Source organism: Mastigoproctus giganteus, chromosome 1 (genome assembly GCF_048544385.1).
Source record: "Mastigoproctus giganteus isolate SK-2022 chromosome 1, ASM4854438v1, whole genome shotgun sequence".
NCBI classification, from domain to species: Eukaryota; Metazoa; Arthropoda; class Arachnida; order Uropygi; family Thelyphonidae; genus Mastigoproctus; species Mastigoproctus giganteus.
The window spans coordinates 103,794,564-103,938,742 of NC_143575.1; the positions used below are offsets into that span (position 1 = coordinate 103,794,564).

General features: G+C 37.6%; 1 long non-coding RNA gene across 1 annotated transcript; it reads right to left on the reverse strand.

The window, feature by feature from the left end:
- Positions 1–16,909: 16,909 nt before the first annotated feature.
- LOC150091070 (uncharacterized) lies at positions 16,910–108,046 on the reverse strand. Its single transcript, XR_016547409.1, has 3 exons — positions 107,935–108,046; positions 77,792–77,841; positions 16,910–17,034 (listed from the first exon to the last, which is right to left on the reverse strand). It is a non-coding gene; the product is annotated as an uncharacterized LOC150091070 (long non-coding RNA).
- Positions 108,047–144,179: the final 36,133 nt, after the last annotated feature.

Genomic DNA, 144,179 nt, shown 5'->3' on the forward strand with positions numbered 1-144,179 from the left:
TTTTGTTAATGAATTGTGAACAATCTTTATGTGATAGAAACAAAATGGACTTCGGTTTAGTAATCAGTAAATATGCATAAATAACTGCCACATACTTTTACTCAAACCCCAGTTACGTGTAATTATTAAGGTTTGAAGATACTGGATTAGAAATAGGGAGGTTATAAATGTGCGAATAAAACAGACACAAGAAGTAACAAATAATACAAAGAGGGTGAACCGAAAGTAAAACAGTGCCCCGTACTAGGGAAGGAGTGGCAATTTGCAAACAAGCAGGAAAGGTTACTAGGAGCCGAACTCACTGGGACCGTTAGACACAGGTATTAAGAATGTTTGATGTAAGCGCAGGAAATACTGCCGGGACAGCTTGGCGTTCGTATCGGAATAACGGCGCCAGAAGGCGAAATTTTTATCAACCCTATGAAAACATGAAAATAGCTACTTCTGGAGGTGCTCGACATAGAAAGGATTGTAATGATGGAGTGCGAAATAAACAAGAAAGGGTTTGATTTGTTGCACAAGGGAGATGATTGTGCTAAGTTTTTTTTTTGCAAATAGGAAAGAGTGAGAAATTAAGTATAATATTGGAATTGGTTTAGAGCCCTGTGGGAGGAGTTCCAAACTTCTGAATCAAAAATAGTGTTCGAGATGGAGTTGGAGTTCGGGAATAGAAGCACGAGAGATCTAAGATGAAGAATAAAATGTACTGAGGCAGAGAGAGAAGGTAAGGACGTGGAGATTTCGGGTTGTTGTTTTTTTTTTTGTGTGGTAAATGTGGACGAGTGGGGAATATGTGGGTGTAAAGTAAAAGTGCAGTTGGCCATCAGTCAATTAATCGGCGTGTCTAGCAACGTAATAGCATGCGGCATTTCCGAAGATCAATTCGTGTAGGAAACTGCACGTGTCTAGATCCTGTCCTGCCTCGAATGTGTCAGGTACGTGAAAATAAACGTACATAGAAAGAGAGTGTACAGTAGCAGGTGGATTGGCGAGTCTAGCAACGTAATTGTATGCTGCATTTCTGAAAATTAATTCGTGTGGGAAGCTGCACAGGTGTGCCAGTCAAGAAATCTACGTGGAAGAGAGTGTGTACAGTCCAAGAGTACCAGAAGAAGAGATAGACCGCCAAAAAAATTGGAGACGGATGTGGGAAGCCTGTCTGCAAAGGAGAGGAGCCTGAACTGATATAGAAGCCCAGCAGAAAGGGCGAAAAATGAATTAAAAGTAGCAGTCCAGTTCGGAACGTGTGCTCAAGTTTTATAGAACCTTGAACTTATCGACTTATAAGATGAACTCTGTGAGATATTCGTTTATAGTTTCTTGCAAAGAAAATTTTTTTGCAATGTACTGTTATATACAGTATTAAGTTAAAGACCATGAAACGATGTAAGGGTGCTTAAAAGGTAAAGAGGCGTCTCCGTAGCCAGGAACAGCAGTGCGTAGCACACGCTTCTTGATTAGACCGGGGTTCGAGCCCGTGCCCACCAAATACGGAGGATGCGGAAAGGTCAGGGAATGACCGCCGCATATCCAGGGGCAATATGGCCTTAGTTGCTAATGCTTCTAAAAAACCAAATAAAAGGAAAAGAGAAGAAAAAATAATGAGGGAATTTTAATGATATTAATCACAGGTGTAGTAGAAAGAGAACGTGGTAGCACATTCTCTTTCTACTACACCTGTGATTATTTATTTATTTTAGATACTGTGTTAATACGTAAAAGATTTTTTTTTTTTATTGAGAAACCTTAAGAGAAAAAGGGAACCTACCAGAAAAGAGAAGTAAAGTCTGTTTGTTTATGGGCTTCATGGCGCAAGAGCAGCAAGGCCATAATGCGCCTAACTATGATGATGTTAAATACACAGTTTATGTATATAAATGTTGTTGAAGCTCACAATGCGTTGTACAGTTGTATCCGTTTAAGGAATGAAAAAAATTTGGCCACGTGTGGGATATCTGCCATTCTAGGAGGTCAGCAATACTTAAAGGAATGTCCGTCCTGGAATATGAGGTAAACATAGCTTATCGGTCACAATTGTATTTGGGAAAATCATTGAGTACGTGTCGGACAGTGAGCTGAGTATTGCAATTTGTGCACAGTGGCGGATCACTGCCTGCAAGAAGATAAAGATGTGTATGGCCTATTCGTAATCGGGCTAATACGACTTCTTCATGCCTGTTTTCACGTATACTGAATTTCCAAGGTTGAAGATGTTTCTTTATACGGAGTAGTTTGTTCTCAACTTGATTTTACCAGACGTGTTGCCATTTTTCAAGACACCGCTTCTTTATAATTTACTTGTAGTCTATGATCGGTATACTAAACAGTTCATCTATATGTAGCAGTTTTCGCAGCTAGATCAGCACGTTCATTTCCAGAAATTCCAACTTGACCAGGGATCCAGCAAAAGATGACTTCTCGTTTCTTCCTATTTAGCTTAGTCATGGTATTCCAAATCTGTATGAGTAAGGGGTTATCATGATTTTTATTCTGTTGTATATCTTGGATAGCACTAATGGAATCTGTATAGATAACAATGTTCAATATATTTGTTGATAAGGTGAAATTTAACGCAATGAAGCACAGAATTCTGCAGTGTAGCTGCTGCATTCAATGAGGAGTTTCTTGTCTATGGTAAGGTTGGGAAAAACTGCTGCTGCACCAATATGGACATCAGTTTTAGATCCATCCGTGTAGATCGGCATGTACTCTGCGTGTACATGCCGCATTGAGAACCAAGAGTACATGTACACATGCGTGTACATGTACTCTGGGTTCTCAATGCGGCATGGATTCGCAGTATGTTCTGTTGGGCTAAGATGTGTTTCCCCAACGACGTGAGTGAAGGGTCGCACAATGGTATGTGATACATCCAAGGTGGAGAAGTAGTAGGCTGTATCATGCTAAGGTCAATTTGCTAGTCGCTGAGCAGGGAATGCAGGCGTATCCCTATTGATGGGTTTTTAGATGGATAGGCTCTGTAAAGGTTCTCCCATTTGGGCGAGAAAAGTCCATTCCGAGTAGGGTTGTCTAGTTGCCCTTTGACTTTTGCTGCGTAATTTAACAGAAGCATTTGTCTACGTAGATCTAAAGAGGTTTCAGTTACTTCTGCATATAAGCTCTGAACTTGCGGTGTACAGAATGCCCTTAGTGCAAGCCGAAGAGAAATGTGGTGTGCGGGATCAAGCCAACATAAGGCTTGGTCTAGCAGAGCTGTAGACCACAGAGCCGTAGTCTAGTCGTGACCATAATAATGCATGATACAAATGCAATAGCGTGTAACGGTCGGCTCTCCATGTTGTGCTAAATAGTACTCTTTTTTTTAAGATTCTAGCTAGATTTAACTTCTTAATCCGGGGTTCGAGGGAAGGTAAGTTTTTGGTCTAGAACCGCACCAAAAAAGCGGACACTTACGAACCACTGGGATGATTTGATTTTCTAGGTGAAGTTTTGGGTCCGTATGTAGGTTACGCTTCCTACAGAAGTGTATCCGCACAGTCTTTTGTGGCGAGAGGCAGAAACCATTGTTTTGGGACCATTTTACAACTCTGTTAATAGCACCTCGCAACTGTCTTTCTACTATTCTCATATTAGGCGAATGGCAGGAGATACTGAAATCATCAGCATACAATGTAGTGAACACTGTTTGTGGTAGATCCTGTTGTGGAGTTCATTATTATGTTAAATAGGGTGGCACTTAATACTGAACCTTGTGGGACCCCTTATTCTTGGATAAAATTGAAAGATAACTGGTTGTTGACTCTAACTTGAAATGAGCGATGAAGTTTCTGATAAACTCTGGCAGGTGTCCGCGTAGTCCAAATCGTATAGGTTTCACATTATACCATACCTCCAAGCTGTCAAAGAGAACCGTGACATGGCGTTCCATGTCAAAGAGAACCGTGACATGGCGTTCTTTTCGTACAAAAGCATCACGGATGTTTATTTCTGCCCTGACCATAAGTCAAGGGTGGATCTTCCTTCACAGAAACCGCACTGTACTGAGTTAAGATTTTCCCTCAGAAACTGAGGTTTTTTCGTCCAGCAAAACAGGCAAATCGACCAGAGAACACGCAATTTACAGACACGAATACGGGTTAATGTAATCATTTACGGGTAACCCTAATATAGTAATTTGATTTGTACTGAGTTAAGAAGGTTGTTTTGGATTAGAAACCAAGATAGGCGGCCATTGATCATTTATTCCAGGACCCTGCTCGTACAGCTGGTGAGTGTTGTGGATTTGTAGGAGCTTTTCCTGGTTTTGGAAATGCCCAAACATAAGCGTGAAAGTATTCCGGGAAAGTATTCTGTTTAATGAAAATAAAAGTATTATTGAAAATGAAAAAAGTAACAATGTCTTAATGGCTGGTTCAATAATTTGTGCTATCATGATGTAGTGTATTCCATCTGGTCCTGCTGCACTGAGTTTGGTGGTGGCTAAAGCATGGTGCAATTCTGTTATTGTGAAGAGGAGATTGTATGCAGCACTAGATGCTGATTCGAAGTTGATATAATATTTCTCAGCCTGTGCCTTGCCTACCTGAAAAAGAGGCGTGTAAGATGTCGTGGCTGAGATTTTCATGAACGATTCGCACAATACATTTGCAATCTCCACTGGTGTTGTAACATCACAACCGTTTGCAGTTAGTATGGGAAGGTTGATGCATGCGTGGATGTTTAGAGTACATACGTCGTATTTTGTTCCATATCGTTTGCGTTTTTGCAGTTCTTGTAATTGTGGAGGCGAAACATCTTCATGCCTTTTGCTAGTCTGCCTAATACTTTTTTGCTCGAGCCTGTTTAAAGTGGATGAGATTTGCAGTTGTTGGAAACTTCCTGAAGGTGTTCCATGCTTTGTTCTTTTATTTTTTGGCCGTGCTGTATTCATTATTCCACCAAAATTTTGAGCTTGCTGATATTTTGTTGGATTGCTTTGGAATCGCTGGACCTGCTTTTCTTCCACTATTGCTAGTTGTTTGTATATATCCCATTTCGCTTTGAGAAAGTTCCATAAGAAAAGTGGGGGATGTCTGTATCAATCCGGCATATCACTGGGTAATGGTCACTACCCAGTAGAGACTGCTATGAATAGTCCATCCAAATAGAGGATATACGGATGCTGATCATAGTGAGATATCAACAGCTGTAGTAGATCCTGGAGGTAAATGCGTATAGGTATGTGCGCCATTATTTGGAGTAATCAATTGTGCTGGTCAAGTAATGTTTCTATAACTTGTCGTCGTTTGTCCATATTTTGATTTCCCCGTAACGGATGATGACTACTGAGGTCCCCTATGATGAAGTAGGGTTGAGGAAGTTGTACCATTAGTTCTTCTAGGTCGGTGTAGCTTATAATTTGATTAGGCGGCAAGTATAGCGAGACTATAGTCAAGTCTAATGTTGACTCGCACTGCAACTGCCTCAAGGTTTGTTTTTAATGGGAGTGGTTTGGATGGCATTTGAGCGTTGATTTTCAATGCCACACCTCCATGCGCCCGATTGTTAGGGTTGTTGAACACGATCTTGTTGATGAATTATATAGTTTGAAGAGAAACAGTGGTATGTGGGGTTAGGTTGGTGTCCTAAAGGCAGAAAGCGATGGGATCATATTGTGTGAAGAGATCTTGGATGTCATTTAAATTACTGCTATATCCTCTACAGTTCCACTCCAGAAATGTAAGCATTATTTGGGTTTAGTAGTTTAACGAAAAAAATTTGTAAAACGATTTTTGTCGTTAAATTTTTTTAATTAATTTTCTTATTTTTAATTGCGTTAAATTGAGTTTTATTGTTTTTTAATTATTTGTTACTCTAATGTAAGTTTTTCGATTTTTTCGTTTTAATTTCTGGAGAATATCATACGCAAGTGTTCTATGTACTATATTGAGGTAAACTTCTCTTATTATTTTACCAATACAATGTATTGATTTCAACGTAGAACGCATTGAGCATTACAGCTCTGGTTCATACTATCTAATAGATATAGTAGGTGCTCATCTTGCTGTGAGCACTAGGACTAGTAGTTACTTTAGAGTTTTTCTGTGGGGAAGCATCTAATTGTACAGTAATTGGAGTCTTTATGGCTTTACTTTGTTTGCTAGTCGTTCGGTTTACTGGTACGGTGGCCAATACTTAGATAGCGATTCGCTTGGTGGTACGGTTACCCCTGGTTGGTTTGCAATTAATATAATTCTTTTGGTTGCTTGAGTATAAATTTGTTTATTAGTATTCAGGGCTGGTAAAGATTTTTTGGCCTCTTGGTAGGTAACATTGTGTTCAGTTTTGTATCGCTGTATGTGTTTTTCATGTTTCCAAAGAGGACACCTTTGAAAACGTCGGATGTGCTTCTCTGCAGTTTGGACAACTAGGTATTGTAGCTGTAAATTCAGTGTTTGTGTGCGCAGTGGATCCACATGCGGCACAGGCACCTGCTCCTCTGCAGACTGTCTGTGAGTGCCCAAACTTCTGGCACTTGTGGCAGCGTAAGGGATTTGGAATGTACGCTCTAACACGGCAATTACGATAACCTGCTTTGATTGCTGTTGGTGGTTTAGGGTTTTCGAAAGTGAGTATTATGTTCCGAGTGGGAACTAGTATGCCGTCTTTCTTTGTCATTATTCTTCTTACATTGATTCTGACACATTCATGAGGTCCCATTCGGTGATGACACCTCTTGCCGTGTTCAGGGAAACGGTAATGGAAGTTCCCAAAAAGTTTTAGTAGTTGCTCAGACTGTCGAGCAGTGGCAACTTCAACCAGTAAGTCTCCTGATCTTAAGCGACGAACTGTCTTGGGGGTACCTAATTATGCTTTCTATGCATTTTTACACTAGAAATAGCGATAGTTTGCCAATAGTGAAGGTTGGAGTTCTGATTTTGGCTACGTCAGTCTTTTGAAGTTTAGCTGCAACAAAATCAGGCTCCGATTGTTCCTGGGTTTTAGAAACTAATTGCTCCATTTCGCCCTGGAAGGGAGAGCTTTTCCCCTCCAGGTTACTGGCCTCATCACGTAGAGGCAGGAGCAATGCCACCTTTGTGACCAAGCGGTAGTGGGTTAGTAATAAAACTAATAAAATTAAGAGAATAAAAAAAGAAGGTTACTTCTCCTTCTGATCTAGTAAAGCGCTTTCTTTACTGAATGAATTCAGAGTTAATGTAATGCTGAAAATAAGGAAACGATTTTATTTCACCAAGAAAGAGCGCTAATTTACTTGCAAAGACACTTGATCATAAAATCACTTGGAACCTGTGACCGAAGTAACAAAGATGTTTGTGGGCGAGTTTGTAGTAAATACTACTGATGTACGTAGGGTAATAAGTAGTAACTGATTTGATAGGTGATTGTAGTAAGTCTACTGATGTAAAGTGATATGTGCCAAAATGTTAAAGGAAAAGACGAACCTCTACCTAAGTAATAGTTGGAAATTATTGAGTTCTGCGAGATTAGCAATAAAAACATAAGGAAGGAGGGGATAGGTTAACCAATGTAAATTATATATATATATATATATATGAAGAAATATTTGAGAATAGTTGATGCATATGTGTGTGAGATGGTGAAAATTCTTGTATTATAGTGCCTATATTTAAATTCATATTTGGAATCTGTATACTGCATATGTGTAATTTTTTTTTTTATATAAGGCTCATAAAATTTGTTATTTATATAAAATTTGGTGTGGTCTTAAATGTTCTGCTAACTTACCGCTTTACAACACCCTAGAATTTGTAATTTTCTGAAAATAGCAATCAGATTTGCGGTTTGTCTCTGCCCGTGATGACTTCAGTAGTTCAATAAAAATACGTGGCTGAACGACCACAACTAGCGTATAGATAGCCAATAAAAAAATAAATAAACGGGCGACCACAGAACAGCACAGCCAATGAAATTAATAAGGAGGGAAGTGGCTTTAAAATCATCACAATAAAGCCTAATGTACTTAATAACTGGCGACGTTTACATATTGAATGATGTCATAAAACTTAACTGAAAACGTTCCACAAATCTTAAAAATAGGATTATTATTACGCGCTTAAGGAGTTTTATAAGAAATAGCTATTTCGAAAAACAAAAGTAAATAAGCGTTTTCGAGAGCGCTAATATATTTCACTGTCTAGGCCCTCCAAACAAGTGTCGAAGTTTATAATCCCTGTCATGGGAAATGGGGTGGTTACAACTCTCGCATCTTCTATACATCAGATTATGTACACAATTTGTTGCTGGACTGTTACATTAATTTATTAAACTTTATTTTGTTTATGGAAATAACTTTAGCAGCGGATATTGCGAATGTTTCATTAATTTTTAAATGCAATCCTTAATATAATAAGAGTATGCAGCATTACCTTTTACAGACAACAGAATGAATACTGCGATTAACACCTTCCGCTTGTATGTGTGTGTTTTCTCCTACGGTTTGCCGATTAATTCAGTCACATTTAACAAATGAAGCTCTGTGGCGTGACTTTACTTCACCGTTATAATCGTGAAGTCACCAGTAATCGCCATTATTGTCTTAACGAGAACCAAATAATATTTTGTTCGTGCCATTTTCTCTTCGAAAGATCCATTGGGGTTAGTTATCTGGCTTCCTGTGCAGCGAAAGATGGTGAGCAGATGGATCGCTGCAAACAGTGGAAACCTGACAGGAAGTAGTGCATTAGGAAACGTGCACCGTGCACAGCCTCGTGATCCCCTAGAAGGAAAGATTAATTTTTCATCGTAATTAAACATGCAAATTAAGAGGAAGGCAGTACTGGAGGATGAATATTCACCTTTCTTAGCCGCAACGCTAAGCCACAATGACGTAGGTGATAATTGAGTTTTACGTCGGCGAAAAGAAATAATGAGAGGTGCGATTTAATTTGCACGAACGTGAGACTAAATAAGTGTTTTTGCAGTCAGTTATTACTTCCCTCAGCAGTTGCAGTAATGGGAATACGTATGCGATTTTTCTAGGAAGACCGTCTCCTGCCATCGGTAATGTCTCCATCTATTATCAAAGTTTGACTAAACAGCAATTTGTTACAGCTGCTCGAAGTTGGGATTATTGTCAGCATTCTCACCTGCTGTCAGTGAACACTGCTGTGTTCTTTTTATTATTTATTTATTTTCACTTTTTTGGGAAAATGTTCTGCGCTAATATACTTTTCTTTCAATACTGTTAAGTCATTCGTTGCTCTTTTTTGGTGCATTTTAGAAGCTTAAGGATGAATCAGATCACTGTTTGAACCTATCAACAAAACGTTGTTTTCTTGTGCCTTTAAAATTACAAGTAGTTTTTATAAATTCACTTTTTTTTTTTTTGGTTACCCGTGCACTAATTGCCTCAGCCAGCTGTTAAATACGGTGCTTTCATTCATTATATTCTTAAAAACTTTGATCTCATAACACAAGCGGTTCAGACTATTTTGCACCTAACTGATATCCCTGTCCTCTTAAAATATGGTATGGCAGCACCATTGGAACAGCTCTCGGAGGTGGTATATTAGATAAATGTGTTGGGAAGCGCTATTCATTCGAATGTCGTGCAGTGACGAGTAACTTGTTGAAAGAGTGGGTGTAGCTTATTTCATAAAACAGTGTAAGAGAAAACTGGAAATTATACCTCAGGAAATGAATGTTCGATGGCTTCATTTAGTAAACATAAATAGACGTAATCTGTGATAGTATAAGAGACGTGTCACTTGTTTGGAGACATCTACTGTGCTGCAGGAATTCCTCCAGTATAAGAGGCTGGAGGAATTCCTCAAGACGTCGTCATTCGAGGCCGTAGTTATCTGGATTTAACCCCCCCCCCCACGGTGAACGCACAAGTGGGAGATCCAGTAAATCCACGATAGATGTTCAGATGAACTGCGCACCATGGTAAGAGTAGAACAACTAAGCAAATGGAACGCTTTAGGAAAAACTGTTCAGCAGTAAAAGGTTTTTGGCTATTGTCAACAGCCAATTACAAAAAACAATTGTCGATGAATTTCTCTGCACCTCCCTTAACAGTTCTTGCGAGCACCGAATTTATTACCTACTGTCAAGCAACAGTCCCGATATTATCAACCTGTTTCTTTCCATATATACCGGTTGATTCAGGAGGAATAGTAAATATTTTGGGATGTTATAGTATCGATTATTCTGAGTAAAAAAGTTCATATAAACATGAGTCTAATTCTCAATGGATACGATACAGCTGTTTGAAACAAGCGCGCACAGCTCCCTGAATCAGGTGTGACCAAGAAGCAGTTATAACCTGACGCTGTTTGGTGTTAGAAGTGTTGTTAAGAATGCCGCACATCTTCACACATGCCAATATGGTGTTTGTCTACGGTTTTTGTGGCGGAACTGCTACTGCTGCTTGTAAAGAATATCGTCGACGGTTTCCTAACCACAGAATATGGGATTCAGCAGTGTTTACACCGAACTGCGTGGAACTGGCACAGTTGCTAGAGCTCATATTTCTTCTGAACATGCAAATGAACAAAATATGGATGAACTAGAACCCATTCTGCAGTCGGTAGAACGTAGTCCTGCTATTAGCACACGAAGAATTTCTACGCATATCGGTGTTCCACAGACAAGAGTAAGACGAACATTACGTGAGCACGGCTTGTATCCATTTCACATACAGCGGGTGCAACACCTTCAACCAGGAACGACGCCCAGCGATTAGAATTTTGTCGGTGGATAAATGCTAATAACCGATTAATTCCATTAATACTGTTCAGCAATGAAGCTACTTTCACCCGTAACTCTCATAGGTGGTCAGACGAAAATCCACGTCACCGTAGAAACACATTTTCAACATCGCTTCTCTGTAAACGGTATCAACGACAATCAGTTGATTGGGCCTGTTGTGTTACAAAATCGTCTTACAGGGCCCATTTTGATAGAATTTCTGCAAAACGAACTTCCACTACTATTGGAGGATGTTCTTGGCTACAAGGATTGGTATTGGTATGTACTTTCTGCATCCTGCACATTATACCCGTCTGGTGATACAATATCTAAATCGAACTTTCCCTTCCCTGAACGATGGATCGGCCGCAGTGGTCCCGTTCATTGGCCACTTCTGAAGAAAACCACTTCACTCCCTTAGATTTTTGTTTGTGGGGATGGATGAAAAGCGCAGTATACAAAAAAAAAAAAAAAAAAAGGTGAATACAAAAGGCGAATTGTTCGCTCGCATTTTGGATGCTGCTGTCCTCACACAGGAACACCAAGACAACCTCAGAAGCACATTACCACAAGAGTTGCAAATGCTCATGAGGTTAGCGGTGGGATTTTCGAACATTTATTGCGGAACTGTAAAAAATTGTCAATTATTTGTGTCTTGTATCATTCAAAAAGTCAATAAATACAAACAATAACTCATTTATCGTTCTTTAATATTTCTCAAAATGGCTTTGTGCGCGCCAGTTTCAAACAGCTGCATCGTCATATCCGTTGAGAATTGGACACATGTTTATATATGTCCAATTTTCAATGGATATGACTCAACGCTCAGAAAAATAGATACTAAACCTCCCAAAATATTTAATATTCCTCCTGAATCACCGTGTGTGTGTGTGTATACACACACCGTGTGTATACGTGTGTAGGGCAGTGTGTGTATACACACACACACACACACTGCCCTACCATTAATATCTAGACACCTGCCTTTAGACAAAAAAGAGCTTTTATTGTGTCATTTAATATTTTGTGCTGAAACCATTTGCTTTTATGGCAGCCTTCAATCTTCGCGGCATATACTCTCAACCAACTTTTTATAAATGTCAGTTTATATGTTCCTCCACTCGGCTTTAACGCAGCCAACAGTTCGGCCTTGTTCTTTGGGCGATCTCGACGTACCCGACGATCTAATACATTCCCGATAGGGTTCAGATCAACACTCCTGGTTGGCCAATTCAACTTTTCCACACCCATATTTTCAAATCACTCTCTTACGACCTGAGCAGTATGACATGGCGCGTTGTCTTGCTGATACAGGTACGGGCTTTCCCCGAAGTATTGCCATAATGTTAGAAGTGCACAATTGTCCAGGTTGTCCTGGTACTGCACACCATTCATGGTTTTGTCGATAACGACTAATGTGCCCAATCTAAACCATGAAAGGAGCCCCATACATAGCACTGCCTCCAACAAACTTCATTGTTGGGAGGATACAATCAGGAAGGAACTGTTCTCCTGAGGAACGACCACCAGACTGGTAGTGCGAACCTCGACTCGTCTGTCCATAGTACAGTTTTCCACTGCTCTACAGTCCAGGATTCGAGCTCCTTACAACGTGTTAATCGGTGTCTAGTATTTGTCGAGGTGATCAATGGCTTGTGAACAGCTGCACGACCACTGTAATCCATATCATGGAGTGTCCTTCGTATTGCACTAGTGCTGACATTAGTCCCAATACTTTCACGGAGGGTTTGTGTGACTTGAGACAATGGCAAATTACGATTTGCGCGCACATTTCTCGCAGAATTCTCTTGTCCCGTTCTGTTAGTTTTCGGGGTTTACCAGGTCGTTTTTTGGAAGATTCAGTCCCATTCCTCTGTCATTTTCATATGACGTCACTAACCGTTGACCTAGGGATCCCCAGAGTGACTGCGATGTCTCATACAGAATGCTTGCTTGTGTGGCATCCTACTATCATTCCACGTTGGAAGTCTGTTAATTCCGCTGAATATGTCATCTTGCATACCTACTTTTGAAAAATTGTCCGTTCGAAGCCCAGTGTGCATATTTATAGCAGATTCTGTGACGTGTTGCATGCATAGGACACTGTTTCCCCATCCATGGAGCGGTGTCCGGATATTAATGGTAGGACAGTGTGTATATATATTCGGGCATGATTCTATTTAATTTTGGGTTTGCATTTGTGGTTATGCCTCCCACTCAAAAATAATATTTATTTTTGAGTGGGAGGCATTAAGGCCTAACTGACTGACTAGCAATTTGTGTGCTAGCAGTTAACGGTTGGCCTATTGATATATGTAGAAAAAAAAATTTAATAATTAAAATGAAATAAAGTAAAGGAAAATAAAAAGTAATTTTTAAAATAAATATAAAAGGTTAGGGGAAATAAGAAAATTATTAAAGAATAAAATTATAGAGAAGGAATCACTCCAACTTCCAAACCATTAAACTTAAACTGAGAGACAAATTTACCAAAACAGATACATGGCAACGTAATTAGAAATCAAACCAACAGAATAATACGTATCCGTAATAACCAGAGAAATATGCTGGGTACATTAATAAAACTAAAATCCAATATAATCAAGAATGAAATGCCAGTTAAGTTTTTCAGATTCCACATAAACGCAGCTATTCAAGCTAATTTAAACCATCATCACCCTAACATTAATCCTAATAGGATCACAGAGCAACTTTTTGGCTCCCCATTAGACCCCCGGGTTTATAACGCTCAGACAAGGCTCATTGACTGACTGCACTCTAACCCGGATGTCGAAATTCAAACCCTAAAACGAAAACTATGACAACTACAATAATAATTGTTCCCAGGTTGGTCTCACTGCTTTAATTTGCTTATCAATTAGACACATAATAGCCTAAGAGGTCTAATTCCTAGCATATTTCGCTGAATGATTAAATAATTGGCTCCAAAACTATATCGCATATACGCATTATGCTTCAGCGTATAGTCGACCAGCTTATAGTCAAAATAAATTCCAGTGCATTTTAAGGATGAAAATCACTACTGTGGGAGGATGTAAATATGCATATATTGCACTTATCCCACTGGGCATACGGCAGCTGTTATGCTGTACAAAGGTTATACCAATCCTTGTCCAGTAGATAACATTACTAATTAGATAATGTAGCATAATATTTAGCTTATAGTTGTATTAAAATAATATAATACATGTTTTAATAATGAAATTTAATACTTAATACCTACATATTTGGATCACGTAGACTTGAACAAATAGAAATAATTAATTAAACAATTATAATTACCGTCAGGCATGCGAAATAGTCCAGATGGCGCCCCAGCCACCTATAAATTCGGCACACTGGGCCGGCTACGACCTTTTTATACTGACCACCATTCATAAGGAGAGCACATAAATATCTATGTACTTTATTCTGATGCGTACCCGTTGGGCTTTGGGTCTCAATCCCAGTTTGCTGTTAATTCCAATTTAAAATTAAATTTTCAGTTAAATTACAAAACGGGTATGCACGAGCCATTCATTTAAAGAATTCCATGCTGCGCGATACTAGCACAGGATCTTGGAAAAGTGCGTACTGTCGAGAAGACTACCCAATATGAAACAGATAATATTATTTATTGACATGGTATGGTCAAATTTAACACCCCTTCACCATCGTAACGAGTGCCTGTGATTCTAAAAGGAAGTTTCAATAGGTACGTTTGCAATATCTTAAGCTGATAGACTTGTATAATTTTCTTTCAAGTAGCGTGTATTTAATTCATCACCCACAAGATAAAATTTATGCGCGCCTCTCCTATAAGTGTTTCCCACTTGTGCACAGTAAACATCACGTCTACAATTACAGGAAATGCGCACTACCACAAGAATTGTAGTAATTCTTCGGACAAACTTAAGCCTCTTTTACATGATCATGAGATTGAAATTGTTGCTCATAACTAAAGGCACTGTGGAAAGAGGGAAAAGTTTCATAATTCAAGGTCAGCTTTTCAAGTAAGGTCATGAGCATGAGACGCGAGTCTGTCTGTCATTTGCACGTACCACTGAAAACAAAAAGTGATAAAACACAACGCGCACATTCTGCTGCTGATAAATATGCAATTCCCACACGAGAAAAAAAAATTGTATATTGAACAGATAAAATACGTTAATATCAGAAAAACCGCATGAAGTTTCAAAAGGCCATAAAGTCAAGCAAGTCAGACAACTTCAAAAAAATGTCGATATTTTGACTTCGCAATACTAGGGGTAGTGATCTTTATAATGTACTCTACTCAAAGCATAAACAAAAATCCTCACTCAGAAGAGATTTCTTTGCTCCTGAGATTTATTTATCCACGAAATCAGATTTTGTTCATCGAAGAAGTTGATTGATCAACAGACTCCCCTACAACTTGCTCACCTCTTGTAGAATAATTATGCCCATATCCTGAAACATTTCCATATTCGACACATAAGTACCCTTTCTCTATCGGTTTGCGCGAATTGAAGAAAGGTGTTTGTGAATCTCAATAAGGAAAGTGAACACAAAATTATTTCAAATACAAAGGTCTGCAGGAAGAATTTTTATCACATGAAACATATATCTTTTTATACTGCAGATGATTACAGAAGCTTTTTTGTTTATTATTATGATTTAAATAAACAAATTAAACAGCAGGCACTTTCTGATACCATTTTAGATAAAATACCTGTATCAGTGTCGTCTAGACACTGAAATTGTACAGACAACTGACTTTCTTGAAATTTCAACACACCCATTTTTAGGTGTACAAGTTCCTTTCTCCTCTCAGGTATGTTTAACCACAAATCACATTTTGTTTTTTGAAAAACAGTCTGTTGTTCGAATATCCTCCTCTACACTTGTTATTTACTCACCCGTTTTAATTAATTACCCTTATTATATTAATTATTCACGGTGTAATGTTTTAAATGTCAACTTCAGCTTCCGAACTTGAGCGATACCCTGTGCCCCCACCTTTCGCCAATCAACTAGTTTGTTTAATGACTGTGACACAGCCTGTAGGTAACGCGATATGTATTCCTTCTTAGTTATAATATTTATTTATTAATAACTGATAATATAATAACACATGGGCTATAATTTCAGGATATTTCTTTTTCTTATTTGTACCACTAAGAGCTCTTGTTGTTTGCTAGTAGTAAAGCACTACTGCATTTTCAACATAAATTTATAATTTGTACAATCTTTTGGATTCTTAACTTTAATTTTCGGCAAACCTGTAAAAATAATGGTTATATGCCTGTCTAGTTTTATTGTAGTATGATAATATAAATTAGTATTAATAATGACGAACACAATAACGAAATATTTTATGCAAAATCATCACACAAATTAGACCATTTATCTTAAATGTACAAGAATATTAATATGTGATTTTCATTGATGATAATGGCAACTCTTAGTTCCTTTTTATATATTATCAAATTCGAATTATAATAAATTAAATTTAGTATAGAACTGTTCAAAATAAAGATTGCTTTGAACAGCTGCGCGGCCTACAACTTTGAAAATCACTGCCATATGTTATAGGAAAGAAGAACTGGGGGAAAGGGGAGGGCAAGAAAGCTCGAGCGGGCTCTCTGCGCCTCTGATCTGAAAACCTCTTTTCATTTATTTGCTCAGTCATGGATCTCGAGTTTTTGTTGGCACAAGAAATAGTCGGTGTTGTGAAACAGTTTTAAATATTTTAAGTAGTTTTGCATATTTATTTTCAATAGCTGAAACCGTTGCATTTCAGACACGTTCGAATTTCTTCTTATTTTAGCAATATTCATATAGCACTCTAAAATGATAAGTTATAAAATGTAATGAAAACCCGTTAAATATAACTAGATGGATTATATAATTAAGCATCAGACTATTCGCATTATTGAGATGATGCCATTTTCCGCATGGTATTGGCCACGCGTAAAAATTTTGTAATTTCACAACATCCACTGGTCTGAAGCAGATCATTAGCTCACCATAGCAGATAAGTATGTGTGATCTTCAAATTTACATTTGGAAGTGCTTTTTTTGTTGTTTTTGTTATTATTAAATATGTTTATACACCTACGAACGAATACGTATCCTGTTACCCACTGTCTGTGTCGCAATCGCTCGAGTTCGAAAGCTAAACTTGACATTCAAGCATTACACCGTGATCTTATGATGAATAATTATTTAAATTAAATAGATAACTTACCTCTCAAATTAGAAACTGCTCGACATGCAATCGAATTCTTCTTATTCATCTACAAACTAATTTTTTTCCCACTCGCAATGTGCACTTTCTACTGCTTCTACACACTTAGATGAAAGACGCATTAACTCCCCCTACCGAAAGAAGATTTCCTTAAGAGATTACGAATTTAATATTTTCATTTAAATATCCATGAAGAACTAATTTTCGGGAAATAATGATTAAAAAGTTAGCCCAAAGAACAGAAGCTAATGAAGAATGGTAAAGTTAGTCAGGTGAGCTAGGAGTTAAAATAGATTACATTGCAGAATGTCCATTACCACATAAGGAGCCATTGGTGGTGGTGGTGGGGATATTTGAGTGTTCACACAGTGCAAAATTTGATACAGAGAAGATGTATCAAATCTTCTGTCATCTGTCAAAATTACGGAGATTTCTAGTTAATGGAAAGTTATCGATGTAAAAAATGAGTGGTCTGGATCTGGAGGTGCTGTAGTACGAGAGGTGTTAGAAAAGTTCATCGGCTGAGTATGGAAAGTTTATCTGAGGAGTCTGGTAACATGTTACTTTTCAACATGGTCTCTTTTGGAATCTTTTGCCACCAATGAGCAATGCATTGATTTCAGCTGCGAATTAAAAAGTTTTCTCTTGGGCCTCCAGGAATGCATCCACTGTACCAGTGGCGTCACTGTCGGTGGGAAAACTGATTCCCGCCAGGTATTTTTTTTTTTTAAATTAGGAAATCGGTGAATTTCCGATGGCTAGATCTGATGTATATGAGGGAATGGTCCAAGATTTCAAAACTGCACTCTTGCAGTGTAACTATGACAGTGACAGACTTATGAACAGTTATGACGGAAAAACACTCCTTTGAGTTTTCCTCGGCGTTTGTCTTTGATGTTTTCACGCAAATGCCTCACAAAGTAAGTCTATGTAATAGGCCACTGTGACTATCTGGCCTTTCTGAAAAAAAATCTAATGGCAACACTCCATCAACATCTTAAAAAAATCGATGCCATCACCTTTCGAGCAGAATGAATCGATTTGGCTTTCTTGGGAAAGGGAGAAGAGCATGTTTCCACTGTTTGGATAAAAGTGATGGACCTAAGTCTCATCCATGGTCGCAAATCTTGCAATTATGATGCAAATGTTTACTTGACTTGGCAATTCTTGTGCAATTTTGATCTGCTGTCAACAACTTTGGAACCTATCGTATTGATATCAATTACTTCAAGGGTAATGGACGTTTCAAGTATTCTACAGAGTGAGTAATCTTCTAGGTTAATAATCTTCGGTTAAATGCTGTCCACTTCTTAACCATGGAATAGGAAGGGGCATTTCCTAATGTCATAACCATATCCTTATGAATTGCCTTTGGCATTTGTCCGTATTTTTTCCAAATGCTGGATGACTGCATGGTGACTGATTTTTTCCGTCTTTCCTCATTCAAGCAACTTTGTTGAATTTAGGACCTGTAATTAAAAAAAAAAATGAGGTTATTGAACCTGCATGAAATTTGGTGGGTTACTATTTGCAGTGTTGCATTGAGTACAGAAATTTTTAACACTCTACCATTACCTTTTCATACTCATGCCACGAACTTTTCAAACCCCCGTCGTATTAGTTGAAACCAGGGCCGTTAAATAAGGAGCCCGTGGGTAATGGGTCAATTATCTCAAAGTTTTATTTTATTAAAATGTGTACTATATGTACATAGTAATGCACTCCTATAGGTTTCTTCGAAATAACCATATGCACTCCACAGTGTGGAAGGGTGTATCGGAGAAAACTATTATTCATCACAAAGCAGCAGGTGGCCCGAGAGAAAACTTTCAAACCATTTAAAATATATAAAAAAGCATGGAGACTGACTTCACGAAGACCGCTTACTTTGGAACACCTAACTCTGAAGTAGCATGCGCAGTTACTCTCAACTAGTCTGTGGTGTGTTCGGTGGTCTGTTAGTAGAACAGACCACCGAAAGGAAAGAGCCAGTTCATGCTCTTTCCCGATAGCTAAGACAGTTATACGAACTGAAATTCTTACTATCCTCTCTTAAAATTTGGATCAGCGGTGTAACTTGTTTGGATCAGTGGTGTAACTAGGATGAGGTAGGTGGGGCACGTGCCCTGGGCGCCAAAATATGTTTCATTTTTTTTTTTTTAACAATAAAAGTGTATTTTGTTTTTATTATTTTGTAGCCACTTTGAGTACCAATATAAGAATTCAGAGAGAATCATAAAGAACAGTTTTCAAGGCGTCTCTAGCATATGATGTCAATGTAAACATTTTGCAATCAAAGCGAATGCTAATTGTACAAGTGACTCGTTTAATAATGTCACATAAGTTTAGTAATACAAACCAAACAAAAAATAACACAACCAAGATGACTGTCTCGATTGCTAACTTCAGAAATACATACCGCTTGAATATTCCGACTAACAGCTTCTAAAATACTAAAAAAATAACTCGTACAATTTCTAATAAAATCAGATTATACGACTTTAAACCGCGCCTCAGTTTATAAAAATTAACAAAATGAGTCTGTCTATCGGAAGAATGTATGCATTCAGATAACATACGTTGCCTTTGCAATACAGCGAAATGTCGTGAAGCATAAAACGCCTGATTACTACCAAGACCTCGTGCGGTTCACAGTGGCTTGTACCCAACGTGCTTTCCTCCTGCGTGGAAGTAGCTCGGTTCGAGTCCCGCCGTAGGCACTTAAGAATTTATGCCTGCCTATCTCTCTATTCAGGGCTAAGTTAGTCGATCTTAGGCCGCGGACGTGAGGGTTTTTCCTCCGGGTACTCCGGTTTTCCCTCACAGAGTCAAAACCGACCTTAGAATACATGGATACACAATTTCTTGAAAATTCAATACACCCGTTTGTGGGTGTAATTGAATTTCCAGGAACTATCCCCGCCCGGGAGAGGATAGTTCCTTACTCCCCTCGCTGTTTTTCATTTCTTTAAATAGCTTCAAATCAAAGTGTACAAACCATCTTGGAGTAAAAATAGCAATAATTTTTAATAAACAGAAGAAATTATTTATCAAAAACTATTTATATTTTTCCTCTAAGAAGTAATGGTTTGTACGCTGATTGGTTAACCAATTTCTTTTTTCTCGCTACTCCAGACGAAATCTAAGAAGGAATTGATTTTCTACAAGCAGCCACTGAAAAGATTAATATAAAAAATTAATAAATTGAACGTGGAATACAGCATACAATGTCTACTTTACCTTACTTTTGTGCAGCGATTTTAACATAGTACAATGAACCGTTTTGTTTTATTGAATACCGCTTCGGTTTTGTTTGTGTAACAGAGAATTACTGTTGTTTTCCATCTGATATTTAAGTTCTTCCCCCCCCCACAAACTTCCGGGAGATCATATACCAGACCATCCCAAATTTGTGCCAATATGGCACTTACACTGAGACTCGCAGACACAGGTTTTGTTAAGATTAGAAGTAACATTTTTAATTTATCTTCATTATCTCTTCCAAATCATCTACTTTGACTTGAACATTCCGGTAGTTAAGTCGAGGATGAGTGATAATTAATAAAGTCTAAATTTTTAATGCATAGCATTGCATTGTAGAGTCTTTCAATGTACAGCTATAATGAACAAAATAATTTGCGTTCAAAGCTAGATTCGTATGTATATCTAGCTAGATATACATGCATGTAGTTCAAGGTGTGATAAAATTCAAAGCGAAAAAATTACAGGTATGACAACCCCCACCCCATCATCCTAGAGGGAGAGACAGCTTTACGAATAATTCACTACCTTAATGGGTAGTATAAAATTATTCTTAAAATAACTAAATACACAAAAGTATTGTTCAGAAAAAATTCATCCCAAAACTGTGATGAATTTGCGAAATATCTATGAGGGCTGTTTAAAAAGTAGTGGAAACACGGTTTGTTAATGAAAATAAGAGTAATAAATTTCATTCCCTTCCAGATTAAGTTTAATCAAGAGGAAAGGAGCTTTATGTACAAATATTTGACGGTCACATACCCTCAGTATAACTTCCAGCCATCTGTACAACTCCATCACAAATGCGAGAATCGTCTAATACCATCAACAACCTGGTTTGGTTGAAGAGTGGTGAGTAAGAGATATACTGTGCACAGAATACTGTGACTTCCACTTTGTGGAAAAAATAAAAGTTGCATGGATTTGTATGGACCTATTCCTTTTGGACACATGACATCTTGATTGTTAGCACCAACCCCAAGAAATGTCGATGCTTCAATCATCATATTGCTAGGCAGAAATGGTTCTTCAAGAATGGGTGGTATTACATCGCTTTTACAGCATTGGCTTGTGGAACAAAATGGCGCGAATTTCATTCATTCCATCATAAAGCAGTAATCAGAATTTCATATTCTGGTTACGGAAATATTCCTTAGAGTTTTACCGTTGCAGTTTGAGCTTCAAAAACGAAGATTACCAGGATCATCGACAGGTCAAACAATTATCAAATGTTTGTTCTGTGTCCCTCCAGAATTTAAGTAAAGTGTCTTGGCACCTATCAAAGCAATCATATAATGAATATAATGAATGAATTGTAATAAAAAAGATATCGCTACAGCGATATCTTTTTTATTACAACCCAACTTTTATGGTACGGTGTGTGCACAAGTGGTAAACTGAAACTTTTGGAATGTGATGAGGTGTCAAAGTCTGTGGAGCACATCGTCCTCTTTCATTATCGATCGATACATCAGCTTACAAAGTTGTTCATTTATCGCGCAATCCATTGGTTAATGGTGTACTAAGTTAATGGTGTACAGGTGGCAGTTTCATTGTGACGGTGTCACAAAACTCATTGACTGATGCCAATGAGTTTTCTGACACCGCAGAAGGGTCATCAGCCTTCAGCAGAAAATAAAATGTATAAGGTGGCTGTGCAAAGTCGAACAAGAACAACTTCAGTGCAGCTGCCATATTTTCATTACAAGTTTAATCTAATATATAATTTGTTTGTAGTTTGCTCAATCACTAGATCCCACTTTTTAAATTCCCAAGGGTCGTACCACACGGCAAACATGCCGAATTCCTGTGTTGTTAGCCTGGAAAACTAGTTAGATCCCAATGACGCTAATATGGAGGACAAGCAGTATTACTGGAAAGTCCTTTCACCACAAAGTATCCAAAGGGAAAGACGAATCAACATCTAGTACCATATACCAAGAAGCATTAATTTAGACTGTGTAACTTTTTATATGTAAATCATAGGTTTTAATAAAAACCTGGATCATTATATGCATCATTAATTACTAAACTTGACTTTCTCCAATACAACTTTCCTAACAGTGAGGTAATTTTCCTTGGTGATTTTAATGTTCACAACTCCAGCTGGCTTCCATTTGCTAGTTACACGGACCAATTGGTCTAGATGCTGGGGCTCTTGCAATTACTAACCTTGCTCAGATTTTTTATTTACATAACAGAATACCAGACAATCCTAACCACACAGCCAATACGCTTGATCTTTTTCTCGCAAATAACCCATCTAAGTACCTCAGATCACAACTTCGTGATGGCCTCTTCTCCAATGGAGCTTTTCTCTCGTGGCCTTTCTCAATCTCGTGTTGTTTTGCTTTACAAGAATGAAAATGGGATGATCTGCGAGAGATTTCTTTTACTTGGTTTTCTTTCAAATTTTCTGATGTAAACGTTTGCTCAGATCGTGTTACTGAAATTATTCTTGTAGGGATTAAATCCCCACAGAATCTTTAATTTCACACTCCATTTTAAAACCTCATCCTTTATCTAAACCTTTGTTTTACAATAAACGTGCTAAGGCTGTTCAAGAGAAGAATGTTGTATAACCTAATTGGCATGTATCCAAATCTCCAGGTTTATGTTCTGCCTACACCAAATTCGCAATAATTGTAAAGCGGTTATTAACCAGTCCAAAACTAGATTTAAGACAAGCTCCGTCAAAACCAGACGGGTCTATTGTCACTTCAGCCAAAGATAAAGCTGATCTGCTAGCATCCTATTTTACTTCCAACTCCTGTGTTGATGACGTTGGTAAACCACCTCCCATCACACTCTATTCAATGTCTCCCTGTGATCTTCCGTCAAAAAGATGTCAGTAGGATTTTGAACAATCTTAATGCTAGGTCCTGATGGTATTTCTCCAATCATTCTCCTACTCAAAACCTGCACTCCTGAAATTACTCCTGTTCTGTGTCGCCTTTTTTTCACTTTCTTATTTCCAAAGGTGTTTTCCCTTCTGCTTGGAAATTTGCTCACATCCAGCCAGTTCCTAAAAATGGTAACAAATCGCTCCCATCCAATTATCGTCCCATTGCACTTACTTTTACTCTTTCTAAAGTGATGCAGAAATCAATTAACCACCAACTCAAACTATATTGAAGCCTTCCATCTGATCACCCATCACCAGTATAGATTCCGTCAGTGTCAGTCCCCTGGTGATATTCTGGCTTATGTTACCCATGCATGGACAAATTCAACGGAAAAGTTTGGTGAAACTCAAGCAGTTGCTCTTGACCAAAGGCTTTTCGTCGTGTTTGGCATAAAGGTCTTCTAAATAAGCTTTCATCTTCTGGTTTACCGTTTTTTGTAATTAAGTATCCAGTTTTTTCTCTGATCGCTCACTGCGGGTGAGGCGCCTCCGTAGCCAAGGTGGGCAGGAGCAGCAGTGTATAGCACAGGCTTCCTGATTAGACCGGGGTTCGAGCCCGTGATCACCAAATAAGGAGGATGCGGAAAGGTCAGTGAATGACCACCGCATATCCCCGGAGCAATATGGCCTTAGTTGCTAATGCTCCTAAAAACCAAATAACAACAACTGCGGGTGATGCTAGATTTCTCTCTGTCTTCTAACTTCTCCACTAATGCTGATGATCCTCAAGATTCAATTCTCTCTTCCACCCTTTTTTTCTTGTATATTAATGACCTTCTTCCATTGACCGGAAATCCTATCCATAGTTTTTCTGATAGCTTATTGCATTCCACCTTCCAGTTTGAGAAACCTTGCCCTGAAAAAACAGCTTCAGCTTCTCGAATATATTCTACCAATTGCCTAAATGCTGATTAAAGGTAATTCTCCGGGGAAGAAAAGATAACGTAGTTTATTTCAATCCTTCTGAAACTCAGTCCAGTCTTATATCTCGCATAAAGGATTATTCTGCTCCCATGCTTACCTTCGATGACACTCTGATTTCTAGGCAAGATAATATATCTCTATTCGGGGTTATCCTGATTTCTAGGCAAGATAATATATCTCTATTCGGGGTTATCCTGACTTCTAATCTCTCTTGGCATAAGCACCTTACAAATAAAGCGTGCTTTGCATCTAAAAAAAAAAAAAACTGGATATTCTCTTTCTCTTTCGGCGTTACTTTTCTTCCAAACTGCTGTTCACTGTACAAATCGCAATGGATTTATACAGAGTGCTCGATATTCCATAGTAGAACAGCTCTACCATGGAATATTGTTCTCACATCTGGGGCGGTGCCCGCAAAACCTCTCTCTCAGGCTTCTAGATTCCATTCAGAAGAGGGCAGTTAGGTTAATTAATGACTTATCTCTAACAGGGTCTTTCCACTTTGTCTCACAGACTTTCTGTTTCTGCTGCGAGCATTTTTTATAGATACCTCCATGGGCACCCTTCTTCTGAATTGACTTCTATAATTCCCGCTCTCTCTTCCAAAGCTGTTCGAATACGTGCCGCAACCGGTCAACATCCTTTTACTGTCAAACTTCAAATTCACAGAACCTACTTTTTTATCGTGCTGCTTTATTCATTCAACTTCCGTTTTCTGGAACAACCTTCCTTCGTACGTATTTCCTGTAAATTACAATCTACAGAAATTCAAGTCGAATGTCAACAAGTATCTTGTTTCATCTTCTCCACCTTCAGTCCATGCACGGTACAAAGTACTATAGGTTCTAATACCTCTCGTATTTGAGGTTTAAAAAAAAATCGCTAATATCCGTGGAATAAATACTTAAACTGTCTCTGAACTCCCAATGTCGTTTCCCAAAATGAGACCAATTTTTTTCTCTTGTTTGCTAGAAATAAAAGGGTGCAAACACTGTTGCAAAGAAAATGCAATGAAAATTTAAATAAGCGCCTAGAACGAAAAGAAAACCCGTGTTTAATCGAAGTTTATACGATAAAGTCATCAACCCGATGTTATTAAATTACGAGCGCATTAATAACAGAACCAGTTGAACTACACCTATCATCACTTTGGGAGCTTGCGAGGGAATTAAGAGGCTGTGAGAGAATTTGTGATTACCATGTGGTCTACTAAATTAAAACATAGTCCAGTTTTCCAAATACTACAATAGTTAACCGTAAACCCACTTTAATGAAACTTCTAATCTCGAATGCATTACGATGAAACAGCAACGACTTCTACGTTCGTCGTCCAATCAACTGCCATCCACTCAAAGCCCAAATAAGGTCCGTTAGTGCTTTTTTGCATGGCGCATTCATATGGATAATGAACACTTTTTCTGGTTTGTGGTAGAACTGGCATTGCTTTTAGTATTTTAATTATTCCAAAAATTCCATTTCATGAAACTCTTGGGTCAATTTTTTTCTCTTCTACTTGGTTTCCTTAACCATCATGCGTTTATTCGGTAGCGTAAAACATTCTAGGTGGAATTCTTATTCAATGCAGGAGGGAGGTCAATATTTACAGAACATCAGTAGTCCCATGATTCATATAACAATGTGCTTATCTGAATTCTCCTTGCCGATTGAAAAGGTCTAGGTTTTTCAAACGGGAAAGCAGCCAGACCCACATTTACCACGAAGGTGGATTTATCTGTTTTCGTGCAATGTGCACTTTTTTGGATCCAGCCAATAACTTTATTTGTATAATGAGCAAAGTTTTGGGCGAACAGCCAAAACTTTGCTCATCACAATGTTAAAGTAAGTGGGCAGTCCAGTACGAGTTTGGAAACTAAGTGGACGAGAGGGGCAAACAAACTTGCAAAGTAAATTATGCGTTAGAGGGAGAGAATGAATAGATTGTGCAGTCCTGGATTTCTTTTCTCAGGTATGGATATGTATTAGGCATTTTAGTCTTCTGTTTCTTTGGTTATTGTTTAAAGCAAGAGTAGTTTATGCTGGGATTTTGAATTGGGTAATTCCAAACTCAGTCAGTTGTTTTGCAAATTGCCGCATGAGCAGCAATTATCGTGCAATCCCCATTATAATTTCTACATAAAGCATGATCGATCTATACACCTTTTTACATATTTCCTCTTTAATTCTACGCTAGGCTTTAGCAATCTTCTTCATGATATATTCTATGATCAACAAAGATGGGTTGCTGCTCTCACCTCGTATAAAAATTTTAACATTGTTTTGTTGTCTTGCAACAAAATGTAAAGGTCAAGGGCGCTGATTTTGACGAATTCGGCTAATTTCCTTCAAAGAAGGGTGGTATTTTTGGCACGCGCGGTGCATCATTAATCATTGTTGAAGGATTTTATCCAATGAGTTTTTCCACGAGTACATTCGAGTTGCAGGACCATAAATTATTTTCGCATGAAAATATTTTACATACGGAACAGAATTAGTTACAGACGAAAGCGTGTACTTTATGTTTATCAAATTATCCAGGTATTACGTGCGGTTTCCATAGGTCTCATTTCTAATGTTCCCAACAGATTTACTGGAAATAAAGGAATGCTTAGCGTGCTGCGCAACCAATACCAACGAAATATTTATGTCAGCGAAAATGTACAACTGCTGTTCTTCATGTCACCAACGATTCCAGTGCTCGCTCTCGACGTGAGCTGCCTTATTTTGTGATTTTTAACTATGTTTGCGCCTCTTATTCTAATCACATATTCTGTTCGGAGACGGCGTTAATATCCATAAATGAATAAATTGTGGACAATGCTTGTTTGTCAGGATTTCATGCTTGCAATATCTTTGAGTTACATTACCGAACATGTAGGCGCATCGGTGTATGCTATGCCCTCATCTCACGAAATATAAAAGGCACCAAGACACGTGCAAGTACATTAATAAACGGTGTGTGAATGTCGGCATGCTGACTTTTAAAAGGAACAAATGATTCTTTCTGCGCAGGTAACGCAATGTTAAATGCACAATATTAAAACTTCTTGGACGACTGTGTACGAGGTTGTTTCAAGGTAGGAGTTTGCGGAATACCAACAGCTCTCCCTAGCTCTGGTCCCCGCCCTCCAAAAAAAAAAAAAAAAAAGAATGTGTAGAATAGAGCAGGAAGCATCTTTCCACAGAATTTGAGTCTACTGAAAGCACGATCTACACCCATATTAGTTGGTAAATAGCTCCACAACTTGGATTATGATGGACTGGAGCTGGAACATTAGCTTCGATCTTGAACCTCAGAGGTAGAGTTGGGAGTTTGGGGACGGCACAGATAACGCTTAAATTTCAAGCATGAAGTTATTGAAAATACAGTGCAATATCATCCAATGTACGTTGATCATGTATAATTAATAAAGGATCAGTAACTGACTTTTAGTGGTAAGGTAAGTTAGGGAACTGGATGCAAAAAATAATTTTCATATCATATACCATACTTGGATTTTAGGAAAGCTTTTGATACCGTGGCACATGGAAGACTACTGAACAAATTAAAACTGCATGGCAAGGTGCTACAATGGATAAAAAGATGGTTGAGTGGGAGAAGACAGATTGGTTATCAATGGACACTGCTCTTCATGGGATAATGTTATTAGTGGCATCACCCAGGATTCGGTGTTGGGCCCATTGTTATTTTTGGTATTTATCAATGATATCGATGATGGTATATCTGGGTTTTTGTCTAAGTTTGCAGACGATACGAAGGTTGGCAAGGTTAGTAAAGGTAGTACGCTACTGCAACAGGATCTGGAAAAGTCGAGCAGATAGACTGAGAGGTGGCAACTGAAGTTTAACATTGACAAATGTAAAGTACTGCATATGGGAGCAGTAATCTCAGAGTACCGTATCAACCGGATGGTACTACACTCAGGGTAGTGGAGAATGAAAAATACCTGGGGGTAATTGTGCAGTCAGACATGAAGTTTCCTGTACATTGCAAAAAAGCTGCAAGAGTAGCTCATGGTGCTATCAATGATATACAGGAATTTTTCTAGGAGGGATAAGGGGGGGTGATTGTTTACTTGTATAAGGCAATGGTCAGGCTACACCTTGAGTACTGTATACAGATCTGGAGGCCAAATTTTAGGAAGGATGCAGAGCTGCTGGAACGAGTACAGAAAAGGGCAATGAAATTTGTGATTCCAAGAAAGGCTTAAGTTTGCAAATTACAGTTTCTGGAGACTAGACGACTGCGAGGCGATCTGATTGAGGTGTATAAGGCCTTGAATGGATTGAGCAAGCTCGATACTAATAGTATTATTCTTCATCCTGCTTCCTAAGTTCAAGGCAGAACTAAACAAACACTGGGAGTGAATGGATAGGAATGTTTTTTTTTTTTTTTTTTGGCTGATGCTATAATAGATTTCTTTCTTGCATCATATGCTCTCTAATGCTAACAGTTTTTTAAAATTCTGCTTCAAATTTGTTGGAGCAGAACACATTTGGGGAAAGCCACAACGTGCAAACAAAATTTAATATGACGCAGTACCTTCCTTATTTCAAACTGATATTTTATTTAAAACTATGGCGCGAAATTGTTTTCGCGACCTTTGAAACTATATTGAGATGCACTGGTTTGTATACCACTGATTTAGATGAAAAGATCCTACGACTATGACTACCAGACACTCTTATTTTTCAAGAAATATCATATTTATTCCTCAATTACTAAGTTGACCATCCAAAACAAATCTAAGATCAATTTGCCCGAAAGTAACGTTCATATTTTAACTGAAATTATCTTGATTTTATGGAAACCCAACAGGAATTTATATTTTACATATACGAACTTTTCAAGAGAGCTAAAAAGGAATTTGTATGTTAAACGAGTTATTTTCAAAATTTAGTATAAAATCAAAGAAATCCCTACAGATGTATGCTTGGCTCTTATGCACGGGGCTTCGGGGTTCTGTATTCACTTATGTAGAGTGCTTCTGATGTAAGCACTCTACAATGTCGTAGAGTGCTTACATCAGAAGTGCTTACTAAAATGTCGTAAGCGACATTTTAGTTTTTATTATTACATACAAATGGCGCACGTGACAATACGTTCTGTCTGATTTAAAGTTGTAGTGGGAAGAGTATGTATATATATATATATATATATATATATATAAAACAGTAAAATGTGCGGTAGTGTATAGTGTGTTTAGGGTCTAATGGCACCAGGGGTTTTCCCCATCTCCGCGTGTAGAGTGTAGTGTTGTGTACCGTTGTTCATCTGACCTTTTAGCCGTTGGGTCCCTGGTGGTGCCCACCGTTTACCACACTACCGTCCCGGGGAGGCAGCTCAGGTACCGAGAAATTTTAAGATTAAAATTGTGTGTGTTGGGCTCGTTAAATTTTGACATGAGTTGGACGCTAGTTGAGAATGTACAGAGGGAGGGGCGGACTGAATGCTAGGGGAAAGACAGAAGTATGGGGCCAATAGAGAAGACAACCCCCAGAGTCAATGAGGCACGCCTGTGTCCCACCAGAAGGAAAAGGGGTGGCGGAGGAGACAGGGAACCGTCTCCTTCCCCTGCCAAGGGACAGGGAGTTAAAGTGAATCGGGTAAGAGTACCCTATTCAGACTGCTAGGTGGCGTTGCCAGCGGAGCTGAAGGTCATAGCTCTTATCCTGAGGTGTCACAGATCCCAGAACAGGTACTATCCGGGAAAATTGGGGGAAGGAATAAATAAGGTAGGTTCTGTGGTGGCGGGAGAGTCCTGCGCCTTCCGAAGAGGTCTTGGACGAATTTGAAAAATGCAGCATTGGTTTCCTCTGATTCAAAGAGATATTGTTTCCGGAGTCTCGGGATGAATTGAATTTTTGATATCAGAATGCACCGAAGGTCCTCATATAATGGGCACTAGTACATTAGATGCTGCTCCTATGATTCAAGTTGGCCACAGGAACAGAACGGAGTGTCGGTGAGGCCCAGGGTGATAAGTTTTCACCAGATGGCGCCGTGTCCAGTCAGAAGATAGGTTGTCAGGAGACCTGGATAGACCCAGGTTGGTGACTTCGGGTAGGTTGTCTGGAATGAATTTTTTGGTCATGGCCCCGCTATCCTGTGGTTGTCCATCGTTGTTGCCAGGTCTGTTGAAGAAAGGTAGCAAGCCGTCGCTTTCCTAGAGCGGTTGTTAGTCGGATCGGTAGTGAAGTTTAGGAAGGTGACAGATTTGTCTTTTGCTAGGTGGTAGAGCATGGCACATCGGACCACTTCTAGGTCCAGAGGGAGGGCTCCCATCAAGACATGGAGACCTTGCGTACTGACAGTGCAGCACGCCGAAAGACGGTGAGTTTGTTCATAATGAACACGTTTAGTCATTACTGACGTAATAAGAGGACTTCTACAAAATAAAGAACAAATAAACAGGGGCCATAGTCCAAGGAACGCGACTTTTAGAATGAACTTTGAATTACTTCTGAAATTCTAAGTCTGCTTGGAGATTTTACAATCTCTAAAGAAGAGATTTATTTGGAGATTTTACAATCTCCAAGTCTCCAAATCACCAAGTAATGTCATTTTGTATTTTTTTTTAGATTTGCTTTGAACAGTTCTCTACGAAAAAAGGAGCCTACTCCTATATTGCACTGACTTTAATGAGAATTTACTGCTTATCCTGTAAAGAAAATTTCAAAAAAAAAAAATCAGGCTACAAAATTGTACGATCTAAAATACATTTATGATCGAGTTAGACTCTACGTAGATGCTGAACTTTTGGATAGCCGTGTATTTCGAATTACACGATTCGCCCCATCCTCACTCCCCTTCTTCCTCGAGTACCGGATTTAAGTATTCAATTATATAGAGTGCATTTCTCGACTGACCGAAAATGTCAATGGCAAGTCGCTGGAAACGAGAATAACGTGTTACAACATTGTCATATCTAATTCGGGTTAGAAGCAACCTGCCACTGGCAGAAGTTCTGCAACAGTATTATTGAATATCTATGCTAGGAATGTTTTACAAATAATTATTTTCTGGAAGCCGGTAGTAATCATTGTACAAATTATATTCGGCTTTCTTTCGTTTTATTCGATATGACAAAGCTACACGGTGAGGCAATATTTTACTTCCTTTAAATCTTTCATAAAAAGGTCTGTTCCGCTTTGAACTTTTGCTGAATGCTTCATACTTTTTTCTAATAAAATGTCTTCGATGTCTCTTTCTCTCCATCTCTTTCTTATCAGAGTCGTATCGATAAGCGCGTATCATCGCAAAGCCATGGCTTTAGCGATACGTTTCCCATATATTGTTCGAGTTAAAATTCCCATATGTCAAGCAGTTACAACGATCTCGCTCTCCTTCTCCGCTGCTTAGAGCTGTCAAACGTTATTCTGATGAAAAATGGCAAAGTTTCACGAAGTCTCAAACTTATCTTTGTTATGGCTGTTCCATTCGGGCCCTGGTTATTGTGATGTATCATCAAAGGGGGGTATGTAGCTGCAGTCTTTTTACTGCGACACGAAGGAATTCCCTGCATAAATTATTTATCTGAAGCACTTTCGGAAATATGAAGGTATGAGGACGTGCCACACGCAAGAGAGACAGAGTTTTAGAGGGGACCCTTTACATTCCCGCTTGTACAACACGGCCTTATTTTTAAGACGCATTTTTAGAACATTCAAATGTCTTATTTATATCACTCATTTATAAAAATTTGATTATTTAATTAGATTATGAATAATCTCTACTTAAAACTATTTATTAAATCAGCGAAGTGGACATTTTCAGGGCTTTGAAAATAGCAGCCTTTTTTTGCTAAACTTGTTGACCACAGTTCTGTAAATGACTTCATAGTTACTTAGAGAGATCTATTCCTAAACATGAGTTCCCTGTGAGGCCTACAGTAAATAAATATCGCTGCTCTCAGCAAAGACGTCACTGGATCTGTTGACATTAGAAAGAAGTGTTTGTTGATTTTAATATGGCATTGACGTTGTGCCACATGAGTTGCTGGTAAGTAAACTTGGAAAAATATGGAGTTACAGGATTAACATTCAATCCGGAATATAAATTGAAATTACTGTTATATTGATCCCCTTGTTAAGGGGTGGTTGATGCGAAAATATCACCAATTGATATTTAATCAATTTAAAGTCCGAAGAGGAAAGTAAACCTGAAAATAGATTAATTCGGGCTTAAGCGGGTCCAGAGTTAAGGTCCAAATGAATAAGAGTTAAGAGAACTAAATTTAGACTATCTGCGGCTACCCTATATGTTTTTCCAACAAAAAACATTACTATTGGTATTTTATCATACAACGTTAATTTATTATGTTCTATTTTTGTTTACGCTTTCTATTTGAGTTCACAATACAGCAAGCCTTTGTATGTTTTTAATAGAGGCATTTGCTAATGAATAATTTTAGTATTTCTTCTCTTTTCCTAATTTTAATCCTAATCAAAAAGTACAAAAATACAGTTATTGATATTATTATGCCTGACCCAAGTGTTCTTTGTTAAAAATAAAACAATGTATTGGGCTCTCTGGATCAAGGCACACGCCATATTACAAAACATATCATGGCTACAATTCTGTAGCTTAGCTTGATCCCAGCGTGGGGGTGGATACACAAAACTTGGGAAAACTTCATCCACATTTCCTACACCATCCCGCAAAAGGATACATCCTTTCTCTGATTATCTCCCATATTTTTCTACAGTATTCCTGTATTCCTGGGAGAGCCTTCTACCATCTTTCGCCTCCCTCGTCATGTCTTACTCTTCCAAACTATATTCCTCTCCTCTTTTATCTCCAGTACCTTCAAGGATTAGCCCTCCAAAGTCTCATGAAAAACAACGTTACCAGTCTCAATAAATGAATCCCTTAACTCATATTGCATTCGATTTAGCATTTTGTATAACAGTTTTGTTTAATTATCTACTACTGGACAGAATATCTTTAGAAGATACAAAAGTAAACTTGTGTAATATAAAAAATAAACTCCAAACATAGGCGAATAGGCTTTATTTAGAGATTAGGCATATTCCCGAAAGAAAATAATAAGATAAATTAAATCCAAATTCCAATTTCAGAAGTCCAAGAGTACGAAACGTCTCTTCTTCAAATGATTGAGTCAAGCTATGCGTGCCAGGTGAATAAACGGATTCAATCACGAGTTAAACACTCGAGCATCCACGTAATATTTATTTGTATCCAAACATTTATCTGGGTGTTAAAGCGCGATGAGACATGCCTACAATTTCCTCTCCACGCCTAAGATAACTCGTGAATGCTAAAGAGCTACATAACATTCATTCTTAATTAAGAAAGCTGCGCATGGGAATTTCCATCTTACTTATTGCAGAGTTAGGGTGGGCGATTTTTGATCCCTCCCACAGGTAACCCATAAAACCAATACTATAACAGACGATAATTCATTATTTCCTGCCGTTATTAATCATAGAGGCAGCCTGGGATCGAGCGTATCTGGGAGTTTTAATTAATTTCATCAGTTGAAAGCTAACCTATATTCTTATAAAGATCTCCAGTAACGCTGTTTAAAACATGAGATTCTGGAAATATCTTTAAATCAAACTTCGTGCTTATGAATATTGTTTAAGCTATCGAAGAAAGATGTCGCCACCAACACACCTGAAACTTTGCTCACCTACTCTTCTGCGAAGGTTGAGACAAGGTCTCAGGTGGAGGGATGGGACAAACCATCGCTTCTTGCAGCCTTCTGAAAAAAATTGAACACCAACGCCCGTTTATAACACAGATAATGTAATAATGTATGATGTACAGCGAAGAATAAATCTGCGTTCACTTATGTATGTTGATCTTTCTCTCAATCCTTGAAATCGAGCGAAAGATCAAGCAACATCAGCAGGGAAGAATATTATTTTATTTAGAAGTAAAATGGTAAATTTGCCTTGCAGAGATATTTTAATAAGGGAAAAAATCTCATTTAACAAGGTCCAGTGAAAAAAAAGTGCTATTTCAGGTTATATTAACTGCCATAAATGACTGGATTAGACTCATGACTCAATCACTCCACAATTTTAATTTTTAAGAACAAATCCGTTCCGCGCCTTGAAATAATTGCATATTAAAACTTATCCACCAACGACTTATAGATTATTTATACAGTGATAAATTTTCATATTAATGAAACGAATTTTGATGGATAATTTGCCACCCTTCTGTTTTTGTAAAATGCAAGGTCTGCAAGTAGAAATCCGCTGCATTTTTCACTATTAATAACTTTGGACCCGGACCTATTCTCTTTTAAATACAGAAAGGGCAAAGCGAGAAAATCTGAAATTGGCAAGGCATTAGCGTTGAGAACAAATAAGAGACTACGTTGAAACAGTGATGTTGATAGATGACAACATATGCTGTCTGAATTCCTCACTCCCCCATCCTCAATAGAGGACAGATATGATATATGTTCATACGGTACGTATCCAAAAAAAAAAGACAGGATGTTATAAAAAATATATATGCAAGTGTACTTGTGCAATTGCCAGTCACCTTTTGGAAGTTCAGCTGTTTATTTTTGCCCTCCTGTTTGTGTCCGCATCTCTTTCCTATTATATCACGGGATTTTACAAGTCTGTTTATATCGGGTTACACCGGAATGCATCGTGGTATTATGATCTAAAAACAAGTTATGCATTTCCACATCTGTGTAGATAAAACTTGCACCACCGACACACCTGAAACTTTGCTCACCTGTTTTTATACCCAGGTTGAGACAAAGTTCCGGGCACATTAGGAATGCAAGCCAGTAGTCCATCGTAGAGTTCTTTAAAGATAGTTACTAGCAGCGCTGATAGATGGCAGCACACCTTCCACGATAACTTCGATGTTTCACTAACTTTTCCATTTCCCTCAACGAAATATGTCATTTTAATTAAATTTTATATATCTAAAAAAAAAGTAAACATAATAAATAAAAAAAAAAAAAACACGCAACCCATTTTCCAGCTTAATCATAAATGTCTAGGTTTTGCTTTTTAAGGTAATGAATTTCTTAAAAATGTTTTTTTTTCGCTTCTATAATTCAGAGTTGACTTAAAGATTTTTTTTTTTTTTATATTCAAGTGATTCATTACTTAATAATTTAAAAACTTGAAAGTTGGCCAAAGATAATTTAAGAAATAGTGAGGCGTAAGCAGCGAATTCGCTCATTTGCTACAACCGCACTTTTCATTGATTTTCTAAAAATAACCACTAATTTAAAACACACCATTCCTGTTCAATAGAAACTAACGATAAACGCTGTTTTAATGTTGCACCCAGAGAGAGAGAGAGAGAGAGAGAGATAAAAAATAAATAAAAATGATACTCAGTAAAATATACGGACGAAGTCTTACATTAAAAGAAAGAAAAGAATTCGTTTACCTATTTCATTTCGCAGCACATCCATATCACGTTCTTAATCTACGAGCACAGCCAAATGCGTAGATGGAAGTTTCTGTCCAACATTCGATCCTAAAGCTCCTCCACGTTACCATTAAACACATGCCATCCTGTTTTTATTGATTTTAGCTTTTTGTGGAAATAGTGGTAATTTATTTTGCATCCGAGTGAGAGTGCCAACCGTGTACCTGCTATTGAGACACAGCTCCCAACCTCAGACTGAGCGAATACGTTATAGGTTTTAATTTACATTGTCGCCTGTAGATGGCGCTTGGGACGTTCAACGAGTATTTCACTACGACGTGTTTAAAATTATATCGTGGGATGGAATTTCCGCTGAAAGTCAAAGAAAATTCTATTTGTTTTAAATTTATTTAATTCGTTTTAAATTACACTAAGTTCATTTAAAAAGCTTATAAGTTTTTTTAGATTTTGAATACAGTCATCTATTTTAAATTAGTCTCAATTATATTTATCAATTATTAAATTAGTCTCAATTATATTTATCAATTATTAAATTAGTCTCGATTATATTTATCAATTATTAAATTAGTCCTAAATTAAATTAGTCATCAGTCAATCAATTATAATTCATTAGTCATTTATTTGTATAATAAATTATGAGAATAAATAATATACTACTTATTATCATAAATAGTATATTATGAGGTTAATTAAACGTCTGCCTATTTATTTATAATAAATAGGCAGACTAGGCAGACGTTTAATTAACCTGCTTGAATTTTAACCAAAAATTATAAGAAAAATCTGTAAATGTGACAAAAAGCAATTGTATTCAAATTACCAATGATAAGTTTGTTTGCGTTAGTGCTCAATGACGTTGAGCACTAATTCAAATTTATTTGTTCAAATTTCAGTTTTATTAAAATACAACAGAAATAAATCGAAACTGCACTTCCAAATTTTCAAAATTATCCAAAAAAATATGTTTATAAGCGAAACTGGAAACTTAGGGAAGCAGCATAGGGCTATGGTTCTCAACTGGGATTATCTTGGGCGCTGCATCCAAAATGGCGATTTTCATGAGCTTAGTTTTCAGTAAAATATTTATCAGCTAATTGCGAAATTTTACTGATTTTACCGTGTAACTAAAATACCACACATGACAAACGGTAGCCGTATTCTCCTCCAGAGGTGGCTGTTTTAATTAATGTTCCACTAAAATACTTTTATTTCATCTCCAGCTGGGGGAAGAAAATGGGCATTTACAAATATATTCTGACGAGCCCTGATCTTTACAAAAATTACTAGGCAACTGAATACTGAACCAATTTCCCTTTTAGAAATATGGACGTACAGTAGATACGAGTACCAGAAACGCTTTGTGTTGAGTTTGTGCTGGATTGACATGGTGGTTTTTCTGAGTTACTACTGGGATAGTTTGTTGGACTCTTTCCATAATATATTAAACAAACAGTTCGTAAACCTACTATTTTTGACGACTTATTTATGTGAACGCCGGTTTTCAAATATTGTGACTAAATCAAAAAAAGAGAAACAGAACTGAGGCTTCAGCAGACATTCACTTTCAGTTATCAGCTTTGACAAATAATTTCAGCAAAATCGCTGAAAATCTGTCGCAGTAGGTCTCTCATTAGATTCACTAATTCTTTTTAATTTTTAATTTTCAGTCTTTATAATACTTAAATTTTTTCAGTTTAAAATTTTAAGAGTAGCAAGCGATTATTTTTTGGTTCCACTACAATACAGTACACACATTAAAAAAGGAAAAATCCCCTTTCTTAGCGTTCTACAATAGAAGCAGATTCAAGTTCTGCGATGGGGCTTACTGGACCAAGGGGCAAATTACTGTGGTAAGCCAGATATAAGATGCAATCGTTTTTTTTAAATTTATTTATTTATTTAAACAAATAAATAAAATAACTTAATTGGTATTATTATAGCAACAAGAATAATAAGCCAGTGTACATACTGCGTATTGAAAGCAAATAAAATAATTCTTTTAGTGCGTTAATTCAGAAGCAAAAAATATTAGATAAAACCATAATCAAAACAAGATTCATTAACAAAGCGCCCAAAACTTAAATGGATTACGCTTTCATGCGGGATTTTGTTGTGTACCTCTACATTGACTTACTACTCAAAGACCATGAGCAGAAAAGGAGCTGAAGAGAGACGTGTGGCTGTGCCTTAATCTGTCATTTCAGTTCATTCCATAGAAGTTTCACAAGATTCATGACTGAAAAAGGATTTACAGAATGCAACGTCATTCTTCTGAAAGTAGAATTATTAACTGGGAGTTGTATCGTGCTGATATATGTAGGATCCATTGCCATTGAATTGCCAGCGAAGGTAGTAGGATATTGTCTCAAATACCAACGTGGGACATGGCCGTGACTAACAGTACCACTCCCGACCATGAAACAGCCCACATCATGACACATCTTCCTCCTTAGTGTTGGCATTCTCCAAACCCACACTGTTTCTCACACCTCTCTAGATTGACGATTGAAGCACTTTTAAATAGTTTGCATTTTCTAAGTTCATACAAATATTTTAAACAAAATTACATACTTGGTAACTGATGGAAGCAGACAATAGTGGATACAAATCAAAGGTTTTATCATCAGTTTTACCAACGTATCTATGGCAAGACACATTTTATAAAGTGGTCATTTTGATCTCATTCGTGTGGTCTTAAGTACAGTTGTCACTTCTCCAGGTCATGGTAATATATAAAAAATTAATTTCCATTGTGAGGCAAATTTAATATTATTGTATTATTTTAATTTACAAATTATTTAATTCTTGTATCACAATATTATAATTATGGTGTTAACAATGTCCTAAATTGAAAATGTGTACAAGTAAAAACAGTTCTTTACAGTAATCTTTTTATAAATAAAGTTTCGAATTAAATTTCCGTTATAAAATAATCTAAAAAAAATGTATTTTACATGAAAAAAATTAGGACTGCCTTCGTCCCTTTGCCAATCATTTCTCGGTCAAAGATTGTGAAGAAATGGAAGTTCCACTCTTAGCTAATTCAGTTTTCTGTTTCCTTCTACAACTTTTAATACTCAATTGTTATTGTCCAAGATCAGTTGGATGTTGTAGCTCAACGCCACATCTATGTCACATAAAGCGACCTTAATGACAGAAACCTCTAAAAAGGTTCAAATTTCCATAATGCTCAGATCATCGAGAGGTCAGTTAACATACTGAGTGTTATATCTCAGGTTTGCCTGAAATACAATACCCTGAAATATAATGAAATTCTCGAAACCAGAGCAATTCATTTCTGCACATCTTCCATATTGTCCATTAATTTATTCCTCCAATCAGCGTATGTCAACAAACGTAATATCCAGTGCTTCAGCTACATTATAAGCTATGTGATATACATGAAAAAAAAAAAATAATAACTGTCGGATTTCTGTCTTACTTCAACGAAATTTGGGAACGCTCAATAAACCTTTCTAAACAAGCCAAAATTTCATGAAGATCCATCCACTTGGAATCGAGTAATAATAACTGCCGGATTTTTATTAATCCAATTTTAATGAAATTTGGGTTTGATGGGCAAATATTTTTAAAAGAGCAAATATAAAAATTTTATAAAAATCCATCCGCTAAGAGTCGAGTTATTACATGCGAACGGACAGACAATAAACGAAGACAGCGGGCAATTTACGCATATATGATAATGCTCCTAAAAAGATAGAAGACAATTAGTTAGTGGAGAAAATCTTTCCTATTTTGCGCCAGGAAAACGTTTGATTTGGCTTAAAAAAAACTTACAATTACCAAGTTAATCTGCTTCTTAACAGCGAAGTCAAAGGATTATGCACGCTCTGTAACAAACAATAAGAGTTACTGAACGAAGTAATTGAATTTTGAGTAATTTATATTCGAAAGAGTTGAAACAAAGTAACTGCTAAGTTCTACTTGCGTGAGAATCAACCATCTGTTCGATCTTTCCGCTTGGTTTTATTTCTCATAAAATCTTCACCCGTTAAGAAATGCTGCCACAAATTGTCTCGATTGCCTTCGAGCAATACACAGAAATGCAGCACAGCACAGTAAAAACTCTTAAGGAAATGCCATACGTAAAAATATTAAATATTCTTCAGCACCGTGAAGGGTAAAGAGTTGATGAGAAAGAATGAGATGCATAGGAGATACGCACTACATCGTGTTTGTTGCATTTGCAATAGGTAAAACGGAAGAATCCATGGGCAGCAACATCCCCAAATGGAGAAATCCATTTTTAAAACGAGTGAATCTCTCTATCTTCAGATGCCTGCTTTGTCTTTGCACTGAATGTTAAATGGACTGTTCTTCGCTGGATTTTTCTCGTCCTTCATTTCCAGAAAAACGATTTTTCCACTCATTCTACTTGCTCTCTGATGAACTGCTTAGGACCATCTACAACCCACTGGTTCTATTGAAGAATTCCCTTTTAATATCACTCACCGACATTATATCGACTGCACAGAGTATTGACAACACGCGCTCCCCAAGTACACTTTATCATAAGTATGGAAGGTGGCATATACCACAATATTTATAAATGCTTTAAGTTTCGCTTCTTGAGAAACGTTTATGGTCCTTCCGAATGCCTACAGCATGCCTTTAAAAACACTGAAAGAGACCAATAATTATAAGTCGTCCAAAGAAATCCTAGACATGCGCACACAGATCGCAGTGGGTCATTATGATCCAATTCTTTTTTGACTATCCACAGTGAGAATCGTTCAAACAAGACGATTCATCTAAACAACTTTTTTTTTTTTTGATACTGAAACAAACTAAATGGTCTTTCTTATTTTGTTCTTATCACGAGGAGCACTTTTAAACTGCACAACCCCTCTCTCGCCTGTTGTGTCATCTTCATCAGCCCGTCTCTTCCATCAAATATCTGAACCATCTCTGTCCATTCTCTCTCTCCAAGCTTTTAGTGATGAATATCTGATAGCGCTGGTCGCTAGGCAACCACTTCACTCCCAACTACCTCCCTTTATCGCTCTGTCAGATCACGTTAAGACTTAAAAAAAAAAATCTTTTTTTTTTTTTTAGTATTTTTCTTTCATTCAGCAGCAAATGTTTCTTAAAGCACGAGACACGACTCAAAGGGCAAAATACAAGAGTGGAGGTGGGGGGTGGAAGAAACGGGAGGAAACTGGAATTGACGGGCCGTAATAACTTAATGTTTGAGCGTGCTGGTCCTGTCGCCTCCTCGCTTTCCACCAGTTTGACGGATGAAATTTTAGCTCCGTCAGACAACGGTCAACACGAACCAAAAAGGTTCCCCTTTAGCGGCAGATCGAATATCGTAATTAGATTTTGTTCGCTAATGCTCCAGTCATTGTTTGTGCTTTTCCTCTGCATATGTTTTTTTTGCTTTTCTTTTTTTATCTGAATTTCCGATACGCACAGGCCCTTCGACTGCTGCGTACCCCTAGTACGACCCACTGAACCCCCAACATTGTCGAATTTAAAATACATTTATTTCTAATAACATTAACGAACGTAAATCCACGAATAAGTGTGCGCATGCGCTGTTAAACTATGTCTGAACAGAAACGAAATAATTCAACTCGGGTATTGCGGAGATTTTAATAAAGAGTCTCCTATCCACCTTAATCTGCATACATTTCAAAAGTAATCAGCAAATGCATCCCTACTTTACATATAATGCAATTCGTGGTAAACGCAGTAAAAGTAAATATAATCAGTAACATTTAATCTGTTTGGTGTTAAAACAACGGGGGGCTGCGCAGAACACAACAAAAATCGATTGATTTCTTGCGCCGAGCTTGCGCTTGATGCGTGTAACAATTAACGAGACTTTGCCTCGAGCCTCACGCTACCTCGCAGTTTTATGAAAAGCTGCGTCCCGAGTGGGTTCATCAATTTACGGGTAGACATCTATACGAAGCGATTACAGTAAAATAAATACGCTTTTCTTGCAAAGGGAAAGCGTGCGAGGGGGGGCAAAAATAACAACCGCTGATACTTTTAAAAGCGATTCGAAGTAATTAAAACTGAATCACCGTTGCGACACGATGCCTCAAGCGTCCGGAGCGACTTCTACCGAGGCAATACATCACGGAAGCGGAAAGTGAGAGGGACTAATAGGTTTTTCTAATTTGAGAAAGGGAATCGGACTTTCATTCTTTTCTCCCTGCGTGAACACGTAAAAATATTAATGACTTTAAATCACTTAGTAGCGGGGAAAAAAAGAGGATGAAAAACCTAACGGGATTAGCGACGCGAGTTGGCGTTATTGAAACGAAGATTCACACTGCGCATGCGCGGAGATTTTCAGCAGAACGGAAGTAATTCTGTTTTAATTGTAGGCGAGCGGTTCCTCCTTTTTTTGTCTGAAGCTGCGTCTGCTGTTCTAGTTAGCTGAGTCTTAAAAGGGTTGTTCCCCCACTTCTATTAGAAGAAGTGGGTCTCTCTCTCCCCAAGTGGTTTCATGGATCGGTGTGAAATGCTTCTAGATTGTACTAGAATGCACCGGCCATTTTTTTCCCCCTTTTAAATCAGTCGGGGCCTCAAAGGCGCTCTGGAATGTTAGAGCCTGTGTCCCAGAATGAAATACTTCGGTTTGTTTTTGCATACGGAAAGAAAAATATGAAAGTTCATGAAAAATCCGAACACGGGAAGTTGAGTTATTACATGCAGATTTAAAAATAATAATATTTCCGGGTTACTATTAGCCAAGGCTAGACATTTTTTTTTAAAGGCCCAAATATAAAATTTCATGAAAATCTGTCCGCTGGAAATCGAGTTGTTACATGCGGACCGACGGACGGACATGGCGAAGCCAATAAGGTGTATTATGCATATATGCGAACGCTCCTAAAAGTGCGAGGTATACATAGTCACGAGCTGTGACTAAGTACAACTCTAGTAAAATCCAATAACAGGTGATGAATGACAACTCCAACCCAGACTGATAATATATGTGGCAGCAACAGACTTCTCCCGACAGCAGAGTCCGTCGTACTGCACATTTGCCATTTACTTATTGTGATCAGCGGATTGAATTTCTAGTATTTCATTAAGCGAGCTCAAATGATATTTTACACGGTGTTTGCAAGTCAGATCGTTTCTAGGGGTGTGGTTAAAGTGTTTTAGATATAATTATGGGGGCTCTATGCAAAAAGTCAAGATAAAAACATCGATTTCGAGTTTTAAAATGCATCGGTTGCGTCTAGTAATCTAAAATCAATGAAGTGAACAAGAGGTGATTATTTTGTTGGTAAGGGGAAAAAAATGGACACTTGTTACATTATAGGGCCTATTATTCATCGAAAATCAGTTCAAAAGAAATCAGGTTTATCGTTGTCAGCAGTAAAAGCTTTACCTTCCTCAAACATTTTATGAAAACTGATGAAATCAATATGGTCAACAAACTACCACTGCAATCCCTTTTATCTGTCCATTAAGCTATCCACTTTTTTTAATCAAGGTCAGGTACGAAAGAAACATGGCGTGCACGTTGCTACAATGTTGGAAGTGCCCTTTTTCCACTCTCCTAATGACAGCAACTCTAGCCCTAATGTTGTTATTCAAGAGAAGCAAACAATTTGCGAGCACTATTTGACGTTCATGTTGCCGCTATACCATCTATGCTATTATCACAGCGAGGGGGGGGGGCGTAAACACCCTGCTAGTGACGTCATCAACAATCGATGACGCGTCAGTTTGGCCATAATAACGAAGCTGACATTTGGAGACAGGAATGTTACTCGAATAGCAAAGTTGATGTGATTTATGGGGTGTAATTGGTCAGCAATTCATCACGAGCTACACGACTGCGTTCTAACAACACGAACTAAACCCACAAAAAAGGACAAGTTTATCACTTTTTGTACAAGATTAATATTTGGATTGAATAAACAGCATTAACCACGCCTGAAACTGTTCCTTGTTTATCCAACGAGAACAGGAAGAAGTTTAATAATTAATAACTACAATATCAAAATGATTTTTCGATGCGTAATCTGCCAGCCATTTGTCTATTATCCGAGAACATTAACTTTGTTCGTCCCTAATGTAATTAATTGCGCAGTGCAGTAATTGTTTGTATAAGGCGGTCATTACACCATCCAATCTTAGTTTGGACGGTGCGGTGGACCACGTCACAATACACGCTTTAGTCAAAGTATAAATTGTTAATTATCCAGCAGGATATGATGTCACACAAGCCCTCGTGCATCTGTAGTCACACAGCAGTTGCTTCGTGTGATATAAAATTAGCATAGTAATCAAAGTATAGAGTACACTCTCTGGCCAGCTATCTCTATAATGAATTAGCTGTTTAGTAATTAAAAATCATGCGGTGTAAAGCTGCACGTTCGAAGAATTCTTAAGAAGTGACGTCATCGCAACTGGTTTCGAGAGTATAGTTTAGATTTAGAGAGGAAGTTTGGAGCGATTTTAAGTTCGAATCTTTCTCTATGGGCGGGGGGTCGTACACCAGATGGCGTTGGAGTTGGGGGTTATCGATTTTATCGGCACTCTTTGCGAATGGATGCTTGGCACACAGTTAAAATCAGTGGAGTGTGTTAGTGGGACACAAATCGTTCGGAATAAAATGTTTCCCTTAGTTTTACGGTGTTTCAGTACTTGTGGCCTCAAATAATCTCCGAAATGTGGTTTCTTAATGTAAACAGCAAGCACTTTTATAACGCTTGGCCTCAGTTTGATACTTGTACGTGTTGGGTTTATGGCGTTGTGTTAGGAGACTCAAGTCAACTTTACAGGCTCTGTTGGTCGTAAATCAGTTAAGGTGCTCAGATAACGGTGTGATCGGTTCTTCGGCAATACAAAACTTCGCTGAGGGGGTAGGGATCCATGTCCCGACTATTGATCGTTATAGTTTTCAGTGGAACACGACTGGCCAGATGAAATCGGATTGTAGACCAAAAAGGAACAAAATTGAATGCATGTATGCGCCTGTTGGACCAAGCAGTTGAGCAACAATCACCAACTTAAGACAATTCCCTCCATCAACACATTGAAATAGTGGATTTTCAAGAGTGGGGATGGGATCCTGTAAGCTGCATTCATTCTATGTCAGCACCAACATTTAATCTTCTATTCGTTTTGATGGTACAAAGGAAGCAAATGAATTTGTACCATCAAAGAAATAAATTCATTGTCAAGAATTGTAACTGGGATAAAGGACTGACGTAGGCAAGTGGTCAGAAGCGAGAGTGCAGTAGCACACACCTTTTGAGTGGACTGTGGTTCAATTCTGCATAACTTCCAGAAACGATTAACGATTGTATTCATGATTTATTATAAATTCCCCTGAACTAGTAGTCGTGCCAGAATATAAACAACCGCATATATTTACTGATGAACATTGCAAGGGTTGCTATACTTGCATGTTCCTTTCAAAATTCCATTAAGTTCACATCCAATCTTACTCTCTGTCCCATGAAAGAAGCAGTTTAGCTTGTTAATCCAAAAAGGTTAAATACACGATAAATAAATGGTCATGCAGGTAAGTCCCTTAGGAGATGATGTCAGAGCTTTTGCAGGTTAGTTACAGCGCTAAAACAAGCGCTCGACGATGCAACATTTGCAAGTTTTGGAGTTGGGATGCCACCAGCGACGTATTTCGCTTAAACGGGAATAAATAAGTGAACTACTCGCTATGTTGTACAGGAGTATTGACCTTAATACAAAAGAAATGAGCTGACATTAATTCGGTTAATATTCTTTTGTCCTGCTCTGACCTTGTATGGCTATTTAGAGTATGAATAGAGAATTTTTCATGTACAGTGTAACTGGGACTTGCCCTCTTTGCATAAATAAATTTATTAAAGCGATTACATCGTTCTGGATGTAACGCTAGGATGAGCCTTGACATATCAACAGCTGTAAAGAAGTCGTCGTGAACCGTGCCAAGATTTGTGTTATAATGAACAAAGAGGTTGCCCGTGTAAAACTGAAAATGCCATTTTGACACGTGCACCTTACCGTATTAGGATAGACTATGCAGACGCGAGGGGAAATGTCAGTACTCGTGCTGTCAGCTTTATCCTCTAACTCGGCCCATCTCAATTGTGTGGAAGATGCTTTACAGATGGTCTTGTACTAGTTTTAGCTTGACCAGGCCATGGGACCTGGAGTCGATGACCATCATGGCCTGGAAGTATCCCCTAAATAGACCAGAAAGCATTTCATTCTTATTATTGTTTCCCATTACTGGGATACTCAACTCCAAAGTTACACCGGCGTATTAACTCTATTCATTCATCACGTTCCTTATGAGTATTGATATTTGTCTAGTATTTTGAATATTACATTGTTTTCTTCACTGTTTATTCCGAAGAGCTTTATATTTTATTTATAATTTTGCTCATATTCCCTGAATAGATATTTTTTCTTCAATGGATTTAATTTCAATATTTTTAACAAGCGTGCAATTACCAGATAATGCTACTTCCATACTATTTCTCAGACTTTTGTTCAGAGAGTGCTTCTCTTTCTCTAGAAACTGGTCCGTTTCGTTGATCTTTATCTATTTACATACTCGTAATTAAATCTCAATAAAAAGGAAACTGCAGCCATTATCAATCCACTACAGGATGGAAGCCTCGTCAACAATTTATGTTTAGGAATATGTACCATAATCTGCCACGCTGGTTTAATTCGGATTGACAGATTGGCCAACCCGTATTTAGCAGTCAGGGACTTGAAACCTGGAGTACTACTGCACTCCAGCTCCTGACCATTCGCCTACAGAGGCCTCTAAATCTCAATAATGATTCAAAATAACATAGTCTAAACTTTCCAATTATCACTAAATAAAGCCTAATTGTAGCGGTGGTACATTCATTGTCTCAAAAGGAAATCGGAAACTCTTCAGCCCAATTGGCGGTTGTTCCAAGTATTAAAAGAAATTTATGTCCCGTCTTCTGAAGAAAGGCATAAAAAGATTTTTCTGCCTATTGCAGATATTTTCATGCCTTCTAATAACCTCTATATCGCTCTGTTTTAATATTTTTAAATCTTTAAAATGAATTAAAACCGGTAAGATACTGAGTCCTCGCAGGCGCACCTGAAAACTATAAACCATGTTAATAAAAAAATTCTAATACTTTATTGAACTAAAATTCCAAAAGAATTTCAATTCAAATTAAGTTTAATTTGTATAACATCTACTGCAACACGTGACAACGAATTCATTTGCTTATTGCAACGCTTGGCAGGGTTATTTTGAATACATCCGTCCCCCGCCCCCACCAAAGTCGACAGTAATATGGCATTCAGTAACTGTCGCCGGCATTAAAGTTCAATGCCCCTTTTTAGAACGTGGCGCCACCTAGATGATGGATTATTCGTAATCACTCCAGTAACGGGTTTAAGGTGACAAGTGGATAATGCGCCTGTATGTATAGTTCCCCGAAAACACTTCAAGTTTTTATTTTCCTGAAGAATTCTGATGGGGCCGTCCTGGGACAATCGTCTGCAAATAGCGATGGTTGATAAACTTAAAGGCTAGTTCAACCTCGTCACTAAGCTTCACTTGGTTTTTAGATTGAACAACGAAGTTAATCTGAAAACTGAACCCGGTGACAAAGAATCAAAATTACCTTTGTCACGTGTTTAGTTTTGAGCCGAATTTCAGACTCAACAACAACAAACGTAACAAATCATGCTTTTACAAATGTTAATTGCATTAAGATATTTTTCTATTTTAAAAATAGTAATATTTAAAACTAATAAACACAAACCACTTCACATTCTATCTTATTAAACAGTCAAAGAGTGGCAATAGGTTCTAGAAGCCAGATGATCGTCCCTTGCAATTAGGGTATTATTTTGATGTCAAAGCACTAAAAAAATCTGATTGACACCGGCAATTTCGGTGTACTAAAGGTTAAAATTATGTTACGTGTTGAAAGAGGCAACTTGTAGTACATCTGATTGTGTAACAAGTAGATCATATTTTTGTATGTGGTCTAGCTCGATTATAATTAATTATAACTCTGATCTCACTCGAATCCCTTGGAGGAGTTTAGAGTGGCATGTGGAGTGACTTGAATTGGAATTGCATTTAAGACAATCCTCTGAATATCTGGGTTGAGTAGTCTCTTGTGGGAATCTCTTGACTGTTGGCTTTATGCAGTTTTTAGTGAAAATGTCTCTTTCCGCACTTTTTAAATATCTTTGAACATTAAAGAATCTAAATTTTGAACACGAAGAATCTAAATTGTTTAAAAGCCAAATTTACAAAATGATCCATTATCAGGAATGTTTGTTCAAATCAGTGTTTAAACCCTTGGGTCATGCTCAGTTTAATGTATTGTTAAACTGAAAACTTAATGACTGTAATGGTGGATAGTTATAAAAGATTAATTCCTCCACGAAGAATCAAGACACGTATCAACAAATGACCGAGCTGGTAGAAAGCCTGAAAGATTAGCGACTAAAAATAGAGACAAAATGTGGTTGTTTCCTTTTTGAACTCGCTTACAATTCTGAAGGCGAAAGTCTGTATTATTAACAACTTAGGAAAACTATCCTGGAAACTAAATTAATTAACTAACTTGTGCGTAGACCAAGTTAATTAATTGAACTGCATTTCGGGTTTCTGATATATGCTAACATCTTCCCAGCTACCAACCTTTGACTTCCAGAGAGCAAGAGATTTCGTAATTTTTTGGGGTGGTCTTGGTTCACTGATTAAGGCGCGTTATATGTATACAAGCGCAATGAATATGTAAACTCTTCTAGCCTTGGTCTTCTCGAGAATAAACTGAAATCTATTTAACTGTTTTCAATTGAAAAGCTTTATCAGAAGCTCACTTGGCAATCGGCGCCATTATTGTTCAGGATACCATTATTGTTCGCGTTTTGATATCGTGGAAATACACGGATTTTGTTTTGTTCTGCATGTGGTTATAATAACATAGGATACGAAAGAAATATCATAACGCCTTGGCCTGCTATTTTGTATATGTCAGTACCTCAGTGTAAATGGCAATAAATATTGCTTATTTATCTCAGGAACATCAAGGAAGGCCCATTATTCATACTTACAAATTTTACTTAGATATTAGACAAGATGAATTAAGCAACTGCACTGTTACAAAATAGAAGCGTGAGGAAAGTTGACTCCTACTACAGAAAACCATTTTTAAGCTATTGTGCAAACACTTATGGAAAAGGACTGACGATACCATTTATATCAAAGTGTGGGCCAAAGTCAGGCTTAGCTGTTATTCGTTTTCCCTCACAAACCTCAGTTTCTTGAGAAGAACTTATCGTATACTTTTGAGAGTACATTTCTTTCTAGAAACGTTTCTTATTTTTCACGAGACATGTGCCATCAATAGCTTCCACTGCACTGGAAAGAGAAAGTTGGCTGTAAGCCTATAAATATCTTTTAGCTGTTGGAACAAAAGCAGCAGACATTTCTTTCGAACATAAGATGGGAAAAGAATATTACATCAGGTTATTTTTCTACGGGTTTTGCTTTATTTTTTCAACACATGTAGTGGTGTTTTTTTTTGGGACTTATGGAATTCCCCAAAGAAGAAACACCCGTGAACATTCTAGTGCAGCAAAAGCATTTCATGACTGTGGGTTTGTCAGCTCTGGCTACCTTGTAAATGGTACTTTACTTAATCCATCAAGAAGTCTATTTAGACCATTTCGACAAGTGAAAGGATGATTTACGGATTAATCCCTCATCAGGTTTCTTAACTGTTGCATGCATCATTGCTATAGCAGCCAGTTCCTCAAATGTTCTCCATCTACTTGTTCTGCAGTCAGATGATTATTCTTCATGTCTCCAAAGTGTGGGAGAGGTCCTAGACCTGGTGTATTGTATATGTGACAGAGAAAATACTATTCAACTCGCTTGAGGTTATACCAGGAAAACCAATATTACCAATAACATAAATCCTACAAGATAAGGTGATGGTAGGGAGTTCATTGGGTAGTAAAGTACTTCTGAAATGACCCCATAAATCCTCGTATGAATCCACCCCCTCAAGAACAACCGTTAGGTCTCATGATCCATGTAATATTGAGGCCACCATCAGTTTCCGACGTACACCATGAGCATGGCATGTATTGTTGACTACTCTAATGAGCTGTCTGTCATGGCAACATTTTCTTCTGTGACAAATGTGTGTCATAGAAGAAAATGTTCTGCTGGGAGGAGACCCTCCGCTATAAGAAACTGAATTTGACGTTCTGCTAGCCTGGACGTTCCCAACACTATGTACGCCTTGTGCATTCACTGTGGCTATGTCCTATAGTTTAGCAGAAGCATTAGTATCAATCCCTAAATTTGCACCCACACTGGCGCCCAATTTAGACAAACGAAACTAGGCCATTTTTGACTCCTGCTATTACAAATCCTGATTGTATTTGTTCCGAACTAATGTACCTTGTTATTTGGAGTGCGGAATTTGCATACAGTAGATCTTCAAGACGCGAATGTCACTTAATCTTCTTCCAGTGGTGAACATTTTGTGAAAGAATTATCAGATTTATTTTAAATCACGAAGTCTTTCGTTATTATCAACTGCTGGTTTGAAAGGCAAGGAACACCCTAACCACTGATCGAATTCTGCTGTGAAAATCCTATACAGGTAAGTCCTATATTTATTTGCAGTTCCTTTTCACATGTTAGAGTTATCTACCTCACCATGGCAGGATGTATGGGCCCGTTTCACTGTGTTCTTTTGGCATTCTGCCAAAGTGGTGTGAAAACATGACAGAATTTCTATTAAATTAATTCATTGACCGTTTAATGTATACAGCGTTTTATCCATAGCAACTACAGACATTACGTTTCTCAGAGAAATGAAAGAAACAGTTAGAGCGAAATAGTGAATGAAGATTGGAAAATAGAAATGGAAAAGGCCCAAAAATTACAACAAAATATTGAGATAGTTTTTTTCTTTTATCTGAATAGTTCAAAAATTTAGTTGTGGTGTAAAAAATGCGGTGTGGAAAAAGAAACATCAATTCCAGGACAGCATTTTATATTGTAATAGAATGATTGGGCAATATTTGAAATTGTTCACTAAGTACAAAACCCATATTTATATTTTAAAAAAATTAAAACCGAATTAGGAATAAGCAGAAAAAGAGTGGAAGAAAGATTAGGGTGTTGTCAAACAGCGCCAATTTTCGCAGAAAGGGAACAGGGCAAAAAAACATCGTAGTCAAGTTCGAGATAATGGATGCATTAACTACATCCGTGTATAATGCACGCCATGATTGCTCGTTTGTCTCATAGTCCATCGTTGGGTGCTTGGACACATCCATTTTTCAGGTGTCAGCCGAACCAAGGTTGACGGTAGGCGTGCTCAAGTCGGTTGTCTAGAAGACATACGTACATACAAATATTCTGGTCATCTTTAGGATAATTGGCTACTTGTGTATTCCGCGAAGGTAATTAATACTTGGATCTAATTAGCTGTATGTTGTAAAACTTGTAATAGGCTTATTGGAATTCTGATACTATATTCTTGTTTAATCCCACATGAGTGCCAAATTGTTTTCGAGAGCAGAACCGACGAGACACTCCCATCGTTAATTCTACCACTTTTTTTGCTTTCTTTCTGGAAAAGCAAAAAATAAAAAGGTTGTCCAGGTTACGAAATAGCGCAGTTCCAATAAACTTTCTTTCTAGAGTGGTAAATGGTATGCGTATTGTATTTTGCCAACAGAAGTTTGTAATTAGGTGAAATTAAAGTTGAGATGTTTTGGAAGATCACAGCGCTTCAGATACGTTCAGTTTAAATTTAGGGATGGACAGCTTTCTGGAACAAATCAAAGCGAGCAATTACTAATAACGTATTACCAATGCGGGAGGCCCTTCTGGAGGTTCCATGCTTTGATGCAGTTAGCTCGGCAATGCTTCTCGACCTCTGAATATTCAGTTTGGTTGAAGTAGTGATGGGCATAATCGAATGATTAATAATCGATTATATGCAAATTAGTTGATTAAGAAATCGATAACAGTAGTGACCAAAGGGAACTGTTGTTCAAATTGAACTGTATAGTATGAATCAGAGAAGAATTTAAAAAGAGAATCTCTAAGGGATATTTTGTTATAGTACTGTAAAAATATTACAATATGGACCCGGTAAGGACATTGATTAAAGGTGATCATCGTTTAAGTATTACAATGGTTGCATAAGAACTCAATATGGATAAAGAAACAGTTAGACAAATATTTAACTGGAAATTTAGGCATGAGAAGAGTGTGTACCAAGATGGTGCCAAAATTTTTGAATGAAGATCGAAGAATGAGAAGACTCCAAGTTTGTAAAGATTTTTGAAAAAAATTGAAGAAAAATTGAAATTTTGCTGTTCCAGCAGACGAAGAAACTAAAAGACAGTCAATGCGATGGAAGACAAAAGAAATCTTCCACACCAAAAAAAGCAAGAATGTTAAAGTCAAAAATGAAAACCATGCTTCTTTTCTTCGATATTAAAGGAATTATTATGGCTAAATACGTCCCACCAAATTAGACTGTCAATCAAACATACTACATTGAAGTTATGACAAAGCCGCGTGAAAAATTCTGAAGGAAGACACCTGAATTATGGCAGGATTGTTGGATGCTCCATCAAGACAATGCTCCAGCACAATGCGCTCCCTGTTCGCCAGTTTCTGGCCAAAAAATGATTAGTTCACCCAACGATAAGCATTTTGAAAAGTATATACATGACTACTCCTCAATTAATAAAAGTCATAGAGACTGATGCCATTTGTAAAGTTTTTCCATTGAATATAATTTGATGCTAGCAGAGATATTATGCGACTAGATTTAGATATTTCAATTTGAAGACACATAAACAACTCTCCTGTAGCAGCAACAACTGGGAAAACTAAATATTTTGCTCATTTGCTTATAGTTTAAGAAGCGAAAATTTCTGGCCTAACTTTGGAAATATCTGCTCTTGTTGCTCATCTTTCTTTTTGATACTTTTATATTTTCCGTTGCTAAAATTCGAAGCAGGGACATTGCCAGCCATTCACGAGGGCAAGTATTTCTGTCGCACGTTTAAGGATTATTTTGTCAAGAACACCGTAATCCCCTTACAAGAAATATGCTAAAACAAACCACTTTCGAATGCCTAACTTCTGTGTGGATAAGCATATTGAGTAGCACTCAATATGACATTGCGGAACGAGTTAAGAGCATTAACATTTTTTCTAGGAATTTTCTGAATACATTAACATTTTCTACTTTATCTGGGGAAAAAATAACTCAGGACTTTTAAAAAAAAAATCACTGCTTATCGGAAATATAAACACGTGAAACTTGAGATAAATAATTAGTTATATTTTTGCTTTTGTTTCCTTGGCAATTAAGAGCATTCTTTGGATGGCACGTGTAGGATAGTTATGAGTTATGGGGGAGGACTGCTGCACCACCAAATGCGCTCATTACCGAAGGCAGATAACAGTGACGGAAAAGAAATGACTTTGAGAAATAAAAAGAAAAGCCCGATACTTAATTCTGCAGAGTTAAGTCATGTTGATCACTAGAACAACAAACATTGGGACTTCTTCGTGCGTGCGTGTGTGAGAGAGAGAGAAGGGGGAGAAGCGCGAGCTTTGTAATTAATATTCACGCTTTTGCCATCGCATCGACTTTGCCCTAAGAGGAATATGTAAGGGGATCTTGGGACTTGAGTTTTCGGGCTCACGCACACGAAATAAATGACAGTCTCAGCACGAGATTTGGCATGACAGACGCTGCATTCGGGTGTACAGAACAGCGGGGTTGGTTGTCCGTGAAATTTCTTATTTATCTCCGCTGTATTCCGTCGGCTCAACAAACATTCAAGACATTAGCATGAACAAAAGGGGGAAAGACAGAGAGTGGTAACAATGGGCTAGAGCCGGATGAGAGAACAGAAGGACATGCACAATAACAGATGTTGCTCTAGAGGTGAGAGTTAAACAATTTAATCAATCATTCACTCTTCTGTTCATCACTTGTCCCTTACTTCTGAGGGCCCTCGCTCAGTCACCTTTATAAATACGGGGGAACGTCGAATAACCAATCAGATATAAGAATCCAGGAAAAGAGAGAGAGAGAGAGAGAGAGAGAGAGAGAGAGAGAGAGAGAGAGCGAAAAAAGTAATAGAATAAAATGTATTTTAGGTTGATAGGTGGCGTTGCGATCTGTTTATGGATGAGGAACGTTTAGATGCTAAACAGAATGTTGGCATCTAATAATCTCTTCGCTGTTTCTAATTAGAAACAAAAATAAACCGTATTCATATCTTCCCCACCCCCCTTTCCGGTTACCTGATGGTCGTCCAAGTTGAGGGGAAAAGTCTTAAAATCCTCTTGGGATAAATCTTAACGTTAACCTCAACTAGAACGATAAATGGGTGTTTAGTAAATGAGTGCTGCTGCTGCTGACTCCGTTTTAAGCGCGGTGTGCTGTGTAGGATAGATAACACGCGCGCGCGTGCATCTTGACATATTACTAGAGGCGATAACTGCTGGAAACCAGTAACAACGGTGGAGCGATAAACACGCAGTAATTTAATATTGCAAGAATTAATATGGCTTCTGTACGTAGACAAACGACTTCTCGGAACTAAGGTAGTTTCCCTTGTCTGCAGAGTGGTGGCGCTTTGCTAATGAGGCGAGGAAATTCGGTGGCAGTTGACAAAAGTTGAAGTAAACCTTAAAAGGGTCACTAATGGAAGAGGTTTGGGATTGGGAATGGAAAAGGGGGATGAGGAGGGTAATTAGCACGCGAAGCAGCTGCAAGACGGATTATCGAATTCCATAAAATGATGATAAATACAGTAACTCAAATAAACATCTCGATCAGCTGTATGTGCGTAGACAACCTACCTGTTCAAACAGGTAATCAACTATGGGAATGGACCATCGCATGACAAAGATGGTCTCTGCAGTCGACTGAAGTATAAACAGCCATGGAACTCTTTGCATTGAAGTCCTCTTCAAGAGTGGTCATCCCCACAGCAGTTGTTAGTATCAACTTTTCATCCCAACTCTGCCTCCGCCAGCCAAAAATTGTCTGCCTTAAATTTCCTCACTGATCATACAACCAATCTGCGCTCTAATGGTGTATCCCAACTAGTGATAAGACTTTATTTAATAATGTTTTAATACGGGGGAGAAATTTTACTTATTTGTGGTGCACTACAGGAAATAAAAGGTAAGAATTCATTCCCATCTCCAAAAAAAAACAACCGCGCAAGTACATTCCATATTTCAGAAGCTCAGCATTGTGTAACGCCATCTTACCCACTTGGAAACTGAAGTGGACCTGCTGTATTCAAAGGCAGGCTTAAAGTCTCGCGCTTGCATTTTAATTTAACTGAATAGATTACCAATGATTTGCATGTGCTTACTAGCATTGGACCCTGGGGAATCTGTATATTTATCTTACCTTTCTGTGCCGTCTATGCAAATATCTGCCATCAAGCTAATGGAAACTTAGCACACAAATCTAATGTAGTTAATGTATATCTGTCTTAACTATTCCATTCGTAACAAATGATTGTTTTTTTTTTCCCCCTCTTTAAGTTATTTTGTTCCCATTAAGTTTCCACAACATGGCGCTCGGGGAAAATTCAATTCAGTGGAAAATTTGATTTCTGTCATAGCGAAACATCATTCGTTCCCCTTTCGAAGAGGCAAGGTGGCAATCACTAATTTTGTTATTCATCGACAAAACATCACTCCGCCTTCTCCCCCCCCCCTAGTCCGCTCTCTCTGGGAGGTCGAACAAATTAATTAAAGCAAACATCCGCGGAACCGCGATTCTGTCGACATCCACGATGATGACCCGGACTGCAGCCAACATGGCGTCATCTTCGAGGTCTGCTGGGAGAAACGGAGCGATCTGTCATTAGTGAGGCGCTGGAATTTATATTAATGATGTTATTTGCATGATGTGAACCCCACCACCATCACGCGCGCAGTTAATGGACACTGATAATAAAGGAGCGCCATCATGGTAATAAGGGACACGCCCCATTGCACTCTAGAAACAGCACATCCTGCCACGCGACTTCCACGAGCCTGACAACACTGCAACTGACTGCTAGTTGCTCTTGTTGTCAAGGGGAACGAACAGAAGGGCGCATAAAAGGGGTTGGGGGAAAGGGAAGAGGAAAGGTTGGAGTTCAACATTGTCTATCATTTGTTGACCGCTGTTAATTCTGCATTGCCTGTTGCAGACCTCTACGCTCCCTCGGAAGAGACAGGCAGGAACGGAATCAGCGCTCGGTAGACGCGGATCGAGAAATCCGAATTAATCTTGATGTAATTACAACAATGAGAGGCTGGTGAAGAGCAAATGGAGCATGCAAGTGAGCGCAGGGATCAATGGAGAGACGTCGTTCATTTGAAACTAGCTCTTACAGGTGGTTTGAGCGGAGAATATTTGGACTGCGAAATTTAGTGCGGCCTTTTAAAACTCCGGCTGCATTTTAGTATTCCTATATTTGCGTGCCCTCTGCCACTCGGAACTTTCCCGCTGTTTGTCATTATGTCACAGAAGCGAAAGTTGTCGCTGCGAGTATTACATCCATCAGCTCTTTCCTGTTGCATAAAATAGGACGAAAGCCTCTTCGCAGAGTTAAAGCAGATTTAATGGCAAACTCAGAACTCTTGCATAACGCCTATTTACAATATTAAGGCAGCTGAAATCACTTTAACGTGAATGCATCTGCCTTAATACTAGTATTAGGCATCCAGACTACCGATTCTATGATCTACCCAAATATAAAGTGTAGATCATAGGTTTACCATGAAGAGATGGAATTTATTGAGAAGAAGTAAATTCATTTATATGTCATAAAATGACACCATTTGGCTATAATATATTACTTTATAATATTATAAAGTAATACGTGCATGATATTGACCCAGATAACATTCAGGTCTTCGTAGCCGAGTGGTCAGTAGCACAAGCTCTTTGAGTGGACGGGGGTTCAAGCCCCTGACTGCTAAATACGGTCGAGCTGCCAACCCACGCTGAACCAGTGCGGTAGATTATGGTCCATTTCCCTCAACATGAATCGTTGATGAGGCTTCCATCCTGCAGTGGGTTGATAATGGCTGCAGTTAATCTTTTTGAAACTAACATATAGTCCTGGTAAAACTTTTCTTTTTTAAGACTACTAATATTAAAAATAAAGAAGAACCGTCAGGATGGGACCAGTCCTTATAGTTTTAATTATTTTTTTAAAAAAAAATCGCATTACCGGATTCAGATGCTAAATTTGTCTTCTACGAGGACCAATAAGGTCAGAACTTTTTAGTTATGAAGGAGGAAAAGAAAAAAAATCTCATAATTGCGAGATTGATAGGTTTGTACTCTTCTGATTGAAATGAAATATTGCGACATTACAATCCAACTATTTTCTCCATTAAAATCTCTCTTCTGCATGTTTCTATATACAGTTGCTTCAATGAACACAACAGGCCTACTCATATGCTCAAATAAAATTATATTCCTTCTTGTGTTAAACATTTTTTTAAAATGAACATTTCTTGTTAAACATTTGTTTAACAAGAAATATTCAACTTAAACTTTCCTGAAGGGTTGCTAACTTGTTATTCTAAAGCCATTTTTAAATGAAGTTTGTTCTTACCCAAAGGCAATTCTAAGCTGATTGCATCTACAAGACAGTGTAATAAAAGGTTTATTTAACAGTCAAATGTATACCTTCTACTACTAAATGGAGATGAAGCAAGCTTAAAACAAAAGATATGCTAACTGCCAGGGATGATAGGATGTCTGTGTTAATCTCTCTCTACTTTAGAAATGGTTCTATTTTCTTTACTCTTTTATATAAGTTATAGACGTCCGCTTTGTGCGCTTTTCATACTTTATCCTTTCGCCACTCAGACAGTCCCATAATCTACCCCATCTATATCGGTGGAATCTGAGGTCCTCCATTATTCCCAGTTATGGTGTAGATGAAGACAGGCTTTTTGATAACGTGGCGCACAAATCATCCGTGTAATGACTGCATCAAATGTGCTCTTCTAGGCCTAATAATCTCTTCCTATCACTCTGCCATCTTCACCACAACATCCTAGCCCTTTCTGTCTCTTCGCAATCTTCTCCAACAAAAACTGCTGGTTCCGCTTAGGGAATCGTGACTGACCACAATATGATATTCTTCGAGTTCCGCATCCTACCTGTGAAAAATTGGAGGTCACTCTCACGCCCTCTGGTTTCTAGTAAGTGAATTAATTAATGATGATTGACCTGACCCGGATGGAGAGCATGTTTAAATTTCGTGTCGAATGCATGCAAGTAGAAAACAGCTGGGGGGGTGTTCGGTATCTACTAATGGTCAGAACCGACAACGAAGGTCAACCCACCAACAACCTGCCAACTTACGGGTAGGTGTGTTAGTCCACGAGTCGAGGTGATCAGACCAAGTGGATGGGCGGGGGAGGTCTCGGAACTGGTGAAGGGGAAATCTGATCGTTAATCGGTGTGAAACGGTTGGCCAGGTAATTCGCTAGCACTGCTAAAGGGAGAACAAAAGAAAAAAGAGTGGGGGAAGGAAGACAATTCCACCTATTCGAATACGTGACCTCATGACTTGTACTGTCTGGATTACTTGTGGAGCAATGGAGCAGGTGATTTTGTCCACAAACGCCAGTAACCGCTCTACAGTCGACTACATCCAGATACTGATGTAGGATGTCATCACAGGCACCTGCCCGCATGGAACAAACAAGGGGGTTTCCAACATGAGACAGGTTATGTTATAAAATGAGAGACGGAATACGAGTTGAAAGACACCTGCAGATGTTCTGGGTAACCTACCTTAATATGCCATTAAAGGATGTCAATCTAAATACCATCGCTCTATCAACACTTTGCATTGGCCCACTTTCTATGATATACTGCTAGAGACATTAATTGAATTTGTAATACAGTTTTTAAGTCTTCCAGACTTGGAAGCAATTGTTTCATTGGTCCTAAATTTACATTTAAAAATATCGTATATCAAGAAACTCATTTTACTATTATACTTTAAGAGCCAGAAAGACTCTTTAAAGATTCTGTTCATTAGCAACAACAACAACAATGGATGCTTATTAGACCGATTCGCGCATTTGCGAAGAATTTTTCTCCTCCTTTCCAGAAGTGATTTGGCCTGTACTAGGATCAAGTTTTCCAAAGTCTCCGTTGTGAATAACATGGAGACTCCATACATGGGCTGTTCCTTTTAGCAATTCTAATCAACACAGTGCGGGTGTGCGTACTGCAGGTGAAACTGGAACCTTCATCTGTTTATAACCTGGCGAAAGGGAATGTGATGGAAAGAACAACTGGATGATGAAAGATTTTGGTGGGTGGGGAGAGAAATGGGGGTGTGCAAGAATCGTAAAACTTTCATATCAGTTACCAAGTTGCCAGTTACCAAATATCCACACGCTAGTGTGGATATTTGGCATTCCTTTCATCCAACTCTTTGTCACAGCAGACGTTCCAACAGAGAACTGCTTTCACGCTCCAGACCGCAGGAGAATGGAATATTTTTTTCCTCTCCTCGGATTCCTCTCATTCCGCAATTTCTAGAGTGTGTGTATCGTCCTTTCTGTCCCACAAATTCCAAGTGCAGACAGTTTAAAGTCTTGATTTTGTTTAGCTGTTTGCGCATTCTTTTCCTGTATAAAAAAATATATTTTTTTGACTTTCCGGCAACTTGCAGTAAGTTGATGAATACAGCAATGACGTCACAATGAGCTGGTGTCACTAAATGATGGCTACGTACATGTTCATTTTGGTTCTTATGAATAGGGTTCTCGTTTGTTAAATAGAACTGAAATGTCTCGAGTGCGTACGGTTTATTCTCTCCAGAATTATCTAAAGAGAAGCGTGCGCGCATTTTATTAAACTATTACTGAAAATAAATTTATTAAAATTGAATTGACTTTTTGTGATTAGAATGCTCATTTGAAAATTAAACATTCTAATTACAAAAATGATGTCGCTTACTCCTCTGATAACTCCACTGACTTCAATTTTATACGCAGTTATCCAATTAAAATGAAATCCAGCTTTTCAACAATTCGATTAAAATGCAATATGTAGTTTGAAATCAAACAGTTAATTCCAGAGGTTGATTGCGAAGGTTGATCCACCGAGAAAATATTTCAGGGTTACTAGGATTACTAGTTATGAACCCCTTGAAATTCCGATGCCATTTCTGCTCTAGCTAAGAACAAAAAGTTAAAAGGAATACGAAATTAAATTTAATCAGAATACGAAGGAAAATGTTGTTGGGACATAGAGCATCGTCAAACCCTGTTAAGGAAACAAAGAATGCAATTATAGCTGAGCGAAAAAAAACTTCAGAAGAGAAGACGCGGATGAAGAATACGAAGAGGGGGAAAATATCCATAAAAGTTATCTTTGTGTTGCAATCTAACGCCAAGGAAATGAGAAATGACTTAAACACACCGCAAAATTTAAAAAAATATATATTAAAATAATAATAATAAAAAAAAAACAATCCGTTTTCATTTTCTAAGGAATGAGGGTCTTCCACAAAAATGACAATTAAAGAGTTGGAAGATCCTTTGTTATAGAATCCTTTTTAATTTCGGAGATTTATTATTTACTCCTTGGCATATTTCTGGAGGCAGTTTAATTGCGAAAACTGTCAAAAGAGGTCCCTGTGGGCATTATCTGAACCTCGGGATGTCGGCTGCAGCTGATTATTTAAGAACAGCCTTCATAAAAATGTATTCTATTAAATATGCATAAGATCAGCCATTTGGGTTGCTTAATAATGCAGAGAGCGTTTTTTTCTTTCATTTAATAAAAGAGGAGCACGAATATAAATCTTTTATATGGCTTCTCCATCTCCTGATGTTTTGTGTATTGTACAAGAACGTCTTGAGCGGTCTACGCTAGCCCTTCTCCTACATTAGGCAGACGTATTTATTACATAAATACTACCTTAGCGAAGGGTTACCTTTCTCTACCACAGAACAACTCTTATCTACAGTTTTATGGCAAATAACTGAACCAAACACTCATTTATTTTGATTTTCCTTTCTTATTAATTCAACCTGTCATGTCCAAATTATTTTCTCGGTGAACTATTAATTTAAATGTCAGGAGATTCGTTCAGACAATCACTTTAACTTGCCGCTATGAAATAATTGTGGTTTATCTGGATTGAGCCGAGATAGTTATGATTAGTAGGAAAGCAGCTTGCACCATGCATTTTCTGCTTGCACACAGATACTTGGCGAAACGTTAGGACTTTTCCAGTGGGGAATTGGAAAAGTCCTAACACTGAATTAAACTTAGAAAAATTCTTTCAGTGATTAAAACCACGAGGACCTAGACATCTATTGCACAAAAAACAGCATTATATAAGCCAGTAGGTTTCCTAATCAAAAATAGCTGAAATAAATGCAATTGATTATACATGATCAACAAATTGATCGCAATTCCAAATTCGTCAAGGAGGTATGCAAGAAAAACCAACTATACGAATCTGTCTGGAGAAACTGCGAGTTGGGCAATTTATAACAAGGAACCGATAGAAAACAGAATTTCACCACTATTAATGCCAAAGAATCATTCTGTGTTGCAATAGATTAAGTTAAAATCTCCCAAATTTCAAGGTTATTTGAAGTTCACCTTCAACTGACCTTTAAGCTAAAAATCAAAGATGGTTTTCTTGGATTTCACGTTTATTTCTAAAAATCCTAAGGCGCCGCTCTTCTCGGGGGGAACTGAAAATCTGGACTCTTCAACCATTATTCACTTAGAGTAATTTTATTCACAAATACAAGTCATCTACGCATCATTAATGGCGGAAAAAACTACGTGAATGTGCTATGTAAGTATAACGTGGTATGTGTCCGCAAGCCATGTAAACATAATCGTTATGCATCAGGCAGTTCACTGAACTGGACATCTTTATTCGTTTTACGATAATAATGGATCCAAAGCTGTTGAAGCGCTTCGTAAACTGTGCATCATTTGCAATATTACACGACATGCTGCGAATAAATGTAATCTGTTAGGTGCGCAGGACGATTATTTATAGCGCCGCACGCCTTAATGAACCGTAGAAGTTCACAACTCTAACGCACATAACGAGAGGAAGAGGTCGACTGATAATCTGGCATAGCACGCGGAGAAAACAAATCTCAAACCTCGTTCACAATTTTCTCACTCCTTTCCTTTGTGGTTTGGCCAACAACCTGATTCCCGAGAGAGTAATCGCTGGGACAATTCACTTTCCGAACAACGTCCATAAGAAGGGTAAAAAAAAAGAGAAAAAAGGTAGGATCATCTCCAAGCTGGAGCTCGGCCAAATATTGTGCCAAAGGCAGAGAGCTATAAGATTCTCCTATCATGTGATAGACGGTGCTGCATCCATCCCACTGTTGGGAATGCGTTTTTAAACGAGCGGGCGCCAGTTGGCAGGTGCTACGTTGCCATCCCATTTTGCACGTGAGAGTGTCTACAAACTGCCAAGGCGGTTTTCCATCGCAATTTTCCCATACTACCACGAGAATAAGTTAGTCACACTAACAGAAGTATAGGAAAAGACACTCACAGAATTCAAATCTTCTTTGTTTAAGCAGGGAAGTTCTTTCAGGCTTTCCTCTGATTTTTCTTGTGTTCAAGGCTAGTAGATAGCTATGAATATTTGGGCATTTTTAAGCCTAAATAGACAGCAGGTTTGACTGTAAACAGAAGATACTTGAAGGAGGAATAAGGGGCAGGCACAGTATACGCAAGGGATACTACAGTACCTGAACAACGCTTGAATGCTCTCACTCCACGCACAACTGAAGTCTCAAGAATTGTTTCATCTTCCAGCTACCTTGGAGTAATTTTATTACTTTAAGATATGTGGTGCGAGTGAAGAATATAAAGTATTCTAACGTTATTAGGGACTCTTGTCATGTAAACTTCCCTTCTTTGTTCTAAAAGTCATCAATGACTTCTGTTGTTTTCAGAAGAAACACCTCTAACAGTTTAAAATAAGACTATGCTTCATAACATCCTTACGGTTTTAGAGCAAGGTTCGAAGAGTTCGAAAAAAAAATAACAAAAAATGTAATTTAAAGGTTAGCTACCTTTCTTGAACCTAAATATTTATGACAGCGAGTAGGTGAACAATAAGTAGGGGTTTTGCTAAGGTGGGGTAACATGAAACGTGCACAGTTCGGGCCACGTGATAACGATTCATGAATAAATGCAATTTGTTCGTTTTTAGAATTCAACGAGCAGAAATATCGCATGCTGAGAAAGACCTATTGAATAATTACTGCGCTAGAAATCCATCAGAGATTACACGAATGAGAAAGGAGCCCTTTCTCTCCTCCCACAAGCTGACGCTATAAGGATGAGAAGAAATAATACTTATTTCCATTTGGCCATCGAACAGTCTTCTGACAAGAAAACGACACAAAACGGATTGAAAACCAGGATCGGGACTCCGATGGAATAGTGACAGTTTAAATTATTCTGGGTTCCCGGCTTCATTGGGAAACCAGAGCGTCTTTGAATATATAGTACCGCATGACAAACACAAAAACAGGAAAGCTAAAAAGCTATAAAAAAACCAGTAAGAACGGCCGATGTCGTTCTTAATGTACATGTATCATATACAGCTGCAGATTTGTTCTTTACAAATACACACAGGCAAAATGTTACCAAGAAGAGCCAAAAACATCCTACAGACCCAACTTGGAAATGCATGTTCACAAGAAGGAAAGCTGTCGTATTACTCGAAATAATATCAACATCTTTTGGTTCCAGACGAAGCAGTTAAGAAATGAGCAATCAGATCACCCTAGTCTAGGAAACCTTTTCAGGCAGGACAGCCCATAGCGTGCTATGGCTTGGCAACGGATTGATGGAATACTGCTGTATTTATGAACTCACCTTAGCGGAAAGAAGGGCCATCGCCTCTTTGACTATACAACTGAAGTTTCGGCATAAGGCTTTCGATTTAAATTTGGCCTCCGTAGCCGAGTGGTCAGGAGCGGGAGTGCAGTAGCACACGCTCATGAGTAGACCGGGATTCAAGCCCGTGACTGCTAAATCTGCCAACTCGCACTGGACCAGCGTGTCAGGTTATGGTCCCTTTCCCTCAACATGAATCGTTGAGGAGGCTTCCATTCTGTAGTGGGTTGATGATGGCTGCAGTTCAAGTATGCATATTCCAATCCAAAATTCCGTAACTGAATTTCGGCATGGAATTTTGCTATTATTTTATAGATTTAAACTGGGCTCACAGGAAAGGAAACAAGTAACATGTTTGATCACGTTTAATACATGCACTTGGCAAGTTAAAAATGCTGGAAACGCCATTTCTCGTTGACTCAGTAACAACTCTGGAAACTCAAACTGTGTATTCTCACTTGATCCGAGGAACCAGTGACGTTCACTTTGGTTTTCTAGAACTCTCTTATCTAAAGGCCAATTTATCTAATTCCTTATATTTATGTAAATAGCAAATAACAATTTTAAATATTTCTGTAGATCGATACCGTCATTGTATATATTTTTGTAAGTACTCTTTTTGCACCCTTCTAGCTTGCATATTGTTCAGGGGTTGATTGTAAAAATGCAATAAACTGAATAAATAATAATGTTGGTACAAGTGATGCAACCTTTTTTTAGAGAAGAAGTACAAGGTCAGATAACAGTACGTGGTTTTTTCCTTTTGTGACTTCAGGATTTTCCAAGTATGAAGGATTCCGACACGAACGAATGTGAATCGACGTGGTTTAGGAATGATATTTGAATGGTTCTAAAAAAGCTCCAGAACGATTTCTTCACAGGCAGATACGATACTCTGGAAAGACAGATCATATTCTTGCACATTCTTGCTATTTCGCTCTTCTGTCCTTCTCCAAACCAAACATTTCAGTGATAAATTCGCTTGGAAATGCACCAAACATGGGACCAATTACAGATTACAAATGACCGTAAATTTATTCTGATATCGTAGTATACACTTCATACAACCATCGGGGTGATGTGCTTCTGGTCTCCATTTACACTAAGGCATTCACTAAGAATGCTCTCTCTCTCTCCGGTGACGTATCTGATAATTGTAGGCCACTGGAAGTTAATAGAAGTGTTGTGATATACCCATGACCGAATCTGTGATTAGACGCACGAGATATGAAAATGCACTATTGTCTTTCAAGTGCTAAGATACTACCGAACTTTATACTTAGTCATGGTGTAGTCTTGTACAACAAGTGAATAAGCATTTCTAGATCTGAGTGTCGATAAAGGAATCCCATCAGGGGTTTGGATGATTCAAAGGAAGCGCATACCGTGCGACTTCGCGTACTCGGATAAGAAAGACAAACGGAGGTCATCAGTAAGTTGGTGTGATGCGAAACATGTCAGCACTGCAGTCAGGTGCTTCGTCTTTGCCTCTTGAAGAACCACACTTCATTAAATGTGGATACGTACCTTCGGGTTGTGTGTAATAACTCTCCTTGCGACTACAGCTTGTTTTCAAGTGTTCAGAAATAATAAAAAAGCTAATAGATGCATCGAATAGAAAACACGTCTGTGTTAATACTTGAAAATATAAACTTACAGCAGCTCCTGGACACTGCTACTTGACAAGCAAACATATAACACTAGAATGATGTGCTCGTTTCCTCTGTGCAAACCCTTCACTCCCACTTATCACTATTTCCCCACCAGCATAATAAAATATGGAATACATTAGTCTTCTCTGATCGCCGACACATTTGTATGCCACGTAACATCGAAGAGATTTTGAAATAGCATAAGTTGAAGTACTCTGGCTGTTTCAATATTTGTGGCGCATTAGTGTTACAATATAAAATGACAAGCACTGTACATATGCGTACATAAATCCTAAGAAATTATGAGCTGATTCGGTCTTAAATTATGCAGGTAACTTACATTTTATTAGCTTGTTATAAACTAATGAAATGTGAATTAACGTACGCTTCAATATGTAAATCGGGCGTCTAGAAATGTCTCTTATATCTACTATTTTTTATTAAAAAGTTCGCTACTAATTCTAAAATTTTAATAAGAGATACAAAGGATATAACTTATTTTCCATTAGCATAATTTTAAAGGGGATAAAACAGTCCGGAGTAATTTCTTATATAGGCTTTGAGATCTTTAGTTACTATCATGCATCGCATCAGGATTGGCTTGAGGCCACTGCGTCATGCTTCATAAAGAATAGGAATGGTAAATGCATGCAGACTATAGATTTTAACGCCAGAAAGTTAACTGTACCTTGTATGAATTTTTCATAGATTCTATACAGACCAATCGTATGTGCCAAAAAGGAATAAATTGGGGAGGAGAATGTACAGTGATATAAAATTTAAACGAGAACATGAAAACAACAGCAAAGTTTCGTGATACAAAACTTCACATATAAATTTACAAAGTTTGGTTTATTCCCTCATAAATTTATTTATAAAGATCAAAAACTGATGAAATACTGGCTGAGGATTTAGAATGCCGATAACACGAGAGTACCAGCAAATTCTTGAAGTCCACTTAAAATCGAGTGCGTTACCGATTTAATAGAATCTCCCTGCAGCTAATGTTGATATAATGCATGCCAGTGACAGAATTGGTTTGAGTTTTTATATGACCTAATTATAACTCCACTTTCTTCCCATAATACACCGTAAAAAGAAATTGAGTATACAAATTCACACTAAATATTCAGATTACATGTTTTTATGGCTATTGTTCAATCAACAAATTAATAGAAACAGTTCAGAGATGGCTAATTTTACGGTCCTGGTCATGTTTATCAGCAAAAACGATCTCATCCAAAAAACACCATCACGTTTTGACCTCTGTCTGTTATGAAATAGCTCCTAGAATCTCATTTCTGTGTTTAAATTACATCGGCCGCATGAGCCGTGTGTAATAAACAATCCATGGGTCAAAACAAGTCCATTTTTAATGAAGTGTCAACTTTCCATCGCAATGGTCACAGATTGAAAACAATTTCTGATTTTATTCAGGATAAGGATTAACGTGTACAAAGTCGGCACTGAATGAAGACTTGGAAAATAAAATAAATACAAACAGGTCTGAATTTCTTTCTACAATAAGGTACTTCTCAATAATATGACGAAATTCTTTCAAGTTAAATTTCATGGTCCTTCCAAAATCTTCAAATAGAAAACTGAGTAAAAGCTAATGCCCAAGAAATTATCGAATCGATGATTTCTCAAACTTAAATCTTTAGAAAAATAAACGATTTTTTAACTAGATTTTCATTTACTTCTAATTTTGATTAGCTAATATTTTAAAGACATCACTAGTGAGCCATGGTAAATCATGGCTGTGCTCAGATTCATAAGTGCAAAGGTGTATGTTTAAAGTAATGCACATTTGCACTTATTAAGAATATATAGCCCATATATAAGCATTAAATAGCTTCTCCGATCAAATGCAAATACAAAAACATTAAATCCAAAGCGAGGCTATATATATTTGTCCGCAATTATTGTACATATTCTCCCAAAACTCGGCCCATCCACGAGTATACAATGTGAGAAGCTCACGTGACTACTACTTCACCCAAGATGATTTTCTAACCCTGATGAGATACCACTACAATGAAACAAAATAGTGACAATCGAAATGCTTCTTAGCTAATTGAAAAAATAAATGAAAATAATGCATTCCAAATATTCCGTATTCAGCTGGAATGCAACTGCAAGTCTAAATAGAAAATCGACCCAAAGCGTTCCCGTAATTCATCCCCCAATGATTACACCACTAGCTTGGACTAAGTGAATTATTTAAGAACTGAAATTCATTAAATGTTAGCTAAATATTCTGACAAGTCATCAGATGATAGAAGTGGGGCGAACTTTTGCTTCTAATTGTATCTGCTCCTGGCAGGCTTCCAAGAAATCGGTGTGTGCGAGTTATGACCCATTTGGTTGGCTCTTATCAGCCATCCATTACTTAATCAGACACCTTGTTAAAACTCCTAATCAGAAATGTAGATCGAGTTTAAATGTGACATGAACATGTATTACTCGAGGGACCTAACCTGGAGAAACATCACCACACACGGTTATTTTTAGAATACATTACTGAATTTTTGCAGAAACCGAACGAGTAAAGTATTGGACAGTTCATTAAGGTCACATTGTGAGTTATACCGGACGCTGCAAAACGAGAAAATATGTACACCAGCAGTTAACAACAGAGAATTTATCAGATGTTAAATAACCTGCTTGGTGTGTCATGATTTGACAGAGAAAGCAGAATGAAGTCGTTGTAATAAGACGGTAAAGAGATAAAGGTAAGTACAAACATAGGCAAAAATCCTGGAAGGGTTAATTATCACCAGTATTTTTTGACCCTTCGACTGCGTAAACCCCTTTGTTGGTTTAACTTTTTCCATCGTTGCAGCAATGTTCTGTCGGCATCGCTGATGGCAACCACAAGGTCAGCTACTCTTAATGAAGAGATCGTTCCAAGTTGGATCGAAAATTAATCATGGCAGTAAACCTATCCCATAAGGACAATGGGATATTGTTCCATTGCCCTTAGGAATACAACCTAATCATATTTTTGCAACACGGACTGTAAGTCGCTTTCACACAGACCTTTTGCACAATCTTATGACCATCTACAGCTGAACTCCTAGCTGCGTCCATTCACTAACACTGCGTTGAGGTAGATAATCCTTACCACAATAAAGTCGTGTCTGCATTTGCACTCTCCGCGACACTGCCAGAAATCTTTTGAGCTTTCTTACATTAAATGATTTCAACACTGCGTGTCATTTTCCAGCTGCTCAAACACTAACACCACCACTTCAGAATCTCTACCAACACATAATCGGAATTTCAATGATTTGCACTTATCAAATGAATTGAAATTTATAAGTCAAAGTACAGGTGACGTAAATGAGCAATGCAGTTGCACTGAAGGACCTGAAGTCCAGAAGGCGTTTTAGTTATTATTTTTAATTTTCATAAACCTATTTGTAAAATTTATTATCATAAGAGTAAATATTCTTCACATGCAATATTAATTTGCTCCGCCGAATCCTTAAATTCATACAAGAAGACTGATATCAAGAAGATCTCCTTAGTTCCGAGCGAACTACGTCAGTCAGATAAGAGCTACGTGCGAGTAAACACTAACTTCAGCTATTTTCGTTTATGTAAACGATGGATAACTCTCGAATCTTTTGGGGAATATATTCCTTATTCACGTTCTAGTTCATATTACTTGAGCAACTTCGATAGAGCCTTAAGAAGATGGCCTATCTAATGAAATATTATATCTAACGTGATTTAAAATCTCAAAAGCGATCGATTTATCACATTTTACCTAATCTTACGTTATTTAGGCATGATCACGTTGCCTCTTAAGTAAAAGAAGCACACCACATTCTTACAAAGACGAATAACTGAAAATGAGAGAAAAAGAATATCTTTCTTAATATATGCATTGTCTAGTTCAATATCTTTTTGTAATGTTTGTACATTAACAGCTATAATCAGTCACATGTGCATTACCGATTTTCTTCTCTATCTGTTATTCTTCTGGAAATAATATCGCCAAGCTTAAAGTAAATCAGATGGTTTTAATTATTTCAGTGCATCTTTACAAACCCCTATATCCAGTAGGGAGAGCTTTGGATTAAGCAGTACTCAATTTTCAGTAAATTTAATTATTTGAATTAATAATTAAATTAAAAAATAGTGAATTAGTACAGCCCCACTGATCTTTATCAGGTTCCAGCCTTTCCAACTGGAATCATCTACTTGCCGATCTTTCCACGAGAAGAGTAGATGGTTACGAAGTTGAAGCCTATTTTAATTCTATTAGATTGGCCAGGCGTGAAAAATTATGATTGGTAAGATACGAAGATGATTATAAATGGTTTATTACCTATTGGAGCTTGTATATATTTTAGAGAATTAGCCATTGAATTCTTATTTTCAGCACTTGTCAGGATCAGTGCTGACAAAGCAATGACCAAGCGGATGGTATTAATTTTGCTTAAGCGTCGCAAGGTTTGTTATAGGGAATTGAAGAGGAATTTACAGTTCAACTGACCTCAATTGCTGGTTTTTAGCCTTGTGACAATGCTGGCCACTATAGCGGCATCCCAATACTCTTCCAAGAGTTTCACAAGTCTATGAAGGTTTCCAGCCATTATGTATTGTTTCAAAAGTAGCATTCATACTTTTTTAGTCCTTTTGCTACCTACATTGCTTAGTTTGAATCCCATATACTACAGAATATTCGCGTGATCGGATCCGTATATTGGTGTTGAATAACTTAGGTAATGAAATTGCGAAGAACATATCTCAAAGAAGTGTTTACCAAAACTTCAAGTGATGTTCGAGTCACTGGGTAGCCAAGAGGTGGGATTTGAGTAGTAGAATTTATTTATGGAAGGCTGTGGCCAGAGGGAATAGATTAACCTATCCGCATGCAATTTAGTACGCCAGTAATCTTTCTGCTCAAGTAATCTTTCTGCAGAAAGGAACCGAGGGGGTGTCATGTAATCATAATTGGGCGTCAGAGGCGTTACTAGGGTTGATGGCCCCTTGAATACTGTTCTTTAAAATTCTGTCTGAATTCTTATATTGGTATTCAAACTGGTTATAAAATAATAAAAACAATAAACACTTTTATTGTTAAAAAAAATTAAACTTATATTTGGTGCCCAGGGCACGTGCCCCACCTGCCTCACCCTAGTTACGCCATTGTGGGGAGTACAATCTTCTGGAATAATGCCTGACCATCCGAAACATACTTTATATTTTTTTCCAATCCGAATTTATATTGGTTCGAGGAGTCTCCTGCAGTGCGTACTGCAATTGGATAAACTCATGAAAAATTATGAATAATGATTATACTTTAGCCTCATATATCTTCAATAAAAAGGAATTATTAATTAATTAATGAAATTCTTGATTTTTCATCTTAGAACATGAGATGTATCAAGAATTATAAATAGTTCAAATACAGTAAAAAACCGCTGGATGGAATGTTTATTTAAAGGTTAATGGTAACTCTGGAAATGTGGAATGCTTTTATTGCTTCTTCAAGGATAACAGGTCATCCTATTATGACCAATCTTAAATTACTAAAACGATATACTCCATTATTTAATTTGGAAGCGGGTGAAAGTTTCCAATGAATTATTAGGTTCGCAATAGTCCTGGGTAGTCTACATGGATACGAATATACACGGTACATGATCAACACAAAAAATGCACAGCTCTGATGATAGTGTATGACAGCCTCGAAACGGATACAATGAAGTTGAAAATTGTTCTGGTCACTTTGAGGCGATATCGGTGCCTAAAAGATTTATATTTAATCAAAGGATAAAAGTAACACTTAATAACAAGTTTAATGCACCTGTATACAACTATAGCTGGTTTTAATACGTATAAACAAGAATTCCTTCCATTTCGTGTACCGAAAAGTAGGCAACACATCACATTGCCACATTCAGGGTTATTACAGACATGATCTGCAAGAGATCGTTTTCAAAGACATGGCAAGGGAGATTATCAGCACCAGGCTGGCAGGTGGTTCCGTGATCAAGACTTCATTAATTTCTGATGTGTCATAAGGAACAGGTCAAAGGTGTATCTACAGACAGCTAAACACAAGCATCATCTGCCAGGTATAGCTAGACTATGAAGTGCATCGTGTTCGATCGTAACCCTAAATCTCCACACACTGTGTGTCGGGGTCAATTAGTTGAGCGGAAACCGCACGAGAACAGAGTGACGGAAGTCATGGCATGGATGGTGTTTACAAGCCACTCATTATACTGAGGAATGTTGCTTTCGAACGGGCCTCAGTCATTCTCCCTGGCTGTCTTTATATTCAGCGTAATTCGAAGAAATGTTTAGATGAAGCTTATTTTGACCTGCTAAGATGTGAACGATATTGTTGCCTCAATCTCAGATGATCGTACTATTTCGGCAATTCCAAAAATAAATCTTTTCCTCTACGTACTTTCTATGCATTATGTTTTTTTAATCCCCCAATCGTCAAATCCATTACCTAAGTCTCATGGTTGGGTGGCTTGATACGTTGGATACTGCAGCGTACATACGTATGCAAAACAAATATTCTGCTGACTTCATAGAAAGAGAATGCGCGAGTTTCCTAGGGAAATAAATCTATCTTCTTTGTCTCAAAGACAGAAAGTGAGGAAGAGAATTAGCAGTAAATACGTTAAGAAAGAAAGAAAGAAAAAATCGTGGCTGCTGAACAAAAAAAAGATCCTCCAGGGAGGTGTAGACAAAATTGCGGGTAATAGAGTTTTGCACGAGCTCCAGAGGAAAACAGCCTTGACTCATGTGATGAGAAATGTCATGGGGGTAGTCAGAGAAACGGTTAGAAACTTAAACTAACCAATGTGATTATCTGTATCCTGCCAGGCCTCTTAGGGAATGAAACGCTTGCAGGCAACGCTGCAGGAGCAGATAGGAAACCCAGGGATGGAAAGACGTTAGAGGGTGGAAATGGAAAGGCGAGAAAAAATATCTACCGAAATTCGGAAAGTCACGGAAGAAGCAAAAAAGCGATCGTTTGAAATGACGAACAGTACTGCCATCTGGGGAGAAGACCACACATCAGTAGTAATTTTACCAATGGGAGACGAACGAATGGAGATAACCAGAAAGGCTTTCCCCCATAGGAAAACTGTGATATATACAGGGAGAAACTTTTATGAAGAACAACGTCCATTATAAAGAATTCAAATGCAAGTCCATGAATAAATTATCCCCTATTTGCGTTTCCTCAGTGGCAGCTGAGTTTCTTCAAAGAACCTAATGGGTTATTAACAGTGACGAAGCTCCTAAAAGTTAAGCTACAGTCTGTACAAAATTTTCATCGCCGAAAGACAATGTCTGGAAAGAAATTAATCTCAACGAATATCAAAATGACTGCAGCTTAAAGTTCTGTAGCAGAATTTAATCCTTCGATTCTACAGCAAATCTCAACCATGTTTCAGGATTAGAGAGTGGATTAAAGGTGCAAATTCTCATTATGTAGTTACAGAATATCTGATGATGTCAACTGAAACTTAAGACAAAAATCCAGCCGAGTTCTTCTAGAAGGTTCTAAGAACTAAGTGGAGTGCGTATGTCTTTGGCACAGAAAGATTTCCGTTGCTAAGAGTGCTTCCAGAGAGTTTATTAGGAACACAACGATCTCCGTGTTTATATCAAGACAAAAAAAAAATTGAGTCGGGTGGTCAGTTTATCGCGTAATGAACTGCGTGTGCTAAAAATGTCGATTTGTCTGCTCACTGGATGAAAACTTAGAAAAGCGCTAAGCAAACTCAAGCGCTGACTCATTAAGATAATGTTCTACAACAAAAATCTTGATTGAAAATGTTGCTCGTTGACAGTAAGGAATCCACTCGGTCTTTTGAGAGCCCCGGTGGTCAAATACCCAACTCAATTGTTATCCGGGCAGCTTTGCACATAATGAACATCACTTGTTACTTGTCACCGAGGGAGTTAATTTTCAAGTTAGACAAGCAAAAGAAAGGAAGTATTTCTCATTCTCGCACAACTTTTCAAATCAACCCAACTATAACAAAAACTCTTCCACTTTACAGCCGAGGGATTTACCGAACACGCGAACTTATGCACTGCACGCGCGTGTGAGAAGACTATAGACAGCGAGGGATGTATACATTTTTTTCCCCTTTTTAAACCCCGTGTTACATTACCACAGGAAATCCTTGTCGAACCTCCAGGGTGTTCCTAAAACAAGGTTACAATTAAGATAAGTAATCTAAGTGCTGGAGGCCTAAACAAGAGAGGAAAAAGGAGTACCAAGCATGGCAGCAATTATGTAAATTCACTAAACCAGGCTAAATTACTAGGAGATAGAAAGAAGGAAATAATATGTGCCCGTGAACTTTTAATAACCGGCTTTAGTGAGACACTTAGTCCTGCAGCTACTTTCTTTCTGCATCCGACATCTGCTAATGAAATAGTTTTTAATCCGCTTTCTCCAAGGTATTTTTTTTTCCATGGGGGAAAGAGGCAGTGGGATGCAAAGTAGTTCGTTAGAAAATGAATTGTTTTTAATCGTCTGCTTCTGTTTACTTGCACGAGCGGATACTGCAAATGGTATTCTGACTTGGAGGCTTAATAGGTTGTGTACGATCGCTTCAACTTAGGTAAGGACCCTACAGGGGATGCTTTAAATAGAGCTGAGCCTTATTAAAATATGTAACTATCGAGGGCGATCGTATTTCTTTATTTGAAAATAAAGAGATGTGAATAAGTAACTTAAATTGCAAGTGGGATTTACTAAAAGGGCTAGTTTGCCTCAAAACGTGAAGAAAATTGTTTTTGAGAGAATTTATGACCCTTAACCATCTCCAGAATAAAACAAAGTTTTTTATTATTTGAATAAATTCAATTTTAAATTAAACTTTCGTTTATACTCTGGATGAGAAAATTTCAACATTTTACAAGAAAATTAGCGTATTTTGTGACATCGCGTAGATTCGAACACACAGAGTACCAACACTGCTTTTGCGCAATGATGACTAGGCTACATTCGTATTTCATAACCGAAAATACTGACAAGGGTATAATACAGCTAATGGAGTTTTAACCTCATCAAGGATTTAGACCATATTATGTCGTATATATATATCATGTCTGCAAATTGTGTGTGTCCTGCAGTCGATTTGCTTGTTTGTTGTACAAAAAACAAGATTTTCCGGGAGAAAAAACCACACATATCCTCGCTTGAGACCCTCAGCCACATTGTGGAAACAAAATAAAAATTCCTCAGGTCATTGATGAGATTCATAACTCAGGTTTTTACCACCAGGTGTGGAGGAGGGCAGTGATTATACCAATGCGCTACCCACGAGGACAAAGATCGTATCGACTTCTGAATAACTGCTTTAAAGACTGGCTCTATTCTAACGAAACAAAATCAATTTCAAGCATTGAATATATCTAAATAGTTGCTTAGATATCCAGGAATGAACTTGTTTTATAAACCACCAGAATATATTCAGAGAAGTGTTAGAATGCGCAGTAGTTCAATCAAAGCAAACTGGTTGTTATATAAGACAGTCTCTAATAAAATTAAAGACTAAATTATTTATTCAAATACTTTAAACTTTTGGTAGTATTTAGCGGTAAAATTATGCATGCGGCAAACTTTCACTTGAGCAAGCACCCAGCAATGGGTCACGTTTATCCCGCACTAGGCTAATCATGATCCTCTTACTTATTAATTCTTTGGACATTGAACTAAGAGGAAAACGGTGATTATTTTTAAGTTATGCTTAATCTGTATAATTGGCAATTATTTTAATCTTGCGATTAGCATCAGTTACAAGGAAATTAGCGTATTATTCTTAAATATTCCTTTGTACATTATTTTTATAACGAGAACAAAGCAAAAATGGGTATTAAATTAACCAGAAAGGGAGGGACTAATAAATAACGGCCAATAAGGCCTTCCTTGCTAAAAAGTTGCCAATCCTTGCTACACCAAAATCAAATAAATTTGTAACCTAAGTATATAAAGCATTAAATACAGTATATTTAAGCTTTTAAAGTATTGGGCATCGAATCTTGTCCACAGAAGTGGATAGGATTTAACGTGATCCACTCGGACATGACAAAACAGATGAAAGACAACTCCAGAAATGTTCATCACGTTTGTGTCCACGTGTGTTTGTCAAACATACATTTTTTTATTAAATTTATAAAATTGAATTTTCGGTAGATGAGGGCAGGTCAACAGCTTGATTCGCTACACCCTTGCAATGGCAGAGCAGAACCTAAATACCAACTGTTCAATCAATTCTCATTGCTTTTACTGGTCTTAAGTAAGTAACCAATGTTACAAACATCCACCATGGCTTGTAATATTAAACGTACATAACCAACCGTAAATTTAAACTTCTTTATATACATTTTTTGAACGTGCAATATTTGAAACTGATTACATTCAGTAGCAAAGTTATTTTCTATAACTGTTCACGAACTTTACTTTTCAAGTAATACACGATTAAACCATCAATCCGAACACAATCAAATCTTCTTTATTGGAGAGTCTATTGAAATTTTCTTCTGGTAACTACAAAATTAACTTATTGAAACCACCGCATTTTACGATTACATTACGATTAAATTACGATTTTGCCATTGCATAATCAAATACTGTGGCCCTTGAAGTTGGGTATTATAGAGTAATTCAATCACTGTTTAAAATTTAAAACTATATCTGAAAAATGCTACATACCCTGTCGGTTGATTTTACTTCTCCCACTTGTTTCAGTGCTGGATTTTCAATATATCCGGATCTGAAATCTCAATGAAGAGGTCTCCATTGGTAAAACGTACTTTTCCAGGATGTCGCCAGTTCTTCCAAAGCCAGAGAAGATTCACGGAACGAATGTTACAGCTGCCTTAGTGCAACGATATGAAAAGTGAACTAGTCGGTCGCCAGAAGGCCACTGATGGTAGTCCATCGCTTTGGAGCGTTCCTTCTGCGCTTTCCTCCTTCCAGAAGCTTCACGCTGACTGCAATGCCATAACTGAGCACAAGGAGGAGCTATTCGAAGTAGCTTGTCGTTAGCCACACCGTCACTGGGGTCCAATTAATGACAGTCGTAAAAACTGTGAAGATGTATAAGTTGGATACAAACACCATCATTTGACTACGGTTGGCAAAGCAGGGTTCTGGTTCATTGGGTGCCGACAATCGCCGAAGATTAGCGGCAACTAGTGAGTGGTTGTCGAAGCCTTTTTCGCATCAATTTATTCCGCACGGCGTGTGCGTCTGGGGGTTAACACACTTAGCTACAAAAAAAAGATGGCTGAATGACTGCTAATGTACGAGGTTAACAGGAGATCGGACAAAACAGCTAGAGACCTTAGGAGGGGGTGCCTCGCCTCGGGTCGTAAAAGGACGCCATTCTCGGCGCCTCAGAATGGCAGGAAGTGCGGAAAGGGGGGAAGGGGGAAGGAACTGCTCAACAGTGGATAGATACTGAAAACTTCACAAGTCGTTAAGAACGAGACACTAAAAACGTCGCTGGAAACGCTCGTTAGTCGTGTTCGCTATAGGGTTGCTGGACGCAGAAGCTCGGGTGTAGGAAGTCTCCCGCAACTAAGACACAGAAATCCTTTCAAACACAGTCAGACAGCCGCCTGTAGCAACGAGCATAGGCGACCTCACACTGGGTATTAAGTTCGTAAAGCCATTCAACTGCCCAACACAGCAGCTCGGCAGAGAAGCCCACAGTGCAGAGGTAACGGAAGTAAGGGAAGGAGGCGGCTAAGAAGGAGATCAGTAGTGTGACGTGAGCCCACTTCCAATGCATGTTTTATAAGCAGTCATCATTTCTACAGACTGAAGTCTGTAGTCGATAGTTTTCTCTTCCGTAAAGGACTTGGGGGTTATGATAGATATAAAAGCTGTTCAAACACACGTCTATACTGCAAACACTCGCACACACATACGCACGGTGGTGGCTGTTTTCTATTCTTAGACTAGCCATCCTCAGTTCTCTATGAACTAATACCCAGGCATAAATATTTCAAATAATCTCCACCATCTGTATGACAATCCAGAGGTACCTGCTCTTCTCGGTAAATGGAGCAAGCTATTTAAGTCATGCGTGATGGTATAACACTGCCGGTACTTGTTCTCTGAAGTCTTTCTCTCCTTCTCCCGCTGGATTTTTAGACGAAACTTCAAACTCGAAAGCTTCTACGGAAATTTAAAACCTGCCTCAATCTTTGTAATGCACTTAAGAGTTTTCTCTGATAATAAGATTCTCGGAAATACATGGATGGGTGAATGAATACTTAACTATTTATCGAAATTTCTGGAAAAATTAGACACTTGAAGTTGAGTCTGAATTTTGAATAGCAACTTGGGGAGAAGGGGATGTCTCAGCGAAATTCTAAGTAATCGGACGTTTATAGTGGTGAAGTGTTTGTCTCCATATTGAACTGTTCATTGAAATTATGTCAGTGAGTTTTCAAAGTCATGAACCTATAACATTAGAAGTATTCAGTCAAGTATTAACAGCAATTCGAAACTGAACTGCTAGAAAAATGATCCGAAAAAAATACATTATTTGCATAAGCATAAATATTTAAATTATTTTTAAACTTTATTATATATTAACAAAGCATTATAGATATTATAATTTGTTGGCAATTATTAGTATTAAATATATAAACACTTGTAAAGAAGAATGAATTCGAAGTTGATGGTTAAAAGGTATATTAAAGATGTATTAAATAGGTTAAGAATAATGTCTATATAAATGACAGTTGAAGATACTCTCTTACCTCTCTTTATAATTTGGAATTATTCCATCTGACGCGAGTCTTTCATTTAACTGTTCAAAAATAAACGAAAATCAAAGTTAGGAGGCGTCAACACTTCATAATCTGAAAATAATATAAAGATAGTGAACTATGTATAGCTTATTAACCAGTTACCTACATGGATAACTGCTGTACAAGTAATTCAGCTCACCAATAGCACCTTGATTTCTTCTTTAAGGGTAAACCACTCAGCTCTGATCATATTTCAGGTTTAAATAAATTTATTAGTTGATTGTACCGTTTTAATTTATATAATTTCAACTGTCGTAATCTGAGCAAGAGGAAGAATCCCATCAGAATTCAGCATGCTCAACCCATTCAAGGCCTTATACACCTCAATCAGATCACCTCGCAGGTGCCTAGTCTCCAGATGCTGCAATTTGCAGAACTTAAGCCTTTCTTCGTAAGACCACCCTTTCGTTCCCCTCACCAATCTTGTTGCCCTTCTCTGTACTTGCTCAATCAACACTACATCCTTCCTAAAATGAGGCCTCCAGATCTGTACGCAGTACTCAAGGCGTGGCCTAACCATTGCCTTATAAATGGGATAATCACCTCCTTTTCCCTACTATCAAAATTCCTCTATAGCATTGACAATACTCCATGACCTGATCTGGAAGCCTGCCTGAACTGCTCAGAAAATTTCATATTATATTCGTGACAGCATTTAGGATTATTCTCCAGTGAGACCAGTTTTCCAGCTTAAGAAATAGAAATGTTCTGGATGTTCCAAGAACGACTGCGTGGATCAGAGGAGTTTGAAAACGTTTTAATAAGAAGAAATGTTTTGACTTGGCAGCCAAGTATGGTCTGATGATGGGATCCGAAAGGTTACCTAACTATATAGAACATTTAGTCAATAGCCTAAATAAACTAACTTAAAAAAACTCGTGTCATAAGAGCGCTTATGAAGTGCAAATATTTCAGGGATAATCACTACGTACGTTCTTTTCTAACTATATTAACTCTATTTAGCTGCCACGTGGGTTCGAACCACGGTCCACTCAAATGCCTGCACTACTGCACTCCAGCAATGAGTAGAACAGTGAACCCTACCGATAAAATGAAATTTAAAAAAAAAAACCTGAATGGGTGGGATTATAACTGATACTTTCATCGTAAAGGTGGACCTCATTTAACGTTTTTTCAGCTGATGTTTGGCTATAATGTTTTTTGGCTCGCCTGCCTAATGTATGTATATTCATTATTACACTACACTTATGTTTAGTAGGTCTCACGAAATAACTACTTGAACTGCACAAAGGCCCTCAGGATGAGAACTGACACTTACTTTTAAAGAAGCCTTTATAACCAGTCCACTAAATAAATTCATTCAGAATTAACATAAAAGTATAGTTATGTACATCAATCCCATGTGGCTAAACATTTTAATAATGACAATAACAGTTCTTAATTCTTACAGTCAACGTCTCTTCCTAAACTACATCAAAAGATGTTGCCATCAACACGGGGTGCCTAGAAAAGAACCCAGCAACCTGCTTTCCAACCGCTACAATCGACTGATGGCAGGAAACAGCTATCAGACTTGCATTTACACCTTTGAGACCGCCATTACACTGATGAAGAGCAGTAGAAACATTCCATCGTAGTGCCTGCATTATCTTTCAAGTTCATAAAAATACTGTATTATATTAAAACTATGCAATCACTCCGATCTGTTACGTAGTTCGGATATAACAGAATTAAAACGCCTAATTATACAGTCCCGGTGGTCTTTTACGTCCAATTACATCGTATTCTCATTTGTTCCTCCTTTTTGTAGCCTGAGGGAGTGCGAAAAGCGTACATCAACGATAGATTAAATCCACTATATCACTTATCCATTATCCACACTCTTTCAGGAACACAATTTTCAAATTCATACAAAAACAAAACGGATTATTTATTCAGTTTTGTGCTCATTAAGATATTTCCCTTCTGAATACAAACTTTCTCGGTTTGATAAAGGTGACACTCGCTAATAAATTGGGTTTTTTTGGATACTTTCTGAGATTCCTTTTGTTAATAGATAATTAGGTAAAAGATATTCACTACAACACAAACATACTATAGTCATCGACAAGCTCTTGCTATTCCATATTTATTTTAAAAATTTGGAATACCTTTTATTTATTTACCACTCTTCTAGCAGTATATACAATAGTTTATAAAGTAATTCAAGTTAAGTATTCGATAAAGAATATTATATCTTACAAGCTTCCTAAAAGTCGGATACTTAGATGGCTTAACAGAACCACAAGAAAACCACTTACGATCTCTCTTTTTCAAAGTATTCAACTTTTGAGTGGAAGAAATTAGCCAACTAACAAGAGACCTACTTATTTCGAAGGCACTTCTTACATTCAGGATGGGTTCAAAATACCTATGCCAACGTCACATATCCTCTCAATAGAAGATGTCTTATGGGAATCTGCCGGTGGATCTATGCGATCTAATCTGGATAGACTTGGCTTTATACGGACACCTTTTATCTTTGAAATTCTTTGTAATCGATTCTTCCTCTAACCTGCCGGAAATCCCTGAAGAGAAACCTGTTTTGTTGAGCTCGCCTATTTGAAGCTCAGTTATCTGCCTAGCTAATATAAAATAAGAGCAGTAATCATGAGATGATTTAAAATTGGGTTTTTAAGCTTTAATGCCCATTTTATTCTTTGGCAAAATCGCAGAGTTATAAACAAGTACCGACAGAGGCCTCTCATGTCTGATAATCGAGTCAGGTTACCAAATAAGCAAGAAAGAGTTTTTATCTTTTATTTGCTTATTGGAAAAGTTCCAAGAGTTGCGAGCATATACGAAAACTGTTATCTGATAGCACATACCTGAGGCATTTTCGATGTTAATCTTTTAATTAAAGTTTGGAGTTAATGACGTTCTCTGGGGACAAAGATTTGGTCGGGAGTAATCAATGGCAAGTTTTTGCGCAACTTGCCATTAAATATTATCATAAGTTCAAACAGAGATTTGGCTCTATAGATCTGTAATCCAAGCACGCAACCCAAACAGACTAACATTGATTTAAACAAAAGCAGAGTACACACAAACTGGTCTAAATTTAGAACCTTCTTGCTACTATTGTTTCGAAACCGAATGATGGTGCGCAACTTCAAAAGACAGCAAAAGCGACCTCAAATAACCCATTTGTATAAAACTACTACGGGAAAACCAAAGGTAATGGGCTTAGTTCAGTTCACTCGGAGAATCAAGTATTATTCTTTAAAACAATGGCCATTCAAGCAGATCGGTTGCAATTACAACTGAGCATTCAACAGTATTATCACAATTAATTTGGTCCTCTTACTGCCCAAGAAATCATATCGATTTAATTAAGCATGAAGGTAAAATTGGAGCTGTTCGTTAGCGTCACCTGAGTTACAGAAAGCTAATTATCAAGACGCATCATTCATACAGAAAAATAAAGCCATTCAATAGACGACCGTTTCGCTAAAGGTTTTGCTCTAAGGATACCAGATCCTTGTCATACTTCTTCGCTTCCGTTCTGTTCCTAATGACCAAAAGAGATAAGTAGGGAACCTACGTAATTACCTCCTTTATTTAATCGAGATGCTTAGGAGAACATTGAACTCTCTCCCTTCCTCACACACGATAAATAACCATTTATTAACTACGAAGTTAAATCACGAATACCCGTACGATGTCTCCATGAAAAATGATTCAGGATCATTTCTCGAAATAGTCCATGCAGAGAAGTATAATCATAAATGGTTCACTCTCTTTGAGTTCCACACTATTTTTAGTGGAGGGGTTTTAATGGAATTAAATCCAAGGCGCCACATTTGATAGATATTTGATACATATTTATGTATCAAATGCTCCTGTTTCAAGATTATATTGTTTGGAAGCCAATTAACCAGTGTCTCATTACAACTAAAAGACCTTAGCTTTTGGCCTGTTTGGCAGATGCAATATTACCCATACTCCATTGTCTTCATCTAGTTGCAATAAAGATGGAAGACTTCACCTGAAACTTACTAACCTGGCTATGCTTGAATCGACTCAATATGTTCGTGTTGTTGAAGGGATTTGATGAAAAAAACCTTTCCACGAATAGAAAGCGAAATATCCGTTATTTTGGCGAGTATTCGTGATTATTACAAGTTGTACAAAATCAGAGTTTATGAAAATCCTCAATGGTGGTCGTATTAAAATCTTTTTAAAATTTCAAAAAAAAACAACAACATCTACTTTATTATATTACGGTTTTGTTAAATTCAAACTAAAGATCAGTCTAGTATCTTGCTAATATCAAAAGAAGCTTATGAAAATATAAAACTTCATCTGGTTATCGTACGATAATGTACAAAAACGGAAAAACCAAAGTGTTATTTAATAGGGTGTAGTATTTCCACATGTAGCCACGAATGTAATGCTACCTAGTCATTCTGGGTCGCATTACATTCGATCTTCCAGAATCACTGGGTCGATGCGACTCTGATTCTGGAAGCCATCTTCAGGCGGGAAAGAAACCAACCGCATCATTAGGCGCAGATGATCGCTCATTAACTTAACGTTACAATACCTCCAGCGGACGCACGTTATGTTGAAAAATCCGCACATCACAATGAAACCATCAGACATTCTACTGGAGGACAACGGACTGTTGAAACCCAGATACTTGAGACTGCAGAGCTCCTTGGGCTCTACCTCCAAGTGCATCAACAGTTTGCCCTGCTGCCATCGACAACAAGGCGAAAGGACGACTCGTCAAAACCATATGCACTTATCAGCCAAAAACATTATGATCACCTACCTAATAGCGTGTTGGGCCGCCTTTCGCCGCGATAATCGCTTGCACTCGGTATGGCATCGACTCTAGGAGACCGTGTAAGGTGTCCTCGGCTATCCATTGACCAGCTGTACAGGAGGATGTCACGGAGTTAGGCAGCGGCGTGAACTGGCGAACGTTGCTTTCCACCGCATCCCACAAATATTCGATGAGATTGATGTTGGGGGGATTTGGAGGGCCTGGAGAGTACACGAAATGCTTGGACATGATTTGCACATCATTCTTGAAAAATGCAGGCCTTATAACACAGGGCGCTGTCCTTGTTCAAAGAGCCCAGTGGCATCTGGATACACGGTCACCACGTAGGGAAAAACAACGCTGATATATATATATATATATATATATCTCCTACTAGACGATCCCAGCCAGCTTTCGTAGCTACTATTCACCATATTGCACAGATAATTACAGACTTAAGCACTAATTCCCACTCCACTACAAGATATTTATCCCCTTTTTACCTACTTGGCGAAGAAAGGGAGAAATTATGCAGGTATTATTGCCAGGATTAGTCGAGCAGACTGAGGACTCAAAGAAGGACCCTGGCAATCATATACCGTGCAATGTTCCTACCTGTTATCACCTATGGAGCTGGTGCATGGTTCACCCGTTCGGCCATAGTAAGAAATGGGAATAAATTAGAATCGATACAAAGGACAATACTACTCACTATTATCAGAGCATGTCGCACAGTTAAGCACAACTGCGCTGCAGTTGCTGGCCGGAGTTCTCACTTTACCTGGAAGTAGCCAAAAGAGGCTTTTATTATAGACTTAAAAAGGGCATACCCACAGAATTTCTGGGGATAGCCCTTGATACAACCAACACCTTCAATGCTGAAAGAAAAAGAATAGCCACAAAGCTCCATGAGCTAGGGCAAACAAAGTGGAGCAGGAAACCATAAGTCTGGATACCAAACGGTTTCTGCCACAGGTGTCAATGGTTAATCCAAAGCCACCTAAGTGTTATGCCCCTGGACTTTTTACAACATTTATATTGACAGGTCACGGCTCCCTAAAGATGAAACTAACCTCCTTAGGGCTGACTGATGAACCAAACTGCACCTGTGGCGAGAGTGAAGACTGGGCACACATTCTATATGAATGTATAATTTATGACATCCCCAGAACCGGGCTAATATAGCACAGATTGGCCCCCTTCCCAGGGGAGAAGTACATCTGTTCATTATAGAAGAGGAAAACTATAAAGCCTTTACAACCTTCACACAGAAAGCATTCGAAATGCGTAGAATTATCCAAAGAAGGGCAATTCAGCCCCTCCCGGCAATTGAACAATAATCAATAGTTAAAATTGCCCAAGTTTCCCATCACGCCCAGACGATGACTAAAAAACTGTCCGGATAGCAGTATTCCGCACCCTGACATGACAAAACCTGATTGACATGGGTACCCCCAAAGGACTACCCTCCCACACCAAATAAGCAACATGTAGGGGAGGGAGATGTACAGGCAGCCAGGGAAGCAGATTAGCTGAAAAATATCAGTAAGCTCGTAGCAAGAGGATGCAATGTAGAATGAATGAATGCGAATGAAAGACAGAATGAATAGACTGGGCGCAAAGTGAATTGGGAATTATGGTAAAAGGGAATAAATGTCAGTTTTGGAGTGACCCAGCACGAGTGAATCAGTGTTATGGTGAATGAGTGGAACAGCAAACGTAATTGGCCGAAAGAATACAAAGTTAATAATAACTTAACTTATTTTATATACTAACAACACAAACACTATGACTGCATTCTCCTCTGGCCTGCAAAAAACTTGTGGCTAGGCCTGCACCACAACTGAAGAATAACAGTAAGTTGAGGTGCCCACAGAGTGCAGTGCAGAAAGCAAGAGTCGAACAAATTAAATGAAAGCTTTAGAAGAACGAATGAGAGTGTGTGAGAAAAAGAACAAAAACCATAAATGTTGCTAACCCTAGTTTTAATATTTTATATTCTTGCTTATTTAGCTTAACTAGTATGCATTAGTATTTAAATTTACATTACACACCATTGCATCCCCCCTGGTGTGTGCTGCGAACAAGATGAATGAGTGAGTGAAACGGGGAAAAATAAAAAATAAAAAAATATATATATATACAGTATATAAAAAATTACCTTATTTTTCAAACTTAATACCAACTGGATAAATTGGAGAAATTGCATATAACTGGTGCAATTTAATAAGAATTTAGAATATAAGTATTAGGGGTGAAAACCATACCCAATGAGGCCAAATGGCCAAGTATTTAGGTAACCTAAGTTGGACTTCATTGTTATACCCTATAAATAAACACAGATTATAATAAAATAGTAAAATTAAAATGTAGCTAATTACTGATAATTGGATTCATTGAATGGAACGTTAACTAGGGCTAGCTCCACTCAATATTGGCTCCTCAGCCAATAATTGGCTGAGGCTAAATGGCAAACAAAAACAGATAGCTCAGCCAATTACTGATGGGATATATTGCGTGGAGCTAGCCCTAGTTAATGTTCCATTCAATGTATCCAATTATCAATAATCAATAATTAGCTACATCATTTTAATTTTACTATAATCTATGTGTTTATTTATAGGGTACAACAATGAAGTTCAACTTAGGTTAGCCCTATGGCCCTTGTACTTGGTACTTGGTTAGTACTTGGCCCTATGGCCTCATAGTTATCTATTTTTTCAGTCCTAATACTTATATTCCAAATTCTTATTAAATTGCACCAGTTATATGCAATTTCTCCAATTTATCCAGTTGGTATTAAGTTTGTAAAATAAGGTAATATACAGACTGATGTAATGTTCAATCATTATTTTGATGGCATTAATCTGTTCTGATACTCTTTTTCTATTTCTGTTCCTCGAATTCCATATTCTTCTATATATAATTTCATATATCTATATATATACACTGTTGTTCAAAGAAAGTGTATTATCTGATGCAATCTATAAGGCAATATTTCTTACAGATTGCATCAGATAACATTGACACGCGTAGGTGATGACGTAATATTGCATCAGCTGTTACGTTCAGCTATATAATCACGCTCTGCAAGAGTTGCAGTCATTCCTTGCTTGTGCCAGGATGGCGAGTTACGTGCAGTAGATGCCACGAAGAAAGAGTGCTATTGTTGCTTTACGTGAGGGAGGCTGTTCTTCCCGTCATACTGCTTACAGAGTGTCTTGTAATCAGTCGACAGTGAGTAGATTTCTTTCCAAACTCAAGAATACTGGTTCTGCTGATAGGAAAAAAGGACCCACACGCAAACGAGTCTCTACGCCAAAACAGGACCCCGTTTTAAAGCTCTTGTGCCTTTAAAACAGTCAAGTTTTTTTCGTCTGAGCTGAAAAGAGAATGGTAAGAACATACGGGGGTGGTAGCAAGTGCAGTAACAGTCAGAAGACACCTCTTCAAAATTGGACTTGTAGCTCGTCGTCCTAAGAAGAAGCCCCTCCTCACACAAAAAATGAAAAAGGCCCGATTCATTTGGAGTAAGGAACATGTCAAATGGAGTCTCGAGCAGTGGAAGTCAGTTATTTTCTCGGATGAGAAGAAATTCAACCTGCATCGCTCTGATGGGAGACAAACGATTCGCCATAGACGTGGTGAAGAATACCATCCGGACTGTATGGTGTCTACAGTGAAATTCTCTACCAGCCAAATGATATGGGGGTACATTTCGTATCGCGGAGTAGGTCACCTGCAGTTTATGAAAGGTTCCGTAAATGCCAATGGATACCTGGCTATATTGGAAGGCAAATTGCTGCCAACCATTAGAGATCATTTCAACCTGCCAAATAACTGCATTTTTCAAGACGACTCTGCTCCTTGTCATCGGGCGAAAAGTGTAAGTAGGCACTTCTGCAGTTACTTTAGCTTCATTTCTGCATTAGAGATTCGACAGTAATGTGTTTACAATTATTACAGGTAAAAAACATGGTTGGAAGGACGGTCCATTACAACTGTTAGCTGGCCAGAAAACTGCCCGGACCTGAATCCTATAGAGAACTGTTGGCGTCGTGTGGAATCTGCAGTTGCCAGAAAGAAACCAAAGACCCTTCGTGAACTTCATAATTCGTGTTTGGAACCACGAACTATCAGTTGATTATTTTCAGAAATTGATCTTGTCAATGCCTCGACAGTGTGCTGCTGTCATCAGGGCCAGAGGCGGTTCAACTAAATATTAGTTTGCACCTGGTGAACTTTTCATTTTGTTTTCTATTTAAAATGATAAACATTTTAAACATTCTGATAACATTGCAGCCATAATTGTTGTGTTTACGAAAACTGTTGCATACAAGTTGCAAATGATCATTTTGGAATATTTTGAGAGCACCTGTCAAATATTACTTAGCTTTGCCTTAACTATTAATATCTTTTGTTTTCTTTCTGCTAGTCTTTCTTAATGTAACATACCATCGCGAAAAAAAGTTAGAAATGTGAAATTCCTAGGTGATGCACTTTCTTTGAACACCAGTGCATATATATAACCTAACAGAAAAAAAAAAAATATATATATATTATAAAATAAGAAAAAAGTATAAAATAGAACGCAAGAAGAGTGAGAATGCAGATTATGAATGAAGTAAATGTGTTTCTCTCCCACCCCCACTGCCAGCTAACATATCCTACCCCCGGAGCAGGATGGACAGTTTAACCATGCTACCAGAATCGACACAACATGGCATTGACGATCTGAACTGGGTACTCTAACCTGGTTCCCTTTAAAATCCCATCCCCAGGTAGGGAGGGGAAGAGACGGGTTTCTGTCTCCGACTCTCCCTGCTTCCCCCATACTTCGCCTGGTGGGGCTCGTCCCCACTGACCTCTTTGGGGATGCATACTCTATCGTCCCCATCCTTCTAACTGTTCCCCCCCCAGTCTTCAGTCCCCTTCATTAAATCGACCAAATACACCCCTAACAATGCCGCCAGATTCTAATCAACGTCTGAATTCTATCGCATTCTTGTAAATCTCTTTTGGCATTTCCAAGTTCTAGTGTTCAGCCCCCTTTTTTTTTATAGGCCTAGCCACTGAAATCCTTGGAAACTACGTGGTAGAGCCTGCCAGAGTACTTAAATAATCTATTTGGAGCCTAACCTGCCTCCTCCTGGCAAAGTGTGGGCAACGGTGGGTCCCAATAGGGGCCCAACTGCTAAATGGTCAGAGAAACAACAGAACATAACGCTACACAACAGACCACTCCCCACACACTTTATAAATCTCTGGTCTCCACAGAGTTCTGTGTCACTTACAAAGAATACAACGTGGAGATGGTTGTTTGACGGCCACTGGTGCCACCAGACAACTAACACACTTTACACTCCACTACAAGATATTGAAGTTCTGCACGTCACTCCCTTATAAGGCATTGAAACCTGCATTTCATGTAATTTGGAGTCCCTGCCACAAAAAGTAGCTAATGAGAAATTGTGGCCAGTACATACAACCTCAATGTGGTCTCCAGACTGGAAAAAAAGTATTTTTAATAAATGATATACAACAACTTAAAAGGCCAATCAGAGATGAAATGCACACCCTGAAGCACCTATCCTCGTCGAGTAAGTACTCAGACTTGAAAGACCACTGAGTGAAGCACCTATCCTCGTCGAGTAAGTACTCAGACTTGAAAGACCACTGAGTGAAGCACCTGTCTTCTCGAATACTATGACTTGAAAGACCACTCAATGATGAGGTAGGATATGGCAATAGCGTGTGTTCAATGGGGATGAGGAAGACCCAATCTAGGAAAACATCCCGCAACCATGACACCACCACCGGCCTGTTTTCGTCCAACCATGCAGTCTGGTTGCAGCTCTTCATCTGTTTGCCGTCGAATGCGTATCCTTCCATCAGACTAGGCGATTGTTTTACAGTCCCCCAATGTTTAGGAACGGTGCTCCATTACCCATTTCAGTTAGAAGTGTCGATGATGGTCGGTCAACATGGACACACGAACAGATCGCATACTCATTAGGCCTATCAGAAAGAACGTTTACTGCATGGTGTGCTCAGAAATGTTTCTCTGTGCTCTTTGGGGACCGTGAGCCATCTATTGTCCCAGATGCCAACCGCCGTTCACCTCGACTGGCCACGAGTGGTGGTCGCTCCATTTCAGCACGTTGGGTGGTTGTGGGTCCCTTCCTTTCTCCATTGCACGGGCTTCGTACTAACAAACTGACAGGCACTACCCCTGTCGTTGATGTATATGCTGCCGCTGGGTAATGTCATTCCTAAATACTTTTCTCTTATTAATTCTCCTGCTAAGACTGTTCTCCAAAATTAAATTTTTGGAAGTTATTCTCCATTTTAAGCTGTCATTTAGAAGACATTATACATGAGAGTTATAATACTTGAATATGACAGTGACTGGCTACTTGCTGTAGGGAAAAAAACTGAGATACTTTTGTTTTGTCAGAAGTGGCTGAGAGGGTAAAATACTTGGTTGTCTTGTAAACCCCTGTGATGTAGTGTTTCGAGATAATTGTCCTTTTATCTTTTTATGCGGTGTTGTAGTTTATGATGTACTTTTGTAATATGTGGACAGTAAAGGAATTCGATTCACTGTTTGAAATCATTAAGATCCTTTCGTGATATGTGAGGACTGTCGAAAAGGATAAAGCGAAGATATATCTTCTCTTTAAACCTGAATTCTCTGGTCAGTTTGTCTGTTTTACAGAAAAATAATCCCAGAACTTCCCTTCGATCTCCACAGAAATTGAACACAGGTCTTTCCACACTATGTGGAAGGAGGACAATTGTAACCACTGTGCTCGATGGAAGAGACTGCTATAAAAAGATTACGTATTTTTCACTTCGGTCATATAGATGTGGAGACTTGTCATATGTTGTAGGGTTTTGACACTTTTTCTGTCTGTTACCTGAAGTTTGCTGTTCAGTTTCGGAACCGTACAAAATGGAAAATTTTGAATCTTGGACATTTGAAGGGAAATTTTTGAAATTCGTGCGGAAATTGTCTAATTGCGTGTTTGACAGTTTAAAATTTTTTAAAAGAAATGCAGAGTCTTTTTCTTCAATGTCCTGTCCGATTTGTACTACCATCAACCCTTTCGGTTCATGATGTCACAAAATCTCTGAGAGAGAGAGAGAGAGAGAGAGAGAGGGATTACCCTCAACCATCAAAGACAACAACCGCAGGCTAAACAGCCAAAGATTATATCATTTCCAAAAATCAATACGTAGTAATACTCAGACAAGAGATAGTAGTCTTGTGGAGGGCAACTATTTCTTCAAACATCAGAAATCCAATATTGCGAACAATATCGTAAAATCTTAAAGGTCATCATAGTGAAATCGGCTGGAAAGCAGTTATCTTGAGTAAACAGCAACTGTGAATATTATTTAACAGAGAGAGAGATGTCAGAATAGCGCAAATATTTAAGTTTCAATGCAAAGTTTAAGAGAATACAAGTGGTACTGCGATTCCTATTGTAAACAAAAGACTTGATTAGACCTCCTCACCTCAATAACAGGTGAGGGCTCCACCGTTGTTAGTCACGTCTTGCACTCAGAGATACTTGAAGGAACGAAAGGGCAATGAAAGACACGAGGATTAATCTTCCACACCTCCACCACAATATTCCTCCGCTTATCCATGACAGGAAAGTTTCCTACATATCTTGGCACTTCAGAATTGTGTTGAGGGGAGCAGATCATCTGCACTCGCTATTGTCTAACTAGTTAGTTAACTCCTGTGGAGTGTAACGCTCTCATTCAGTCATTATTTATTGTATATTATTATAAATAGTAAACTGTGAACGCGGTCCATTAAAGAATTGTACTTCCTAGGGTTTTACCTGACACATTCAACAATGTTCAAGCTCCTAAACATGTCTGTTACACAACGGAGCCTTTTTGGAGGTTTTCTGGCAAGATGCCATCCTCCTTAATCCAACAAAAGATTTCGGATTTGACCGTGGCAATATGGGTCGTTGGGTCACGTCGCCAAAACTTCTGCCAACATTTCATAGTTCTTTTATATCTCAGATATGCGACGCACACTCTGTATTGCAGTGTCACATGATACTAAACACGGATTATGCTTATTGCAGAATCCAGGAAGACGCAGCTACATCATACTATGCATATGTGCGCATGTAAATTGAAATTAATTATTTATAACGTATCAAGGGCTGCTCCAGAAATAAGAGGAAATTTAGTTGGAAAAATCTACCTGTTCCATCATCGAGGTGATGTTTCTTTTTCCAAAGTGCTCTCCATCTGCTAAAAATACCTTCCATCTTATCGTTTCTACTACTTTTAGAAGAGTCTTTTCTGAAAACCACTTTTTCAATGTGCTCAGTGCTTCGAGACATTCATTTCTGTAATCATATTTCTTGTCTTAGAGGTTCCATTTAGGCAGAAAAATAGAAGTTATGTAGTGCAAGATTCGAATTATATGGTGCAGAGGGGAAGATATGGACACTTATAGTATCGTAAAAATGTTTTTGCACAACTACTACGTATTAATGGGCAGTAACAATCGTTGCGCGAGGATATTAGGTTGTTTGCAATACTTTTGAATAAATGAAAGTTGTTGACACAATCATTTAACCAATTTCATTTTTTAGCTGTTTTTTGTACAGAAGAAATGCTATTTCAAATTAGAAGTTTTCCACGTTTTGTTTCAGAATCACTGGAAGTCGTTTCTCACCATGAATAATGCGTATTTCTTTTAAATGAGACTCATTTGCAGAAGTGTTCTCTTTAGAATTCAAAAGCTTGTCAACTATGTGGTCTTTCTCAAAAGTAGCTTACTAATTCTCGCAGGTAGTAGTTGCAATGTTATTTAAGTTGCAATGTAACATATCACTAAAGGCACTTCAAAAATTTAGGTATATAGAGAAATGTGTCAGTTGGGCAAAGAAATCCCATGCTTACGCTGAAACTAGGAGGGGGTGGGGAATTAGTTGTGATAGAAAGATGATTTTTTTGTTTGATACCTTAATCTCTGCAGGAAGCACACAAATTTTGGTGTCGGTCTCTCAATTATTTTTTTTTTAAATAGGAAGGGAAAGACCCAAAACAATCCATGAAAAAATGGTCGCCGTTTATGAAGAAGACTGTCCAGGTTACAGTGTTGTTACCCATTGGTATAAACAATTCGAATGTGTTAGAACCTCGGTGCATTCCCAAAGGCTGAGCAACTGCTGCAATAGAAGGGTGTGTTGCAAAAATTGAGGTCTTAATCCTGGAAGATCGCCAGCATCAAATAACTAGCTACAAAGATCCAAACGAGTACAAGGTCTACGTAGAACATTATCCATCAATAGTTGCATATGAGTAAAGTGTCTGCTGGATGGGTTTCCAGACTTTGACCCCTTACCCGAAGAAGGAAAGGACACAATGTACACATGAAATGTCGATGTTCCAGGAAAAGCAAGGGTTTTTTTTTTTACACGTCTAGTCACCACGGATGAAATTTGGATCCAAGATGATGCTGCCGATTTTTTGGGATCAGCATGCATGGGGTAATACCAGCATATTACCTTCAAATGGTTTCTACTGTGGCGGAAAAGTATTATTCCAACTTCCACATAAACCTAAGTGGTGCTATAAAAGAAAAAAGACCGGGAAAGCTGTCAAAAGGTGTGCACCTGCTCCACGAAAATGCCCCTGCACATTACTCGCATCCTCCAGGAATGCGCAGGTGTACCCACAAATGTGGGTTTGAAATATCCGCATCCTGCTTATTCCCCAGACCCTGCACCCTTGGATGTTTTTTTTCTTTCCTGCTCTGGTCTTTTCTTCGTGGAAAACACTTTGCTGCTGATGCTGAGGTGATTTCTGTTTCCGAATCGTAGTCTGAAGGAGCGAAAAGTGTAATACATGGTGTTTATTTAAACCTTCTATCACAACTCCTCATGGATGAATACAAATCGTTTTCGAATCCACCCCCTCGTAATGAAAAATATATTAAACACTCGAATTGAGGATTACTTTTTAACAAACAACTTTTGCAATATTTAGTATTATTTAACAGTTGTTTTCGTACAACTGTTAATAATACTACTTGTTATTAGAAAAATAAAGCTAGAATTTAAAAAAAAATGTATATCTCTTTAAATATTAAGAAGTAATGCTACTAAATTCTGATAAATAACTGAATAGATGTGCAACAGGTAACGAGCTGCATTTTTAAACTTTTCACTTTGAAATAAGCAAACCAAAAGCAGATAATCGATGAAAAGAAAGTCAACTACAGCAATAACCATAGAATCTTCTAAAAACGCAGAAATCTTCAACTATCAGCTTTGTGCCAATATGTTGCCAACACAAAGGCAGAGTTGAAGACAAGTGCGAAGCGAATAACTAGAGACCGGTCAAGTCTGACTTCATTGGTAGGAAAAATTATGGAAGCAATGATAAACGATGCAAAACAGGGACATTGAATTCTGAAGAAAATAACGAATGTTATAATGCTAGCAGGTGGTGTAATACTTTGACAGGGTCCAAAGACGGTCATCGGTGGTTTAACTGCCACTTATGAGCTGGATGTTGAAAGCTAACTAACATTATATTTTGATTTTAGAAAGAATTTAACTCATTCCTTCATGAGAGGTTACTGTATAAGCTGGAATACGTTGGGATCACGGGAAAGTTTTTAAGATGGATTTCAGGCTGGCTGCAGGGTAGGTGGCAGAAGGCTGTAATTAATGGTTACTCTTAAGATTTTCCTGGCGTTCTAAGCCGAAATCAACCAAAGGACCAGTCCGGGGATCACTGCTTTCTGATTTTCATAAATGACATCGATGAACGGTTGGAGGGTGTGATATTAAATTTGCAGATAATGTGAAGAATGGTGGTTAACTATCAGTGCCAAGCAGTGCTACTTCAGCAGCAAATTGATGCAAGGTATTACAATTGAGGAACAGAAACCCCAAAATAACTTAAACACTTGGTAGGGGTGAATTACGAACACCTTAGAGGAAAAAAGGAATTGGGAGTTGAAATCGGAGCGGATATGAAGCCGTCCGTTTAGCATATATACAAAAAGGGAAACTAGTGATGTCTTATCGATGATTTCTCGAATATTCGGTTGTAGCTATAGTGATGTTATTCCCACTGTATAAGGTGATTGCAAAACCACACGTAGAATACTGCGTCAAGGTATGGAGACAACACCTAAAAAAAGAGGCAGAGCTTCTTGAAAGGGTCCAAAGATGGACATCGGTGAGATCTACAAAAGGGTGACCATATGATGAAAGACTTCGAATATGTGGGCTACAGAGCTTGCTAACCAAGCACTACAGAAGGGATCTGCATGAGGTCTATAGGACTCTGAAAGTGGATAGTAAAATGAGTAATAGCAGAATTTTCGCTTTCATAGATGATACCAGAATTCGGGGTGATGAATTCAAATTACGGGGAAAGGGTTCAGACTTTAATAAATTATCTTCTTGGGTCGAGGCTGACAGATTGGGGAAATTCAAAGGTAGTTAATTTTCTTTTTTATTATTTATTACAATTTGTTATATTTTGGCTGGTACAGGGCTTGTGGCGTCCTTACAAGAAATATTTAGTTCAGACTATTTAGAAAATTACGAGATTAATGTTCAAATTTGAGTTTAAATGTTTTCACAAAGCAACATCTTCACCCAATACACAAAAACTTGTTGGTATTAAAAAGATATTGGAAAAATACTTGAATACGCTTTCTCTCTGACAACAGAGAGGAGAGTGAGAAATTTTTGCTTTTCATTAGAAAACTCTGTAGCTTCTGTTTTTAATCGGACCACATATTCATGAGAGATTTGCCCATGTAAGAACAGACTCTCAGAAGATCAGTTGTTGTTATTTGGTTTTTAGGAGCATTAGCAACTAAGGCCATATTGCTCCGGAGATATGCGGTGGTCATTCCCTAACCTTTCCGCATCCTCCGTGTATGGTGGTCACAGGCTCGAACCCCGGTCTAATCAGGAAGCGTGTGCTACGCACTGCTGCTCCTGCCCACCTGGCTACGGAGGAGCCCAGAAGATCAGTAACTTCAGAACTTGCTTAGTCTTTTGTTATGAATTATTTAAATAAGAAAATGATTTTAGGTTCATATATTCTTCTGAATATATTATAGCAATCTTGTCTTCTGCCGGATCTTTAACGAGTGCCATGAACATCCGCGGATGCTTGGTTTCTTGGTACTGAAAATCATTTGTCGTTTCCATGGTCACTTAAATCTGTCGTCATATAGTTTGGTAATTCTTGGAAACTGTCCTTTCCCCTCTACCTTTCTTTATTTCTTCTTCCCTACAGCAGCAGGAACTCATGGCAACGGCAAAACGTGCTTCGTTGTCAAGATGGTTGGCATGGTAACCTAAAGGAAACAAACCTGGTATCTGACATAGAAGAACATCGAAATATAGGCGGGAGTGCTTATCTTCCCTATTGGCCCAATAGCTGTGGGCAGAGTGACAAATGAGCTGAGTTAGGTGCTTCAATGCGAAGACATTAATGTGTCTTCCTGTTTGGGGCAGGTGTTTACAGGACTCAGGCTCGATAGCCCTGTCGGAGGGTGATTGATTGATTAATTAGTGTTTGCTGGTTAACGGGAGGGGGTATTGTAGTACCTAAGTGAAATGGAAAGAGTGGGAGGTGCAAATGGGGGGGAGAAAAGTACTAAAGACAAAATAAAATGAATGAACGAAAGGGTAGGAGGTGAGAGAGAGAGAACAATACATGGTATAAAGGACAACCAATAAGACATATATGGAAGGAAAAAACTGTTAGAGATCGAAATGCAATGAAAGGATATATGAAATAGGAATGGGCAAAGAGTTTGAAGACTGCGTATTCTGTTGACAGAATATATGTGCAGTAGAGTAGTAAGATGAAAATTTGTGATACATTCTTCTTGAAGAGTATCAAGAACAATTAACATCTTCGTAGGATGTAGAAATTCTGACTCTGAATACATAACTTGAACAGCTTCCCTCCATCATCAAGAATACTCCAATGATCATCTAACTACACTATATTAGTGATACACTAACTGAGGGTGGGCACCCTTTTCCGAGGTGCCAAATATTCTAGAGGGATAAAGGCACTATTACAGTTACAGTATAGGGATCCTAATGCGATCGAATATTTAAGCTAAATACATTACTTAAACATTATTATCCCATATACATATAAAATATTATATATATAATAATTAATATGGTCTTTAACTGCGTGGGCAGATAAACTCAAACAACACCAGATTAATACTTTGACCTTTCCAAAAGAGCAAATAGTGGCAAACTCTCACCCCAGCCTGCCACAGAAGGGACTAAGCTGCATAAACACTTAGAGCATTTGGCATCATCAAGAAAAGGGGCAAGTTTTGAATGCCTACTCTTTTTCATGCATTGAGCTGATGAAATTTGATGTCATTAAACACATAGAGCATGGAAAGAAGTTATTATTCGAGCAAAAACATATTCAATATGTGATATCTATGCATCAAAAACCATTTTCGATTGAAGGTTACCATAGCTAGTGTCTCTTCAGAGATGTCCTCCACAGCAGCTACGATGACACCTTCCAGGTCTTCTATAGAATGCGCATTATTGTTGCACACAATCTTAGGAATCCCCGGAAATATTCAGGAGGTTTAAATACGGCCAGCACGGCATCCAAGATCATACTATCCAGGTTATGAAGAACTGCTCAAATTTCATTACAACTCCTCTAAATTTTTGATCCTTCTGGACCTTTTCAGCAACTAAATCTCATTTTAAACTGCCACTTTTATAAAATAAAGAACCCTTTCGCACAAAAAAACGACGCTGCTCAGTGAAATACGCTATCTCGGAATGACGCAAAAAAAAGAGAGAAGAGAATTCAAAATATTTGAGTCTTTTATTGATGCCCCCCGTATCTATCAGACGTAGTGATAAATTTATAAAGTTAACAAAACATTAAACAGTAAGTTAATTTACTACTACTGTTTGTTTATGTGATTAAATAAATAAAATACCTGACATATTTCTTAAATATAATGCCTAAAAAGTTGTCACACATTTTTACCACAGATGGCGCTGGCTGCCAACCAGACGAATACCAAACGTTAATGAAGTTCTCTATTTTTAATGCGTTCTTAAATTGATATTTTCGGCTTATTAACTGTCCATAGTTCTTATTAAAGTCTTTCTAAGGTTTCTTCCACAAACCATTTTTCCATCAACTTAAAGAAGATTTAGTACAAGCCATTATGTCAAAAATTAGACTTCATTATCGTTAGTGACACTTCTAATAAATTAAACAGGTGTGCATGTTGTTTTATAAGGAAATATCTTTAAAAAGAACAGAGTTAAGCTTCAATAATGAGTGATAATTAACTGCTGTTATATGCATCCCATCAAGACTGATGTTTTTTCTTGATCTATGACATTACTGTGGTGATCGGGTTAACGATTATTGTATTAGTTTTTGGGTTAAATGAGGAAGGAAAATGAAACACAGTTAAGCTACATGGTTTACAATGGCCGCATCTATTCAGTCACCGCATGTTTCGGACAGACGAAATTCTCATTGCAGAACTACGAGAAGAATTCGATGTAAAGTCTAGAACAGATTTGGTGTTCTGGTCACAGAGTACAAAGCACACTAGCTTGTTAAGTAGAGAAGTTGCGGATCTGGTTAGAGGGGTCCTTTCGATGGTTTTTCAAGAACTTCTCCGAATATGCCCTCTAATTGCATTCTGCAAAGGAGCCTGGGACTGGTTTATCCGTTTGTGGAACTAACGAAAGTGAGAACTTGATTTAACCTCAGCTAATTCATTGCAGATTCAAAAATTCTAAAGTTCCTTTTGTCATCGGAAGGATTCGAATCAGAATCATCCCAAATTCTTTGTATTATTGTATTCACATTTGAGGGAGGGGAGGAAAAGATTGGAGATTAATCGAATAAACAACCATGTAATTCAGTATTGAGTGGCATGATTCTAACTAGGAGTCCTGTGCAATACCGGATTCCTCAATACCTTCTAGGTAATTGATGAGATCAATTAACTGAGAGAGAGAGCAAAGGAATGCAGAAAATGTCTTGTGAGAGAAGGCGGAGTATCTTCTGTGTAAACAAGTCTACGAGTTTCTTTCAAATTTTAATAACATTTCCAAACAGAAATAACGCTTCCTTTAAAAAAAATCTAAGTAATGATATTCCAAGGAGTTTCAAGAAAAGTGTATATTCTTTTAGTATAATCTAGAAAAACGACCTGTGTAATAAAATAATAAACTGCATTAAATGAAACAGAATTTCATCGAACTCACTATCGAAAGAGAAAGATAAAAATGGTGGATGAAAACAAAAAAGGTCAGGGATTTCTTAGGATATAACCCAAAGCGTTATTTCATGAAAGAAAAACACCGACAAAGCACCGGAAACGAGGACATTCGTAAAAATCTCACAAATATGGCGTTATGGACAAGGAGATAGAGATTTGGATGACAAATATGTTGATTTATCCTGTTAGTGTCCCTTGTTTGAGGCCATTCTATCCGGTAGTGGTCCTCAAAGAGACACACCTCAGTACTGTAACGAGTTCCATAAAAGGGGAAAGTGCTTATATCGTGGAAACAGCAGCTGAAGATGAGCGAGACAGCTGTGCAATCTCTTCCATCTCCTGGAGAGAGCAAACACAAATACACCAAGTTCCCTAATGTCCTTTGCTGCCTGCAATAAGGCGCCAGACATTTTTATACAGCGATCGAGCTGCAAGTTGATGACTCAGCGAACAGTATAGGTTACGCCTCAATAACGCTTTATGGGAAATTTAAGCGCCAGTTTCGAGTCCAGTAGAGCAGGTGTCTCCATTTGCTTCGACAAGCGAGCACAATGGATGTCCTTGTCTTTGTACACGGAAAGCCCTCTCCATAAACCAGGTTGCCATGAGAGCGCTAACAACGAACCTCATTTCTCGTCCAGTCACGTGCGAAGAGACGCAATTAAAAATGTCTACTGCCATTGCGACCGCCATATTTATGAGGACTCAATTCGTCTCTAATAGCGTCTTGTTAACTGAAAACGACTCGGGGATCGTCCTACTTCACGCGCGATTGATGAAGTTGTATTCTTCCCTCGAAAAATTTAGGCTGCCTTCGAAATAAGGAAGTGTAATAAAAGGCTTAAATTGTCCAAGTTTTCCTCGCTCTTTCAGGGTATACTTGAAGCAATTACGTTACTTCCTTTCAGTTATCATTTAAACTATGAATTATCAACAAACATTCCCATCTGTCGTTAACTGCTGATAATTCAACTTGAGATAGCACACCGCTATGTATTAGACACCTATCCTGTAAGGCTGAAGTGCAGTACAATAAAAAAAATAATACTGAAAAAAATCTATGGCTTTCATAACCAAAAATACACTACAGGCAAGTTTTTCTTTTACATCAAGAGATTAATTTATTTCGACTTTGCAGGCAACCTTCAAGTCAACTGCTTACTCCTTGCAAAACGATCGCAATCAATAACAATTTTCTAATCGATATTTCTGCTGAGACTACACCTTTCAAAAGGACCTTGGATAATCGATGCCATTCAGTCACCCTTTGAAAAGGTTGGGCTTTTAAAACACTGGTACACAATCGCTGAAGTTGGAGTAAGACCCATAATTATTAATAAACTTATTTCACAGCAGTTAGTACACACGTTTTTTTTCACTACTGATTTTTAGGCGTATTAGGATATATGCATAAAGCGCCTATTGTCTTTATGTCCGTTCGCATGTAATAACTTTATTTCCATTGAATGTATTTTCAAGAAATTTTATATTTGGATCTTTTATAGGTTGGCTCTCAAGCAATGGATATTATTTTTCTTGCAGTGAAGTTAACACATTCACTTTTATATGGATATTAGTTAATCAATCACTAATTAGTTATTTTTCACTTCAATTAATCACAGGAAAAGGAAACAAAAATCAAACGCTCCTGAAATGTAATACACTGCGTAAATTAACTTATAATTAAAAAGAGGTGATTGATACGTAAAATAGAACATATTTCTTAAGATTTCACACATTTTCTAGTTTTCTCTTCTCCGTATTTCTTCTTGTTTCCCCCCCCCCCATCTTCTATTTTCATATCATTCCCTTTCTGAGATGGTCTGTTGTCTACATGTTATTTACCCATATTTCATATTTATATAGAACCTTGAACACCAATCAAAAAGAGATTCCAGCAGAACCCCGACTCTTCTGTTTCAATTTAATTCAAATTTTCATGGCATTTCATAACTGTAGAATATATTTCTTGTATCACATAGTTTAATCAATAACATTTTAAAATCGAAAAAGGTTATTGCTTAAACTATTCGATATAATTCTGTTTTAAATCCAAACAGTTTATTATAGATATTTAATCAGTAGTTAAACGAGACAAACTATCCTCCAACGTGAACAGTTTTCTAAACAATGCTCCAATCTAGAAAGATGGTAGCATTAGTTTTGACGGTTTAATGAAGGCCAAACTTCAGAGCAGGTAGTAGCTGGAATGTAAAAGGCTTGGACCTCTTCCAAAAAAGTGCTATTGTAGGATATCCCTTTGTAAGAGCGCACAGGAAGTGGAAGACCAAAAAGCGGTTTGAAAACAGAGGACATTACTATTTGCAGGATATGCCTGATTGGACGACTTTCAACAAGACATAACTTTCAACAAGAAAGCTTTCAGATGTGAGATTCAATTCCGCAAGGAATATTAAAAAAAAAAAGCAATATAAAAGTGTATATGGTGAGTATTATATTTCAGACACATCGTATCTGTGAAGTAAAATCTGACTGAGTGTATAAGGCTCAGTGAGATGGTTAAAAATTTGCGCATTCAATAAAAGCATATTTAAAGGTAAAACTCGTGTCACACTGATTGCACACAGGAGGGTCATCAACCCTCAGCAGAAAAAAATGTTTATGACGACGTTTTCTGCGTAGCTGAGCTAGAACAACTTCCTCTTTAAGATTCCTACGCAGACTAGACAAATAGTTGTATTACAAGTTTAATCTCATAATTTGTTGAAGTCAATCCATGCCATTAATATTGGCAATGGAGAGCAGTTTCTTTCTCATTACTTGCTGGTAGTCAATATAAGGGACTAGCGGACAAGGGTTATTCAGGGACCACGTCGATTTGGCTGCAACATCGGTCAAATAATTTCCTCTGATCCCAGTTTGGTTGGGAATCCAGGAAAAGCTCATATCAAAGTCATATTACAAAAAATAATGCAGCCTTTGCTGTACCCGGGACAGCACTGCATGAAGAGTATACCTCATCGTTGATAAAGCCTTCACTTGTTTAGAGAATATTTGCATATAATACATTATTGGTCATGGTAGGTTTATATATGATTCAAGACTAACTCTAAAGAGCGCAAGTCTGCTGTGTGTATGCGGCACACAGGGAAATTTGTATGGAAAGACAGTAGGCGGATCCTACAGACAATTTTGACTTCGAGTCATCTGTATAAACTGACAAGAAGAGTCAGAATATTCAAGTTCAGTGTGCTGAACGTAGACAAACACTGGAGAAACAAATTCGCCCCAGTTCTTAAGGGAAGAGTTTCACACTGGTACATGAACATGCCAGGATGGAAAGGATTGCATTGATGAAGGATAAACAATGTCTATGTTGATATGTAGACTTCTGAGTAGCTCTTGGATACGAATACCAAATAAACGATTGGCAGTCCGATAGTTTTATAAAGATTTTCCCAATGTGGCTCGAAACGGATATCCCAGTGGGATGGTCTGGCAAGGCTTTCAGTTTTAAAATACCCTATAGAGAAATAGAGAGAACTTCTTCCATCAAACACGTTGCACTTCCAGAAAAACACTTTGCATACATGTTTCCAATATACTTAAATGATCCAAAGTAAACTGCTTCCTTCGAAAGCCACACTGCATAAATAAAAAATAAATTTTCTGTTTATACTTCCGGGTGATTACAAGGTCAGAGGAATTCAGAAGCTAGAGAGAGAGAATACGAGAAACAGCACCGTATTTAGCAGTCACAGGCTTGAACCCGGGTCACTCAAAGCACGTGTACTTATGCACCTTCGCGGTTGACCACTCGGCTACGGCGGCCATATCCTGGATAGGAGGTCACAAAATGTTTTTCATAAATATTTCATCGTGAACAATATCACCGAAGGCGAATATTTTAAATAATGGACATCCTGCATATGGAAATTCCGAGTATCCAATAGAAACCTTACAGAGCCGCACATTATGCAAATTATTGATGCCTATGAAAACACGGGTTGTGATCACTTCATTCCCGTTTTTTGCTTGCTCAGTGGGATAGTCACATCTACAGTACTCAGGATGGCAAGTCGTCGTGGTCGTTTAGATGATTCTTTGAGATGGCCCGCCGTTGGAGACTTGAGGCTGGTCAATCGCAAGCGGAGTTAGCACGTTGGCTTAATGTGTCACGCAGTGTCGTCTCTGCACTATGCAAAGCAGGAACCACTACAAGAAGGGCTAGCCAAGGTCGCCCGAGAGCTACGTCAAACAGAACAGGCCGATATAAGGCTCTAAAGAGCAAGACGGAACCTTACAATATCCTATCATCCGCTGTCTCTTAAGGTTGCTGCTGCTGCCACAGGTGAAAACATTTCCAAATGGACTGTGTTAAGAAGGCTCAATTCAAATGGACTTTAAGCAAGGAAGCCAGTGGTTCGTATCCCCTTAACCTCCCGTTATAGGGGAAACCCTAGAGACCGCCATACAAACACAAATACCTTGAATCCCATTAACTCCAGACCACCGCAGAGCTCGTCGAAACTGGAGCCATGAACATGTGACTTTGAGCCCTGACAAAAATGGGTACATTTTTGTTCTCTGATGAGTCCCGTTTTAGCGTACAGAATCTACACGTTATTTCATCTGGAGACAACGAGGAATGCAGTACCATTCCTCCAACATCAGAGAAAGGAACACTTACGGTAGAAGCGTTGTTCTGTTGTGGGGTGGAATAATGATCATCGGCCGCACACCTCTTCATGTTTTGATATAGGTACCGAGAACAGATCCTTGAACCCTATGTGCAACTTTTTAGGGGTGTGGTTGACCCAGATTTTCTTTTCATGCATGACAGCGCCACTGCTCATAGAGCTCAACTGGTGGAGGAATATCTTGAAACTGAAAATATCCAACAACTGCCATGGCCAGCACGATCATCAGACTTAAATCCTATCGAACATGTGTGGGACGCCCTTGGGCGTCGTCAGGCATCTCCTCGGTCACTTGACTAAGGTCTGCGCTGGTGGAAGAATGGGATTTGTTGCCACAGAATCTTATAGATATCGTTATATCGAGCATGGGTCACCGCTGTCTGTTTAGCCTTTGGAGGGGATCATACGCCGTACTGATGTAATGTGACCATATTTTCGAGCATCTGGTATAGACTTCCGTAATGTGACATTTTTGGTAATTCTTATAGAACTCCTATAAATTTCCCTTATACCTGTCCGAAATTTATCGCTGTCTCTTTATTTCACCTTTATTGTATGGTGCACCACCATACCAAATTTTGTCCCATTTCATCGCAAGCTGCACGAGTTACACCACGTTTTCTACGTTAATGTTAATGTTCTGTTAATGACTGCTAAATACGATTAACATTTGTATTGATTGATTTATTGTAAAGTCCACTGACCTGGTGGTCGTGCCGGAGTATAAACAAGAACATTTTTTTTTTATTTTGTCGAGCAGTGTATATAAGACGAACAGTCACCATCCTCCACAGGATTTTGCATCAACTAGTCAGAGCGATAAGACGGTGGAACTTCGGCATCATTTCCAGGCCTAGTAAAGTTAAGGACGATGCTAGGAGTTCGAAAATTGCTCCTCAAGGGCAAGTGATCCACAGATTTTTGTGAAAGGTGTATAATCATTTTATAATGTATGTCATATAGTCCAGTCACAGTGACGTTAATAAGAACTACAACTGTTTTTAACTCTTTTATGGTAAAGAACTCATTGTAAGTAAGAAAACCCTTTGATTTGAAGTGCAATGCCTGCATTTCATGTTTTCTGTTTCAGGACCACGAAACTCTTGGGAGTAAGATTACGTTGCAGAGATGCTGGAGACAGTTCCCCCAAGAGCATTGAGGAAAACTTTTTCTAGCATCTCTAAACGAAAAAAATATTGTTAAATAGAAATTTAATTCACCTTTCTAAATAAAAGCAAATTAATTCAATTAATTCATGTTTATTTAAGGAGATTAATTCATGTTTATTTAAGGAGATTAATTCATTTCTTTAATTAAAAGTAATTCATCTTTAACAAAATATTGTTAAATAGTAACTTAACTATTTTTTGAATAAGCTATTTAGATTATAACAGCTTATTTTAATCCCGATACAAATATTATTGCCCTGCCACATTGATACGTTATTTTCAGCCAAACCGACTGCATGTTTTACGATTTATCCAGCGAATAAGGTGGCTACTTTTATGACCAAGAAAAGCAAGAACCATTCCCATTTATTGACATCGGAATTAAACTAAAATGCATGAATAGTTAAAAATAATGTTTTGCCCACATAAAATCCACAAATGCATCAAAGTTTTAATACAGACAAGAAATGCTTTTTATATGATACAGGATAAATAAGATTCTTTTAATCAATTGTAGAAATACAATAATGCTCTTTCTACTGAGATGTACTTTGACTCTTAGGTACTTTACCAATGAACAGTGGATATACTTCTTCAAGGGATTTTTTTTTAATTAAAACACCAATTCTGAACTCTTCTAATCTATGTGGTCTTTCCAGACAGAACGTTTTATATTTTAAATTACATCTGTCTGTTTGCTGTACATTTACAATTTCCTTTTCGTGCGTGACCCCAAAGTGAGTATTATCAAAGTTCAAGATCTGCCTTTTCTTTTGTAGCGTTCCTTAAGTGTTGTGTCAAACAACTCCCACACTCCAAGACTCCTGCTCAGAATGATACAAAGGTGTTTTCCTTCTTAATACTTACAACAATTCTGTTCCATTCTTATCAGACATGTTTATCGGCTCTGTCACATTTGGCAGTCATACTTTTCATTTTTTCTGTGGCCTCTTTTTGAAGTTCGGAGTCTTTGAATACAAGTCAACCAATTCATTTTTCGGTCTATTCATTTTTTTATCTTTAAAATATCATTCTAGTCTTAAATTGCTTTATTTCTTGTTTTGAAACCTTAGCTTTTCTACTCTAGAAGGTTACGTCGATGTGGAATTTCATATTTCCTTCCACAGAAAACAGTCAGTACAATCAGTATACAGGTAATGTTGTGCAACTCATGACTGTGGCAACAAAATATTGGCCGTGATTGATAGCGCTCACTCTGATGGAAGAAGGATTCTCGTTGCGTTAATAAAACTATTAGTTTATCGTCATTAGCGTTGAATTAGTTTTATACGATGGTTCATCTAACCCATTGTGAATAACAAAAAAAAAAAAAAATACTCAACTGCCAATTCTGCCTTTTCATAAGATTTTATGCACGCAAATTCTTCATCCCTTATTTCAACTCTCCAGTGTTGACCCATCTTGCAATTGTAAACACATTTTTGTGTCCATCTATTAGGACCAACTTGCGTGTTGTTGCATTCTGGGTCTGTCAAAAAATTACCTGAATTCAATCTATTTGCTTCGAGGAGAAAATTCGGCTTAATGGTCTGTTTTGTTCTTTTTTTCGATTACAAACAAAAAAAATGAGAAATAAGAAACATAGTGCGCATGGCGAAATGATTCACCGAAGCACACAATATGAAGGCTTGCCCACTCCAGCACTAAATGGTCGTGGTCTCTTTACATTGACGATCAATGTAGAAAATTTGTTCTTTTTCACTAATCTTATAATTAAAGAAGCTATTTTCATATTCTTCTTGAAAGACGGGTATAACTTCCCAAGTTTTTATCTATCTTGAAAGATGGACAAAACCTGTGAAAAAGAAGCGAAATTTTCTGTTCATTCCAGCACCTTATATTAATCCATCAACAGAATTTAAAATTCCAAAGTGGTGTAGTTAAACATTCTAAAGAGGTACCAATTAGTTACCCAAAAAGTATAGGTACAATACTAATTGCTTCTGAACACTAATAACTTGGCTGTCACAATAACTAAGTGAATATTTTGGATTGGTTTAATGTGCATGTTATATTAAACGAAACAAGAAGTCTGTCAAGAAGCTGACATTTGATATTCCTTTAGTAATATCAAATAGCAGAAGCCACATGCGAGTGCTTTATTTTAATACGATCAGCCATTTAAATGTTTTTGAAATGTTTTAGAGCAAGTTGTGTTTGAAGTTTCTACTGTTATACTGTTGTTATTGATGAAATGGAAGTGGTAGTTGCCGTACCTTCTCTGTACGAGAAGAAATTTTGTTCTATTGGGCTTGGCTTGCAATAGCATATTCATTTGGCAGTAATGCATTAACCAATAGCTACGTTTTGGTTCTTTTTTTAAAGTTAAAATATACCTTAATCGAGACGCCCTCCGGGAATGGGGAAATTCTTAAACGTCCCTGAAATGGGAGTTGCAGTTATCCGATTTCAGAAGGAAGTATGCAAATCGGCCATTGAAGAGACAACACCAGTACAGACATGAAAAACAAAGACCACATAAACTGCACATTTTTACTGAAATACTCGAAGTACCACAGAACCCCCACCCCCAAAACACTCAACGATAACAGACATACAATTAATTGACTAATTTCATATGAAATTTATATATTTATATATACATACACACACACCAAATGTTTAAACTTATTGTATGTAATTTGAACACCGATGTCACGAGCATAATTCAGACATTCAGCTAAAAGTGGTTAAAACAGAATGGTTTATTCGTTAAACTGTGATCCGTCAGTTATTTCATTTCTTCCGCTCTTCACAATCCCTTCTCTCCTGTTCCATATCCCAATGATTACTTTCGCCATTGATAACGGCTCTCTCTTTTCTTCCGATCTGCTAATGTGTCTTTCGACTCCAGCCTCGATTCGGTGCTAACACAAAGGGATACACACCGCCATCACTTCCGAAGCTGGGATCAATGGAAAGGACAAGAGAGAGGACGGAGGATATATAAAAATTGATGACAGGATGCTCTTCCTTTTTTCTGTCTCTACTGTCCGTATTTTGTATCGAAAAGAAGCTGTTGTGGCCATCGACGGATTACGACCCATTCTCACAAGGATGTGACCTGTCAATCTACGTCAAAGGACAGACAACAGCAAAAAAGGGCAAAAAAAATTAACAGCTTGAAGCGTTTTCCCAAACACTTTTCTGAACTTTCTCATCTTATCTGTACGTATTCTTATCTGAATGTTTTTTTTTCTCCTTTTGGCTTTGCTCGCACGTCTTTTTCCGATTTTCTATTTAGCTATTTATCAAAAACGAATTTAAGCAATTCAGTCATTAAATTGTGCATAAATTAATACTTTTATAACAATCGAATGCAATTATATATTTGAACACATTTAAATAATTACGATAAATCTTTCAATATTGCATAAATTGTTATCAATGGGGCGCCCTCCACTTCTTTTCAGTGTTCAAAAACATCCGAAAGTGTTAATTCCACATTTGAATATAAAGCGTCAGCAGAATTTCAGATTTTAAGCTTATTTTTTTCTCAAGGTTTATTAAGTACCGTTTATAAAACTGCTAGTGTACACGGAAACTGTCGAGAATCACATCTCTATTCAGAATGATACTTTTGGTCGTTTTGGCTATTTATACGGTACACATGCAACTCTTTACTGCTCCAAATATCTTATTTTTATAGTAAGGAAAAAAAAAGAGAAAAGAAAACAGAATGCAATACAGTATGCATGCAAAAGAAACAGATGTATACAAGAGTAAACCACAAATGAGTTCCCATAACAGCTGGTCAGTTTATTTATGCATTTTTCGCTCGCACGAAATGTCTTTAAATTCGGATTTCACTATGTAGGATTCCATTGCTATAAAATAGGAAATTTTAAGTGGAAGCAGGAGAATAGAAGAAAAGGAGAATCGCGTGATGAAATGCACTTGAGCAACGAACGAGACACTGTTGCAGCGTGCAAACTATTCATTACCAATCGACTAAATTTAAAAACACAAAAAACTAAAATAAAATCAACTTTCTGATTATTGTGGTATTTGGAGTGAAGAGAAACGCATCAGCACTGGATGTACTGAATTTCCTATTTTTAAAGACTGATTTTACAGAAAATCATAAAATTTGGGTGATTATACTACGAAATTCACAATTATGAAGATAATCAAGTTCAGAAACTTACCTCTTTCCACTTTATTCCACGTATAACATTCATATTCGTTTCTTTTTTATCGATGACTTTTAAAATATAAACGACTGAAACACGTCTTGCACTAATAACTCCATAAACTGCTTTTTTCTTTAATTTTATTTACCTAAACGAAAAAAAATATATATGTTATATTATATTACTGAAGAAAACTTGCTGAAAATGACTTACATAAATATGTTAAAAACTTCTACAGCTTCTTTTTCAACCCCCTTTATATATCTAATCATACGATACGATAGTTATCGCTAGGCTTAAGAGAAAATACATCGCCAGTGCTCCCCCTGGTGTACAAAGCAGGTTGAAAATAATATTTTATGTCAATTATTCATTCAAAGTTGTTTTGTTAAAGCAGTTTATTTTTTTCTCATTTGATGGCGTGGTATTAACCTCATTTTGACCCTACCAGAACTGACTGCAATTCCCTATTGCATAGTAATGAAAAATAAATGATAAAATATAAAATTTTCACTCAAAGCTCATATCATAAATACATAAAACGTGCAAGCATTGTAATTTGGAAATTGTTTTAATTATAGAACAATGAAAATGGCTAAAATGCATTTAAACATTAACGGGATAGAATCAGCATTACAAGCCAATAAACAATGTTTTCCAATTTTAAATAAAATACTTCAAAGATCTACAGTATATTATCTGTTCTAATTTTTAATAATGTGATTACATTTACATTTTATTGTAGTGAAAATGATAATTAATTATCAATTTCCACACCAAATAATTCTGAAAAAGCGATTGCAAAGTGCGCATGAAAAACGTGCTTTTTAACCACTAAAAACCGTATTATGAAATATAGTTAAAAAGGCCTATGACACAAAGCATACTAACCGCATTAAAAAATAGAGCATTGGTTACAATTGACAAACAAACTGTTTTCGTAATATGAGTTTTGAATGAAGTGTTAGAGAAGTTCTCGTGGGCCGCGTAAGATTCTTTACCAATGTTTCATTGTAGGCTGGATTTGTGCAAAGTTATATTTTATTAGAAAAAATCAAGAACGAAAACACAAAAGTCAGAGTTAATCCTTCTAGAAAAACGTTCATGTATATGATTGAAGACAGACATGGAAGAATTGGGGAAACAAAGAAGGTAGTTTACTCCAGTCCTGACTTTTAACACTTAACGAACTGGTGGGAAATCGTTGAATAAGCGTTTATCAAACTGAAAGGTCTATTTCAGGCCACGGACGAACAAAACTTTGAGGTATTCCAACATTGGATAAAAAATTAAGACACAGAACCATCTGCAGTCATACATTCAACCGCCAAAGAGGAAACTGGCTACTCAATTTCAGGATGTAGATTTTGGCGTTTAAAATGTGACAAGCAATAAAGTCACGAGGAGTCAAATATGCAGCGTCCGTAAACTGCGAACGTTTATGGTTGGTTTTCTTCTTTTGTGGAAATAAGCTCGAGTTTCTAGGAGAAAAATACATGCAACCTCCCTGAAAGACCTGTTAACTTGGCCACTGTATAAAAAACCCATGAACATTTTTCCTGTTAAGTAAAGTTCCTCATGATCAGATGTAGATGAACAAGGGCTGCAACCATTGTCCTAGCTGCCAGAGCATCAGTACAATGTTTTTTGTCAAAGAGCTTGGGTTTTCTGAAACTTATCCATGGAGGTTGTTCTAAGAGGATGATGCAACATAAGAGATATCCCGTGGATTGACACTGCGAAATCAATTCAAGATAGATTTCGTTAATAGATTTTTTCATTACTTTGGAAAGGCTAAGGTAATTCGCCAAAACATTAACAATTGGTTGAAAATACATTGGTTGAGTATATTGATTAAAACATAAAATAATCGAAGCAAATAAGTGAAAGAATATATTTTATTACTAAAAATAAAATAAGAATAGTGTTATCCTCTTTAAACTTTCAACAGTATTATAACATTAGGGATATGGGTGGAAGGAAATACTGGGGGAAGGAGAGCTCCTCAATAAGGCCATTTTTAATTGAGTACGGGGTATCATATGTGAATACGCATTCCAGCTCAAAGTTCACCACTATCTCGTTCTAAAATGCTAGGTACAGCTTTGTATTTCGGCTTATCTGCAAATTAAAAGCGAAATTTTGGAGAAAATCAACAAGAACAAAACATGCAGTCACCATCCGCGATTGACAAACTCTACTACTCCATGAAAAACGCCCATAATAGTTCCGGCAGTTCCCGACATGGAAGTAAACTGCACTTCGCTAATTGACTAGGAATCGAACCGAAGTCTTTGTACGTGGACTGAAAGCTGCGACGGTATTTGTGTTAGCCTCAGAAACTATATGCAGATTTACGGCTCACGGATTGTAATATATACTAACTGCCAACATGTATTAGGTCACCTTGCTGTGAGAAGTAATGATTACTTCCACAGGTCATATGACAGGTAGATAGCATGCCATTTTAAAATAAAATTTCAAAATACAAGCGCAGGTCCGTTATTTACAGCAGGACGAGAAAATGACCTCGATTCTTTCATAACGGTGCCACATAGCTGGCATATCCCTTCATCAGATAGCAGAAAGAGTGCGGCACCCGAAATCAATCGTCAGAGAGCAAGAAATCAAGCTTATGTGCAGCATCAGCTAAAAAAAAAAAAAAAATTCACACATCCATTCCCTCTAAGCTTTTGTCCAGTTACTCCTTGAATTTTTTAAGCAATCAACTTCCACAACGACAGATGAAAGTTTGTTCCAGCAATCAACTCCCCGCTGGCTAAAGGCAAATTTCCACACATCTATTCTACAACTGTCTTTCCTCAATTTGAATTTATGCCTCCTTAGGTTCGTAATCTAAGCAAAAGGAAGAATTCCATCAGAATTGAGTCTGTTCAACCCATTCAAGACTTTATACACCCCCAATCACATCACCTAGTAGGCGTAGTCCCCAGACACTGCAATTTGCAGAATTTAAGCCTTTCTTGGTAAGAGGAGCACTTCATTCCCCCTCACCAATCTTGTTGTCCTTCTCTGTACTCGCTCAAGAAACCCAACATCCTAATCCTAAAATGAGGCCTACCTGTACGCAGTACTCAAGGCGTGGCCTGACTCTCCGTAGCCGAGTGGTCAGAGTGGGACTGCAGTAGCACACGCTCTTTGAGTAGACTGGGGTTCAAGCACCTGTCTGCTAAATACGGTCGATCTGTCAAACCGCACTGACCAGCGTGGCCGATTATGGTCCATTTCCCTCAATATTAATTGTTGAGGAGGTTTCCTTCCTGCAGTGGGTTGATAATGGCTGCAGTGTACCTTTTTTATACCACAACCAGGTGCATTCATCTGATGCCAAAATAAAAACGGTTTCGCAGACTGTACTGCATTAAACAGTGAAGTTGGTAGTAGTGTGATGGACTGTGCCTGGTTTACGTAGTTTGGACTTTGTGTACTGGTTGTAATCGATAAAAATTTGAATGCCGCTGTCTGTTGTGACATTCAGAACAAATCTGTCGTAACTGTATGGCAATTATTTGGAGGGGGCTGTATTTGGAACAGAATGACAATAACGGTCCATGTCATTAGCAACAGTAGAACAGTGTTTTCAGGAAGAGCAATACACTGGACCTACAATTTCTAATCCAGAATCAAAATCTGAATCCAAATTAATACTTTTTAGGGTTACTAATGGTTCTTTCATTGTGAAGGTAAAACTAAACAATCTACTGTATTATCTCCAGATATCTCAAGGATAATAATTTTGAATTATTATCCTTGAGATGTAATTTTGAAAGTTATAAGGATAAGTCATTTTGAAAATTTTTTGATAGAATACATTAAATGCAGACAATCAAAACTTAGTATTGTTGTGCAGATATGCGAATAATTTTTCTTTTACTAATTAGCATTTTATATAGACGCCCAGATTGTCTAAAAAATTGGAGATGGAACGACACTGCGTGATTCATCAAAGGGGAACAGGCCAAGTGTTTGTCGAAGAATGTTTACCAGTGGGTTTGATAGGAATAAAACTGCAAGGGCAATGCAAACCAAATGGTATTTTCCCACGATTTCGTATACCTAGAGACTAGTTGTGGTCCTAGTCCACAAGTAGTCCCTAGTTGTGGACTAGGACAAGACAACGCAACACAAGTTGCGTTGCATTCCCTCAGGAAAAATAAAATACGCTGCTATTGCTAGATGATACTTATTTACAACTTCAATTTATGTGCAAAAAGAAAGAAAGGAATTCTTTACGAAAAACCTGGATATGTTAGATTCAATGAAACACCAAAGGTGAGACTTCACCATGAAAAAGTAATACAAGCATTTATCCCCAATGATGTCACTTTTTTGGTCAAAAATAAAAATTAATGAAATTCACTGGTTAAAAACAAAAGTAAACAACAAAATTGCAAACTCTGAAAGATCAAGCTTTGTAGTCCTTAATTGGAAATTATTAGCAACAAGGAAGAAGATACAACAGCAGTTCTGTTGTATCTTCCAGTAGTTTGAATAGAATTTGATCAGTTATTTTTAACGCCGAAACCATGGTCTGCGTTTGGGGATTTGAGTAGGCTGAAATCGATGCAGAACGTTACTAATTATCTACATCTCCCCTTAAGCAGTGCCCAACAATTGTCTGGAGACAGTTTCGACAGACTAAGGCCAAACTAAAGAGCCGACTAAAGCAGTCGATAGTTTCATCTATCCCGGAAATGTTCGGAACATCACGATGACTCTTATACGCATGCAATTGATGCGTACATATTAGATCACGCTGGTGGTAACCCACTTTCAACTTCCGCCGCGTATGTACAGCTGCGCGCAGTTTCTCTTTCGGAGAAATGGGCCACCAAAGGGCATCCGTCTGAATGTCGTCTGCCATACTACGCTGCAACAAACAGCATTTGAATTGGTCTCTTTTGATGATCAATTGCCACTCAGCTCAGAGATATTGAATGGGAGATGTTCGCTCGGTCTACGAGCAGCAAAGGGAGAAACTCAGCTAGTAAATATTTAGCATGCCCCTAACTACACGTTAATTTCTAATCGGATTTGATATTCCAAAAAAATCAAAAATTCTAATAGAGCATTTTTTAACGTTCACATCAAGAGATTGGGTTTAAAATTCAACGAAACTGAATTGTTAATCCAGCCTTGGCTCTTCGCCGTAAAATTTCTCATTAGTCATTGGTGCTCTGTCAGTAATTGAGTAGGAAGATCCTCTCGTGACCAAAACCTTACATGACAACCATGAAGGAACACTACAGAATTGCTGGAAAGTCTCTATACACGCTAAGGTCCTATTATAAGATGTACACTGAGAAAAGCGAAACTAAATCACTCGATAGAGCTCGCCTTAAATTTCTTAAATGTGATTTTCAAGCTATTTGAGGAGTACTGGAATATATTGGGCGATAGGAAATCTACCATGGATTGAAAGCTTCCCATTTTTTGGGATATTCAATAATCTAAGTAGCTTTTTACTGAAGGTTCATACACAAGATAAGTTCGGTTGGGCTAAAGACTTTTATATCGAGCTTAATTAACGTTATATTGATTTTTGGCACTAAGTCCTTGTTAGCCACGAATTTTAATGAATTAGTTTCTAAGGTATTTGAATAATTTGCGTGTATCCGATTGCTGAATTTCAAAAACCCAAAGACACCATGATACGATATCAGATCTATAACAAACGATTTGAAAATATTTCAGCCCGTGTGCTTGATACGCCCGTTATTCATAAAAACAATTTTTGCCCAAAGAGAGAGAGAGAGAGAGAGAGAGAGAGAGAGAGAGAGAGAGAGAGAGAGAGAGAGAGAGAGAGAGATGGGCACACAGAGGGAGAAGCATTTGATCATGAGAAATACACCACCGGCTATCCAAAAATAAAAAAAATATGGCTGATACTGCACATGAGAGTTTTTCCAAATGCAGGCTAAATTTATGCATAAGTAAAAAAGGCTTCGAATTGGTAAAATTGTTTAATAGTGAATCTGAATGGTTTAATTCGAGATTCCTAAAATAATATTTTATTTTCAGGAGTTGATTGTTTAATAAACCAGGAATAAGTGATCTATGCTTCTCACAAAGAGGGAAACTGAAGCTGCAAATTAATCTTCATAATTTATAAATGAACTGGTAAGGTACCAGAGGCAAAGACACAGATAAAGAACGGATGGTAATACCAGAGTGGCCATATACCACGTAACCTGATTAAAAGGACTTCCACTAACAGAAAAGAAAAAGGAAGAAGAGGAGAGATGGTGGGTATCAATAAAAGAACTATACTTTTCGGTGTAGTGGCAAAGCAATGTCTGTAAAGTAACAGTCGGCAATCGTGGTGCCTTAGAGCGGGGTGATTTCTGGAGTTAGGAGCTCGATGAGAGGAAATAGTCAAGACGAAGTCTCTTAAGTGCTAGATTAAAAGTAAGGCCTGCGGTTGTTAAAGGAAGTGAGAGCGGGCCTGGGAGTAGAATGAGCCTTAATATTTCCTGCGAGACATGATCATAGAAGACCAAACGTCGCCGAGATAGCTGGCTAGTGAAGACCAAAAAAAAAAAAAGTTGTGGAGAAGGCAAATAGCGACTGGAATTAAGGCGAAAGAAGACATGTTAAAATGAACTTAATCCAGTGATAGTAAAAAGTCTCAAGGAATCTTTCCAAGTTTCTTTAATCTAAGAAGGGAAGGTAGATATTTAGGTCACGGTGATCAGCAAAGCGGAAATAATTGTGAGGAATGTGTGATTTAACACTGCACTTCCTTTTATTAAGAAAAGAGTGTTGGCTATCGTATTTCATCCAGGTCAATGCAAAAGCGTAATCCCTCCCCCAACAGAAAGATGCAACGAAGGCGTCGATGGTTTGACGGGTTCTGGTATTGCACACGGCACGGGCTACTTGCTATTAAGCAGGGCAGTTGTGGATACTAATGGTAGTGTAATGCAGGAAGCAGCTGGGGGACAGTACACGACAACTGGAATGCTGTTTCTGAACCGACCGAATCTGGGTGGTCCATAGCTTGTCAACAGATAGTTTTTACGACTATCTCTATGTATGAAGGGAAAGGGGCATAGAGAAATGTTATTCTAGGTCTATGGAAGGTTGTTCGACACTAACTTGAGTCATTCAGTTTGTATCAGGAATGAGGAAGACGAAAAAATTGGACTGGGTTTAGTATGACGAAATCTCTTGCAAAAAGAAAATATTCAAAATAAAAATATCGTGACTAGAAAGAAATACTACTGAAATAAATCATATTTTAAAAAGTTCGCCATTTTTAGAACGTTCAGTGCTTTTTTGTGCTTTTATCCAAGGTTTCTGACGTTTTTTACTGGAATAAATTCGCTTTTCATAACTATACAAATCAAGAATAGAAAATAAACATTTTATTATTCGGATCTTTTCTATAAAAAATCATTTAATTTTCCATTATCTATACATAACACAATGTGTATTGTATAGATGATGCAGCGACTACAAAAGGCTTAAAAGACGTATGAGAACAAGCAACGAAGATACTTTTAAGAAACTGTTGTTTGCATTTTACTCGAGTACAACAAGACGCCGGTCCTTAAAACAAAGAAACAACTATAGAAAACCCATCAGCATTTTGTTTCACGAATCTCATACCCGTTCCAGAAGGCCAGTTATTGTTCCACTGGCAGCACAGTGTTCATATCATCAATGTGTTAAGAACACAAACACAGCATATTATAGTTTCTTGACACCAAGTCGTTTGTCATTATTGACAAATGACGCGTCAACAACGTCTGACGTAAATGTATCTTGCGCTTAAGTCCCGGCCTCTTTTTCTCCCCTCCCTGGAAAACTTAATATCTACACATGGTACAAGTAATCAGAGGGACAAATGATGACGCAACAATCACTTGAACATCTGTTTTATGTCAGTAGGATGAGGGAAAACATTTATTTTTTTTTTTGTAAATTTTTTTGTCAATTTTTTCCTTCCATCTCTCTAACTCAGAGTGGCTCAATTTGGACGATAGAGCAAAAATGTGATATCATTATCCAATAAAAATGTTGAAAAGAAGCGCTCAATAAATAGGAGGTTCTCAATCCTCGTATAGCTATTCTTAGCTGCTGGTCTCAGGAGAGTTACGGTTCGTTTTTGGCGAAGTTCCACCGAGACATTATTAGGTTCAACTAAATAGCGGGAGAGAGAGAGAGAGAGAGAGAGAGAGAGAGAGAGAGAGAGAGAGAGAGAGAGAGAGGAGAAACTGATTGTGAATTAGAACGAACTCCAACAAAAGGTACATTTAGGAACAGCCTATACCTCACTGCAATAACTCTCTCGTTTCTTTTCTTATGATGGTCCCAGGTGATTAGAACATGATAAAATGGTTGCAATGGGAGAGATTTGTAATGAGACGTGGGCGATCTTATTAGCTTAATAACGTCAGACTTGTGCTACATGGATTATAATTGACTGGCGAAAATATGAGATTTTTCGCAATATTCAGGGGAAAAATAGGTACAGAAATAAATGACACGTTCGCGACACTTGTGTATATGATGGAGGTTGTGCCAGCTGCAGAAGAGATCATTAACTGGTAGTGTATAAGACAAGACGACACGTTTGCCGGATTTCAGCTACGTTCGTATAGATATTAGACTTTGCTCCAATAAACATCTAGCATAAAGAATTCTTTCTAATCTTGTGTTGTTAGGATTTTTAACTTTAATGGCTGTCGGAACCTGTAGTAATCTTGAATTGAGGAGGGAATCCGCGCCAAAGCAATTCGGACCTTGATGTGTATCTTGAGTGAAAGTGGAGTATGTGTTAAGGCTTGTTTGCCTGCTGTCCAAATGAGAAAATCCTTTTGCCCTACTGTTCGACACCAGTATCTCATTCCTGCTTGATATGATCTATAAGATTTTCGAGACGTTTAGGATTCGAATCAAAAGTGAAAAGTTGAGTAGCTTTGTCACTTTTCAAATGATAAATCCACTCGTTTGAAAAGGTCAAAATCGAAAGAAACTTAATGTTCAATTTCAATATGCGCAAGTTGTAATGTTTAGGAAATAAGTACTTTAGGGAATTGAATTAATGAATAATATATCATTTATTAGCTAATAACTATCAGAAGATTGACATTTAGAAATCAGTGGTGTAGTTGTGATTTTGCACTGAAAATTTTGTCAAATAGGTATCGAGCGTTACGCCATCGTCAAAAACTGAGGATAGAATTGCAATAATGGAAAGTCATTGATGCACAGAATAATACATGAAAATGAAGAAACAGAACCTTCAGCTACTCTGTTAGTTTGAAGTTTTCAAGATAGTTATCTGCTATCCATAAACAGTGTTGTTGTTGCAGGGTTTTTAGGAGCACCAGCGACTAAAGACCATATTGCTCCATAGTTTCTGTGAAATTTCCTTGCAAAAGTTAGTTTAGTTTAAATGATTTTATACGGAGACCAATTTTCTTTGAGATTAAGAGAGAGACTACATATTTCTGAAGTGAATTAGGAAGCTTTCAGAGCTTCTTTTCGAAATAAATTCTGTTCCTAATCATTTGATTTTTCGTGCTTATTTAAATAAAGCAAAGCTGAAACAACGAGTTATTTTAGTTTGATTTGATAAATCATTTCCAAAAAAAATCTGCATTATACCCACACTTTCAAGCAAGCTGGCATCGTCATATATATCATTTGGACTCTCTCCAAGTAGGGTCTGAAGGCATAATGTTAGTGAGGTCATTACCAAACCGAACTTAACCTAGTCTGATCCATTAAGTAGCTGCTAGTGTACAGATTAGTTTCAAAAAGGCGCTCTCCTCAAGATGGAAGGGATGCTGGTTCCAACCGTGACGTCTGCCAGGCGATATTTCTCATACTACTCCCTGACGTTGAGGGTGGACATGTCCTTTGACGAATAGGCTATTAAAGCCACACTGCGGAAGTTGTTACGGTACTCCAATTCATACAGTTTGCTGTGCATTACGTCCTTACAAGTGTGTTTAAGCAGCTACTGAATTTCACCAGGACGTAACAGCATCTAGTGGATTCGTATTGAATTCTTAAATTTTTACTTCCACATACTGAAATTCAGATAAATAATTAAGCCTGTTTGTTCCTTTATGCATTCGAACTCCAGTGAAACCAAACTTCCAGGACCCGGTCTTTCAATTTCAGAGAAGGTCCAGGGCTATATGTTTGGATTTAAAACGTTGATCACTAGGGTATTTCTTTCACTCCAGAAAGACTTCTCATTTTTGATTACTACAGAAGGTAACAACAAAATACAATACTTAACTTAAAAGTGCAAAACAAATGATTGGATTATTTTTTATAGATGAATGGGGGGCATTTACTTTCAGATGATCGTAGCGAAAGGTCAGAGAGAAGTACATCACTATACATGCCACTCGCGCCATAGTGTTCCCAAGAACTCGATGCCACAAAATGCTGTATTTTATCTCATAGGCTATCTGATCTGTAGTTCAGATTCAAAAAGTATGAAATAATGAACTGCACCACCAGCTATGCACGGAATAACAACTGCCTTTTGAGGAGCATACGCAAGACAAGTTAATATGATGCTAAAGTAATGAATAACAAATGTATGCCAATCTGTATGAATATCGATTGAACATAAGATGGTGAAGAGTGAAAGGTAGTATTCTCCGTGAATAGTTTAGCTGCGAAATGATTCTCTTCTGGGCTTGCTGAATAGTTTATACCTATTGAAGTGTGAGCAGTTGGACTTTTTCTTGAGATGAGAAGGAAATTGTTTTTCCTTCTCTTTTGCAGAAGGATTCATCACAAACTATTGGGATACAATTTTCTACCGAACGAAGATTAACCCAAATTTTTGGAAAAACAAATGTCTTCTCTTCTCCTCATCGCTGAAGTATGTAGTTATTACTGCCCATTTTTCTGTTCAAACTAGAACATGTTTGGATCATCTGTATGCCTACTTACTTCCGGCTTTTATGTTCTGTTCTGCGTCTGTCATTTCTAACTCAGTTTATTAGTAGTTGCCTTAAAATAAATCCCTCGTGACAGCGGCGCCTAAGGATCGCGTATAGCCTTTAAGATAGTATTCTGGCGTTACTCAAGGAAGTGGAAAAAAAAACATATAAAAACTCTTCTGACACAGAAACAAACATCTAATTTCATCTATTGCGTTAGGCAACAGCACTTAAGCCTGTTCTCAGCATAAAACTTTCCTTTCTATACTATAAAGATAAAAGCTGAAAATGTTTCTTTCGGATCAACAGCAAGAAGCAGTTTCATCAAAATTGTCCTTGTTGAGAATCCGATATCAAACAACTGTTAAAGTTTACATAAAAGGAACTCGAAGCAACTTTTCAGAGATCTTAATTCCTGTATAATAGATGTCAAGAAGTAGTTCTGAGTTGAAAGCCAATTTTCTATACAAAATAATGGGCGTTTTATGATAAAGCAAAAACTACCACTTCTAGCTTTCCACGATATCAGCAATCACAAGTTGTATCCAAGCATTAAGTAATTTTATTTGGTGATTTTAAAGTTTACTACTACAGCTTGCTTAAATTTTCTACTTGTAAAGACAAAGCTGATGATATTTTTCTGCCACTGAATTGGTTATTATATTACGGTACATAACTCGATCATTTTCCAACTAGAATATCACACATCTAACGCTCGTTGATGATCTTTTCTCCTATGGATCCTTTGTCCTATGGTTATGCTCAGTCCGGGTTGTTGAACATAAAAAAAACGTGAAATGGAATGATCTGTGTGCTCTCTACTCTCTTGAACCGTTTTAAATCTTTTAATCCATATTTATCTTAAAATCTCAACTTTAATCTAAACCGTGGTTTTCCATAAATCTGTTAGAACTGTTCAAAATAACATAACAATCGCAGTTAGGTTTTATCTAAATGTCCTTCATTTTAAGTATAAAATAATATTAATAAATCTAACTCGAGTTTGAAAAAGCTAGGAGTAGAAAATTAACTTCTTATCCAAACGGAAGCAGAGAATTCGGCTTTCTTGATATTTCGGCGCAAATTCTGTCTATTCATTCTTCCACTTTTGTTACATCCTGATGATTCAACTAATCCTCATCTAAAGGTAAAGCCGACTTAGTAGCGCCTTAGTCCCCGTATAATTCTTCTGTATTTAAATGAATCAGAAAAAATATATATATTTTTTCCCTTCTGCTTGAACAATTGTTGTCCCATTTCAGCTCTTTCTACAGTAATAGAGAAGTCTGTCAATTTATATCTTGTATCTTCCTAGCGTCGATCGACTGGTGATATATTGGCCCTTTTTCAGACACATTCATAGAACCACTAAACAAACAGATAAATTCGATGTTAAAATTAGGGGAGAAATTCAAGTAGCTGCTTTACATATTTTAAGGCTTTTTATCGTGTATGACGATCCTCAATCACTGTTTTTTGCAAACGGATAGCCAATTTTCTCTTTATATATTGTGCCTGCTCAATGAGTGAGACAGCAGATGGATCTAACTTCTAACCTCTCAGCTAATGGTGGAGCTGCGAAATTCTGCTCTTTCATCTACTCTAGTCCTCCAGTCTATCAATGACCTTTGATTATTAACCTTGTCAATAGTCTCTATGATGGCAGTACATTACATTTCATCTTCCAGTTCGAAAACCCTGCTCTACACAAAGAGACAAACTTAATCCATAACATCCACTACGAGTTGCTTAACTTCTGACCTCCAGTGTGATAGCAAACTTAACTTCCTTCTAAAACTCAGTCCTATCTTATATCTCATTAAAAAAATTCTGCCACCGCGACACGCCCAACTCCATCGACACCGATTTCTAAAAAAAAAATAAAAATCAAGTATCTTTACTAGAGATAACTGACTTCTAACATTTTATGATATAAACATGTTACCCATTGATTTTCATTGGAAAAAAGTACTCTTAAATTCCTTGATTCTATTCAAAAGTGGACAATCAGGTCAGGTAAATGTTTCGTAATTCACTCACTCCAATCCTAATCATAAAGATGCCTGCCTTTCTGTGGATACTTCTATGGGCGTTGTGCTTCTGAATTAGCCTTTGTATTTCCACATTTTTAAAACTTCTACAAAAAACAATTCAATCAACAACCGTTTAGTTTAACTCCAAAAAAAGATTCTCGGTCAGGAGGAGATTCGAACTTAAGAATAACTCAAAACTCAATGAAAGAGGTTTCCCGCTTTCTTATCAAGTGAGGAAAATTCTGTTCTTCGGAAGAACTTTTCTTCTTGTTAATTTTTTGAAAAAATCCCAATCTACAGAAATTCAATTACAGCGTCAGCAAATATCTTCTCAACTATCAACACACAAACTACTAGAATATTATGAATTCCATTGTCATTCGCATTGGATCACCATAAAAAAATGACTCACACGTATTCTACATATAATCTTGATTAGGCTAGGAATTTTGGTGCTCCAGTCCATTTCGTTTTGTTGTGTAATATCTAAGTCAATTATGTTCGTGGGCCACTTTGCATTAGAAAACAAAACTGAATAGCTTACGGTTAAAACTCTTCTCACTTGCTGAAGATAGGTGGACCACTGCCCTGACTGAAGAGATCTTTACAGAGATTCTTCAGGATTTGAACACACTTGTCACTCTAAACGAGTAGCAAGTGTGTTCATTCATTTTTAGTTGAAAACCAGAGAATTCTATTTAAATGATGGTTTGACTCTCTTGAGTGTTGCATTTAAAATGAAAACAGCAGTGCTAAATGACGCATGCGCTAGATCAAAGCATACTTCGCAAAATTGTACGTATTAAATGAAATCAAGAACACATGACAGCTTACTGCCACATCATAAGGGCTAATTAAATTAGGGGCATTCAAAAATAAAATCCCATTAACCCTTTACTATCAATCTTCAATCTATGAATATTTATCTTCGCTTTATGGATAAACTTATCCAATGAGGAGAATACGCAGCCCACAGCGGAACCTGGAACTATGTTTTCAAGGTTAGCAAATTAGCTGAAGCTGCACAATAAATACATTAACCTAATCGCAATGAAAATATTTTGGATGCTAATTTGGTTGCTGAAATTCAAGTTAATGAAGTTAAAAAATCATGCTGTTCGAGATAAAGTTTCTTTGGGGAGTTGTCGTAGCAATCTTATTACGATATTTTGAAGGAATATCGAATTGTTCTGTTATTTTCTACCATTAAACTTAACATAAATTAAAGGATTTTTTCTTTTCTTTATAAGTTTGGTCCATTCCCTCATGATACAGAAAATCTCTCTTAACAGCCAGCGATACGATCCAGTAATGTGAAATGACCTTTTAGTGTCTGTGATAAAAGTGAAAGGGATAGTTTCCGTGGCAACTGGCATGATATATAAGCACGTGTTGTTCCTGTAACCGCAGTCACGCTTCTCATCATCTTTAAACAACCGTGTGGACAGACTGGCTAGCCAGTAATAAAAGTTAGATATTATCACACAAAGCGAATCTTCTATGATTATGTAAAAAAAAAACTCAGGAAAATGGAGGCAGGGCAGTTCAATATAAATCGATTGATAGATGCGATGATGAAGTTTCATTTTTCTCTAAGAAAAATCCAATTACATTTTGGGGGTCGAAACTGGCACCACCGAAACAAGTTTCTTCTAAGAAATAATGTACTACATTAGTAACTGTTATGGAGCATCGGAAAAATATTTAAGTTTGGACAACAGCCAAAGTGTTTACTTAATATCAGACTTTTAATTTTGGAGTGGTAATAAATAATGGATTATCGATGACGGTCTTGGAAAATGAGGAATTGGTGGTGCTCATTGGTAATTGTACGCCTCAGTTGGTCTTTACTGGATGCATTTGTTAAGGCAGGTGTTGCAGTGCGTCATGTTCATCAATAGTTAGCTGGGTCTATTGGGCATTCACAGTTATGACTCCCTCGTTAACAACTGGTTACACGCAGCGAAAATAATTGCCAATTGGAAAATGAGCAAGGCAGGCGCCGAGGGAAATGTAAAATATTAAACACTTCATCTCGTAGCATCAACGTTTGCAGCACAGACTAATTTGGATAATCGCTGGATGTATCCTGATGAAGAAAAGACCATGAATACACAAAAACTGTCACCGTTTACCACTTGTTACTTTTAATAAATGGTTGTTTTTCGTATGGACTTTAGCCTACAACCTCTGCAGTAGGGATTGTAAGCTTTATATTGAATGACGATTTAATTTGGCAATAAAGGGTTTTATAAAGTCGATTTCATTCAAGCATATCTGGGCATGCACGTTATATAAATGTTAGAAGTTAGTACTTTGATTACGCATTTAATATTCTATTACTAAAAGATTAGATAGTATGAATCAGAACTGTAATACTCAATACGTTCTACGTTGATATTAATATTTGTAAAATAATTAGAGGAGTTTAACTCAATATAGTACGTACAACTCTTCCGTATGATACTGTCCAGAAATTAAAACGAAAAAATCGAAAACTTACATTAGAGTAAAAAATAAATAATTAAAAACCAATTTATTTTACAAAATTGCTAAAACATATACGCAAATTGGTCATTTAACCCAAGGGTATAAAGGAATTTGTAATCGACTTGTCTGATATTTATGATCCAAGTGGATGGCAGACTGCCGTGGAGATTGGTTATGAAGATCAAAAAAGAATTTTAAAAATTAAGGGCCCAGATGAACGTTCACTTGTTAGTTTATTTAATCGGTAAATTACATTTATATCACTTCGTTCAACGTTCCTGTCAAAAGATGGTACTCATTTGTGCAAACTACAGATTACTGAATTTCGTATTTAAAAATTAAATTCCTATGAATATCAAACTCGATTAGTATTGGAAAGGACAAATATTAGACAAAAATAAATAAACAACTAATGTTCGTCAACCCACTGCTCATAGCTGAACTTCATGACATCCAATCTTCTGTTATTCCCTGAGATATTCGTGTTCCCTGGTTCGTGACTCACCCACGAGGGAGAACAGCCCTTACTCAATCCTTCCAGTGCCTTATACATCTCAGTTAGATCTCCCCTTAGATGTCTAGTTGCCAAACTTTGCAGTCCACACCCTTCTAAGCCTTTCTTCATTTATGCATCGATTTGCACTCTTCGCCAATCTGGCCGCCCTTCTCCTCGAACTCTCCAGAAGTTCTGTCTTTTTTCTGGTGGATTTATGGTTCAGACTTTTCAAATAATATATGATTTATATTTGTAGATGCAAAACTCGAGGACAGACATATCGTGAAAGAACACATATACAATAAAGGCTTTGATAATGTATAACAGATTACGAAACGTGGGACAGATTATAGTCAAAAGCGTTAATACACAATTTGGTCTTACAACTATTCCATGATATTTTAGAATCTGAAACTATATTTTAGGCGAACGATGCCACACTTAAAGTGAACCTCGTAAGAAATAAACACGATGAATTATACTAGTTGGTGTGGCTCTATACTGGAACCACTGCCACACGTAATACACATTTATTTATTAGTGAATTACTGCCACTTTTTAACTGAACTCGGTACACGTAAACTGCCAAATAGACCACAACATAACCATTACACAAGAGTTGGCTATTATCATGCTGGACACAAGTATACTTAAGCCACGAGATTAAGAACAATTTATGGTCAACGTCAACAATTCATAAACTATAGGTTGCCTTAGCGGTTTGTACCGCATACAACACCGTTCATTTTCTGTACAAATATACTTACCACGAAGCAGCTAGCAAAGCGATAAAGTCAACTAGCGAACCTCCAAGTACAGAGTCTCACGCAAAATTCCCATCAACATCTCTCTCTCTCTCCCACTCTCTCAAGTCGGCTCCTTTTACCTTGTTCCCTGTCTCTGTTACCCTCGCTAATAACCAAACGCGTTACATCAATTTCCAGCACTGTGCATGTCTCTCGGAGCAATTTCTCAACACACACACACGAACGCCCGCTCGAAAAGCGGGAGCTCTTTTCGTTCACCATCCGAGTAACAACACAAGAATGTTCCCGGCGTCCATGTGGAGTGAGAGTGAGTGACGTGTTAACTTTGCGCGCGCCGAGAGAGCTCACGCCTTGCAGAAAATGGCGTTGGCTCGCTCTGGTCATCGACCAGGGCCTCGATGCATCTGGATAATGTTAAGCCAGTTCCGGGAAGAATGGAGGTGATGAGAGATAGGAGAGGAAAGCTTCGTGGTTATGGATTTATCGAGAATTTTACTTTTTTTTCCCTCTCTTTTCTTTTCTTCTTTCTTTTTTTTTTTTCAAACACGGAGTAAGCGAGAAAACGTGCGGTCAGTGTTTACGTAGCCAACACTGATAACAGAAATTCTCTAAGAAAATGGATGAAGCAATTTACTTACGTAAGATCTTAACTTTTTCTTTCTGCGTTGTTAAGAAAGTAGGTAATGCGATGAGGGGCGGGGTCCTGACACTCAGTTAACTTAGCAAATTTTCTCCTTAATGAGAGAATTTCCTAGCGCTCTATAACTTAATGAACTAATTAAGAGACTGCGTCTATGATAGTCCGTCCAGATTGGCTATTGAGAACACGAACTCGGATTTTTTTCCCCCTTCTTCTGATAGTGCCAAAGGAGAGTCCAGAAAATACACCAACCAAGTAAGTGAATTCCAAAGGATAATAATTTTAAAGTAAACTACCATGAATTGGGAAGCTTTGTATAATTAGAAAAGAGGATGTAAGTGCCATAGACTCTGTAAGATACCAATCCAGAAATCATTAGGTTATCAGACAGAGGACTGAAATCTGCTGTCTCGTGTCTTCTGGACTACTCTTGCTATTTTGATCTACGTCGACCTTAAGCTAGGTTATGGTATAAGCCATACGGTGTAGGATGGCGCTGTACCAAAGGGACATCCAATAAACCAAATCGCGATCAGCAACGAAAGGACATATGGCAGACTTAAAGTTAAAGCCTCTTCCGCCCAAGTCATCCAACTTCTTCTACTGTTTCAAGACCAATCCTAGGACTTCAGCATCATTTATCAATTATAATCAGAAAATCCTAGATACTCTTTAAAGCAGTATGCATCAACTGCTATTTAATTGGAATATGCTATTGCCTTTTGGATAAAAAAGGACATTAGTAACAGTTGATGAGAATCAACTGAAAGAGCAAGTTGGCTTTAGAACAGGACAGGCCATTGCACAAAACAGAAGGAATAAGCTATTGCCTTTTGGATAAAAAGGGTCATTAGTAACAGCTGATGAGAATCAACCGAAAGAATAAGTTGGCTTTAGAACAGGACAGGCCATTGCACAAAACAAAAGGAACTGGAGAGGCCTTCATCCTGTAGTGGATTGAAAATGGTTGACGATGATGAAGCTATTACCAAAAATCATACCGCTGGAGAAGTTGTTTTGTATTCACAATTGTCTATACCGTATTCTCGAGGTTGGTTCCAAAGCTTTCAAACAAAATTTTAAGAATTCAACATTCGATCTGCTGCAAATCTTTACTTAGTACTACAGGACTCAAGATTAACTTCTCGAATCACATGCAAAATACGATGTCGTTGGAATATCGCTTGTACTGCTGAAAGACAAATACCAGACCTACACAGAATGGAAAAATTCGATACTAATTTTCTTAACTGCCACCATATAAACGATCCATCTGTCATCGCGGGTTTACCTTTGTTGTCGACCATCGTTCTTTTGTTTACCAAACACTGCAATGACTCGATCAGTCTCTTCCTTGTTTCTGGTTATTAAGTTTTAATTACTCGCTGCCCAAGTAGATGTGGGCGTAACCAAATGCCAATAGTATATTCTGGTCACAGATGGATGCCGAGATAAATAAAGAAAAAAAAAGGGACTTTTTAAGTAGGGGATACACAGACTGGCAAAGGATATTAAATTTACATTTAAATCTCCTATTTACTCAGCAAAAATTATCAAATATTCTTTGTGTGTTCGATCTTTCTTTTTTTATTTTCTTTGTTACTCACAGAATATGAACTTCCCCGTGTATACAATTTGCATTTATATGGAAATTATTCTTGGCGGAGCCTGTAATTGATTCTGTACATACACACACGCACACAAAGACGTTGGCCGGAAGATTCATGCCTCTGAAGTGACACGTTTCAATGCCGAGAAACAGAACGATAAAAAAGGTCTTGGAGGTGCGCATCTATCCCGTCTTTTCAAAACCCACTAGGATGAAAATCAATTACTCGGCCTTCGGCTAGTTCATGAAAAAAAAACTTTTCTCTTAGTTAAAACGAAAAAGAAAATTATTAAATCGTAACAGAGTGCTTATAGGAGAAAGGAAAGGTGAGATATAAATAGAACTCATTCATACGTGTTATAAGGATGGAAATATGGTAGTATTTAGTTCGTGGGGTTCGAATATGATGTCAATATAGCTTGGAAAATTTATTTCTAGAAGTGGTAGAACGTGAAAGAACTCCTCTCCACATTCTTCGAAACACTGAGATAGACTTCGTTGCAATCAAGATGTCAGAGTGCATGTTCAGACTAATTCTGGTGATTAGGGGACGGTCATTAAAGGTGGGAAACAGATATAAAAGAATAATAGGGTTCTTACCATAAAGATCTAGGCTTTATTTTGGACTCTCTTTCAACAGAAATAAAGATAAACCCAGACAAACCCTGGTGGGTTATCAAACAAGAAGTGATAAGTCTGACGAAGCCCTAGTTAATAATTCTACAAATGGAGAGGTGTCGTTATCCGGTTGTTATGCATGGAGCATTTATATGGTTATCGGCCTTCCCTAAACACATTCAGAAGACCTTGGCAGCGGAGTATTGACTACTCAAATGGCTGAACAAAGTAAAGCACAAACCGAACTCAAAGTCCAGATTCATGGTGTACATTAGCCTCAACCTAGCACCATAGATTACAAGAATTAAAGCTGAGAACCCTTGCAAAACTTAGCAAAGGGCAAACTGACGCATCAAACCCAAGTGGCTTACGGAAATTAACAGAGAATCAGATGTCCAGAGAAGAAAACAGAAGAAACAATAAACTGGAATGGAATTTAAAGGAATGAACACTCTTGAGAGTATGTTCCCTGAAAATATAGTTGTTAATAAAACAGTTTAAGAAAATCGAATGAGAACAAACGGATTAGAAAGAATATATTTAAAGAAACAAAAATTTGTGAGACTCAAATATCCGGAAAGAACACCAGGAAGATGTGATATCAGGAAAGGCGTTGTGAGGTTACAACATGGTATTGAGGTGGACCAGATGTTCAAGTCTTATCTGAGAGGCGCCAAAACAAATTGTGGACACTTAAGTTTGAAGGATTTTCAAAGGTCTAAAAGCATAACTAAAATTAATAATTATTATCTTGGCTAAGGAAAGAACTCTGTAAATAAACTAACGATACCAAATTAATAATGAAAAAGATAATTTGTTTTAAATCTGATGTTAAAATAGATATGTTAAGTTTCAATGCTTTAAAGCTTTTAAGTTCCCAACAATTCAATTGAAATAACTGCGAAAAGATTAAAAGAAAAAATTGTAAACGTATTAATTTATTAGCAAATTATATAAACAGAAATTTTAAGCATTTATGATCCACCCTCCTAGCCTTTATGGCTGTGCTGGGGTGATTTGTAATAAACAGATAAAATAAAATATAATTTTATACTTTTAGAAAGATTTATCGAGCCTACCAAATTTTCATTTAAACCGATAGAAATCTGACTATTATTTCACCGCCCGTCCGTCCGCATGTAATAACTCGACTATCAATGGATGGATTTTAATTAAACTTAATAATTAGTTCTTTTAGACTATTATAAATCCGGCAATTCACATTTTTTTAGCTGAAACACTGGATATTGTTTGTTACTGAGCGCTGATTGGAGGTGAATGAGCAATATGGCGGATGCACAGAAACGAATCGTTCGTTCTTGGTTCACGCACAGAATAATTTTATTTTTCTTATTTATTTTCGACACAAATCATGAATTACTTACTAATACGACTGAAATGTAGCGCACTACATACATTAACTTGTCTTCCGAATATCTACAGAAATACATTAAAAGATTTCGATTTAGCAAATTCACGAAAAAAAAATTACATTATTCATATTCGATTGCATTTCAAAAGACAGGAGAGATCAGGGAGAATTGCTGTATAAGGAATAGTTAGTTGTTGACATCATACAATAATTATTTCTGCTTTTAAGCTGTTTTTGAACTTTTAACAGAATATCAGTTGCCTGGTTGCTAAAGTGAAATTCAATATGCTAAAATTTAAGGCAATTTTGAATAACGAAAAAATTTTCATAACCTAAATAGCATTGTTTTTTTTACGAAAATTGCATCAGGAAAATTACGTCAACTTTGCATGTCCTTCATGGACTTAACGTGAAGGACATGAACTAAATATCTTTCATTTTGATATGCAAAATGAAAAAAAAAAACGAGTTTAATTTAATTTGACAATTTCTACCAATCAATGAACCACTTCACTACTTCTGAAATATTATGCAGTGAATGGTATCCACATTTACTCGATGAAAAGCTGATGGAAAAGCAGCCTGCCATTGTAGGCGTCGTTCAAAAATACATACCTTTCGTTCCACTTCTAAAAATTGGGAATGGACTGGCACACACTTCACTGCCTATTCTCACGTTGAGTAATATTCGTTAACAAATATCGCTGTTCTTTCTTTACTTATTTTAAAAAAAAAAAGATTCGAATTAAGTTAATCGTGAATAACGAAGTATGTTTAATTTCCTAATTTTTATTGTTTACTAAATATTAATATATTCAGATACCTTTTACTCTTTTTACTTCAGATGACGCTTATAATTAATTGAAAGATGAAACAACCATTAGGGATTAAATGGAAGAGCGTGTGAGTGAGTGAGAGAGAGAGAGAGAGAGAGAGAGAGAGAGAGAGAGAGAGAGAGAGAGAGAGAGAGAGAGAGAGAGAGAGAGACAGAAAATGGATGACATTAGAAAAAAAAAAATGTTAACAAGATACTTAGGGGAGGTGAATATCGCTATAAAATAAAATTATCTACTGATTAGGTCAATGAATGTGTACTTTCAATTAGGAGTTATTAAAATATGCATGGGAGCTCTAAGAGTGAGGAAAATATCGTCGTATATTGAAACTGGTTGTCAGAGGAACAAATATTTTCATTCTTAATTTTGGTTGGTTATTTTTGTTGTTGCTGGACTTTAGATGAATTAGCGACTGAGGCTATGTTGCTCTGTGTGTATTATCTATAAATTGTGTGCGTTCTGAGATCGATCTTCTGTTTGCTGGACGAAAAACCACCATGCTACCCTAGCCTGAGACCGACTAACTTGGTCACGATGTGGAAAGGCCCATAAAAATCCTCCAAATCATCAATGGGATTTGAACTCTGGTCTTTTCCAACCGGTGTGGGAAGAACAACGATTATACCAACTGGGTTACTCGCGAGGGCCAACCTATGTGACCAACAAGGTGCATAATTACTCCTTATAGTTTCTAAATACTGAAAAACAAATCGGTTATGTCACCACACAAATTGAAATTAGCAAAGTTAAAAAACAAACAAAAGTTTACTTTTAATAAATTTCTTTCCGATATTCCAAGGGCACATCTAGTCTAATTTAGGGATGAAAATTACAATAGAATTGAACACATTTGGCAAATTAATGGAACTCTGAAAACAAGATGATCACTTTCTTAGTAGTTTCCAGTTTTAAACTATTCAACTTTCGTTCTCTCTCCCTCCTCCACCGACAGTACAGACAAGAATTAAACCTCTTAACAAACAACACCATTTATTTAAGTAAGGTGCAATTAGCTGCGAGATTTGTGTATGGCATGTTTGCCTCCAGCTGTTTTCTTAATAAAATCTGTGTTGCTGACTTTACAGTCAGCAGGTTATAGTAGGTAATAATAACGAAGATAATTTAACCAATTAAAATTGTAAGGAAGACGGACTCACAAACTAGATGCTAATTATGAACGTTAAATTAATCTAATTAAGCTGCTTCATACGCACAGTAGTTTCTCACCCAACTCTGAATAAGTCTATATCTCTTAGGGAGTAAAGAAAGCAAAGAAATTTCTAAGACACATTCTGGATAAATGGTAGTTCAGTGAATTGAGAATATTTAACATTAAATTAACGTGTCTCGAATTAGGTTAGAGCGAAAGCCATAGTTGCTATTATTCCAAGCGAGATAGAACAAGGGTATACGCATTTATGCCTTTTAATTCCACGCGTATTAGTCTGTTTCTAACATATCGCTTCTCCGATGCTTATTTCGTCATGCACCCATCTAATCTCTTCATAAACATCCTGTAATCCTCCACAGATAGGTCTCTCCACCCACTCAACCTTTGTAATCCTCGTTGAAAATTTCTGTGACGTTGTCAACATAGTTTTTCATCTCCCATTCTCTTCTGACACATCCTATAACTCCCCGTGCACATAAAGTCGAAACATATTTGAACAGTCTCTCTTCCACTACCTCCCTAATTCACCCAGTTTGGGTACGAACTCGAAATCCAGAGCAATAAGGAATTTTAGAATCTAATCCGTACTTTTCTATCAGTGTTACTGCCATTGTAAAATCAGCATTAACTAACTTCCAGCTAATACTGAACTACGTTATTAAAGATGACAAAAATAGCAACGGAAAAGACAACTGGGACATCATCGATGAACATCATCAAAGAAAATGTCTCTAGAAAGCACCGTAACATAGTTAAAAGTTCGACGTGATTTTATTGAGGAACTGTTGGCAACTTTTCTTGAAAAGCCATGGGATTGATCTCTTTATTTCTTTTTTTTTACTGGAAAAAAGTTCCATTATGGTAATAATCAAATCATATCAGTTTTTAGTTTAAACAATGGCTACGTTTATCGAATAATTAAAACAAAATTGGTTTTTCTATCACTGGTTAATCCCGATTAATTAAAATTTAAATCTAATTAAATACACGTTTCTTAAGTATTTATTTTGTTATTGCTTGAGGAGCATCCTAATCGTCAATAGCCATTCGAAAAAAATAATTACTTTATTAAAAGAATGAATACATTTCAGACAAATCAAATTATCTGATGTCATCGCAAAGAGTTTACCCCATTGTGTTCGAAGGAAACCTTCAGGAACTGAATTCAAGTTAAAGTTAATTCCATCTAAGATGGTACACTAACAGAAACAATTTTGAACAGCTCTGCGTAGATTCCCTTTAACCGAAGCCACTCCAGGCGCATTTCCAACTCCATTAATACCCATGCAATGTCTAATTCTCAGGCTTTCTTCATACATCAAATTTTGATCAGACTTTTGGTACTTCGTCTTCCAGATCGGCAACGGACCCTTTCATGAAATTAAGGTGTACATAAAAAATTAATGTAATTATTATTCAAAGGTAAACTCTTGCTGCTCTTTAACAATGAAAAAAAAAACATTGATCTTAATAGAGTTTTTTTTTATTAAAAACTTTCAAGGATGTCTGCGTCAGAGCAGGATGGCATATGAATAATGATGGCGTAAGGATGATTGATACCTCTTTGGGCATAATTTGTCTTTGAATGCACGCGTTTTAGTACATCTAACAGCTTATCAAAATTTGAATCTGGTGAACTTAGAAAAAGTGTTTTGCCACCCTTAAATAGCTTAATTAATTCGACTCGACTAGAGGGAAAGAGAGAAGGGTTGTTGAAAAAGTTTTGTATTTAGCGTAAGTTCAAATTTCAAAGGAACAGCCTGTTAATAAGAACGAAAAGTATTTTACAGAAATTCGAGGATTTTCTTCTTCTGAAACACGACTCTGGAAATCTGATACGAAATCTATTAACACACGAGATAGCAATTTATTCGCACCGCTTTTCGAAATAATTGGTAAAGTAACAAAAAGCATTGCCAAACCGCTTGCAATTACGATGTTGAGGTATCACTACATGTCTGCAGTCTCGACTGACGCATAACATAACTGGCGCCATTGTCGCAGTTTGCTGCATTATCTGATGTCTCCTTAAATTTAATCAACAAAAGGAATTGTGGAGAAGGAAAGTTGGTGTTGCTTACAAGCATTTAGACAGTCTTTAAGTGTAACTGATAACGAGGATCTGCACTGGTGCCGATATAACAAGATGAGTCAACAATTTATATGGGCAAGTGTGGACATTCATTTTCACTGTCAGATTTTTCCCAACGTCGAGCAAAATCTGATATTAATTCTTGGTCCCAAGACCCGACCCACTCAATTTTACGACAGGAAACTTCGCACTGCCACTTTCTTCATGAATATTGCCAATGTACAATAAAACATGTCGGTGTATCTCAACAAGCCATACTTACCACCAATAGAAAAAGCAAAATAAATCTTCTCATTGAACTTGGGCACATAAATCTTTCTCCCGAGTACGGTTCACTGAACAAATCCAAGGAACCATTAGCATCACACTCGGCTATAAATTCGGGATTTCTCAAACTCTATTCTTCTTACACCAGCTTTTGAAAATACAGTTTTGGCAGAGTTCATGGACCATTCTTCGAACATATGCCAACTTGAGTTTGATATTTCAGATTTGTCTCTGGTTTTGAGGGTAGTCGCGGAATTAAGAATAACTGCGTGATTTCTGTAATCAATAATCAGAGGTCATGATTGATGTGCCACATTATACGGTATTTACTTTCGCGATAATCAAAGATTAAATGTTTTTAGAAATTTGGCGCTTTCTGAACAACCAACTCTTTGAATGGGATAACTGGAAGAGACCAATGCAGTCTTTCACAGCTGTTGCAATAGCTAACTTCGAGATAAATCAAAGTGAATATGCTAAAATACAACGAGGAGAATATTGTATTAATTATCAAAGCAATCTAAGAGCTCATTAGATTTTCCAACTCCCATCCTACTGACTAGAAAACTGAGTTTCTCGAAAGGAAATTGTATTGGTATCGTTGCAGATCAAATTTAATCAGATAGCTTAGGAAACAGGGAGTATCTATCGTCAATAAAATGGACAGTTCAACAGCTCCATTAAATAAAGTTATTTGTGATTGTTTTGTTGGGTACGGAAAAGCAGAGGAAGTCAACAGGTAGAATACTAATGTAAAACGTAGAAAACATCTGTAGTTTCATTGCAAAGAGAGTTGGAGTCCGGTAAACCTGTGAGGGATATGGATGACAATTAGTGAGTCAGCAACTATTAGTCACCCAGTGTTTACTACAGTCCTCTCGTGGGAATAACTAACCTCACTGTGCAATTAAGATTTAGCTGGAGGCTCTAAGCTAAGGGAAATGATGCGAATCAATAATCTGACATAATCCGATGTTATCCACGAGAAATCTTGTAAGTTAAGTCATTTAAAAGGGGGTTTTGCTCGTTAATCAAGAAAGCGCGAGAGATTTCCATGCACAAAGGCCTTATTGCAAGGAGATCGACTACTTAAAGATGTGAAATGGCGGGCCACTGAGGAGATTGTGCCAGCACTCGAGAGAAAATAGAGCTTAAAATCATTGAGGCCTTAGAACAGAGATGAATAGCTGGTAAAATAGTAACTTTGGCCGTTTCTCAAACTTAAGCGTTTTTGGTCACACGCTGTTAGCCATCGGGATGTGATAACTGCAAAATAAATTCCAAGTTTCAGGGTCTTCAGTTGCCACGTTGCCGATCTGACTTCTCTCCTCTCACGGAACAATGCGGATTCACCTTTTGTTATCCAGAAAGAGCAGTTAGCTTTCTAATAAGTTTAATTATTTCTAATTAAAATAAGGGAAATTACTATTTGAGAAGCTATGGGAATTACTTTTCAAATTTATCCAGGCTAATTTACGTTAAGTAATATATAGCCAATACTTAAAAATAACAAAATCGGTTCAGAATTTATTAAACCTGACTTGATGTTTCATTTATTTTAGATTTGTAATAATCTCCAAGGATTTATTGCTGTCCATCCGTTTCGAGGCACGATGTTCCCAAAAATGGAATGATACCAATTCAAGAAACTTTTTCCAGGTAGGTAACTATCGGTCAAAAGCCGAAGACTTGAGATTATTTTGGGCTCAGTATTATCGCTCAAGGACCTGTGCGTTATGTTATTAATAAATCTGAACATAGAATCAGGGAAGTGCAAAAAACATCAATCCATATTAAAGCACTCAATCAAAAGAATACCTTCAGCTAAAATTTTAGCAGAGAAATTCATGAATGCACATTGCGGGACTTCCAAGATTTGCAAATGATTAGAAATAAACCAACCAGATGTTGATAAAAAGTTGGAGAGATGTGAAATCGGATGGTTAAATTTTGTATTGATTGCACATACAGCAAAAAGTTAAATAAAATGAGAAAAAATAAATAAATTAAGGATACAGAACAGTTTAGTTTGAAAAGACAGAGATAATTATTGAAAATATGTTAGGCTTTCGCTATTATCTACAACCTCACACGTGTTCATTTATCCAGTAGATTACCTGACAATCCTCACCACTTTCTGATGGCACTCTCTTGTAAAGCCAAAGAATGGCCGTGGAACAGAACCTCCGTTGGAGAAGAGACCATGTGATGATCTGCGTGGTTGAACTGCTGCTTGATGTCTTTTAATCCTAACATTTGTTTCGGATTAAATCCATGAAATTATTCTTGTATAGATGAAATTCTTCATGTAACCCTACACTCCTATGAAACTGGTTTTCCAAACATTTGCTAACATAAGAGTATGTCATATCACAATTGGCTTTTATCGAAATCTCTAGCTTCGTTATCTGTCTACAATAAAGCTTACAACAGTTGTAAACTTATAAATTTCAGTTTCTTTTGCAACTGGGTAGCCAGATCTCTTTCTAACTACACACGATGGTATACGTGGTAGATGGCTCTGTGTTCTAATTTCTCTATAATTCTAATTTTATGAGGTTCTGTTTTTTCCCACTATTTTCCTCCGGCATATTAGTGATAGCACACTACATTTCATCTTCCAGTTCGAGAAACACACTCTGTACAAACATCTTCAACGTCTTGAATATCCATTGCCAAATTCCATAGATGCCGATCTCAGGTAATCCTTGAACGGGGTGAAGAAAAACTAAATTTCTTTCGTTTAACTTTAAACTTAATTCACTCCTTTTAAAACTCGGGCTGTCTTATTCACGCAAAAGAGTTGTTCTTCGATACCAATGATTTTCAGATTAGATAATTTCTCTCTATTGGGAATTAGCTAGACTTCCAATCTCTCTCATTCACACACAAACCAAATATTTCTTCTTATCATAAGAAAACTGGGTTTTCGTTTTCGATTTCGCCGTTACTTTTCTTCTAAAGAGCTACTGACTCTCTAGAAATCTTCCCAGCCACAGAGTACTCTTCCAACATCAAGAGTGATGCCCCAAAAATAGCTCAAGCTCCCAGACTTTCTTCAAAAGGAAGGGGACAGTCAGGTTAGTTAATGACTCATCTCTACTAAACTATGTCCATTAAACAACACAGACGTCAGTTTCGGTGGTTGAATTTTCCTTTTTTATAGATATCTACATAGGTACAGTTGTTCTGAATTGGTATAGTAATTTAACTCTCTCTTCCAAACGAGACCGAACACGAGAATCAACTAGTCAGCATCTACTCACTATTCAAATCGAAATGAACTTTTCCTTTTCCTCATTTATCCCTTCTACTTCTGTCCTTTATAACAACCTTCCTTTTCATGTCTTTCACGAAAACTACGATCCAAAAATAATTTTAATGTAAACTCAACAGTCAAGCCCATACACGGTAACAGAGTTCCACTGGTACAGATTCTAATAGCGTGGATTTGGGGTTCCCATAACAAAATTTCAATAAATCATCACTCTTCAACTTGAAGTATGCAGTATCATGTCAAAGCATTACGTATGTGTAAAATTACTCGGAGTTTGTTCTATAAGACGAATATTCTCCAGGGTGGAGAAGGTGGTAATCAGGAATGAAAATTTTCAAACGAAACCAAAGCATCCAAAACAGAGTGGAAATTGAAAAAAAAAAAAAAAAACTACGTTAAACACGCTTGATTACAAAGCTCTCTTGGGTTTCGGCTCGTGAGATCAATGATTTAATGTTGGTTTTGCGGACACAGTTATCCTCGCAATGAATGCACTTAACGAGAGAGAGAGAGGGGTGATTAATGGTTGTCAGGGCTGACTCGTAGCTGGGCCTCTTCCCTATACCAAGGATGAAGCGTGTCACATATGTACTAGAAAGTATTGATTAGCCCATAACACCTGCTCTTGTAATGTGCAGCCATGAATAATACCGAAGGCATGTAATATTGACATTGGCTGGATGTAATTACAATGTTTCCTATTTCTAAGTACGAAGGATTTTAGCAGCTGTATCCGTAGCGGTGGAAAATGAAGAGACGAGTTGTTGGAGAGAAAATGGAGAAGACTGATCAGTACGGGTTGTTTGTTCTATAACGAGTATCAGGAAGTGGGAGAGGGGGGAAGAAAGGGAGATTGATAACTAAATTGAGTTGTCCCCAGCAAGTGGACGACTTTAGTAAAACTGGAGGTTATTAGCGGCGACAATGAGTGAACGCTCTGGTAATCATATCCATCCATAGCTGCGCACGTGTTGACACAAATCTCCAAAATAATCTGGACGATAGCATTCATATATCACTGGTTCGTGTACCAGAGGCAATATCGCGAGTTTAAAAAAAGGCACAGAATTATTTATTCATGGAAGATGAACTGAGAAGAATAACCGAGTAAAGAAGGAGGTAATTTACATGAGCATTCGCAGCTTTCAACTTTTTTTTTGGGTTCGGTTACCTTTAAAGCATTTCGAATCATGTCGGATTCTGAATAATGCATGCCAGTAAATGGCTAGCGACTGAAGCATTTTAATTCGTTTTCAAACTTGCACGCGAGATGAAATGCTCCCACCGTGCCTTAAACGAGGGGGAAAGATCTGACATATTCCCACAAAGATTTAACAAATCAAAGAGCGAATCTCCAAGTGGAATTGGTTTCTACTTTACGTTTGGTTTGAGTCACTAACTATAGAAGTTGAAAATATATTGGGAAGAAATGTTTTTCAAGACAGTATCGTAAGAAGTTGGTGGATTTATGTTAGGATGAGAGAAATAAAGATCTCGATATCTTTCTCTCTCTCTTTTTTTGTCAATGAACGTCAACATTTCGGGTGCTGAGAATTTTTATTCAGTTTGCCAGGAAGTCACAAGAATTTGCTACTGTATGCAAAGACACTTGAGAGAGAGAGAGAGAGAGAGAGAGAGAGAGAGAAAATCGCAAAACGAACAATTTCCATTTTACCAAGCTATGGGAAAATTACCTTAAAGGAAAGAATGTTTCATAGGCGCCAGGCAACTGCATCCGTTGAAGATTCGCCATCCGGTTTCACTCCCGTCTTCTCATCACAATCGAATGGGAGTAGGACGACGCATCCGCCACATTTGCCATGCTGATCAAGGATGTTGCCAATTCTTGAGACTCTTCCTACTGAAACAGTGCACTGATGTGACTCTCAAGCTTCTACCGATTACAGTGTGCTGCTGAATATATCAGCACCAATGTCGAGGGAGAAGATAAAAACACGTTAAGCGTCTTCCCGTCAACCCCCACCCCCTTCATTCTTCTTTTTTTTTGTCTGCTAAAGGATGTTAAGTTTCGGAAAACAGTATTGTGCCCACCAATACAACTAATACGTAAGAGTATTCGGAGAGTTGAAAGAGGTCAGAAAGCCCCCAGTAAGCGAGTTTAGTCTACCTTACGCCAATGGCGAATTTAAAACAAGTTGGGTCTCTCCTTGCGAGGGTTTCGGGTTTAGATTTTATGTAAACAGAAAATCATAGCAGGAATACAAAAACTGATAAAATTCCAGCGACTTCTATCCCTTTTGTTGTTTTCCCTTGGAGAGGGAAATGGAATTGATTTGTAGCTTTTAAAGTTGACAATGAATATTTATCGGAATTGTGGATGATGGATTACGGTAAGGCGATTTTCGCACAACTCGTAATAAGAGAGTGATAGAATATTTCAGTAATATGTACTAGGAATCGGCAAAAATAAAGAAATAAATATGGATTTAGAAAACCTATGGAAAAATTCCCCTTTTCCATAATGCACATCTAAGTGTTGATTCACAAGTAAACCACGTATCGATCAAACGTAAACGTATTTATGGTTTATTCAAAACACAAATACAGTGTTTATATAAAAAACATTAGCTATGAGGATTCCATCAACATTTAAACATTCTGAAAAATTTCGAAGAGAACAAAATAGGATAGGAGTGAAAAAAATATTGAAATAAGAATTCACATAACAAAACTAACGCGAAAAATTTATAAACATGTTTTTGTATCAGTTATATAACAGATATTTAATTAATTATCAATTAATAGTTATTATATTTGTTTAAAAAAAACTTAAATCCAAAATTTCTTGAAAATAATCAGTATTCTGCTGCTTGCAAGATGAGCTGCAATTTTCGGAATTACCAGAAGTGGTAATTAGAATGATTCCAGGTTTGTGTCCATAAAATCCGTGAGACAACAGACATGTTTAAGCAAGTACAGACGAAGTTATGTTTCTTAAGATAAAGGGAATTTAAGTCTCTTGATTAATTGCCCTGAAATGATATTTCAAGTATTTCAAGGTTCACCAAGACTCATAATGAGGAATTTTCACATTTTTATGCTATAACTGTCAACGAATACGCTGAAGAGCAGTTAGAATGCAACCTTTCCTGAATCAAATCGCTTTTCCCGCATGGACGATTCAAGTCCAAGTCCTGATCATTCGTGCAGAAAAAGGATTTTAGAGAGGAACAACGTATTTCTATTCCTAAGTGCGTAGTTTCCGTCCACAGGGCAATGAACGATATTCTCACGTGGCTTTGCCCATGCACTGTTATACTGGAACTAGCTAGCCATCATTTCTAGTCCAATACGAATAACCCTGTTACTCTGAACCCTCTTTCAGCCATGTCACACAAGTTAACGTGATCTGCATATCATTCTTCCAGCATCAGGAAGCAAGAGGCTGAAAACGGAAAAGGAATCCAACACAGCAGAAGGAGAATTCCTGTTAATTACACTATTAATTATGTCCGAATAAATTAAAGCTTATTAGCATATCATTAATGGGGGGAACTACATCAGAGCTACTGTAGTTTGCCTTAGACTAACCAACCAGAAGGGCAACTAGGAGAGATGCGGTGATATTACAATGCAAGAGAAAGTCAGGTCGAGCTAACAAGTCCAAAAATAAACCACCCAGGCAAATCACTAAGCCTTTTCACAGAACTCTTTATTATTTCATCCACAAATGAGCTGTAGTAATGCCGGTCTTCTACTGGGTAAAGGGATTCGGCGGTTAATTGACAGCTGAAATCACAATTATCTAAATGAAGGAATTTATGTCAAAGTTTCCAGTACGAATCTTGTCTAAGACTGCTCTCTTAACACCAGTGTTTAACACCATTGCTCAATTGACTTTCAGATTCACATATTTATTAATTGTCCATGAGGCTTCATCCTGAAAATCTCTACTACTTTATTCGTTAAATTTTTCTTTCATTCTTTTTTGACTCGCTGAGAGATGAGATATTATATTCTGTTTTTGGACTCTTAAGGAGTCCAAAAACAGTGCAATCTGGGTAGAATCAAAAGGTGAGCCTGGACAGGCGGATTATCGGAATGGTAGGCAGATCTTGCTTGGAAGAAGTTAACTGATTGTTTATCATTGAAAACGAATAAAGCTATTTATATATTTTTCTCCTGTTGCAGTTGATCCAGTTATACGCATATATATTATTTATAAGAATTTTTCTGTATATATATGATTTTTGTTATTGAGCAGGTCTACTTGGCCTATCTTGCGTCATGATGCAGAGAAAGGAAACGGCAGTATTACTTATATATACTCATTTTTGTGTGCGTGTTGTGGTCACAGGCAATGATAGAGAAGTTTAGCTAACGGGAAGCGAAATTACGTAAGGAATTAGAATATAAATAGATATTCTCGCACTCGTCTAAACTAATAGTGCACAGTGTAGAAAATATTAGTTAAAATACTGAAACCTCACTGGGTGGGATAAAGTCATGGGCAGAACGAACCAAGAGTTAAAATGTGGTTCTAAATTCACCCTGAAAGAATCTGAGAACATTATTTCGTTGAAGGCATAATGAATGAAGCTACCATCTCGACTATGTTACTAGATGCTTCAAGAGTTTATTTGGATAGCATTCCACTCTAGTCAGGATATTGAATTATTTTCTTCCACAAGGCGAAGAGTACATCCCACAAGGTGGGATGTACTCTTCCGACTTTCCGATTTCATTTAATGGCTCTTCGATCCTAATTTCTCTCTTAGACTTCTTCTGGGATCTTTAAACCTGTTGTTTATAGATCTGGGAGGCGTAGCATTAAAGTATCCCATTTGCCATGCATGCACGCGAGTTACTCCAGACATTCTTAATGTCCAATAATTCCTCCAATACAGAATCTCCATGTACAAGAGAACATGGCGTACACTTTGAATACGCGATGTGTAATATATGTTTCCCACGAGCAAAGAATTCAGAAACATGAATAGTTGAAGACCCTTGAACAAGCTCATAACATGTTTAGTACTACATCATTTTCATATTGTATGTTCAAGTTTGCAATGTTAAAAAGATGTGTACAATTACCGATGGAAAATAAAAGCGCCTACATCGATAGCAGCTGCCTTTGGACGCTTAGATTTACTTGATCATTACAAAAGAAAACAGATCTAAATAATGCTATTCCACATGGGGAGTGATGACAGCATAAAGGATAAGCCACGATAGGTTGCGTGTAAAAGGGAGGGGTCTTTAATCCAAAGGTTGGTAGCGCACAGTAAAAACAGATTATATTAATAACTGAGAAAGGAAATATCCCACGCAATACCTTAATTTAGTTGCCCACAGATTTACCTCAGCCACGCCACATTAGTGCAAACACAAGAAAACGACTATTTACTGGAAGGTTAAAACAAAGAAAAAGGTCGAACATAAGCGATCGTTCCTTTGACCACCGCTAGGAGGAGAGAGAGAGAAAGAGAGAGACATGGAGTTGATAAATGAGTCTAGCCAACTCTATTACCTATCGAAGCAATAAGTGCTTCTCACGCACGCCATGTCCATATATATCAGCAAAGAGACAGCTAAGAAGATAAAAATACTTGAGAAGACGCCTATGACCCCTTTGGAGAAGCCTCACGCAAGAATCCTCTTATGTGATCTAGAAAAAAAAAAAAAAGACTGAAAAATAGACCAGTGCATATAGCACCAGGAGTGCCTTGTTTATACACAGCAACAACAGAGAGAGAGAGAGAGTGAGGGGCTTTATACAGCAAACCATATATCCTCTTTTTATTCAAAAAAAAAATCTTAGCAATTCGCGTGAGAAGCCCCGATTTCGGTATAGTGGAAAAAGTTGAGCATCATTTTTCAAGGAAAAAGTTAGCAGAGGAGACCAAAGGCAAATATAAAAACGAAAGAAAAAACGCGTTATAAACATACAACATACGCTATATGCATATGAAAGTGTTTCCATATAAAAAAAAAAAAACAACGAGCGAGACAAGCTCTCGTGAAACGTTGCCAACCCAGATAGTCCTTCAGGGGATTTGTTGCCATATCAACATTGTGTCGCTCACCACACGCGAAGAGCTGACCGGCAAATAAAATTGTCATCGAGGGAAAAGGCGAATGGAATACACAGTGCTGAAAATGTTATTCCCAAATAACAAACCACAAGTTGAAAGCTCACAGAGTGAGCGGTCGTACAAGACGACAACTTGCCTTTTGAGATTCATACATTATTCAAGGCATCATGAAACCCCCGCTGCATACGGAGGAGGTTTGGTGTAGTCGCTGGCAAATGGATAAGGGATGCTAGGTGTACACTGAGCGGTATAATATAGTGTTGAGCACGCATCTGCTACAGTTGAGCTATGGAAGGCTGCGAGAATAGAGTGTCCACCGCCGTTGCACAATAGTTAAAGTGAAAGCTGGCTTTGAACAGAGCTCCGGAGTGGATTGAATGGGGAGAGGGTAGAAAAGAAGAGAATCAAATACCGAACTAGTTGCGCGAAGCAGATGTATAAATAACTTTAAGCAAGCCGTGTTACTTTAAAAGTCGTGTTTGATGTATGTTGTTGAAAGTTACCAGTTAATGTTTATATTAGGGCGTATAGAAAGTTATGATCAACTTAAGGTTATACAAAAATAGATTTTCCGGTTTCGAGATTCCTATATATACAAAAAACATAATGTTTAGTATTTGCCATATGGTGAGCCCAAGGCTTTTTCTGCATTCTTAAAAAAGTAAAATATATAATAAAAGAAAATGAACTACCTATTTGACTCCCTCCTCACGTAGGTACCCATCCAGCTGATCTTTGAATCCTCCACAAAACTGTCAGCTTCAACCATCCATGGACGAAAATTATTCCATTTATCAACAACTGGCTGGCTAAAATAACACTTTTTGCGATCCAGTCTAAATCCTTCCCGCATAATTTGAATTTATGATCCTTAATTCTAGAATAAAAGTTAAAATTTCTTTTTCATTCCATTTACTATTTTCCCTCTCAAAAATCTCAGTTAAGTCTCCTTTAAGGTGCATAATTAACAAGCTCTGTAGCCCTCATAATTCCAAGTCTTTTCATGTAGCTGTCCATCTTTGGACCCATTTAAAAAATTCGATGTCTTTCTTTAGGTGCGGTCTCCACACTTGGACAAAGTATTTTAAGTGCAGTCATGCAATTGCTTTATACAATGAGATTATGACCTCCATATATCTACAAGTAAATGTTCAATAAATCATCAATAGGAAAAGCTGTGCCTTCCTTGTCACCAGTTTACACTGCTGGGGGAATTTCATGTACCACCAGATTTCAATCAATCCCACAAAGTGTAGAAGTTATTTTCGAGTTATAACAACTCGAAAATAACCATTTGGTTATTCTTCAAATGACCATTCCTGAAGTCTATTTAAGCTGTCCTGAAGAAGCGCTTCTTCGCGCTGATCAGTTAACTGCTCTACCAGAATTGACATAATTTGAAGATGGTTCTAAGCACTCCTGTCGCCTCCCTCAAAATTATTGGATAAATACCATGAACTCCAGGAGCCTTACCTGCCTTTTACAGATCAGCTTGTAGCTGTTCTAGGATTCAGTACTTTTCATCCCTCTATCTTTTTTCTGCTTTATTAAACTGGCCAGTTCATTATTCATCTATCTCGGAACTCAACTTGTGGT